Source organism: Culicoides brevitarsis, chromosome 3, assembly GCF_036172545.1.
Source record: "Culicoides brevitarsis isolate CSIRO-B50_1 chromosome 3, AGI_CSIRO_Cbre_v1, whole genome shotgun sequence".
Taxonomy (NCBI): Eukaryota; Metazoa; Arthropoda; class Insecta; order Diptera; family Ceratopogonidae; genus Culicoides; species Culicoides brevitarsis.
Genome location: NC_087087.1, coordinates 24,031,163 through 24,173,434, shown reverse-complemented (window position 1 = coordinate 24,173,434; position 142,272 = coordinate 24,031,163). Strand labels below are relative to the sequence as shown.

Sequence of the window (142,272 nt, the reverse complement as noted above, 5' to 3'; positions counted from 1 at the left end):
TTTTTTTTTTTTAAAATAAATATTTTTTTTTTAAATTAAAATATTTTTTTTATTAATATTTTTTTTTTTAAATTTAAACTAAAAAAATTAAATAAAATTAATTAAAATTTATTTTAAAAAATATTTTTTTAATAATAAAAAAATGAATAAAAATCGATTATCGCTGAAACAACTATCATTAACGACAATGTCACAAAAAAAAATTAAAATAAAAAAAAATATTTGGCAATTTATAAGCCAAATGAAACATCATAAATAAAAATCCAGACACACCAACCAACCACCGTTTTATCATCATGGCATGGCGGCATCGCTCGTCGTCGGTGTGATGACGGTTGATTTTTTTCCCAAAAAAACAAAAAAAAAATAGCAGAAAAATCGAATCTGTTTATTTTTTTTTTAATCCGGAAAATGCTGTATGCTTGTCAGTAGTGCTCAGTTCAGTCAATGAACGCCGTTGTATGAAAGGCAATTCTTTTTCGGATCAAACATTGTTTGGTGTGCCATACATGAGCAAGCAAGCAAGCGAGCGAACAGTGCACAAATAAACTCCACACAATTTTTTTTTTGTTTTCGCCAATGTGTTATTTTGCATTTTAAACCTTTAACTAGTTAATCGATACAATATTGTAGGGGATTTTTTTTTAATTTATACGCTCCAATGTTTATGAATGTTGTTTTGCGTTTGATCGGAACGAAGTCTCTTCCATAGGATGTCCAATCAATTTTTTTTTCTTCCATGAAATTTTCTAAAAAAAAATATTTTTGCAACGCTTTTCCTTGCGTGTGGCGGATATTTACTGCCAATGGAAAGATTAACGTAGGCACACAAAAAAATCATTCTGACAAGTAATATATGCAAATGGATATGGGGATTGATGATTGTGTGTTATTTTTATTTACCACACAAATGGACGTCGGTCTGCTCTGTTTTTTATTTTTTTTTGCATACATCCCCAGAATGTACAGTTTTAAATTAAAAATGCAACATAATTGACGATAGAGGTGCATTTTTGCATGACACAAGCGAAAAAAACTGTAAATCAAAGTAAAACGACGGAGCATCGGATAAATTACAAGGAGAGACAGAAGACAGACGACAAACAATTGAAAGAGTTAAAATAACACTTTTTTTCCTGGCGTATCGGATTTTAATCCTTTGATGTTATTCGATACAGGTCCCGTCTGGACGTTTAATTCAATCGAAACCTCAATTAAAATCTTATCAATCACGAAAAAAATCGCAGTACTTGAAAACCCCTAGAAATTAAAATTAATACTCGTTTTTTGAAGCACTTGTAATGAACTACCACATGTTTTATTTCCCTGAATTATTTCAAATATTTTTTAAATAACAATAAAAAAAAATCTGAAGGACTCTTTGTTAAAATGTCGATTATTTGTCCCTCGCACAAAAAAAAAACCGGAAAAGTACAGTACGTAAGAAAGTGTAAACACGTGTGTTTTAAGCCACCTGAAAGGCTTTCAAAGAGAATTTTTCATTTGGTATCCATTATCTGTTGTTTTAACACGCACGACATCACACAAAACACAAAAAAAATGTCGTCTTCCCTAAAAATTTCATGACCTTCCTCCCCCTTTTTTATGTCGTGTATACATTATCTAATCCAGTTGAAGCAAAATCTCAAGAGACATGAATCAATCATGCAAAGATAGTACATAATGACGTCGATTTTTTGATATAAAATATTTTTTTTTCACGTTTTCGTACTCCTCAAATTGATTTTTGTTACTTTTTGTTCTTTTGAGACTTCAAAGAATATTTTATTGATAAATTAATAATTTTTTATTTAAAAATTATTATTTAACATTTTTGTACTCCTCAAAACGAGCTTTTTTCTTTTTAGCTCTCGTATGACTTTGAAGGTCATTTTAAGGTCAATTCAATAAAAATTATTTAATTTTTCATAATTTCTATTAATTTTCTTTAAAAAACATGAAATTTTTAATTTAATTAAATTTTTGTACTCCTCACTTCACAATTTAATACTCCTCATACCAAAAAAATCCCAAAAATCCTTTAAATCCGTCAGAAAAAAATCTCTTTCCCGTACGATTTAATCCTTTAACAACCGTTAACCTCACACTTTTTCACAAACACCCAATTTCGCTCCCCGCGTAATTTTTTCGCTCACCAAATAACAACAATAATAACAGAAAAATATATACCACCCAAACACACAGCAAAAAAAAATTCCATTGGTTTTGCTATTTTGGCCAACAGTATGCGGTTTAAATGACAAAACGCTATATTTAATTTGTGTGTTGTTGCTGTTTTTATTATTATTCCAATTTTCCACATTTTTATGTACAATTTTTTTTTTATTTTCGAGGATGACGAAAAAACGCAAGCAAACCATTTTTACCAACAACAATCCTCTCGCGCTATAAGAGGATGATTATTATTACAATTGATGTGGCATCGGCATAAGCCTACGTGAAAAATTGTATCACATTATTTTTCATCGTATTATGTCCGATTCGCGACAAATTTACGCCTTTTTTTAATTTTTTTTCTGTGGATCGATATTTTTTTTAAGTGTCAAAATTTTTGTGTTGACATTTTTCGTGCCAAGACAAGAAATTTAAACGACGTGACCTATTATTAGATTTTTTTAAAAATTAATTTGAATGTCATTTGAAAAAAAAATCAGCAAAAAAAATCGATGAACGAAAAAAAACATCCCCTCGTGATTTTTATCAATTGTTCCTAACTTAACAATTGTTCGCCAAAAATTTCGAGAGAAAATAAATAAAGAGGGTGGATTAATTACATTCCATGTTCATTATTAATATTAGAAAATTCTTCGAGTTGATTATTAATTTTCCCATTTTTTTTTGTTTCTTTCTAGGATCTGCCGCCCTAACGCCTCCCGCTGGAAATGTCCTGCCCGGCTCAAACGAGTTCTTCGGAAACACGACAACTTCCTCCGCAAACTCACCGAATGGCCTTCCCGCAACTCCCCCAGCAGCCCCCGCCTCGCTTCTCCCGCCAACGGGCACCGGCGCCAATTACCTGCCTCAATTCCCCTTCGGTCAACCCGGATTCCTTCCGTACGATTTGCAATCACTCCGTGCCGCCAGCAGTCTACGCCCGAGCACCACAACTCCAACAACGCCATCTCATGCCTCTACCGAGCACATGTCTCGCTTATCGCCCGCCTCTTCGCGCAATTCCTCCTCTAGTCCCACGGGAACACCATCGTCGCATCATCTCGCAGCGACGCCCCATCACCATCATTTACTGGGCAAAATTAACCATTCACTTGAGCTGAATTCCACGAACGAACAATCTAGTGATCAGGATTCCGACGAGGAACACATAGATGTCGTTAAATCCGCTTTCGTGCCTATTTTGAGACCACAAACGCAGCAAATCACGACAACGGCCAAGCTGGAAATGGTAATTGACTCGCCGCTATCCTCGTCGAATGGCACAAGTCCGAGTCCGCCACGACAAAAATGCGAATTGAAAGCGCCATCTAGTCGGAAAACGACGCATGAGACAGCACCGCGCGCCAATGCCTCCCCAACGACGAAAATTAAGACAGAAAATACGCAGAAACAGGTCTGGAGACCGTATTAAGAAAAAAAAGAGAATCCTAACGTATTGAATATAAATTTTATTAAGTGCGAATATTTATTTTTTTAATTTAAATTTTATTTTTTTCGATGAAAAAATCTCGTGATCATTGCGATAATCTAAAAAAAATTGTAAATAATTTGTAAAAAAAAATAATTTTTAATATCTTGTAAAAAAAAATCAAATAGAATTATTTCAAGTATTACTAAAGAATATTAAAAAAAAATAAATTAAGAGAATTATAACTAATTATAGAATAAAATTAAAAAAAATTGTTACAACTTTATATTATTATATTAGTTTGATAGACATGAAAAGCACACAAAATAAAAAGAAATGAGAGAAAAAAATCTCTCTTTTAAAATACTAAAAAAAAAATTTTTTTTTTCATTCATCCTTAAGTCATCTCAAAGAAATTTGCCGTTGAAAAAATCCTTATACCTGGAAAATAAAAGAACAAGGGCAAAAATCTGTCATCAGGTAAGAATTGTGACTTTCTCGTTTAACTTTCAATTTTTGCGAAAATGGCAAAAAAAAACATGCCAGACTCATTAGTAAATTGCTTTAACGAGATTTTATTTTATTATCGTGTGTTCATCAACAACTTCACTCGTTTGTTTGTTTTTTGAACTAACAAACTTACTCGTTTACAGTATATTTTTCGTGACAACTAACCTCCGGACCAACAGCAATCATGTCGTCGTCGTAGGACATGTTAATTTATGGTGTTTTTGTCGCCCGCTATTTTCTCTCGTGAATTGCATGAAATAAGTCGTCAAACAAAATGTCGGAAAAAAATTACCAAAAATTATCTGCTGCGTCATTAATGAATGGGCAGAGTCCAGACAAGTTACGAAATTAGTTGCGTCCCCTTTTTTGTAACTTTTTATTTTTTGATACATAACTGACCCTTCCTTCCGATATTTCTTTTTTCCATTCATAAAAGATAAATTTTATTCATTTCTTTTCGATAAATTAAATTCAGCTAATAATCGTGCAAAATATTTGTGTGCCCTCCGTCGATGACGATTCAATATAAAAGGCAAAACAATACACTTATGGAGGTCATTCAGATAAACATTGCTTGCATCTGGTCTTTGATTTATTATTTATTTATGTATATAATTTTTTTTCCCTTTGTTACATCTTCGTATAGTTTTGTAGTCGATGATAAGGCATAAGAAGGGGCGAGAAAAATATGACTTTATTTATTGAGAATTATTTTCAATTTTTTGCCGTTCAAATATGACTCAATCAAAAAAATTTTTTTTTGCCAAGCAGTTTGTAATCCCCTTGTAAAAATTTTCCCTTAACATGCACACGAAATTCGTGAACGGGCGCGTTTTTATTGTTGAAATGCACTGATTTATTTGAATTTATAATAATATCCTGCTGATTTTCGAGTATTTTGCTCGAATATCAATATTTTTGTTTTTTCGTTCCGTTTCAATGCCTTTCGCTAAGTGATTCAATATGCGATGTTCGAGGAGGTTAATCGCGTTAAAATTATGATGAACTGGGAATGGATTGGAGGGCAACGAGTTTGGTAAATTGTTTGTTCTATGGAACGATTGGAAATTTAGTGATTTAGATTCAGTCTTCAAGTCTCCGAAAAGAGCTTAAAAAATATGTTCTAGTGGTTTGGAGGATTCTTTTAGTAGTTCTCTTGTATCTTCCTTTAATCTTCAAATGATAACAAAATTAATCCTTCTAGTTGAGAATGCTCTACAAATCTTTGATTTTTGTTAATTGTATCCATTTCTGGCTCTGTATGAGCAAAGACATCACTTCTGGATTTCACTGCTTTTATTCTTGATTGAGTGATTTTTAGAATTTTTCGTATTTTTAGTTTTCTCTTATATGGTGGGTCCTAAGGTTTCTTATGGTTTAAAGCATGAACAAACGTTAAATTATTTGTAATGTCTTTGAGACATTTTATTTGATGAAATTCCTGAGAAATAAAAATTCTAAAGTAATCATAACAGTTTTTTAACATTTTTCTTTAAAGATTTATAAATTTTCAGAACTTACCATGTGCGATAAAATGTTTTCATTAAAACTACTAGAAAATAAAGATTAATTTTTAATTTTTAATTAAATTTTACTTGAAATAATTTTTTTTTGAATAATTTTACATTTTAAAATAATTTTTATTTAATTTTTTAATTTATAATTATTTAATTTTTTAAAATAAACTTACCTTTGAAAATAAAAAAAAATTAAATTTTATTTACAATATTTAAATAATTAATTTTATTTTATTTAATATTTATTTTTGTTTGAAATTTTTTTCATAACAAAATCTGAAATAAAAACTTATTAATTAATTAATTAATTGAAAAAAAAATTAAAACTGATTTTAACAAGAAAAAAATTATGATATTCTCGAAAAAAACAAAAATTAACTTGTCACATAATGCAATTACTAAAATTTACCTTGTTAACTGGACAAAATATTGTTCCACTGCTAATTGCTAATTTCGTGTGCAAACAATATTGGCTTCCACTCTAAACAGGTGTTTCATGTTTGTTTGACGTGCAGATTGGACTGCAATATTTATTTTCAAATATTTGCCAATGGATACATGCAAAACATAACGAACCGTTAAAATAATGAAGTTACGAAACGCAAGTTTTCACTCAGTTTGAATTCTCATCACTTCCCTTTTAAAGTTTTTTTTTCTTGCTGCTAAATTTATTTAAAGTCCTGTATTAACGTCAATTATTCACTCTTCAAACGCCGCACTGACTTGCTTCTTCTTATGTTTTTTTTTTTAACAATTGTCCCTTTTTTAAAATAAATTTAATACGAACGAAAAGTTAATATAACAAATTTTCAATATGTTACCCCGCGTAAATAATGTTCATAATGTGATGTCTCGTTTTTTTTTGTGTGTTCCGTATAGCATTGTCAGTCATCATTAGTAACAAAGTGCTTAAAACGGAGATGCAGGGATCATCGTTTCGGGTGACAATTGTTGCAAACACACTGCGAGAAACGTCGAGTTGGAAAGGACTTTTCGTGTGTAAATCTCAGAGGGGTGAGAAGATGTCAATTGAATGCCGAGTAGCAGCAACAACGGGGAAGGTAAATAATAAATAAAAAAGGCAATGAGATGAATTATTGTGTGTAATATCTCTCCTGCTCGCTCGTTGGAACTCTCGGCAACAACTTGCAATAAAATACCGTAAAAGGGTACAGGATATTTAACCATTATATTATTGTGCTTGTTGAAAAATTGTGTGTGACAACATTGTGAACATTCCTTGTTAAAATAATTTTTTTTCGGTGCGCGCCACTCTTTTGAACTATTATCATCACGTTAACAATGTCACATACTGTGATCAGTGCAGTAAATATTTTTATTATTATTTTATTGTACACGAAAAGGAACAAAAATTATTATTTTATTAAAGCAAAACGAGTGAATTGCACTGCTTTGCACAATCACAAAAAAAAAGTCTCTGATAGAGGAAAAAAGGGGTGACTTCACGGCCAACCGAAGTATTGAATCGGAAAATGGACAAATTAATAAAAAGTGAACAGATTGTTCCTTTTTGTGTCGTCACACACACACAACGGTTTGGTTGAACACAAAAGTCATTAATAAAATTTATTAAGTGTCATTCGGGTTTTTTTTTTGTATAAAATTGTATTGTTTTATGTGTGGAAGAAATTTTAAAGTACTCAGAAATTTAATCTTTAAATTTATTTTTTAAAGTTTTTTTTTTATTAATTATTTTTTAATTTATTTTTTATTTACAAAAATTTAAAAAAAAAATATTTTTTATTGCTTTATTTTTTAATTTCTTAATTAATTTTTAATTAAATTATTTAATTTTATTTCCTTAATATTTAACTTAATTTTTTTTCAGAAAAAAAAATATCTGGAAAAATAGATTTTTAAAAAATTAATTTCATAAATTACAAATATATTTTTTAATTTCTTTTTAAATTAATTTCTCAATAAATTAAATTAAGTTCTATAATAATATTAATATTTTATTATTATTAAAATTATTCAATAAAATTATTAATTAATTAAAATTATTTTTAAAAAATATTTTTATTAATTTTTTTTATTAAAAATCAATTAAAAATATTTTTCAAATAAAATTATCTAAGAACTGCACATTTTTTGAGAATTTTTATTTGTAAATTAAATTTATTATAAAAATATTTTTCCCAACATAAAAACGTTGCTTTGTAATTTTTCTGACACCGCAATGTATTTTTTTTTTATTTGTCAATACATGTATCTCAAATTTCACGAAAACATCACAACAATATAATTAAAAATCGGTAATGTGAGAACTACTAAAAAATTAGTATGGTGTGGCTTTTCGCAGTGCATGTCATATAATTAAATTCCGAGTTGCAATTTTTTATAAATTTTTTCGTGGATCTACGCAAAAATTTACTCACTATAATTAATTTAATAATAATTTATTTAAAATGTATGGCATTAATAATGAATTAATTACGCATACAATCGAGATACTTTCGCACCACGTATGTTTATATTTATTATTAAAAATTGAATTATTTCATGAAGTGAAAAATATAAATAAGTTGAGGTGAGAAATTTTTCCCGATCGGGTAAAATATTTTTTTATTTTTCATTATAATAATAATAATTGAGTGTATTTATAATATGCGACAATGAAAAAAATAAATATGAAAAAATATTTTTTAAACAATTTTTTGTTTAATTTTAAAATTTGATTTTAGAAATTTTTATAATTTTTTTGTTTACTTTCATTAAAAATATTATTTTTTTATATTATTTAAAAGTGACAATGTGAAAATGACAAAAAAATCGAACTAAAAAGTAGAAAATATGAGATTCAATATAATTTTTATTTTTGATTTATTAAAAAAAAATTATAAAATCGAACTCAAAACTAAAAAAACAAGAAATATTCTTAAATATTTAATTAAAAGTTTAATTTTTTAGTTTTCGTCTAAATTTTTAAAAAGAAATAATTTAAAAAAGTGAACTGAAAAGTAAAAACCAAAAAATTTTCTTGATTTTTACTTTTTAGTGAGATTTTTTAAAAAGAAATTATTTAAAAAACGAACTAAAAAGTATAAAATAAGATTTTTTTAGACTTTAATTTTTATTAATTTTCAGAATTCCTGTTAAAAAAACCAATGAAAATTTTTCAACCATGAAATGCAATAAAAAACTTTATCAAAACAAACAAAAAATAGACACACGTTATTTTATTTCATTTTTTATTTAATACAACAACATTGCACGGTCTCCCGCTAAGAAAATTAATGATTGAACTGTCAATGTGCATGTGCACGATGAAATCTGTTACAACGTTCACACATTTTCGGAGGACAATAGATGTTTTTGATTTTTGCCAGAGGGCCACTGTGTGATATTTTTCCGCCCAGCAATCGAGGTATGCATAAGTTAATTGAAAAAGAATAATCAATTTTTTTAACGGCAATCGGTCTCGTCCGTTCTCAAGCAAAAATCATTCAAACATCTTCCAAATGCCGCGAAGGAAAAACGCATGCGTGAATTTCCGTGCAATCTTCAACTTCAAACCAAAAACAAAAAAAAAATACCACGAATGAAAAAATATTTGAGTGCTTATATGTGTAAATCTGTGTACCGTGTCGTAGACTCACATGCGTCCATGTTCAATTATGCACGTCAGGAAAAAATTGACCACGATAAAATGTGAGAAAAAAATTTGTTTCGGGTACGTATGCGATAAAAAATTGAAAAGTATCTGCCATTTATATAAAAATAATTTAAATAAATGAGAAAACTACGTTTTTTTTCGATGTTCAAAGGGAATTTTTTTTCAACATGAGCGCTTTTTAAGCATCTACTGTTCCGTATTTTTTTTTCATCACAAATTAAAAATAAATGAAATAAAATAAAAATCTTCAACAAAAAACCCACACAGAACAGTTTTCGTTCGTTATGCGTGTATAGATGTAGATATATCGCAAAACCAGAGATTTTGCAATTTTTCTGTGGTTTAGCCGTTTTCAACCTCAAAATTTTTATACAAAAGTCCACACAAACTCGTGTGTTTTATATTTAATTTTTTTTCCTCTGTGCGTGTCCAATAAAATAAAATAAAAAATGTGTGACAATCATCTCGACTTTTTGGCTGATGTCCATTTTAAATTATACGCTATTTTTATAAAATAAAAAAAAAATAAAATACGAAACAAGTCAATTCCGAGATTCGAAGGTAACACATTAAAATTTTTCAGAAGTCCAAGTCCATAAAACATTCGGTAGCGTAAATAAAATTAGAGAATTTACAAGAAAAATTATTGTTTCTCCATGAGGATTTACAATGTTTTCTCTCCACATGTCAGAAAGTAAGAAAAAAAAATCAAAAACAGCAAAATTGTACAAGAGATATGCAAACTAAGTAATTTTTATCGTTTTATGACACCTTTCTTTTGCGGCAATGCTTTAACATTGACATGCATGTCCTTTCTTCTTTTCTTTTCCTCTCTCTCTGTTATTTTTTTCATGTGTTCACAAAATTCACAAAAAAAAAGTATCGGTAGACAATACAAAGCAGCATTTTTGTTGTATGTCCGAAAATTAGTCTCATTACTCCATGATAAAGTAGCAGGAGTCACTTGTTGTGTCATAAATCAAAAGGTGTAGTAAATTGAATGTGTAAATGTGTAAGAATTTTGTTGAAAAATATTTCTTTTTTTTTCAAACAAAAAATATGTCATGCATGCTCCTCTTCAGATTTTTTGTCGTACATGTCTTTTTTTTTGTTGTCCGATGATTTTCATAAAAGGTAAAAAGGGATATTTTTAATTAAATTTGTGTAATTAGCTTTGATGATGATGAGGATGTTGACGGCACGGCTAATCAGATGAGGAGCTGAAGTATAAAATTACTTGATTAATAAGATTTTTTTGCACATCAGAGGAATTCCTCCGATCTGGCAACTGAATAGATGAGAATGATGTTGATAAATTGTGAAAAGTTGGTGTTTCGCAGTGTCGCTTGGATATGCGAATCGATGCGAAAAAACTGATTAAATACAATTAACAGTTATAGTAAATTTTGACAGGTGATCTTTTACCTTTCGGTTCAGTAAAAATTTCACGAATATTACAAAAGTACTTAATATAGACTGAACCATGTTTCTTCTTAAAAGAAAATAATTGTGAAATATCTTAACATCTTCTTGGTTCCTCCGCGAGAATTAAAAAAAAATTCTTGACATACACATTTGGAATCGAACTTCTAACGTTATTTTTTTCTGATTTTTTGAAAGACCTTTTCTTACTTTCTGCGAATTTCAGCTGTACACGAGAAATTCTGCTGTTTCGACGGCTTGTTTTTTGGCAACGTTGCCAGGAGCTTCTTCTGACAATGAGCGTTTAAAGGACGTCAATTTGCTATTAGTTGTATTCATCTTTTTGTTATTACCCAAATTAAATTTTCCTAATCCTTCCGTGATTGGTGTCGTGCCGGATGCTGACTGATTGGAGGACTAATTGGAGGATTTTGTATGGAAGAAACAATGTTAGCATCTCTAATCATCTAGCTATGATTTTAATTTTTGTCTAAGATCGATATAATACCTTTTCTGGTGAAACTCGTCAAATAATAATTCAGCTATGGTTCAATTGTATCTAATGACTTCCTTCGCTTCGGTTACCCACGTCTGGTGCTTCTTTTTCTTGGACTTCTTCTTAATGAAAAACGGATCTTTGTAAAGTAACGATGATAATTCGGTTCTATTCCCTAAAAAATAAAAAAAAAAGTTAAAATTAAAATTTTCAAATAACTTACCTTTTGCGTCTAATCCAGACTCACCAAGCTGCGAAACACGAATTCCTCACAATGTAAAAAATAATAAAGAGGTCCTCAATGCATGTCATTCCTCATTTATTTAAATATGATGGAAATCTATCATGTGTTGTTTTTCTAGCCATGATGCTGACGCGCTGCTGCTGCCACTCGAGGAACATCAGCAATAAAAATCGATCCAATAGAATTAAAATTGCATCAGCTATCTATCGGATGCAGACAATTTATTTTAAATATTTTTCATTTAAACAACACAAAAAAAACAATAGCACAAAAAAATATAGAAAAAAAAACTCGTCCGAATTCGATCAATTCCATTCACTAGAGAGAACGGTTCCGCGCCACTTGCAGATATTTTTCTAAATTTTATTATATTTTTATCTATTTATACAAGTTTCATAAAACATTTGTTATTTTCCGAGCGCCATCGACGTTGCTGCTCCAAAATACATGTGAAATAATTGAACAACGAACGATTTTTTTAAGTGGATTTTTTTTCTATTTTTTTTTTTTTTTGCAGAAAAAAATGTCCCTCAAAAAAAATCTCTCATCAAAATGAATTCAAGGTGATAAAAAAAACAGAACTTCCTTAAGAACAAAAAATCATAATTGAAGGACGAATCGCCAATTTGGGTCATCTACTTTCTACTGTCAGTCCATTAACATGCCCATTATCTTCCCGAGAATTCAGTTCAGGTCGAATTGTCAATTCCCTGAAATGCATTACATAAAATTTTGCAAGCTTACGTCTAATGTTGCAAAATGTTATATAATAAGATTTATGAGTGTTATTTGCAAATTTTTTATGACAAAACAATGCAAAATAATTTAGGACACGAAGAAGACGAAGGAGAGCAAAGAACAAGGAGAAAACGGACTGGAAATCTAGTTTTTACCGAGAACAATGTTACATTTTATTACATCACCATTGAAATTTTGTTACGTAAACCTAATTTTTATTGTTTCTATTTTGTTGTTGTGTTTTGCTGTCTCTCGGTATAGAAACACACACAAAAAAAATATGAATCATTTTTTTTTTTGCATATTTTTGCACAAAGAATGACATTGAATGAATGTTTTTCTGTCACTTTTACGTCTTTTTACACTGTGTGGTAGCTGTTTTTAGATAATATAAATAAAACAATGAATAATAAGAATTCATAAAAATATTGCCAAAAAGAAATTGACAAGTAGAATTCTAGGGCATTGCGTTTTTTGTTATAGTTACCTTAATAGATTTTGTAGTTTTGAGCAATTTTTTATTGATTTTATTTGTATTTTTCTATAAAGAAATTTGATGGCTTTTAGTGTTTACAAAACAATTTTTTGAGGTTATTAAAAGATATTTGTAAGGAAAAAAACAGTATGGAAATCAAAAAGAAAAATCGGTAAGAAATGCAGTTAAAAAGCAAAAATAAGGAATCGGTAAGAAAAATGCGGTAAGAAAAGTAAAAAATAAGAAATCGGTAAGAAAAATGTGGTTAGAAAAGCAAATTTAAAGGAATTGGAAAAAAATGCGATTAAAAATACAAAAAAACTTGGAATCGGTAAGAAAAATGTGGTAAGAAAAGCACAAAATAAGGAATCGGTAAGAAAAATGTGGTAAGAAAAGCAAAAATACGGAATCGGTAAGAAAAGCAAAAATAAGGAATCAATAAGAAAAATGCGGTTAGAAATACAAAAAATTAAGAATCGGTAAGAAAAATGTGGTTAGAAAGACAAAAAATTAGGAATCGGTAAGAAAAATGTGGTAGGAAGAGTAAAAAATACGGAATCGGTAAGAAAAATGTGGTAGGAAGAGTAAAAAATACGGAATCGGTATGAAAAATGTGGTAAGAAAAGCAAAAAAATAAAAAATCGGTAAGAAAAATGCGGTTATAAAATCAAAAATTAATAATTCGATAAGAAAAAAACGGTTAAAAATAAGTTAAACTTGATAAACCTTTTCCTATATGACAAAATTTGAAGTACTTTCAACTCTTCACTCGACATTTAAACACATTGTCCAATTCATTACTCACATGATTGCCTTCATCATCACTGACTCTATCTCTTTTCCATCACTCTTCGGACAGGATTTGTTCGTTACATGAATGATTCCATGAAATATTTAAAAGAATTTAACAGAAAGAAAAGAGAATAAAATATACGGAAGTTAAACTCAAAAGTGTAATTTCCCTGATGACGGCCCATTCAACTCTTCACAATTCGCTCGTACTTTGAATGGACGACACCTTGAACAAAAACTACTAAAGTTAAATGTTATAGATCATTTGTTTGTTCAATTGAATAAATTTTACATTTTCTTTCTTCTTTATCTCTGCGCCAGCATTCGGTTGGTTTTTTGTCCGAGACACCTTCGTCCTGCATTCATTTTATTTGATTACGAAGCAGAAATTTACATATTTTGCCATTTTCTTTAATTAAAACGAAGGAAATGTGAAATCGGAGGAAATGAAAAATGAACCAAGTGAGTGGTGTTTTTATTTTTCACATATGGCCAGGGAAGTTGTCTCACCTCCGCATTGAGAAGAGGTGGTCGATGTGAAGTGAACGAATAAATAATTGAATTATCCTGAATGGGCAAACATGTTGGTTTGCCATAAGAGTGAGTGAAGCCAATGAATTCTTCTTTAGGAGCGCGGGTATGAGGAAAATTTAGTTAAGATTTTTTTAAAGGGCATTTTGCGTCTCGTTTTTGAACAAAATTGCAAGTATTGGAAGAAAATTTCTATAAAATAATTTAAAATATTTAAAAAGAATTTATTATTCAAAAAAAAAATTATTAAAAAATTCGGTTTTATTTAAAAATATTTCTTCACGATTTAAAAAAAAATTGTCTTTTTTGAAAATAATTAATTTTATTATTAAATTATTAATTCTATTTAATAAATTTTGATGAGAACGAGGCTTTTTATTTGGAATCGGAAATTGTTATACCTGCAAAGGCAATTGGGCACCAAATGATGAGAACAAGGCTGCAAAGGCAATTGGGACTATTTTTTTATTTTACGTTGTTTCTATACTTGATGGTTGAAGCAATAATGAAATTAAATTTGATATTTTGAGAAAAAACTGTTGAACCCAGATTCCTATGATTAATTTTCTTTCGCCGTTAGTTAATCGTTAAACACGTAACAAATTATTTTTTTTTTATTTTTAAAAAATATTATAAATGTTAGAAAAAAAAATCGTAAAAAATTTTAAATTTTAAAATTGTCTTTAATTTTTTTCTTGTTCGAGTTCAATAATGAAAGTTCAATACATTTTTACACAAAACAAAAACAAAACAGAAAAGTTGTTAAACACTCCGGAAACGATCTACCAGCCGGAAAATTTAAACAACCCCCAAGCAACAGCAAATTATTATTGCAAGGCGTTGTTTGTCGGATTTTCCTGCGACACGACATGAAACGCAACAAAAACAATGTAAACCTTTAAAGCGAACGTTTTTCCTCTCAAAACTCTTATTATTCTTTGTAACTTAATATTTGAATCAAATTACGCATACATGATTGATGGTACTTGTTCGCGATGATGATTGAGAACCCTTTTTCTGTTGGTTTTCAAGAGAAATCTTAAAACATTCGCGGCAAAAAAAGCTCTCAGGACATTTCTGGTACACCGCAATGTTTATTTTTCCGAATTAGCGTGTCTTTTTAACAGAAAATCGTTAAAATTATCAAAAAATTAAAAATTCAAACGAACTTGCATGCGTTCGGTCCCACTTGAAACCACAGATTTTTGCATTTTATTTCATATTTGAATATTATTATTGTTATTATTTTATTCAATCAACGCACAATCAACAATATTTATTCAAAACAAATCCCTCAAACCCTCGCTTTTGTTGTGTTTACGTTATTTACACTTTTTAAAAAATTTATCCCGAGTTTTTATTTTTCGAGTGTGGCACGCGAAACAACGATCTCTGATTGACGATAATGATGCTCGAGGTTCAAGTGGAGACCGTCTGACGAGCTCGTGCCTCTGTCACTCGCTTTCGGTCCGTAAATTTTGTGTCAAAGAAGAAAAAAACGATGTTCGATAAAAATTAACATCTTTAACACTTGTTCCGGCAATATTGAGATACAAATGTTCCGAAAATGCATTCCGAAAGTCGAGCAAGCACTTAAACTTGTTAACCTTTATTTATATTTATTTTAGATGCATTTCATTTATTAAAAAAGAAATATTTGTCTGTCCGAGTTAGAATGTGGAAAAATCTAAATAAAAATTGATTTGAATAAAAAAGTAAAATTTTGACAATTTTTTTAATTTTTTTTTTATTAAAAACTTCTTTAATTGAAAAAAAAATTTCCAAAAATTAAAAATAGTAAAAAAATGCAAAATTAGCCAAAAATAATTTAAATTAAATATTTTTTAAAAAATTTAAAATGACTTAGAAGACATTAAAATTCAAATAAAAAATATGAATTGGGCAAAAATTTAGTAAAAAAATTAATGAAATTTTTCTCAAAACTAAAATTCTAAGGAATTTGACTTAGAAATATTTTTTTAAATATTTTATAATTTTTGAACTTTCAGAAATATTATAAAAAAAAATTACTAGATTTATTTTAACTAAAAAAACTTATAATAATAGTAAAAATTCACATTGATAAAATAAATAAATTTTTGCAATTTTTTTTAATTTAATTATTTTTTAAAATATTAAAATGCGCTTAAATTAATTATTCCTTCCTAAGTAAGAAAAAATATCATGTTATCTTATTTACTGACGCGGCACACACGCCCGACACACATTGGAGACGACAAATAAGAAGATCGTGTCACCCGTGTAACGAACACAAGAAGCAGATACGAAATTCGACACTTTGTCTCTGTTTGTTTTTTCAAAAAAAAATATTTAAACTAATTTATTGCATGTTAGTTGTAAATAAGTGTTTTACGTCATTTTTCATCTTCTCTCGAATCGTGCGACATTCGAAAAATTATTTAAAATTTATGACTCAACGTCGCACTTGAAAATTTGTGATCTAGTAAAATAATGTTGTTGTCAAACAAGACAAATCTAGCGTATAAGCGGATTGAAAAGTCAATTTTTTAATCTGTTGTTTTTGGAAAAATATTTAACAGCATTAAAAAGTTAATTTGCTTGACGGGATTTTCGGGCCCGATAGTGAAGTTCAAGGTAACAGGATTAAAAGACAATTTTTATTTTTTGCGAAAGGGTTATTCACAGGTATTTTGCGAAAAAAGTTTCCATTTAAAACAAAGGAACATAAATATGTACCTGACCCCTTTTTTGCGTCTTTTGTGAATGTCTTTCTTTTTTTTTGGCCATTCGTGTGGCTTAGAGACAACTGTACTATTCTATTAACCCTTCTCCCAAACGGAGTTTGCATTAAAATAATGAAATTAAAATGCATTTTTCTTCCTTTATGCCTTTTTAATCCTCTTGTTTTAGCATTTAATCCTGTTTTTGTCTCATTTTGTTGAATTTCTTCAGTCAGTCCTGTCTGCGTCATAAAATTTAACCCTATTTTGATAATTAGGTGAAAAGGGCCTAGCCTAGAGCAAAAGAGAAGAGTTTGTCTCTCTCCCGGTGTGAAACATTTGTTTTGCTTGTTTATTATTATAATCCATGTGGATTATCAGAATTAGGTCTATATATCAGTTGGAATCCCATGTTCGTTTTCGTCTTCATTTGAATAAATGAATAGAAATTTTTTGTTCTATTTTAAAAGAAAAAAAAAGAGTTTTTTTTTTGTATTTTTAATAAAAAGAACAAAACTAAAGAACAGAACGAACAGAAGCATCGTTCAACCCGTTCGTCTTGTTCGGTCCAGTTGACTAAAAACTACCTGTGTCCAGCAAATCAAAGGGTTTGCAAAAGTCGAACCCTTTCGGACAAAATTTTCGCAGGTCGACTTTTTGTTTTAATCTTATTAAAAAATTGACTTTTCTCGGTAAATGTTGTTGTTTTTACTCAAAATTAAAGGGATAAACTCTTCGTAATCCACTCAAAAAGTTAATTTTTGTTTAAATTATTAGAAATACTCCTAAAGGCATGGATAAGACAAGATTTATTATGTTTGTTTTCAAAACAATACCGACTTAAGCTGATTGGCGATCAGCTAGAAAAGTTAATTTTTCAAGATCGTACAAATTGAGCGACAATCATTTTAAATGGATTACAAAAATTAAAACAAATTTTCTTAAATATGGAATTAAGTGGATTAGTACGACGCACGGGCAACAGTTGTTCAAAGACATTTACACAAAAAATACGATTTTTGTGTCAGAAAACTATTTTTATTCAAATGAATTTCCACTATGCGAATGATATGGGCGAATTAAAGTTTTTGGGTGCACACAAAAACAACATTAGATGGGTAGCCGCACTCCCACAAAGTAACTAGCTTACGAATGTGCCTTGATGAATTTCGGTCGATTACATGTGTTCGGGAAGGGGTTGTGTGGCGAAAAATTTTAATTTTGTTGAGGGGTTGAACGCACTTGCTGTTTCCTTTGCACATTTTCAATTATTTTACGTTGAGAGAAGGGATGCGCTTCATTTGTAGAATTCGCTAGGAAGTTGTGAAAAATTTATGTTTCGCATGATTTTGAAGAAGCGATATTAAAAGATGAGAAATTTAAGAAAATTTTTATTAGACTAAAAAAAGGAAACTTAAACTCCTATAATTACGAAATTATTAAATTAATTAAAAAATAAAATGTCAGTGACCTGCAGTTAAAAAATTACGCAAGAGTACATTTAAGAATAAGAAATGAACACCGCAATCTAATAAGTTAAATTTTTTTTGTCTTATCGACTAGTCAATAAAAGACTTTTTAAGTCTAGCATGGAAGACATTTAAGAGCTTAGTTTCAGTTCTCGTACAAAAATACATTGATTGGTTTAGAAACTATCTCAAAACTTTTTTTACGGTTTTTGGCTGGTTTTTGTTTATAGAGAACTTTCCATTTAATAGAAGGACTGTGTGTGCTTATAATGAATAAAAAGTAATAAGAAACGTACACAGCTGATTCGAATTGCTTAAATCGGTCAGTCATCTTCAGTGATAAATGTTTTAAAGAAGACCAAATACGAAGGATTTGATGATGTTGAGGTCATTTATATCAAAAGATTTTCAGAAAGCTTCCCTTTTGAAGGTTTTGTGGGATTCGCGAGCTATCTTGATGTCATGTTGTTTAATTTATTCATCCATCCTAAGTACTTCTCTGCGTCCTTTTGACATATCTTTTGTTGAAGTATAAAAGGTTATGATAAGTCTTAATACTGATCTGAGTAGATCTGAAACTTGTTCGATTTCTTTAAATAACTCTAGCAATGTTATTTATTTTAGTTCATTAATTTTTTTTTTGTGACCAAGACTGAGCTGTTAACTAACTCGATAGTCTCTTCCTTCAAGCTCGCATTAGTAACAAAGTCCAATATACATAATTTCCTATTAAATCTGTTTCCAAAGGAAAAACTAAACCTGAAAAAAATTAAAACCAACAAAAAATTTATTCTTTGAAAATTAAAAAATAACTTACCTTCTCCCTAATCGCACAATTTCTCATCATGCGAAACTTCTAATTTCCACAACTCATCTCCGTTACAAATGACATCGAAAAAAATTGAAATTCCATGGGGTTAAATAGTTTTTCACAATTTAAATTTAAACAACAAGATGATGAACGCTTTTTTCTGTTATTAATGGATTTTCATATTGTATTTTTCATCAATTCCTAATGATGTTGAGTCATGTGAACAAATTCTCAGTCGTGTCCTTGATTTGTCGCCCTCTTTGATCTATCTCAACATAATCCTCTTTTATTTGCAAATTTTAACACGAAAAAACACTAAAGACAATTTTTTGTGACAAATTGAATCTTTCTCCGAAAGACTTCCAATTCACAGCAGTAAATAGGTAGTTAATGTGCGAATCTTCAATTTGAAATTCGTCATACTGTTGCGATACTTACGAAACAATCCGATTGAGAGAGTTGTGCGTGTGGCAGTTTCCTAAAAAAACAAACTCTCAAGAACGAAACAATGTTTGTGTGTCAAGGACATTGCTCTCTACGGCCAATTTGAGTCTATTCGGAAATTATCTGCAACTAATTTACGTCGAAAATCCCGCAGCGTTCACAAATTTTCGGGCCGAAAAATCATCATAATGGCATATTTTCATGGTTTAACAGCATTTGCAAGCAGTGTCAATTGAAATGTTTTGGCCTCCCATGATGGTGAGCCTCACGTCTATCATAAATATTATCGGCATGTCCCTCCCTCTTCTTTTCTTCGCCTTTTAAACAAAATATTTTTGCTTTGCTTGTTTTTACATGTAAATGTTTGTGACCTGATGATGCACACCTCGTCTTCTGGGAAGTATGCTTGTTGATTATGTTTATTATCATATTTTGTTTTACTGTTTTCTATTCAAATGCCTTTGTCTCGATTGTCCATACACCTTTTGACAAAGACATTACTTTGTGACGCTTTGAATGGCGTGAAAATGCTTGCAATTTAATTAAAAAACATGATTTTCTCTCAACTCGGCAGCGACTCGGCAGTTTTTAGACAAATTGACAACACGTGCAATGCGTTCGAGAAACTCTTTTTATTTATGAGCTACTCTAAAAAGTAAGAATCAGAGAAAATTTTGTGTTAATGGGGAAAAACTGCATGTCACCATAAATTATGGAATCAATTTACGAGAAATATTTTTAACGCAACCCGTTCATTGGTCGTGTGCTCGTAATCATTTAAGGAGATTAAAATGTATTAACAGTGAATTAGTGATGTTTATCTTTCGACAATGGCGATATGTAAAAAAGATTCGACGTTTAAATATGTCTTTAAACATTTATAATTAAATAAAGATCTGAGCGATAGATAAAGAGAGAATTTATTAAATGAGGGTCCATAATTTAGAGATTTTTTTTCCATTTACGGCGGATTGATGACTATGGTAACTGCTAAACATCAAATTTGATGACTCAATTAAAAAAATAGTTTTATGGCAAGGAATCGGAGGTGACTTGACATTTTTTTTAAACTGCCTTAAAATTTTTTGAAGGTTTGAATTTTTTTAAACCATAGTAAAAAACTTTAAACTTGTATTTAAATCCTTTGACTAAAGCTTACGTTACCAAAATGTAAGAATCTAAGGATTTTAACTTCTAATTAATTTATTTCCGTAAATTTAAGAATTCGTATAATTTTACTTTAGCACTTATGACAAAAATTTAAGCTTAGTAAAAAACTTATTTAAATTAAATTAAATCATTTCAGTAAAAGTTAATAAAAATATGTGACTTACAAGGCTTTGAATTTTTTAAATATTAAAAAAAATCTTTTAAAATTATTAAAAATTTGTGAGTTTACGATAAAGCGTTTAAAAAATATAAAATCAAAAGAAATTATTTTTTTTAATTTTAATTTTTTTAAACAAAATTGAAGATTTAAAATAAAATTTTTAGTTTTTTATTAAAAATAATGTTGGCCCTAAAACTTATTGATTTGTCTAATTTTTGTAAATAATAAAAAACTTTTTAACTTTTTGAGTAAAAATTTTTGAAAAATAAAAAACATTCTCTTAAAATTTTTAATAACTTGTGAGTTCACGAAAAAGCGTTTAAAAAATTAGAATATTAAAAAATAGAAATTATTTATTAGAATTTTTTTTTTAAATTAAAAAAAATTTTTAATCGGTAAAAAAAAATAATTTGATTTGGCTTTTCAATATTTAACTAGAATTTAGCTCAATTTTCTTAAGGTTTTTTCAACAAAAATTTAAGATTGATTTTTCTAATTTAAAGTTTAAATTTAATTTTTTTTTTCAGGAAAAAAAGAATTAACTTTCGATTGATCTTTTCTAATTAATTTTCCCAATATTTTTTGTCTTAAAACAATTTTTGGCACTATTTTAACAACAATTTAACGCAAATACGATAATCACATCCGAACAAAAGCAAATCAATAGCAACTCAATTACCGTAAAATATCATGCCATACTTACCGATTGTTTATTCCCATTAAATAAATACATATCGAATCAGTGACCCCTCGATTAACGAACAAATAAAAATAAACATGTCAATGTTGTTGTCGACTTTCTCCTTTTTTTCCTATTCACACAAAAGAAGAATCAGGGATCAATCTCGTCGTCATGTGCCTTGTTAATCAGACTTTTCAAAATAATAATTACACGCTTCACCCACGATCCCGACAACATTTACGTGCCTTTTGTGCTCTTTCAATCACTTTTTTTATGAATTTTATCAATAAAGTCATCTAAAGCCGGGAACAATTGATCAAAAGTGCACCCTTGGTACGCGCGTCAACTTGTCAGTCAGTCACTTTGTCAAAATCAAATCTTTGTTGAAAGAAAAGTTTTCTGAACTTCGCTTTGTGGTTGAAACTGGTTTTCTTCTGAAATGAAAAAAAAACAAACATTTAATCATTAAATCCTATGCAAACATCATTAAAAAAAAGCAAAATGACTAATTAATCTGAATAAATATAATTTATGGTTTGGACATTCTTTTGTTCACACATTAATTTATTGCTGGAACACGTTACCACATGCAACATTAGAGACACTGCCTTTGTCACACCTCATTAGAACACATAAAAAAAGTTGTTAACGAAACAAGTTTTAACCCTTTTTATTATTTTTTTTTATTAATAAAAAAATAAAAGTGATTTGACACAGTTTGTTAAGTGAACAACATCATTTACGATAAAACGCATCTGAGGATGTGTAGCAAAGGAGGTGTGAACGAGCTCATTTATTAATTTATTTTCTGCATCTGTTAACAGCAACGGACATTAGAACAAAAAAGTTATGATAAAAAAGTAATGTGAATGAAAAACTTGAGCACATTTTTAAATAAAAAAAAACACAGTTCAAAAATTGAAATTCGACTAAAAAAAATATTTAAAAATTTTAATTTTTTAAAAATGTACTTAACAAATATTTTTTTTTAAATAAAATTAAATTAATTTTTTGAATTAATTAATTTGTTTTTAATTATAATTTTTTATTTCTTATTTTATTTAATTTATTTTATTGTTTTTAATTAATATTTATTAATTTTTTAAAATTATTGAAAAAAAAAATTAATTTCTGTCTAAATTTGTATTAATTTTAATTTTTTTAGTTTTGAACTTTAATAAAAAACATAAGTCAGAAATTTACTGAAACTTATTTAAAATAAATAAATTTATTAAAATAAATAAATTAATTAAAATAAAAAAAATTAATTAAAATAAATCAATTAATTAAAATAAATTAAATTGATTAAATAATAAATTTTTAATTAAAAAAAAAAATCTGAAAAATATTTAAATTTTCCAAAAAAAAAAATCAACTTATGATATTTTTACTGTTCAAAACATAAATTTTGTAGTGTTTTTTGAATTTTAGTTTTTAAAAAACTTTTGATAGAAAAATTTCGCAAATTAATTAAAAAATTTAGTTTTGGCATATAATAATAATCAATACTTACCAAAGACAAATCGCATCCATCACAGCGCATTTTCCCTCAAATCTTCCGTAACGCCATAAAAAACTGCCAAGTCATAAAAAAAACCATCGTTCAATCCTTTCGTTCCCTCAAACATGCGCAAGTTTGTGGGATGCTCGCAAAAAGTAATAATTTAATAGAGTCATCCTTGGCATCCGAACCGAACTTTATTATACTGACTAAATAAATCAAGAATATTTTTCTCCGTGTGCGTCAGATGCACACAAAAAATTATTAATAAAATATTTCGTGGCAAAATAACCCGAAAAAATGTTCGTTCGTTATTTCCACGTTATTGCATTGTCTATCTATCTATCATGTGTGCGCTCATAAAAAACATTCACTTAATATTTTGCATCATCATAACAAATATGATGGTCACATTTTTTCCATCCAGTTGATTAATCATTGATGCTGCGAGTTGCAATTCCTACAAAACACGGAACGCCAACAAAAAAAATTTACTCACTTTTATTTACGTGATTGCAAAATTTACGCACTTAATAAAAAAAGAGAGTTTTTTTTTCGCCGTATTATTTTTGGATATTCACTCATTCGTCACAAGCAATGAGAGCTATATTGAGAGGAAGATGCATCAGACATCATCATCAACATTGCACTTCACTTATTGCATCACATCAAACGCCTGTGTTCATGTATTTTTTCCGTAAAACATGCTTATAAAATAAATTTTTTGTGTTTTTTCGATGCAATATTGCAGCGGCAGCAGAAATACACAGGAAAAACAAGGTTTTGCTGAAAGAATTTGTAGAGTTCGGACTTGAGTGCATTTTTTGTTTAATTTTTTGACGATATAAAATTGACAAATGTCAAAAATTTCTTAAAAATTTCATTAAAATCATTATATCTCGGTTTTAGGAATCTCAGGAATCTCGATTTTAAAATAATTTTTTTAAATTTTTAAAATTTCTCAAAAAATTTTTTTCAATTGAAGCAAAAAACGTTGATTTTTGACACTTGTCAATATTTCTAATTACAAGCTGTCACAAAATTTGATCAAATCTCATTTTTAAAGCTAGTTTGATACTCTTAAAGCAGAAAATCTAAAAAATTTCCTCGAAATTTAATTTTGATTTTTTTTGACAGCTTTCAATATTTTTGACAGGAAAATAGATGACATCTGTCAAAAGTTTTCAATTAAATTTCAGTTTCAGAATAACGCAAAATAAAGGCAAATATTTAAATATAAGTTTTAAGCAGAAAATTTAAAAACCTGTCTCTAGCATTAAATTTCATTCAAATTTTTGACAGATGTCAATTTTCTTCAAAGTGACAGCTGTCAAAATAAATTTGATTAAATTTTAATTTTTAAAGCAACTTTAGGAAACTTGATTCAAGATTTTGTTCCAAAGGTCATAAATTTTCTTTAAAAATTGAAGATTTCTTTGAAAATCTGAAAAATTTCTTTTTTTTTTTGACAGGACAAATGACAGCTGTCAAAAATTTCAATTAAATTTCCATTTAAATTAAAAATTTCTAGAGCTTTAAAACAGAAAAAAATTAAAATCTGTCTCAAAAATTTTAATAAATTCACATTTTTAACAGCTGTCAATATTTTTAAATGTCAACTGTCAAAATAAATTTTATTTTTTAACGCAAGGAACTCGATTCACAATTTTGTTCCAAATGTCTTATATTTACCTCAAAAATTGAAGTTTTCTTGGAAAATCTGACATTTTTAATTTTTTTTTTTACAGTAAAAATGACAGCTGTCAAAAAAATTTTCAAAAATCTACATTTTAGTGAATTTACTTGAATTTTCTCACTTTTTTACTCCTCAATTTTATTACCTCACATCACAACTCACGGATGGACAGACAAAAAAATGATTTTTTCTCAAAATTCTTGAAAATGCGTGTCAAAAAACGACGAAAACGACAACGTGGAGAGGAAAAACAAAAACAACCAACTGGACATGATGACGGTATTTTTTTCATCATCTGATGTTTGATTTGTAAAATATATATATTTCTGACGGACACTGGTGATTTTTTTTTTGTGTGTCAGACAAAAATGGTCGAATATATTTCGTGTGCACTTTATATTTTTGATGTGGTACGCGTGTATGCGTTCGCGGATGAACAGAACATATATTTGCTTATGAGACACACACACACTTTTATCTATTTCCACGATAAATGTTGAATGAGGTACATCATGATATGGTCCGAGAGCGAACAGCCACATTCACGGTTGTTGTTTTGTATCCTTTTTGTTGCATTACAGTGCACACATTCCCAGTCGCTGGTTATCATTTTTGCTTTGGCACTGCATTTTCCTCAAAAAAAAAAATTTTTTTTCCTGGCCTCTCTTTGCATTTCATCTCGCGTTTGGTCGCGCCTATAGAAAATTTATATTTTTGTGTATTTGGACATGGGGCAGTGTGTTCCGGTGCGCCACAGAACGCGTATCTATCGTGCGGTGGTCACTCTCTCTTGTATTTTATGTTATATTATAGATAAAATATCAAAATGGGCACAACAAACACAACTAGATGGATGGAAATGCATTCGAGAGCACTATATTATTGCATATGTGTGGCACGCAATATGTGCGGGAAACGTAAAAATATTATGATCCTGTCTTTTTGTGTGCACGTGCAAAAAACAAGTGCAATAGTTCTTTTTTTGTTGTTATTTGTATTTTTTGGGGAAATGTTTTTGTATGTTCTTTAGTTTTGTCAGTCATGTTCAAATTTTTCCGCGACTATTCCGAAACGGGACATGCGAAAAATGATGAAAGATGGAATTTTACGACTAAATTCACAATTTTAGATTTATTTCAAGCATTTTCAGATATTTTTTTCTAATATTAATTTTTTTCATGTGAAATAAGAGAAAAACCTACATTGTGAAAATATTGTAAAGGTCTTTTAATTTTTCTAAAATTTTCTTTAAAAAAATAAGATTGAATTTTCTGGAAAAAAATAATTTGCTCCTTAAAAAATTTCAGTTTTTGTCAATTAAAAAAATTATTTAAAAAATTAAATGTCAAAAATTATTAATGAAAAAGCACTTCTGATCACAATTTTATTTTAAATTTTCTAAAAAATTTAAAACTTTTTAAAAAAAATAGCCCTCTGGATCCGCCCTTGATGAAAACTAAATTAAGAAAAATAATAAAATTTTGACAATTTTTCTTGAAACCTTCTTTATGAAATTTAAACATATATAAAAATTTTTTGATTTTTTATGTAAAAAAAAATTTTACTTTTTCGATTTTCTTTAACTAAAATATTTAAATTGGAAATATTATGACTTAAAAACTCTATGGCGTAAGTTTTTTCAGCTTAACAAAAGCTAATTAGGTTTTTGATGATATTTTGTTGAAAAATAAATAATATTAAATAAATTTATGAACACTTAAAATATTTTTAAAAATATAAATATTTTTAAAAATTTAAAAAAAAAATGGTTAAAAATATTTTTAAAAAAAATTTTAATTTAAATTCTTTTTTTTTTATTAAAAAATTAAAATTATTTTCATTTTTTTTGGTCCTAAATTGAACAAATTTCAATTTTTTTTATTCGTGACATATTTCTGAGTAACGAAAACTGAAAAATGTTACACAAAAAAATCTAAAGCTTATAAACCGATTCTAAAATAATCTGAAAAGCTTTAAGCCTTTATTGACAAATTTTCGTTGACAAATCTCTCTCTCGAAAAGCCTTAACTTTTTTCCAGCTCAGATTTTTATAAAATCACGAACTTTTACTCACTAAAAATCATTCGTTCACCCAAAAAAAGGCATAAAATTTTATTCAACCACTTTTATTCCTCTTCACGGGTTATTATTATCTGATATGTCAATAAACATTAACGAAATTCCTCGCGGTTTGTCTACATTAATTTTAGAGTTGCATCGATCCTCAGTTTGCACTTTGGATTTAACAAAAAAAATAATTTTATCCTCTTTGCATATCTGCGATTTTATTTAAAATATTTTAAATACTGATATATTGAATGACGACCCTTTTTTATGAATTTTCATATTTTTCAAGTGTCCCTCTGTTGTTTGTTGCGCGTTGTCGTCGTCATCGTCGCCGCTGGCGGAAGATAAATTCGTTATTTGTTTAAGAAAATTACGTGGATTTGCATGTGTGAAAGGGTCCATCTGAATCGGAGTTCAAATGCACTTTTGTTGTAATTCGTATCGGAAAAAAATGTTACAAAAAGGGTGTTGATCCGGACAATATGCCGTTATTTAATTTATTTATCAGATGATACAAGGGTGTTAAAGGAGCATGATTAATCCTTTTAAACTGATTTTTTTGTTGTTTACTTATCGTCCTAGCTGGGATTGCTGGCTGGAATGTAAATTTCTCTTTTTTTCGGGATAATTTCGTTTCATGGACAAATTTCTTTCAAAAGCTTTCTATTCCTGTGAAAACGTCGTAAAAGAGTAATTTTGCTCTACTTTTGAACAACAACTAGGGCAATTAAAAAGAAATTCTAGAATTTCACACCTCCTTGTACAACTCTTGTAACAAAAAAAAAAGACAAAAACAATACAAAAGTAGAGCAATTCTTTCTAACTTTTAACCATATTTCCTAAAATAAGTTATGATTTCTTGCTTAAAATAAAGTAATTTTGTACAAAAGAAGTTGCTCTAGTTTTCAAGTTCATTTACACTTCGTTAACACATTCTCCGTGTTTTTTTCTGTGTTTTTTTGTTCTGTTTTTGTTGTGAGAAAGCATCATAAACACCAAACAAAAGACATGAATGAAAAAAATTGTAACACATTTTTTTTTGTTTCTCTATGACTTTCTGTACATTTACAGTCATACCTCAAGAAAGTATGAAAAATATTCAAATAATAATAAGAATGACTTGTGGAACGAAAAAGAAATTCTGGAAGTACAAACAATTGATTTATTGCACTTGATGCCCCTTTCCTTCGAACGGACAAACCGAATTGTAAAAGGGATGACAAAAAAATTATTTATGGGACAATGACCTTGGTTTAAATTTTTAAAACATTTCTTCAGCTCCTTCTTATTTTTTCAAACTTTAAATTTCAACATTTTTTTTTGCTACCGTAAATAACAAGGACAAAATTTAGACGTTTTAGAGCACAACTAGAGCATCAAAAAATTATATAATTGACACAAAAGAGAAGCAGACTGACTCCCAAAAAAAAAAAACGAAAAATTAATTAAAACACATGTGCATATTTTTCATCTTTTGACTGATTTCAATTAAAATGCTTGTATAGTGGGTTTGGTGTATGTGTTGCTTTTTACAACTATTTCATTACGTTTATTTACACCGCGCGCGCGAGCCACATACAAAAGGCGCACACAAAAAAAAAACGGTCATGCTTTGAAGTTTGAAATATTTCGTATTAGTATGTTTTTGTTGCAATTTCAAATTAAAACACGTAAAAACAATGAAAGCGTATCATTAAAATGTGCGAGTTTTATTGTTTAGAGAGATACGTACGCGAACAAAAACACAAATCGAATAAATAAATATACGCGAGTGAAGTAAATGCATTTCATTTTGAAATATACTGCAAACGTAAAAATTTAGTACAATGACGTATTCTGGGTTTTTCTCTTTGTTAAAAAATAGAAGTTTGTGTGAATGACTTGGTGGCTATTGATTGAGGCCAAATTGGATGATGAATAGACAGAATTATTTTGATTTGTTTGGAATTTTGATTGTTTTTACGTCATGTTGATAAGCTATATTAAATGTCTTGTAGTGGGAAATTTTCACAAATATGTTATTTTTAAATAAACTTCTGAAAAATTTTGAGCTTGACTTTCAAGAGGATGAAATTTTTGTTAAGAAACGTGAAACTGATATTAAAAGAATAGTATTAAAAACTCTCAAAGAATTCATTCAGTTTATTCTTGAGCTCTTTAAGATCATTGAACAAAAACAAACAAATAACATGATTAGGTAACCGCATTTCTTCATTATTCAGTTCAAATAGAACTCTATTTGTTCTACTTTTACGTGTCATAAAATAGGTTCTGCCACAATCGACGACAACTCAATTCCAACTAGAAAGTTCTGTCCAATCTGCTACTAAAACGCTACTTGTTTTTTTACTATGTTCCATTAGTATGAAGATATGTTTAAAAGCTTCCTAAAGCTGTTTATTACTATCCTTCTTGATCATATCTGAAGACCTTAATGCTGGTTCGTTGTTTCTCTTATGGACAAGAGATTTTAAATATTCCTCGCAAATTTTGTTTTGATGTTGATGATAATGTTTGACTTACTTGACTTAATTTCTTTTCACCCCTTTTCAGAGGCATAGGGTCGCGGTGATTTCATGGTGAGATTGCGATCAATTGTTCGAATTTCGGCCTCCATACTTCGTCTCCAAGTTTTACGAGGAGCTACGCGTCGCCTTGAGGATTCCAGAAAAGAGCTCTTCTGCTAATGTGATTGGCGTCGCAACGAAGTGCCCCATTTTCTTCTTTTCACTTCGATTTCGACAAATTCCTGCTCGCATCTTTCGTGCAACTCACGGTTAGATATCCTGTAGGGCCAGAATATTTTCAGGATCCTTCTCAGGCATCTATTGACGAATACCTGCAGTTTCTGCGTGACGTCACGCGCAACTAACCATTTCTCGCAGCCATACAAGAGGACTGATTTGACATTTGAGTTGAAGATGCATAGTTTTGTCTTCAGGCTGAGATGAGTGGAGCGCCATATTGGTCTCAGTTGTGATAATAGATGATAATGTTTACATCACCATAATTGATATTATGTTAGAAAATGTAAAAAAGGCACCAGAAATTGTAAATAAAAACTTTTCTTTCAAAGATCTGCAGTAATTTCTATATCCTGATTCTCTACAGTTGACTAATCTACGAAGCTTTCATATGTGAAAACTGGTCTGGTTATTGTCTTATAAACAATGCTATTTGTCTAATTTTTATTTGGCTCCTGTGAAGACGAATTTAACCACAACTTCGATTTCTAGGCCATCACGTACTTGGTTTTTATTTGATTAGTCATTTCGATTTTTGCAGTTTATTCTAAATGTGAATCACAAACTCCAATTTTAGTCAGCGATTCTCGGGTCTTCGAGGTTCCTAAAATATTTCGTAAGGTTTAATATTCTATATTGTAGCTACAAGATGAATCATTAAAATACTTTAACTTGGACATTTCATCAATTATTTAAATGGCCTAGTTATATCCGAAAATAGTTCAACATCCGTGTAAGGAAGTCAAAACCAGACGCAGAAGCTATTGGACCGTCGATTAAGTAAAATTAATAAAAACTTTAAAAAATCTGAAAACAAAAAAATCGTGATTCATTAATTTTCAGAAACAATTACTTACCTACCATACCATACATATGGACAAACCAACAACCAAATAAACACTTTCGTTTACTATCAAGTCTTATACACGACAAAATTTAACCTACGTTCGGTCATAATAAAGCCCTGTAATAACCTCAACATATTTTTAAGTATCAATAACGGAAGTCCACAAGTGGGTTAAGTTCATTAGTTCATTGATTTTCAATAATTTCCACTGTTTCTAAAATTGGCCAAATGTGTGTCACAAAATGAGTCACTTGTGTCAAATTTTATTTTTTTCTTTCTTTTTACGATACAATTCACGTATGGAGATTTGTTGGAGTTAGCATAAAAATTTGAGAAAACGATTTATATCAAGCGTAAAAAAATGAAGATATTCATAAATAAATGAATAAATGGACACAATCAATTTGACTACTCAATTTTTAAAACTCGCTCTATTGTTTTGTCTTTAACTTCTTCTAATTTTGGATCGTCACGTTCGTACAAATCATTAATCCATTATCATGCCTGTTGCGTATTTTACAATTTGCGATTCTAGGGTCTCAATCGATTGGTTTATTGTGAGTAAGTTCCTTAAAATGACGATTTCTTTTGGTGTGAAGTTTGAATATTCTTGTACGTTAGACACGGTGGTAGTACACGAGACAAAAGCGACGTCATTTGTTGTGGGTGCGATTTAAATACGAATCTGTATTAAATAACACATTAAAAGTTCAAATCTGGAAACGTACACTGAAATTAGAACGAAATAAAAAGATTAATTGAAATGTGTATTTATTGTTTGATTTGAGCAAGAGAGAAGACCGAACATAATGCGCTGCCAAAACAAAAAAGATTTCCGTTTTATTGTTCTGTTTGATAACATCCGAAGGGTCAAAAAATAAATGACAGAACTAGAAGTAATTAAAGACACAATTCCCCGTATGTGATCCATCGGATCAAAGTAAAGTGAATCATATTGTGCGTAAAAAAATGGCATTCAGATACATCCACTTGCTCAAAAAATTATTTAAATGGCCTAATTTCATCTGAAAACAAAAAAATCATGATTCATTAATTTTCAAGTAAAGTTCATATAAACAAAAAACTTAAAACTACCATGACTCATTAATTTTCATATGGACCCATACATATGGACAAACCATCAACCAAATAAACACTTTCGTTTACTAACGACTTCAAGTATGAAGTATACACGACAAAACATCATTAACCTACGTCATCGGTGATAATAAAGAGTAATAACCTCAACATATTTTTAAGTATCAATAACGGAAGTCCGCTTCGGCAAAAGTGGGTTAAGTTCATGTAGTTCATTGATTCTTCAATAATTTCCACTGTTTCAATCTCAAAATTGGTTGCCAATGCAAATGTGTGTCACTGTAACAAAATGAGTCACTTTTACTCGTGTCAAATTACGATTATTTTGTGTTTTTCTTTCTTTCACGCTTACATACAATTCACGTATGGAGATTTGTTGGAGTTAGCATAAAAAACAGAAAAGAAAAGAAGAAATGAGAAAACGAAAGTATATCAAGCGTAAAAAAATGAAGATATTCATAAATAAATGAATAAATAGGACACAATCAATTTGACTACTCACTCTTTTACTTCTCGCTCTATTGTTTTGTCTTTTCTTCTTCTAATTTTGGATCGTCACGTTCGTACATGCCATCATTAATCCATTATCATGCCTGTTGCGCTATTTTACGCGAATTTGCGCTACTACAATAGGTGGTGCATATATATAGTGAAAGGTGACCTCTCCTCTCAGTGCGATTCTCATATATATGTGAGTAAGTGTAATAAAATTAATGATGATGACGATGTTTCTTTTGGTGTGAAGTTGTGAAATGCATCCGGATTGTTACGTTAGACACGGTGGTAGTACACGAGACAAAAGCGACGTCATTTGTTGTGGGTGCGATCTCTGGCGATAAATACGTGACATCTGTATTAAATAACACATTAAAAGTTCAAATCTGGAAACGCACACTGAAATTAGAACGAAAAAAGATTAATTGAAATGTGTAGTTATTGTTTGATTTGAGCAAAAGAGAGAAGACCGAACATAATGCGCTGCCAAAACAAAAAAGATTTCCGTTTTATTGTTCTGTTTGGGTCAATAGACTCCGGGAATTAGGGTGATTAGTGCGTATAAATAAATGAAAACAGAACTAGTAATAATCGTAATTAAAGACACAATGGGAGCAAACAATCCCCGTATGTGTTTGTTTGCGTCCATCACATTTGACAAAGGATCAACTTAAAGTCAATTTGTCGAGCGCGCTCGTGACATGGCATGTTGTGCTGAAACAAAAGGCAAGACACAGCAGGATTTGTGTCAATTGTAACATTTTTTTTTTGCAACCGATATGTGTCCCCGATTTGTACGACGAACGTTTTAATGACATTAGTTCGAGTAGTGTGGAAATTTTGTGTTTTGCAATTTTTATACAAAATAAGCGAAAATTAGCGTAAACGACTTTCTTTTCATGCAGCTCTAGGTTTTAATATCTTTAAATGTTCCCGTTTTCAAGTTTTGCACCAAATATGGAATGAAGAACTTTCCTCTCGAAGGTCTGTAGAGGATCTTGTCAGTCTTTGTCATGAACCATGATTCGCTTTCATATGTGAGAACTTGTCTCATGAGCACTGGCGGATTTACAGGCAGGTTAATAAGGCTGAAGCCTTAGGTCCCGAGCATTCTGTAGAACAAAATTCTTTAAAATAGGCCCAAAAATTGTTAAAAATTTCCAATAGCTTTAGGCCCGATTGCCGATTGATCCACCACTGCTGATGAGAGTCTTTTAGATTGTGCATTTTGTGGCTTTGGTTAGCTGCTGTGATCTCAGTTGTCGTTTCAAACCATAGATAGATCTGTTTGCTAATGTAATAAGGCGTTTGATCTCTGAAGTGGTAACTCCATCAGCGTGTATCAATGTTTCTAGTTATACGAAGTCTTCAATAATTTCAAATCGGGAGAAGATCCAAAGGGCTCCAGTTTTAAGCTGGAAAAAAAATTAAGTTAAAAAAATTAAAATCTTTGAAAGCTATTAGAAAAGTATTTGCGAGACATCAATTTTTCACAATAAAAAAAATCACAACGATCAAAAAGGTAATAGAGCGCAAAAATAACAACAACAGTTAGCAAGTAACTGAATCAAAAATGCGTCAAATCTGACCTTACATCGTTTGATTGCTTAAAAATTGTTTTAAAAAAACCCAAAGTTACTCATCATTAATAACATTGAACGATTTTCTCACATTCTGTAACTCACAAAAGTGTAAAGTAAGTCTCGTGTATATTGAATTAATCATAAATTAGGCTGAAACAACCATGAAAAGTGTATCAAGAGATGTAATTATAGTTTAATTTTTTTTTATAATTGAACTTTTTAATTAAAAAATTAGTTTTATTAATTTTTGACTTTCACTTAAAATAAAATTTTATACTTAAAATTTTCTTAATCTAAGATTTGAGAAAAAAGAGCGAAAATAAGTTAATTAAGAGTAAAAGTTATTAAAATATAAAATTAAGCAAATCAACTTAAGCTCAAGAAGTCAGTTAGTTTTTGACTTAATTAGCAAATTTGGGGAAATTTACGAATTTTTTTAAAAAATAGTGAAAAAAAATATATACAAAAAAAATATCTTTCAAAAACCATTAAAAAATATTAAAAAATATTTTAAAAAAAATAATAAAAAAAAATATTAAAAAATATTTGAAAAATTTAAAAAAAATTTAAAAAAAAAAAAATAAATAATGAAAATTTTAAAATTTGCTTAAAACTTTTACTTTTAAGAATAACTTAATTAGCTTTTGTTTTTAAATTATTCTCAAGCAAAAATAATAAGTCAATTTTAAAACTTTATCAACTAAAAAAATTAAAATTTTAAGAAAATCGTTATTTTGTCCCCAAAAATGCTAATTAAGTCTAAAACTTATTGAAATCTTAAACTTAAGGTAATTTTTCTGTTTAGACTTATTTTTTTCAAGCTTTCAATTCTTATGTCTAATTTATTATAAAAAATTATCTAAAAATTAAGAATTAAGCAACTCAGATCTAGAAAATTTTTAAAAATTAAAAAAAAAAAGTATTTTTAAATTTAAATCTTAACTTTTAAATTAAAATCTTACCTTTTAACATGTAACATTTTCACACATCCCTCTAGCCTATAAATGGAGAAATTTCTGACACTCTCACAGATCGTTTGTCTCACCTCTATATTTATTAAAATGAGTTACTCTGACTCATAATATCCAAAAAATTTAGTCAGGTGTGTGACGTAGTAAGTAGTAATAGTCGTCAATCCATCATACAGTGTTTAATGACCCTCACTTGGAGCCGCTTTGCTTAAAAAACTGCTTTCTCTACTAAAACTTTTTACCCCAACCAAATTTTGGACATTGTACACAAAAAGTAGTGAAAACGAAATTTGTGTAACAAAACAACAACAATAGCACTAAAAAAAAACATTTTTTCGACAAAATTACTCATATCCGCATGCACGAGGAGAGTATACTGGAACTCTCTTTGGCTTTATTTATGTTTACTTTTCACTACAGCTACTCAAGTTTTGTGTCTATGGAGTCGTACGGGAGGTATGATCATGCGGTTTGGTCGATCGTACGCGCGCTCAAAGTGAATGGAAAAAGAATCGCGATCGCAACAAGTCTCCAGTAGTATGAGTTTGGAAAGAAAAACGACAACATCGCGAATAAAGTTGCGCGCGGATTATTAAGAGACAATTTTTTTTTACGTGTTTAGAAATTATTTTTTACAATTTATGTGTGTGCACGTTCCGTCAAATTATATTGTTTGTTTTATTAATAGAAACAATTGAAATTGTGACAACTTTGGATTACAAGATATCAGTGGTGTGACCGTGTAGCACCTTTTATGCTTTCTTCAAAGCCGAACACGACAAGGTGACTAGAAATAAAAATTCAAATAGAAATCTGCATACAATTGAAAATTATTTTTTTAATTATCAGCAGTGTTCAATAAACAACCGCACACTGCATTAACACCTTCAATTTGCCAAACAAAAAATTACGCATTAAATTGTCGCCTCGTCGCTCGTTATTTAACGCAAAAAAAAATAAATTAAATAAAAATCAGTGAAAAAAAATAAAGTTGTGAAAGTTTGCAAGTACCACTACTACAATTATTTATAAAAAAAAATATATTTTTATATGATTAGTTTGTTTGTATTTTTTGCTGCTCATCTTCAATCAATTCGAAATTATTTAACGAACCGTATTTATTTATTTGAAAATAAAAATACAAAATTATCACCAAATTATGAGAAACTGAGAAAAAAATCTAAATTTTTTGTGAAATTTTTTTCAAAAGACATAAAAAAAAGTATGCACTGCAGCGTATCAAGTCCACATACGGTGCTTTTTGTAAAGGTGTAGCAAAGCGATACGAAACATACAAAAGCGTGCAAGTGAAAGTTTTTATTCATGCCATATATTTCTACGTTGTTGGTGCCGCTCATCGTTCGTTATTGAGTCGCACAACAACTTGCATTATTATTATTTCTACGCTATGTTGTTAAATTTAATTATACTGAACGAGTAAACGAGTACACAATCTAGAAATGCAATTTCAATGGATTTAAGAGACAAAAGAGATCAAAGGTGGATTAAAACTGTATGAGGAAGCGTAAAGTTATGAAAAATATTTTTTTGAGAGTTTTTAAGTTTATTGTTAAATTTTGGTTAAAAAATATCAAAAATTATTTATTTTAAAAATATTATAAAAACTTAAAATTTTTTTTTGTCGTTAAAAATTTAAGAATTTGATCAGAATGTTTGATATAAAAAAATTTATTTGAATTTCAAAATTTGAAAATTATCAAATTATTCTGCAAATCTTAGGGATCTAATTATATAGGAAATTTCATAAATTTAATAAAATCATTAAAAAATGATTTTAGGATGAAAAAAGTTTAAAAAATTTAATTTTCATAATTTTTCATAGAATATTTCAAAAAAATTTAAATAGAATATTTGAAAACCATTTTAGCAATTTGCATTTTAGTAAGTGCCCTTAAAGGACTTAAAAAACTTATTTAAAATATTTTTTCAAAAAATTTATAAAAAAATGAGAAATTTTTCTCATCAAAAATTTTCAAAGCTCTAAGAAAAAAAAATCACATGAAACTTTAAAAATTTTAACATGAAAAATTTATGATTTTTTTCCTCAAAAGAAATAATTTTATTTTAATTGAATATTTTTAATAAAATTTATTTAAAATAAATAATTTTGTGAAAAATTAAATTCAAAAACAAAAAAAAATCAGAAAATAATTCGAAAAATTAAAAATTTTACTTATTTGGTGAATTCTTGAGGAAAAAAATTAACTTCAAATTTATTTATGAAAAAAAATTTTCAAATTTTATTGAAAAGCACTAAACCTAAGGCTATTTTCTAGCTCATTTAAGAAGTTAAAAATGATAAAATTTTTAAAAATTAATTAAATCACCAAATAAGTATTTTTTTTATTTTTTCGAATTATTTTCTGACTTTATTTTTGTTTTTTAATTTAATTTTTGACAAAAGTATTTATTTTAAATAAATTTTATTGTAAATTTTCAATTAAAATAAAATTTTTTCTTTTGGGGAAAAAATCATAAATTTTTAATCAAAAAAGAAAATATTTTTCCTTCAAAATTGCATGAATAAAAATTTTGCATTCAAACATTTTTTATAAACCTTTGATGAATCTTGGAATTTTTGATTTATAGAGCTTTCAAATGTTTATAAAATCCATTTTTGACCCACCTTTTTGACTTATAAATCCTCGTCTTAGCAAAAAACTTCATTTTACGCAAAAATCCTCCTAAAAAGTTGAACAAACAAGAAATTTACTAATCAATCAACAACTTTTAGCTACATATTTACCTATTTTTTTTTTGTTATTTGTTAAATAACGATGATGATGTTGATTTACTGCTAAATTGTTTTTTTTTTGACAAAAATTAGTCATAGACATTTTTGTATTCAATTCGCTGCTTGAAACAAACAATCGCACAATTATGGACATTCTGAAGGTTAAAAGTGTCGCGCGTCGTTCAAGCAATTCATAAGTGAATGAAATCATCATTTATTGTAGAAAATTTCGGTAAATTAACCAAAAATTCACTCATCCACAACAAAAACTAAACAGTTAAATTGATCGATAACTGTCGACGTCTCAGCAGTAATTAAAAATGCGTTTCGCCTCAAATGTCAAATGTAACAGTGCTTTAAAAAAAAATACAAATATGATGTAATATTACAGTAATTATTCACCTGACTGACTCCATATGACTTAAGACGACGACGCGTTATGAGTTTGAACCACTTTGCAGCAACTTGAAGTGTGTTACGTGACGTACCTTCAAAAAAAAAAAGTTTTTTTTTCGTAATTCAAATAATTTGAGTAATTTTCGGGGTATGGCAACTTTTACATGGAAGTAACTAATTATTGTTGCCATTGTTGTCTTTTTAAATCGAATTTAAATCACAGGAAACTTGTCACTTTTTTGAATGAAGATGCAATTAAAAGGTGAAAGGTGGATTTGTCGTTTTGCAAAAATTTAATTTAAAAAGCGGAAATATTCAGTTATTGATAAAAAAAATTATACTCGCGATTTCATTTATGCAAATCCACCACTTTTGATTTCAAATACAAATTAAACAGTTATAAGTTGAGCTGAAACCGGTTTCAAGCTGTTTTTATTTTTTGTTTATTTTTCTTAATAATTTTTTCTTGTAAGGTTGCTCCAATTAGTTTATTAATTTAATTATTTTTTTTTCATATTATTTTTTTTTATATTGATAAACTAGTAAAATTTAATTTTTAAAATTAATTTAATTTAATTTTGATTTAATTTTTTAATTTTTTTTATTTTTTAATTTTTTTAATATTATTTTTAATAATTAAAAAATTTTAATTAATTTAAATTATTTAATTTACTTTTAATTAATTAATTTAATTTTAATTAATTTAAAATTAAATTAATTATTATTTAATTATTAAATAATTTTTTTAAAAATTTTTAAAAATTATTTATAATTTATTTTTTTTATTGGGTTATTTATTACCAAAATTTTATTGATTTTTTTCTTTTATTAAGTTATTTGATTTTATTTTTCTATTTTTAAATTATTTATTAATTTATTTATTTTTTTCCTTTTTCAGCTTAATTTATTCCATGATAAATGTGAGAAAAATCAACAAAAAATGGCAAAAAGAAACAAAACTAACCAAGTAGCCACGAGAGCAGCCATAAAAAAATCAAAAGTATTTAGAATGTTGCAATCATCATCAACAGAGATTTTAAAAAGTACAGTTCTAGTCCTGATTTTAGTTGAATTAGCGTTTTTTGCTACCACAGCAGCGGCAGATTCGCGCAATTCCTTTAGTAGTAATGAAAATTTAGGTAAGTAAGAAACGAACCTTCTTCAAGTCTTTTGAATGAAAAGTCTCGAGAAAAGAAAGATTTTTTTGGATGAAAGTGAAAAAAAAAATATTTAAAGCAAAGAGATGAATAAATTTCAAAATAGAAATCAAAAAATATGTATGAGGCGGACATATTACCGGTACCGGATTCTCCAGCGAACGTAAATAAATACACGAGTCGCGGTTGTTGTGCGGCAAAAAGTGGGTCAGTAATAACCCAAAACCATGCTTTTATTTTAGTAGTTTTGAAAAATAAATGAAAAAAGAAGAAATTGTTTCTGCATACGATTGACAATGACGTCGTTCGTGCATTTAAATACATATTTATTTATACACATGTGACGGATTTAAATAAATATGTTGTTTTCGAAAGCATTTCTCTCGTTCTCTCTTTGGTTTCTATCGATCGAAGTTGAGTGGAGTTTCTTTTTTCTGCCGGATTTTGAAGATAAAATGCAGGATTTTTGATTAGAATAATCAAAATGTGCACAGGGAATTTTTAGAATGTGCATTGGGACAAGATTTTAAAATGTGCTCTGGGGCAAAAATTTAGAATATAATTTAAAGTTATAATTTTAAAATTCATTTTGGGATAACATTTCAAAATTTGCTTTCAATTGGAAATTCCGAATATGCTTTGGGATGAAGCAAAATATTTTGAATTGTTATCTGGGTCAAATATTTAAAACAAATAAAAAAGATTTAAGTTAAAAAAATTTACTTTTAAACAATTTTTTTTATTAAATTCTAAAAATGTTAACTGGGTTGAACTCAAAATAAAGCCTGATTATTTAAAAAATGTCGACTGGGTTTAAACTTAAAAATGTGTATTGGGACCAATATACAAAAGCAATATACAATATAAAAAATTTTATAATTAAATTTTTTGATTCAAAATATGCTTTTGGGTGAAAAATATGAGATTTTAGAAGAAAATTTGAAATATGCATTGGGCTTAAATATTAAAATTTGATTGAAAATAATTTCAAAATGCATTCGGAATAAAATTGAAAATTTTAAAAAGTCTTGAAGGACAATAACTCAAAATATACACTGGGTTAATATTAACAAATTAGCTTGAAGCTAAAATTTAAAATATTTCTTCAAAATTTTCATAATGTGTACTGGGTCGAAATTTTTAAAAATTACATTGGGAAAAAATTCAAAACGTTATTTGGGTAAAAAATTCAATAAATGCATTAGGTTAAAATCTAAAAATTTGCTTCAAGACCAAAATTGAAAATTTTTTCTTAAAAAAAAAATCCAAAATATGCATTGGGCTATTATGTCACGTGGTCTAAAATTCAAAATTTGGGGAAAACTTGCTTTTTTAAAGAAATTTTTCGACTTTTTTCGCTTTTGAATATGAAAAAATATTAAAAATTACCTTCATCTCTGTACTTTCAGATTCCTTAACAGCATGCCAGCACCTGAAACGAGCGGAAACGCGTCGCGCCAAAGCCCTCGGTGACAACGGCACCAGCGTTAGAATACCAAAATGCGCAAAAGACGGCGATTTTGAGCGAATCCAGTGCTCCAACGACATCGAATCGGCCGACGAATGTTGGTGCGTTGACGATTACGGGCTCGAAATAACCGGAACTCGTACAACCGACAAAGCCAACATCACGTGCGAGGTGCAAATCGATTGTCCGGCATCATCTTGTCGCATGTTCTGTCCCGCTGGATTCGCCAAAGATCTGCGAAGTGGCTGTCCGATTTGCAAATGTCGTGATCCGTGTGAAGGTTTGAAGTGTCCTCGAGGCACAGAATGCCAACCAATGAACGTGAAATGTCGTTCGGAGCCTTGTCCGCCGGTTCCTTCGTGCCGGAAAGCAAAAAGTTTGAGCGATTTGTGTCCGTATGGACAACCGTTGCCAATTAATGGAGAAATTCGACCATTTTTGTGTGGATTGGATCCGGGAAAACCCACGTGTCCTCCATTGTATAAATGTCTCGTTCAATCTGGCAACGATTATGGCGTTTGTTGTCCTGGATCAGTAAATTACGAGAAACCCGGGATGTGCCCTGCGGGAAATGGACCGATGCAAGTTTACGGACAATGCGGAAGCAGTTGCCGATCGGATATCGAATGTCCCCAAATGGAAAAATGTTGCTTTAATCCGTCGTGCGGGCAATCTTGTCAGCAACCGATGAACATTACGGTGTGTCATCAAGTCAAACTCTTGTCCGAAGTGCTTTCCATCAATGAACGCGAAGGTCGTGGTTACATTCCAGACTGCAGCGGACCAAATGGAAACTTTGCCGGGAAGCAGTGCAGTCGAAACGGGCTCGTTTGTTGGTGCGTCGAGCCCATTAATGGCAATAAGATCGAAGGAACGATGGGAGCTGCGGAAATGGTGAATTGCGATAATGTTCAAGTGCCCGTGAGAAGCAGTAGCAGAAGTTTGGATGGCGGATGTGACAAACACATTTGCGCTGCTGTGTGTGAATATGGATTTAAGGTGAGTTAATTTTACTTTTTTTTTAAAATTCGCGAAAATTCTGAAAATAAAAAAATTTTATAAATAAATCTAGAAAATTAAAAAAAAATACATAATAAAAAAAATTAATAAATATTCTTGAATTAAAAGAGAAAAAAATTGCAAAGATACAAAGATTTTTGAAAAAAAAAAAATTTTTTTAAAAAATATTTTGAATAAAATAGATACAAAGATTTTCGAAAAAAAAAAAAATTTTTATAAAAAATATTTTGAATAAAATAGAATATACCTACCTAAAAAGCTAAATTAAAACAAAACATTAAGGTCAAAAATATAACATATAAGAAAAATATTTAAAAACTAATTTTGAATTTTAAAAAAATTATGAAAAAAAATCGGAAAAATAACTTTAACATTTTTAAATTAAAAATTTAGAAAAAAATAAAAGTAAGAAAAATTGTGGAAAATAATCATAGATTTTTAAAAAATTAAAAATAACATTTAAAAAGGTATACAAATCGAAAAAATTCATAAAAAAATTTAGTGAAATTGAAATGAAATATAATTTTAAAAAAAAATTAAAAAAAATCATAAAAAAATCGTAAAATAAAAAAGTATAAAATAAATATTTAAAATAAATAAATATTTCTAAAATTAAAAAAATAACAAGCAAATCTTAAGAGTTTAACAAATTAAGGCCATTAAATTTAATTATTTCACTTTATGTCGCCCCCCTCCGATTTTGCCGAAAAAATTCAGGGGGAAAAATAAAAATAATAAAAAAAAAGAAAATTTTTGACATTTTTTTGGTACTTTTTGATTGAAAAACGATTATTATCGTCCAGTAAAATTTAAAATTATATAAGATAGGAACTTAACTTGCTTTAAAAACGCATTATCTATCGAAAATATGATGAAAAAATTTTTGAGTCACGTGACCAAATTTTTTATTTTTTTCTTCAATTTTAATTTTGTAAAATTTTATTAAAGTTTTGACTTGAAAACTTAAAATAATAAAAGTAAAAATTATTTCAATGTGTTCAATCAACGATTAACGTTCAAAAACGTCAAAAAAGTAGTAAAAAAAATTAAATTTTTTTTTTTTTTTGCAACATAAAGTGAAATAATTAAATTTAATGGCCTAAGAGTTTAAAAAAATTTAAAAAAAATACATATTCAAAAAAAATTAACAAATAAACAAATTAAAAATCTTAATATTTAAAGAAAAAAAACTTAAAACAGATGAAAATTTTATAAATTTGTTCAAAACTCGAAAAATTATATTTACCCCTAAACTCGAAAAAATTTGTAAGGTCATAATAATTTCAGAAAACTTATTTTTTTAATTTCCCTTTAATTTTTTTCTTTTATCCCCAGAACGATCACCGAGGATGTCCAACCTGCGAATGTTCCGAACCTTGCGAAAACTTCAAATGCCCCATGGGCACTCATTGCGAAATCGCCGTCGACCCGGAATGCTACGACAGCAGCCTTTGCTCTTCCGAACCTGTCTGCAAACCAAATTTGGTCTATTCTAACCCATGTGACATTGGCGTCCCATTAGCTGATAACGTCACGAGCGAACTTTTGTACTGTCATCAAGGTAATTTCCCCTAATAATGTTAAAAAAAAATATTTTTCACTAAAAAAATTCATTTCCAGCCCTTCGTGAGAGTCGCGAATACCAACAACGCTCGTTTTGGGATGAAGATTCCGTCGAATCAGGAGCCCGATCGCTCTCCAACACAATCGAATGCCCCTCGGACTACGAATGTACGAAACTTCACAAAGAATCTGGCAGCGTTTGTTGTCCCACACCTCAGGAATCTGCTGTCGAAGAAGATTACGATCGTCAACAATCAATGTGCGAATATTTGCGGGACTTTAGTGAACGCATGGAAGGCACCGAGGAAGGCATGACTTTGGCAATTACACCTCCAACCTGCAAAAATGACGGCTTATACGAATCAATGCAGTGCAAACGCAAAATCGTTCAAGTAAAACCCTCAGAGGAAAAACGAGTGCTCGAAAATAAAAGCATTCGTGAAATGCGAAAATTATTATCGAAAGAAAAAAGGTCACGTCGCGACGTAGAAACCTCAGAGAAAAATCGTTCAGCAAAAATCATCGAAAATTTCGACGTTTCTGATCAAACTTTAACCACAAAAACGCGAAAACGTCGTCCCGCTACGGAATCTGTGGTCGCCATCGAGATCGAGGAATGTTGGTGCGTCGACAATTTCGGTACAGAAATCCCCAAAACTCGCAGCGACAACACCACACTCGAATATTGCAACGATTTACGTGAGGAACTCGAATGCCTGGATGTCACATGTCGCATGGCATGCGATTACGGCTTCATTTTGGACCCCGTTACTCGTTGCCCCAGCTGCGAATGTCGTTCCCCCTGCGACGGCGTCGAATGCGGCGAAGGTCACGAATGTCGTATCGTCGAAGTCTCGTGCGAAAATGAATATTGCCCGCCGGTGCCTGCCTGCATGCCCCGCAAACCAGGCCAATGTCCGTATTTGGTGCCCCCCGGACTGGAAAATATCGATTCTGATTCTTGCGATTTCGAGTGTCGCTCGGATTATCACTGCGACGGCACAAAACGTTGCTGTTCGAATGGCTGCGGAACACAATGCGTCGAACCAGAGCTAAAAACGGCATGTCAACACTTGCAATCGCTGCAGATGCATCAGTCAATTGAGCTCGGAGTACCTGCGAAAGACAAATATATCGCGCAATGCAATGCCGAAGGTGGTTTTGAGACCGTGCAATGTGGTCCGAGCAACGTTTGTTGGTGCGTTGATGAATTTGGCAAGGAAAAAAGTGGCACCCGAACATCCCAAGGACGACCAAATTGCGAAATTATGGCGAGAAGTGATTGTGGAAATATTTCGTGTGCCCCCTGCGAACACGGATATGTCATCGACGAGAACGGATGTCGCACGTGTCAATGTAAGGAGCCTTGTAAGGACATTAGTTGCCCTCGCGGCGAGAAATGCGAACTGATAAAGGTCGAATGTACCGACCAGCAATACTGTTCGTTGCCAATTTGCACCCCAATTCGTGATTCGGTGTGCATGGAAGGCCTTCCCTTCAAGATTGAAGGTCGCGAATTGATGTGCGGACCGGATCGTGACCTTGATTCGTGTCCTTCGACGCATACATGTCAAATTGACCCAAATACAAAACGGGGAGTTTGTTGCCCGAAAACCCGAGATTCGTGTTTTGAGTCAATTTCATCGTCTTGTAGTCAAGCCAGCTCGTCAAAAACCGACGATATGGTCACAAAATGGCGTTTCAGTCCGAAACATAATAAATGTATCCCCTTTTCGATCCCCAAACACTCAAACTGCCAGATGAAAAATATGTTTGACAGCGATTTCAATTGCAATGCCGTCTGTCCCGTGTTATCGCAATGCGAAAGACTCAAATTAAAAAATTCTCTCGTCGCCAAACGCTCCGGACAAACAAACGCTTGGTTCCAACCGAGATGCGATGACGTCACTGGCTCATGGAACCCCGTCCAATGCTTGGGAGACACGAAAAATGACACTTCCAATATGCGAGTTTGTTGGTGCGCCGACAAAAAAGGCGCCCCCATCAAAGGTTCCTTGGTCAAAGGAGCCGAACCGATTTGCAATCATCGTCAAGCTCGTCGCCGTTTGGATCCAGGAGCGCAAATCACCGATCCCTTCATGGAAGAACTCATCCGGCAAGTCACTTTCTTGAGCGATGACAACCATTTAACGGAAGATTTCGAATACGAAGTTGACGAATACGCAACAACGATGAAAACGATCACGGAAAATCTCCAAAAAACCGTTACTGAGCTGCCGATTCACAAAACGCGGTGTCAATCCATTAAGGAACGTGCCTCGTTCGAAGTTTCTTGCGACCAAAATGGAGCTTTTGTGCCGGAACAATGCGATCGGAGTAAATGTTGGTGTGTGGATGCAGCAGGAAATCAAGTTTCAGGCACTTTTGTAAAGGGCAGCAAGACTTGCGATCATATCCCCATCGATTCGATTGAAATTGAACTTTTGTTGAAGAACGAGAAAAAGCTGCCGAACCTTTATGACGTCATTCGACAGGATTTGACGACGATTTTTGGCAGTAATCCTTTTAACTTGCGCGTTAAAGATAACGAAGATGGAACAATTTTAGTGAAATTTGATCTTTTGGACGAATTAAAGATCGATCAGGCTTTTGCTCTTGAAGAAGCTATCAAAAAATCGCAAGTCACCCTTTTCCAAGGTCAATTAGTCCCAGATATCACCGATTCCACGTTCAGATTAAAGACAGCAGAAAATGCCCCGAAAACCTCGTCACTCAATGGAATGCCCCAAAATGCCTTCCACACAGTCGTTTTTATTCTGGCAACAACGTCCGCCTTCATCGTCAGTTTGTTCGTGATTTATGTGATGCTGAAACGCGGAAAAACCGTCAAAAGTTACGACTCGAACAAGACGTTTGTGCCGATGAACGATAAAAATTTGGATTATACGTCGCCGATTTTTGTGCTGAGTCCGGAGGATAAAAGGACGATAAAACCGATGAATGAGTGATTTTTTGAACGGATTGTAAAAAAAATAAGAAGAGTTTAAGTTAAAATAATTTATAAGAGCTTATTCGATTTGTTTGGGGGTAAGAGGGACTTTTCTTCTAGATTTTCTTTTTTTTAATGAATTCTTTGATGGAATTCAGATTTACTGTCTACTATTTTTTAAAGTATGTTTTGTTATTTTAAACATCATGATATTTTTATAAAATGTAATAAATTAAGAACTTTTGTAAATATTTAAAAGAAATCAATAAAAGTTAAAAATAATTTAAAAATTCATTTATTTTTTTATTGCTGGCTTCCTATTTTTGCTAAATTTATTTCAATAATTTCCTCTTTTTAGTAGTTTTTAGTAAGCAAAATACAAATGTTTTTAATAATTATTTTTCAAAATTAACAAAAATTATTTTTTTAATTTTAATTCTAAGGCCATTAAATTTAATTATTTTACTTTATGTCTCCCCCCCCTCCGATTTTGCCGAAAAAATTCAGGGGGAAAAATAAAAATAATAAAAAAAAGGAAAATTTTTGACATTTTTTTGGTACTTTTTGATTGAAAAACGATAATAATGTCCAGTAAAATTTAAAATTATATAAGATATGAACTTAACTTGCTTTAAAAACGCATTATCTATCGAAAATTTGATGAAAAAATTTTTGAGTCACGTGACCAAATTTTTTATTTTTTCTTAAATTTTTATTTTGTGAAATTTTATTAAAGTTTTGACTTAAAAACTTAAAATAATAAAAGTAAAAATTATTTTAATGTGTTCAATCAACGATTAACGTTCAAAAACGTCAAAAAAGTAGTAAAAAAAATTAATTTTTTTTTTTATTTTTTTTCTCCCCCCCCCCCCTTCATAAAAATCCACATGCGACATAAAGTGAAATAATTAAATTTAATGGCCTAAATAAATTTTATTTTTTTATTAATTTATTTAATTTTTTCAAATTTTTTTTTTAATTTAATTTTTCTAATTAAAATTAATTTTTTAATTAATAAAATTAAAAATTAATTAAAAAAAGGATAAAATTAATTTAAATTAATTAATATGTTTAAAATAAAATTATTTTAATTTTTTTCCCATTTAAAAAAACCGTAGGATAAAAATTTTAGTTAATTGAAATTTATTCAAAATATGTTTTTATAGTTTTAATTCTAATTAAATTTAATTTTTTAATTAATAAAATTAATTTTAAATTACTAATTTATTTAAAATAAAATTGTTTTAAATTTTTTTTCATTTAAAAAAAAATAGTAGGATAAAAATTTATTCATTTTCAAAATTAACAAAAAAATATTTTTGTACTTTTAATTCTAATTTTATTTAATTTTTTCATTAATTTATTTAATTTTTTTTTAAATTTAACTTTTTTAATTAAAATTAATTTTAATTTTTAAATAAAAATTAAATTAAATTTATTAATTTATTAATTAATTTATTAAAAATTATTTTAAATTTTTAAATAAAATTATTTTAAATTTTTTTCCATTTAGAAAAAAAAGTAGGATAAAAATTTATTCATAAATTTAAAGCGGCTTTTTAAAAAAATTAAAAAATCTGAGAAATCATTAAAAAACAGGAGACAATTTTTTAACCCTTTATTTTTTTTTCTACTTTTTGTGTTAATTGCTACAAAAAAAAACAAACAAGGTTACTTAAGCTTAACTTTTTATCTCTAACTTTCGTTCCTATTATCACTATTCATTTTTTAAGAAAACAAAAAAAAATCGTAATAAAAAACTAAGTCATTTACCTTCAACTGCACATTTGTCTCCAAAAATTTTAACCGTAATAGCCATGGTTGGTCAAACTTTTTACGACACATTTTTCCGAGCATTGTCATAAAAAAGTGTAAAAAGTGTCCTCATAACCCTTTCCCTTTCAACATTCAATCACTTCTTGTTCTTTAAAAAAAAAGACAATAAAAAACTCACAAAAGGAGAAATATTTTTTGTTACTTTTTTTTTAAACAGAAACAAACACTTCATTATTTTTTTGCTCCGTTTTTTCACTATGAAGACAATAAAATTGAAACATTTTTTTAACCTATAAAAAATCTTTTGTACTTATTTATGGTATGTGTTAATTTGGTAAAGGGTTAAAAAATATCGAAAATCCGTAAAAAACGAGTAAAAAATGATTTCTTTCTCAGAATATGATGCAATAAGTTGGAAAAAAAATCAGTTTATGACAGAAAAAACTCACAACTTGGTTTAAAGTCGATTTTTTACGTCGCCTTAAAAAAATTGGATTTTTTGCCCTCGAGGCTTCCAAGTTGGTTTAAAGTCGAATTTTTTTTCCAATTTTTTTCGGGTAAAAAATAATTTTTTTTTCGGTTAAAAGTTGATTTTTTTCTAGAAATATTTTTTTTGGCTTCAAGCTACTGTTGCAAGAAAGATTCTCACGTTGACAAAAAAAGTGTTTAACAAAAAATTACAAGAGCGATTAATTTTCTTCGCTTCGATGGTTTTTATTCAATTTTTGGTTGCGACTTTATTAAAAATATTATGAATCAATGAATGAACTCTTGAAGTTATGAATGAAATCGATTTTTCTATAGAAATTTTTATTGCTTTTTAATAAATTTCTTTTAAAAAAAAAGAGTTTTCGTGAATGAAAGTCGTTCGCTGAGTCGCGCACAGGTAAAATAAGTAAGTGACCTCTCCCACTGTTCCTTTGTGCCGAATCCAACCAACATCGATTAAATTGCCACAGTCTTACATCAATAAAATTTTATATCATAATTTAACAGCACAGATCCTTTTTCATAATAATAATAATGTCACATATTTATCCAGAGTGTAAATATTTTTTTCAGAGTTTATTCAATAAAGTTCAATGATTAATGGATATTTGTTTTGTCTGGGAAATTTATAAAAAGAGTCCTGAAAAATATTTATTGCATTTTATTTTTTTCTGGTCTTTTTTTCGTGATAATAATAAAAAATAATAAAATGATATAAAAAAAAAAGTTTTTTTTTGTGGACAGTAAAAAAGGAACATCAGAGACAAATATTTATTTTATGTCAGGCGTGAATATTACCAGGTCGGTTGCTCGGTCGTTATCGACTATTTTATTGTGTTTTAAAAGAGGTTTTTTTTCTACGGGACGACAATTAATGTGTCGTCATCGGTGGATTTTTTCATTAAAACGGGACAGGTATTTATCGCAGGTAACGAGGGAATGGGAAAGGATTTTTGACCATAAAAAGTGATTTTGGTTGAACAGATGACCAGATTTTTTTTTTCGTAAAAATTATTATTTAATAAATAAGAAATTTAATGATGTAAAAAATAATTTTTCTTACATTTTTTAATTTTTTATTAAAAAAATTTTAACTCATTTATTTTTAAAATTAAATTAAAAAAAAAACAAGGAAAAAAATTTTTTATTAAAAATTTCTCGGAATTATTATAATATCCCATCTTTTTCTAAATTTACCGATTTTTTTTTTAATTTTTTAAAATAAAACAAATTTTATTTAAATAACTTTTAATTATTTCTCGGAGATTATTGATCTTTCTTTGAATAATAATTTTTCGTAGTAAAATTTAAAATATTTTTGGCTTTTTTACATTTTTTTTTGTTTTTGAATATTAATGAAAAAAACTAACTCACTTTAATTTAATTAAACAAATAAAAAAAAATAATCAAACTAAAAAAAAAGCTCAAATAAAAATTTAAGATGGTTAAAAATTGTCTCCTGTTTTTTAATGATTTCTCGGATTTTTTTCGAAAAGAATACTTTAAATAATTTTTTTTAAAACCAATTTTTAATAAATTAATTCAAAATATTAAATTTTTCTGTATTCAGAAGTTTAATGGAATTTTGATATTTTTTTGTTAAATCACGGACTTAAAAATTTAAACATTTTTTTAAAGCTTAAAAATTAATTTAATAAATAAATAACTAAATTTAAAATTAATTTTTAATTAAATTGAAGTTTCATTTTTTTATTTTACTAAAATGGTAATTTTTCAAATTCTACGCTAAAAAATTAAATTCTTGCAAAAAAAATCCTGAACATGAAATTTTCTGTTCAATAAATTTATGAATGAAAACATCAAAAACTTTCCCCTAACAAATTATCGCAAAAAATGTACAAGAAAACAAACTGACAACTTTTTTTTTGTTATTATTGCAAAAAAAAAAGTAAAAATTCGCACATAAATGTGTCAGATTTCATATTTTCTGCTCACACGTCAACAGAGATCACTCAAAAAAATAAAATAAAAACCATCATAACCATATGGGGTGATATAATACCTTTGTCTTTTTCGCTTGTTGTGTTTGGTGAGCACGACAAAAATTGGAAGCAACCTGGACAAAAGTACACATTTGGTGTCAATTGTAATAATAATATAAATCTTAAAAGTGACTTTTTTTCTGCTCAAATCGGATTAAAAATTTGATTTTTTAATTTCTGCTCGTTTTGGTTGTCCCGAAATTCATTCAAGCGATTTCCATTCACCGAAACGAGAAGGAGAAAAAAAAATTCAGATTAGAGACGAATTTCTTGCAAAATGTGACAACTTCATTGTTTGTCATTATCTTAAAGGCAAATAGCTTGAGAAAAAAATTCTTTACATCTTTTTCATAATAGAGACAGCATCCCTTATCTATTTATCTCACATGTTAACTTTTCTATGGGTGACGACGATTTTTTTTTGTATTGACTTCTCACCGCAACGTTTATAAATAAAGCAAAAGGAATGTCTCAATTTTTTGTTGCTTTTTTTTCAAATTTATTGTCAAAAAAGATCATTTCTTTGATAGTTTACGCCTTTGTACGTTTTTTAAAAGTTATTTGATTTTTGTGTCCAATATGGGATGAGATGTGCACAGAGACAATGACTTTTGAAAGACTTTTTTCTTTGTGTTGTCTGTCGTCGTCGTGAACGTGTAGAAATTTCATGTGAATGGCCCATGAATGGCAAAAAAATGACCTGACTTGATTCAAAAAAAAAAAAATAATCGATTTTATTACAATAAAAATTGCTTTATTTACGCAGAAAAATGATTTTTGATGAATCAATCATTGCAAATAATGATAAATATTTACAATAAAAAATACTAAACAAGCAATTTTTCATTTCCGGAATTCTTTCGAGGCATGAGAAGCAAGTTTTTGCAATAAAAAAAATCATCTAAACCAAAAATTAGAGGGTTCCCAGTATTGACAAATTTTGTGGGCGATTTATCAAGCGATTACATTGAATTTACAATGACAATTATTTGCATAAAATCAATTTTTCTCCAATTTATTTCGAGGATTTCAAAGGAAGATTTATTATTATGACTTTTTTAGTGCATTTCGAAGGAAAATCTGCACTTTTCTAATACAGATTTTGTCCGTAAAGGATTTTGAACAAATTTTGGGACTTTTGACTATGAGGAGTATTAAAATGTGAATTGAGGAGTACTAAAATGTAATTTTTTTGAAAAAAAAGTCAAAATTATCATATTTTTTATAATCTTTTTATAAAAAATTATAAAGACTTTTTTTTAAAGATTTTAAAGACTTTTTATAATCTTTGATATAATTGAGGAGTTTAAAATTGTGAACTAAGAGTTAAAACCAGTAATAAATATTTTTGAGGAGTACGAAAATGTAAAAATTAAATAAATTGACGGACAAACTACTGAAAGAGCTTCGGTTACCCTTTTTTGACGTCTTTTAAGTTTAATGAGGAGTTAAAATTTGAGAAATAAGAAGAATATAAATTTTAAAACTACATGAGGAGTACAAAATTGTGCAACATTTCATTACCTGATAGAATCACGAGACAAAAAAATTAGTTTTGGAAAGAAAAAAGTCTCAAAACCATGAAAAATATTAAGTTTTTCAAGAAATCAATCTTTGCCAATATATGAGGAGTACGAAATTGTGAAAATGAAATAAAAATGAGATGAAAAATCAACTAAATAAACCTTTTTACAAATATGATCCTTAGGATTTTGTTTGACTTTTAAGGTTTACAGTATTTTTTAAAAATGAGGAGTATTAAATTGAGAAACGAGCAATAGAAAAATATCAAAGAAAACTTCTCGAGGAGTATAAAAATGTGAAAAATTAAATTTATTAACAGAAAAAAATAGAAATTTATTTCAAAAAATAATTCTTAAAACGAAAAATTCGAATTCGTGAAAATTTTCAATTAATGAGGAGTACAAAAAAGAGATTTTTTTAAAACAAACCCAAAATGCGCTCAAGTTTAAGACAAAAATTCTTGTTTAACCAGGAAAAAAATTGTACGTTCGACACAAATCCACCCGAGACAAAAATTGTTAATCGCATTATCATAATATGTGATACGAGCGACAATTTGATTCGGTATGTAAATAAAACCCTTTCATGTATATACGAGCCCACACACATGTACACGTGTCTCATGAACGATCAAACTTCTGGATAAAAGTTAATCAAAGTTTCGACTTTTTTCTATGTCAACCCTTTTCTCTGGTCGTTTTTTTTTTCAATTTCATGGAAACCAATAAAATAAACGCTCGTGCCCCTTGATTTTTTTTTTCGTGTGTCCGAGATTAGGCAGGAGAGATAAAATAAATGTCTCTATTGAGAAACTATTAGCTCGATAAAATGTTGTGTAATAAAAATTGTTTTTAGATTAGTTGCAGTTGATAGCATGGACCAAGCAGCGTTTGGTGACACACGGAACGGGGTAAAGGGCGATTTAAAGGTTCGATAAGCTTAGGAAAAAAAGACGCAGCGAAGGCATTCAACGATTATTGGTCATAACATTTGACGACCTGTGCGCGACACGAGTTGAATTTTGATTTATGGCATTTTTGCTCGTTGTTCTTTCAACAATTTGAGCAGGAATAATGCTGAATATGAAAATTAAAAGAATTTTTTGAGGTAAGCGTATTCCCATTTTTAAAAGTTAAAATAATTTTTGTCAGAAATTTTAAATTTTTTGCACAAAAAAAATATTTTTTAATTTTTATCTTATAAAAAAAAACGTAAAAATTCACTTATTGATGATAATTTGTTATTTTTTTAAAGCAATTTAAATTTAAATTTAACTTTTTCAAGAAAATTAAATATTTAAAAAAAAATACTTGCAGTTATTTGTGTTGCATAATAACTTAAATTGCGTAAAATTAATAAAAAATTATATTTCTTTCCAAAAAAATATTTAAAAAATTAATTTTTTATAGAAATGGTTTTAGAAAAACGACTCAAAGTGAATTTTTTCATTTTAAATCAGTTTTTTTCTCATATTCGATTTTTAAATTAAATAAGTTTTTTTAAAACATATTCTGAACTAAGTCTGATTAATTAAATGTTTTTAAAATTTTTTAAAAAGCATTTGAGAATATTTTAAATTTTAAAAAGTCATTTAAATTCACATTTTAAAAAAATGCACTAAAAAATTTTTTAAAAATTAATTGTTGATATTTTTGCTTTGAATTTTATCAAAATTTCAATTTAAAAAAAAATTGTAGTCGTTTAAAATTTTTTTTAACAGAAATATTTATTAAATAAAATTTTTACAAATTTCATATTCAAATTTCAAATTTGCAACATAAAAATAAAAAAATAATCAAAAAAATTTAAAATCAAACGGCTCATAATAAAAAAGATTTTTTTACAATTTTAACTAATTCCTAATAAAAGTTTTATAAAAAAAAAAAATAAAAATTTTTTCATAGACAAAAAATGCCGTTCGAATCAATTTTCCTAACCAAATGCGCAAGAAAGAAAAATACCGCCATTCGTTTCTGAATCAGACTTGACCAGTCATAAAATTTTTTTAACTCAAAAAAAAACATTTCTAGAGATTTCACCGACGACAACACGATGCGACGTGCACCGAATAATGAATTATGTAGATTTCACACTTTTTTTGGTCAACTGTCTTTCTGACTAACAAAAAAATTTTACGAAAATGCTAGAATTGAGTTTACATGTGTAATTTATTGGACTTTTATTATGGTCATCAATGTTTGAATGTCCATTACTTTTTCTCCAGCAAAAAAAAAAATTGTAAAAAATTCGTCCTTGTTACTTTTTTAACCAGATATTTTGCTTGATTAAAAGAAAGGTTTTTTTTGCAATAAAGGATGATTTTTTGCATAAAAGAATTTTTTGTAAAAATAAAAGGAACGACAAAAGTGTTTGTTGTTAAAAAGTTGTAAACAAAATTTTTTTTACTCAAACTGAGAACGAGAGAGACTTCGTGCAGTGTCTGACCTAGAATTGCATCGTTTTGTTTATTGCATGGGACGACACATCAATTCCTGCTAATTTCTTACTTTCTGCATAAATGCCATATTGTTATCAATGATTATCATAATTTTGCTTAACTTTTTACAATGCTATGTCATGGCATTGTGTGTCTTTATTACTTTATTTTGCGCATCCTTGCAATTTTTTTTCTTAACCAATTTGTCATTTTTTTCTCTTTTTTGCCTTTTTCTGCATTTTATGGGTTAAAACAATGCCTCGGCCAATAAAGCATGTATGGAGAGAAGGATTTTTGCAGGTAATTTTGCAAAGAGTTTAAAACAATAGGGGTAAGTATTCACAAAATACACAAAAAAATCTTTTGCAAGGGTTTTTTTTCTTTAAACACTTTTTTTTCTCTTCCAGCAAAAAAAAACCTTGAAGGAATTTTATCGATTTATTACCCCATTTGTACTTTTGCAAGAAAGTAACTTTTGCAAAAAAGAGAAAAAAAAATTTTTTTCTCGGGACAAGAATGAAATTCCATCGAAAATTGCATTTGTTGGTGGAAACAAAGGATATTTGCGTATACTGAAGGAGTAAGTATGAAAGAGGTATCAAAAGTGATTTTTTTCGGACATGATGACTGACGCAAGCCTTTCCATTCTTCTCTTTCTGCACATATTCACATTTCGTTTGTTGTTGTGGGACGCACCCTTTACTACTTAACTGTTTTGCAAATTATTTTTATGATTTTATTTGCAAAAAAAAAGAAGGAAGGAGAATGAAAGGATGCATTGTTGAGGTAAAGGATTTGCAAATTGGAAATTATTGTTGTGGTAACCCATTCGGTAAAGGTTTAAAAAGAAAAACAATTTGCAAATATTTTTTTGCAAAAGTGATAATTACTGGAATCTACTGTTCAGTGGCAAAAAGGATGTTTTTGCAAATAATTATCGATATTCATATATTATGTAACCATGAGAATATTTTTGCAAATATTTTTTTAAAGGGAAGATGCACAAAGAGAAAAAATTATCTCTGTTTGTAAATCGCAAGTTCAATTGTGCACGAGAAATTCGTTTAGCAAGTGAAAAGTAAACTCAAGGATTAGATTAGAGAAATTCGATACGGTAAACTGATGTCGAATTACAAAAGAAGAGGAAATGAAAGAATTTGTAGGGATCTTTAATGGCGATAAGGAGTTTCGAATTTGATGCGGATTCAGAGTAAGGGCAGTAGCTTTGTTTTGATTGATATTAAATGCTCGAGATCTAAAGTGATTAACTGGATTTGAAAGAAAAAAATGCTACTGTACCAAACAAACTCCAACAAAAAAAATTTGTTAGTTTTTGAAAAATATATTGATGAAATTTCAAAAACCTTGCAAAAATACAGAAAATAATAATTTAAATTAAATTTTTTTCTAGGTCTAGTACTTGGATGAGCTTTGAACCTTGTAAGGTTGACAACTGTTCGGGTAACGTTTTCAATTTGTAACTTTTAAATGGGATTCTGTATGTAAAGGGTTTTCCTCCTGAACGATTTATTGAAAAATATTTGTTGAGTAAAGAGAAGAGAAGTTCAATAAAAATGAAATTTACTTACTTTAATTTAAATTATAACAAAAAAAAAATTGATTTTGACAATTAATTAAAATATACAATAATACAATAATGTTTTATTTCTTCGACTTAATTTACATGAGATGACTATACTTAAGTTACATACATAATTTTATAAACTTTCAAAGGGACTCTACAAGGCACAGATTTTAACAGTAAGGGATATCACAATAAATAGACTACTTAAAACTAATTAAAACTAATATAATTAATTAAAATACAAATTTAAATAGGTTGAGTCCAAGGAATTTTCTAAAAATAATTTGAAAATTTTAGAAATCTTTATTAAACATTTTAAATTATTATTTAATTCTGAAATATCTGAAATATTAATCAAAAGACAAAATCTCAAAAAAAGGCTCAGAGAACTCTAAAATTCAAACACTTATTTAACTCAGTTAATTCATTCATTCATTCAATATTTAACTTAAAAACTCTGAAATTTTGTTTTTGGTTTTCCTTTAGAAAAAAAAATTGAAAAATGAAAAATGAATTCCCTGTTCCTCATCGACAGTCAAGATATATCGATACATCAAGATATACAAGATACAAGATATATCGAAGTCATATGTCGACGATATGTCGATAGATATGTCGAAATTTCCCGAGTTCGGCATATCAATCGGAAGAGAATTACCGCTCTCTCTAATTGTTATACGGCTATTATACAGTTCTTTCTCGCTTATTAAAACTTAATTTTAATTGATTTAACTTATTTTTATTTAAAATTTATGACAAAATAGTGTCAAATTTCATAAATTACATGATTTCAAGTAAAAATATCCACACTGATCACTTGAATTGCCCGCTTTCTGTTCAGTCCGAACAAAATTTTGCTTAAAATTACGAGATTTCGCATTTAAACACCCGATTCTTGATCCAGAAAACATTCATCTGCCTTCGAAATGCTGTTCTCGAGTCACGATTGCTCAAAAGACAGCCTGAAACACGAAAAAAAATTGAAAAATTGGTAAAAAATTAGTTGAACAGCAAAACTTACCCGTAATTTTCACATATTTTGATAATTTTCTGTCATTTTGCGATGAAAGTTGGCTTAAAAAGCATTAATTTGTCCTAAATTTCCCGGATATCTGCAAAAAAATGACAAATTTAGTCCAAATCGCTCCAAAGTAAACAAAAAATAAAAATTACTTACCGCGTCTCACAAAGCCGCACTAATTTTGTCATAAAAACCAATTTATTCCGCGTTTTCTGCAAAACCTCCATTTGTTCCTGTAAGTTGGAGGCTTCATCTTGACTTTTTGAATATTTTTAACCCTCAAAATCGCGAAAATTCACTAAAAATATCGAAAATTGTGCAACACAAACAATACCGCGTGGATAAATATGATCGACTACACAAGTGCGTACACATACGTGTGACAATTGCTCGTCAAGTGTCATCACGTACAGAAACGCGAATGAGCGAGAGCATAACCGCATATTTCTGAGCAGAACCGATAAAACCGATCTGTACCGATTCTCAGATGTGTCGATGGGTCGGAACAGGGTTTATAAACTATAAAACTCATTTTCAACTTTGGTTTACAGAAAATCACATCACCCGATATCAGCATTTCCTCAAAAAAAAAAATGGCATGAGTTTTTGTATTAGGTAGGCCTAAACTGGTCCAAAAACCTAAATTCAAAATTTTGGAACGAACCAAATGGAGTTTAGACATTTTTAGTGCATTTGAGTATATTCAAGTACCTCTTTGACATACCCAATCTCACTAAAAATGCATAGAAATACTTTGGTTCGTTCTAGAATTTTAAGTTAAGGTTTTTAGACTGCTTTAGGCCTAGCTAATACAAAACTATCAAAAAATCTCATGCCATCTATTTTTCGATGAAATGCTGATATCGGGTGAAGTGAAATCTCTTAATATTTAGAAAAAATTTCAATAATCTCTAAGTTTGTGCCACTAATTCACCACACAACCTGGTTTTCCTCCATTTTGCCATCCAAGTATCGCTTTATAAAAACCTCTCATTACATCGATCCTTATCGAAATTTCAAAATTTTATTGGGTGACATTTTCTACCTTGAACATTTTTAACAAAAGGCGTCACCAAAACATGAATTGCATCTGCTTGATCAAAAAAAAAATGTTAAAATATATCAAAGTCGTCATCATGTACATTAAGATCCTTATCTCTCGGGAACCACTTATTTATTGCGCTCAATGAAAGAAAAAAAACGCATTAAAAAATGTCGGATGTAACTCGATATTTTATTAGAATTTGCCACTAAACTCGTTGTGATTTCTTTTCAACCGAAAAAAAATGAAGTAACGAGACCAAACCGGAATAATTCTTCGTCTTCTCAGTCAGAACTCGAGTAAGTCGTGCGACATGACTCCCCGTCGCGTTTGAGGTTTTTATCTGTGTTCCTAAAAGATTCCTGGAACAAAGTCTCTCTGTATATGGCAAATTACGTAAAAAAAAAGGAATCTGCAAATTTCAATTGAATTGCCGCCTTATTGTTGCAATTCGATGCGCATTGTCTCGAGTGCGAGCTGCTAAAATGTCCTGCCAGGACAACATTAACCCAATTCAATGGTAATTTCTGGTGTTTAAATAAAGATGTAACGGTCATTATTGTCTCCGACGAACAATGGACTCTGAAAACAATAAAGTTACGAACAAATGTTCTATTCACTCCTGAAGGCATGATAGAGTTGTTCTTCACATATGCGGCGAACAAAGGACGCTCCTTCCTCTTTTCACAAATTTTCTGTAATTATTACAGATTTTTTTCTTTAAAATAAATCAAGTTTTTTTTCAGTACAAAACGCACGAGACTCGGATTTAATCAAGAGAAAAAAAATGTAATAAAAATAACATTTACGGCACACTTTAATCCTTTATTTTTGATCAAACATCAAATATTTATTAAAAAATATCGTATAAAAAAGCGATAAAAATGGAAAGTCAGCAGCTGAAACTTTTTATTTGAAAAGATGTTTTTTTATTGCTTTTCTAACAAGTTGATCCAGTGAGAAACGAGAGAGAGAAATAAATTAACACACGCAATTAGATGTTCAAATGGCTGTACTTGATGTTCTCGATGATGACTGTCCGTCGTCGTGGCTCATGGCGCGAATGAGACGTTTCAGGCAGTTACATGTTTACGTTCAATTAAGTCAATGAAATGTCCTTTTTTCTCTTTTTTGCATTTTTTTTTTGTTTGTTTTTTTCATGAATTGCAACGCAGACAAGAAAGACGACAAAAAGTTTCATGTTATCAACATAAAACACACCCATGATAAACGCCCCGAGTGTCTCCAAAATGACAGCGGGAGACACAACCTGTTGGTTGGACACGATTTTCCTGGAAATTGAACACAGAAGAACGGGGACGGGCAAACAGTAGATCGACTCCAGATTGAGTTATCAAAACATTTATTTAGCACAATTTTATGTCTCTCTGCTGCTTTTTTTGTGAATGACCGTATAATAAAACGGTAATAAACAGATTAAAAATATTTATTTTTACAAAATAATACGAGAGATTAGGCGAAGGAAACAAAAGGAGAGAAAAAACACAGATTGGAAACCGAGATAAAGACAAAAGGACAAAAAATAACTGAAGCGACTAAACGACTTTATTACGGAAAGATGTCTTTTTCATTGATTGCCGAGGAGTGTTAGGTGCTTATGGGACAAAATACCCTTGAAAAAAATTGAACTGATAAAAAAGTGTAAATAATTTATTGTTTTTTGTGTGAATGGCGCGCAACTGTAGACAAGGAACGACAGCAATTGGAGATAATTTTTGTTTTATTGATACACGAGACATTCGTTTGGGAGACGAATGTCTTTACAGAAGTCAGGTCAATTTATTTCGACACAATTTACAAGTTGTTTTGGGACGTGGATGTTGACATTGGTAATTAGTTGTCATATGGTTGGATTTCATGGTTGTTTTTTGGCTTGGTTTTTGAGTGAACAGCCAAGAGAATTTTTTTTATTTAAAAAACAAATTTTGCCAAAAAATACAAACATGGAAAAAGTTTATTTTTTCCCGGGAACCAAACTCATTTCCCAAAATTTTTTTTTCCATTGAGATAAAATTGAGTCAATTTTATACATTTTTTAAGTAATTCTACAAATTTTAATGTTTCATTTATTTCTCAATTGTCTTAAAAATTCAATATTTCTTTATGATTTTTGAAAATTTTCCGGGAATGCGGTTTCCAGATTCCCGCACTTTTTCCAGGACCGAAAAATAAATATTTTAGATATTTTGTTTTATTTTATTTTTTTTTTTTCATAAAAATTTAATTGAAGTTTTGTAAACCTTTCGGGAAAAATTATAATTTTTTTTCATTTAAAATTATTTTTTTATGATTTTTATGAATTTTCTGCAATATTTTATTTGGCTTTTGAAGTAAATGAATTTTAAAAATTTTCAAAAAAATTTCAGTTTTTTTTTCGACAATTTTTCATAGAATTTTAAAAGTTTCGAACATAAAAACAGAGACAAACCTGAAAATTCCACAAATGCGGTCCACAAATCTGTCTTTCCCGCAGCAGACACGCAGCACACGTACAACAAAAACAGATAATAGAGACATTTCAGTCCGAAGCAATTTGTTAAAATTTCTGTCTAAGTAGCATCTGCTCCCAATTTTTAACACAATTTTATTTCATTTCGTTTTATATTAGTTGGGTAAAGTTTTTTGGGAAAAAAAACAATGGAACCAACTTACGGTAATAAAGGACACAACATGCTACCAGAACAATTAGGTTACCATAAACTCGTAATAAAATGCGTTTTCTATTGAAATCTCGTAAAACCAGATTTCTCGTCGTGATCCTTCCACAAACGAAACAATTCACAACATTCCAAAAAAAAAATCCACTTCCTCATCGAAAAACCTTTCTCGAGGCAAAAAAGCAGTCGTCACTCAAAGAACGGATTATCCCCGGAGATTTTATCAAACTTTTTTTTATATAAATCTCGGCTCCTTGTAGGAAATATGCGAAAAGGAGAGTGTGAGAGAGAACGAGGAAAAATATGACGTAAATCTTCCGGATATGACATGAATCAATAAAAAAAGTGCATTTTGCAGATTGCACACATTGATCATCAAGTTTTGCTATCAGCAGAAAAAAAAAAATATCCACATTGGTCGATATTATTTGCACACACACACACACATTTCTCGTTGGTCACAAGTGGGCGACAAACTGTGAGATGATAAAAAAAATGTTTTTCTATAAAACATTTCGTTCGGTGAATGATGACTGTCCGGACACTGTGTCGAGTTAATATCGCAGTATATATGCCAGGATAACGGACAATTGACGACGCAGCGCACTCGACATCATCCAACATAATCATCGTCAACATGGAGAAAAAAAAATAATTCATAAAAATGAATTCCGGTTTAATAAAAATTGGTTCGCCATTGCATTGCTTTATTACTGCAACGTCCCTGGCGCTCGTCAACAGCGAGATTTACCATCATCGTCATTGTTAGGCATTGTCCCTGTGTGCAGCAACGATTGATTGAATTGATGTCCTAACCCTGCAGCAACGCCGAGCTACATATGCGACTGGTGCTTAGATATTGTGTTTGTTAATTGAATGAATATTTGATGCATTGAATGAATTGAATAGCCACAAGGGATTTTTTGTGCATTAAGCCATTTTTACGCTCATGGCAGATTCTGATGCTGCGTTAAATGAAACCGACCAAAAGCATCTTAAAGAGTGTCATTTTCACCAAATTACTCGTAACGAAGACCTTTGTCATCAAAACAAATCAAAACAACAATATTACTCAATTTTCAGGTATTTAAGGCAGCAGAAAAAAATGTTGTTTGTGCAAAAAAAATTTTCAAAGGTATCACATATCAATGACCGAGATCCGAATTGTTTGATAAAAGTTAATCTCTTTTACAAATGAAAATTGTGCATTGTACTCAGATTGCATTACAACAATATTATTTGTTTATTAGTTAGGTAGAAGTGAAGAATGTCCATCATCATCATCATCGTCATCACCAGGTAATGTTGTAATTTTGATACCTTTTTTGCACTTCGATCCGTTTTTTATTTGCTTGCTCCTTTTATTTATTTATTTTTTTTTTATTGTATATCTTGTTGTTTGTTGTTATTAAATTGTAAATATATATAGGAAGAATGTTTGGCAAAAAATAAATTTTATAGAAGGAAATAGGAATCATAACAACAAGCAAAAAAAAACAAGGAAGGTGTATCTTTGAATGATTTTTTTCATTCATTCACCTTTAAAGCGTTAAAGGGACTGTAATAGTAAAAAATAGAGTTTAGAATTTGAAAATAGGAGATTTTAAACGGAATGATGTCCGTGAAGTTTTATGTCGTTGTTAATATGAATTCTTTCTAAAACTGGTTTAATTTTGTTCTTGTCTTGATTTGGGCTTTCGACAATCTTTTCCAATTGCTAATTTTATGTTTAAATTGTAATCGAATTGCACTCTTTCGATATACCTTGAATAGGATTGCAAGTATAGCATCCATACAGGTGATGCATATTCAACATGGGAGCGTACATGAGCAGAGAAGATCGATCGTAAAGCAGCAGAATCTTTGAAGTCAACACAGGTCCTTGTTACAAATCACAGCATTTACATTCCTTTGGATGATTTGGATGACACGTGTGGAAAGTGCCTTTTGTGTCGAAACATACTCCCAGATCATTAAATTCATCAACTCTTTGAAGAACATGATCATTCAGTCGATAGTCAAACAGCACCGGAGTTCGGCTTCTTGTGTGTGTCATGATCTTGCATTTATCCACATTCAACTCCATGCCAAAGCAACAACTCCAAGTAAAGACGGCGTCAATTGCATCTTGAAGAAGCGCACAATCTTCCTTAGTCTTCTCAGTAATGAAAAACTTAAAGTCGTCTGCATATCCCAATGATTTCACATTTGTTCGTTTGACAGTCCATTGTTTATAATATGTCTACTAGGAGTAAATGTTACATTCTCAAATTCGTCACTTTTCTTTTGAATTGTTTTTCGTATGGTAAAAACCTAAATTATGACAAAATCTGTATAAATAAGTAGCATTACTTATGCCCTGTTGCACTTCGCTTGTCTTCCTTTGAAAATCAGGATGTTAAAAAGAGGAAAGAAATTTGTACGTAATGTTTTAGATGAGTCAAAATCCATATCAAGCTTCATCTTATTGGTCCAATTAATCAAATATTTGTTCAAACCGTCATCAGAAAGTTTTTTTATGTTTTTTACTTATATCGTTGTCTTTATAATTTCATTTCATGTGTCAAATGCGCTCTAATGTTGACTTTTTTTACGAAAAATGTACAACACTAAAAAGCAATAAATAAAAAAATATATAAAAAAAAAAAATCTAAAAAAATATATTAAAAAATATATTTAAAAAAATAGATGACTTTGTAAAACTATTTATTTTCTATTCATAACGAATCTGTTTACTTATTATTACTAATAAATAATTTTTGATTAAAGTTGAATAGATTTTTGATAAATGGATAATTTCAAATTTTTTTTGCTTCTGGGCAGGACATTTAACGTAATTTTATCTCATTATTTGCTATTAGGTCGTATTGCATCCTTATTGATTTTCTTTAAAGATAAAACTTTTTTTCTGTAAATTCCTAGTTTTTTTGTTCCTTGATACATCGCATAAATCTCTCCCAACAATCTCTTATTTTATTAGTGTATGCGGCAACCGGACATCAACTTATGATGGTAACAGTTAAGTCTCTCGTTTTATTTTCATTTCGAGTGGTGTATTTCGCATACTTTTAACCCCTTTTGGCTTCTGTAAAACATATAACTAACTATTTTTCCATAGGTCTTTTTTTTCATCATCATTTATTCTGTATGCTCGTATCCTCGTCCAGGTTGGGCAGCATCGTTGCCTTAAGTAAATCGGATGTAAAATGAATGTGAAGTGGATGCAATGTAAATGCAAAAATATGTGTTTCAACTTTACCATATTTTTTTTTGCTCTCTTCACGTGTGCAGCTACCAACTCTCAAGGACCATTGTACAATCTTTTTGTGTGAGCGACTGTGATGGTGAGCTAAAAAAAATGAGAAAAAAGGATGAATGTAAAAAAATGACTACAAAAAAGCGTCTAAAGTGGAAACAAAGTAACATTTATTTATAGAGAAGACTATTTAACTATCCACTTTATTTCGCTGAGCTGGCTCGTATGGATTTGTACTTACCATAGAAGAGTGCGGTGATAGACGATTTTGTGAATATGTTCGTTGCGTCGTTCTTTCCACGATTTTTTTTATAAAACGCTTGTCATGTGTAACACTTTATTATTTGTTTAGGCTGCAAAATTGGTGATTCTCTATTCCTTTCAGTACTAATCTATAGCATAGAACTGCGACGAGTAGATCTCCTCCCTGTGGTGTCCAAATAAATCACATCCCAGCTAATTTTCAATTGACAGACAATTGAATCAAAAAGTTGACTTTTGTTCATGTCCTCCTCTTCTTCTTAAGAAGCAATTTCAAGGTGATTTTAAACGGATATTGTCTCATTTATTAGATTTTTGTCTCCTTAGTAAAGATGTCCCTTCAATGCCCTCATTGTTTTTCGACAAAAGAACGGGAAGCAATCAATTTTATGGTGTTAAGAGACAAACAAAAAGCCACAAAAAGTGTGATCTTGAAATAATAAATACGGTAATTTGTTGCGTAATCATTGCCTTTGTCCACAATTCTAAATAAAAGTTTAATAAAGAAAAAATTCGTATTAAATTTTTACAAAAAAAAAATATAAAAATCTTAAAGTGTTCAATTTTCCACCATCTTATCTCGTCTACGTCCTATTTACGGAAATATGTCTCCTTATTTATTAGATTATCCGTATTTTTATCAAAAAGAGACGTCGTCATAAAAAAAAAAGGAAAACCGAACATATGCCAAAAATGACTTACTTTTTCGGGGGTAAATATCTTTGACACAATTTAAAGGAGGAAGGAAGGCAGCAAAAAAGGTAACATCTTGTCTTCTTATCGCTCACCCGCTGTATTGTTTCATAAATTGGATCTAAGATATTTTCTTTTAGGTAAATTATGGCATCATCAAAGACTATGACAAAAGGAACCAATTTAATTAACACACTTTAACCATTCTTTGGCCACAAGACAATTTCGAAACCGTATAACGTTGACCTTACAAAAGTTCACCCCACACCCGTCGACAAAAAAAAACGACCAGACATGAAAGCAACAATAACGTTGTACTTTTTTGCGAGGGAATTAAAAGTGTAAATTGATACCAATAATAATATTAATAATGATTGTCAAGTTGAATGAAAAAAGGATTAAAAAGGGTTAAAGACTTGGTCGAGAAATTTACGAGGGACCCGGTGTTGAAATGTTTGTTTTGCCAAGTAAATAAGCATTTAATTAGAAAATGGGGATTAATAAGACAAATTAATACGAAACAAAATATACCTATCTAAAAAGAATCAGTAGAAAGGATTTTCTTTTCAATACGGTAAGTACAGTGCGTTTTTTACAGTAGTTTTGTATTTCTGACGAAATATTGTTGGTTTTAAAAGATTTGTCGAAATTTCCTAAAATTTCGGCTTTAGGTATAGTACCTAAGCCAATTTCGATTTAAATAAATAAAGTATTTTAGTCTTTCAAAAAAAATTAATTAATTAAAATATCATTTTTGGATTTCAAATTTGAAAATTTATCTAATCTGATAGATGTCAGATTTTTTTTCCAAATTATAATTTTTAAGTTGAAAAGGATGAGAATCAGTTGAGAACACAAGTTTTTAATCAAATTTAAAAAATAAAATCCTTACAGAGGAGAAAAAATTCAAAAGTGAGAAATAAAAATCAAAGGTCACTTGAAGGTTAAACGCCCTGTATCCGAAAACGTGAGTAGTCTTAAATTTCATTAGAACTTACCAAAATTGAAATTACTTTTTCCTTTCTATTCAATACGTTGTTGGTGTGCAATTACACTTTTAATCCAATTTTATCAATTTTCTTCTTTCAACTAATGTTCACTAACTGTCAAATTGTTTCAAACTTTTCCGTAAAGCTGCGCCATCTATAGTTCAACACTATCCTAGAAACATTCTGATAAGATTTTTTGCTATACCTTCCATAGAAACATCTCCTAAAACAAAAAAGTCAGAAATCACGTTCTTTCTTATAAGATTTTTTACCTTTTTGAATTTGTTGATGTTCAATTAAACATACCGTACTCGAGCATGTGTTATTTTTGCGAGAATAGTTAGTGACGGTAATAATCATTGCTCACCTATACCTATAGTTAAAAAATCAAGATTCAAAAGCCGTGCTTCATCCGTATTTCATCATGCAAAACGAGACAAAGTCCAGTTCTCATCAAATATTGGAGTAAACAAAGTTAAAAATCGAAACAATTATAAAGTACTTACCAAATCAAATCGCTCAATTGGAGTTATTGAAAACCATTTCTACCATATGTTTTGATCAAAAAGTTCTAAAAAGCTCAAAAATGACATCGACTGAATCAAAACTTGCAAAATCCTGCCAAAGACTTGCTATTGCCGCTCTTTTGGGAACATTGATTTCCGCCTACGGATCCTACGTAGAACTGACTCTCGAGGAAAATGAAAATTACGAAGCGATGTGTGACATCAGTGAAAAAATCAGTTGTTCAAAAGTCTTTTCGACGGAATATGGAAAAGGATTTGGAATTGTTGGAAAAGTATTGGGAGAAGATTCCATATTGAATGTTCCGAATGGACTTTTTGGGTTAGTTTTTTACCCGTTTTTCCTAGTGACAGCTTTTATCAAATGTGGTAAAGTTGCAAGAGCTCAAAAATGGATGGCCTTGACTTCGAACTTCCTTTCCGTGTATTTGGCTTACTTACTGTACTTTGTGATACAGAATCTTTGTGTTGTTTGTGTGGCTTTGTACATCGTAAATGCATTTTTACTGGTATTTTCATGGCAGAAAGTAGCTGCCATTGAACGAATTAAACAGAAGACTCAATAATTTATAATTTTTTACCGATTGTCAAACGTAACTTTATTAAATAAACATTTTATCATGTGAGAGACGACTTTGATGTTTACGCTATTGCCCAGTAATCGATATCGTTGTTTATTGGTCACGGTATCAGGGAAGGAAAACTTATCGGAGGGGAAGCTCATCAAGTTTGCTACTTCCCTTGGAGTGAAGAAACGTAGCTTTAAAGGCTTTAACAGAGGTAAGGGATCAATTTTAGTTCTTTTCTGCTCCGGATCTTCAGGCTTTTCGTCGTTCGGAAGTAAATTCTCAAAAGCTTTTTGAACTTCTGCCTTCGATTTTTCGGTAAAAACTGATCCTGTGCCCTCCAGATAATGAGTGTAAGCTTTCGTGAAGCACATGCTATTTGTGGAGTCCTTGTCAACGATGTCAAAAACCTTGAAACGGGTCGACAGGATTTTATCTGATAAGTAAAAGTCGTCGAAAGTTTTGTTTTGTTCCAAAAACTCCTCAATTTTCTGTCTTTCTTCGGATACTTTCTCAGTACTGATCATCTGATTCCTAAAAGCTTCACCAAAATGACGTCTCGCAATGCAATAATAGCGATTTCTCGAATTAGGAACTCCCAATTCTGATGGACTTATAATAAACTCTTCGTACGAAAAACCAGCGTCTTGTAAAACTCCAATATATTTCTTGTGGGCTACAGATTTCTCGAAGCCCATGACATTTTCCATCAAAATGAAATCAACACTCGTTAAGGCAGGGATCATCTCGCAAATGTGGTTAAACGGATCACTTCGAGCATCTTCTAAATCCTTAAAGTTACCGTTCCGAGAAAATGGCTGACACGGTGGCGACATGCAAATTGTGTTGATGCCCAATTTGTTGATGAAAGCCGGTGTGAGTCCCTTGATGTTTTTCGAAACAATTTTGCTGGATGGAAAATTATGAGCGTAAACTTTGTTCGCAATGTCGTTGATGTCGATGGCGAGTTTAATTTCAAAGGGGATTCCAGAGTCCAAGAGACCGTAATGCATTCCTCCAATTCCACTAAAAAGTTCAAGAACTCGAACTTTGTCTATCGTCTTAGGATCTTCCATTGTTTTTGTTTAATATCACATGGAAAGATAAAAATCTCTTTCACGTTGTTTTTATCAACAGCTGTTTGTTTTATTTACAACTTTTCCGGGAGGCGAAGCGCTTCTGAAGGACAATGTAAGTGATTCACAAAAAGCTATTTAGAAACGATGACTTTCATATTTCATCAAAAATTATCAAAAATAATTGTGAATATAAAGTTTTTAAAACCTTTTTGACCTAAAATGAACTTCGTAATTATATTTTTTCAGAAAAACTCGAGGAAATATGATCCAAAAATCACCATTACTGTTTCATGCAATGAAATTTTGACAAGAACTGAATCGCGAACTCACACAATCAACAAACCAGCTGTCATTTATCGAGCACACAGCTGTGTAAATACACAAACATATATCACGTTCATACATGAATGAAGGACGTTACTGGATATCCATGAGATATCTTTGAAGGTCAATGGTCTGTCTGTGGTAAGTACTCTTGAGAGTGCAATTGCACCGAGTTTTATTTTTTCAAGCATTTTTTTAATCTTTGTAGATAGAACCAACAACTATTTTGCTAAAGATCTAAAAAGTTTTAAAAATTTTTGTTCGACTTTAATTAATGAAGTTGGAGCCCATCTCAAAAGGAGTAGTCCAAGGATCTGTTTTAGGCCCTTATTTTCCCTTATTTATATAAATAGCATCAGTCAGATCGAGATGACTGGAAGAACGTAGCGGATGACACTGCGATATAATACAAGTCACACTGCATTGAGCTGAACGTGCAAATGGGAGAGCGGAACTTACAGCTAATTAACTTCCCACAGATCAGTACGATACGGTCAGGAAGCTTTCCTTCGATACCTCATCTAAAACTGATCAATCAGTGAAAAGCTACAAGACCCCTTACCCAAACCCCTCTTCTCTCAAAATTGAAAAGTTCAACAAAAGGAACCTGAGTACTTTTCCAATATTACATTATTTACAATCGAATTTTTGAATTTTTTCACGAAATAGCCTTCTTTCAACTCCGAACATTAGGCCAAACTCGAATACGTGGGTGTGTGTCTTTCATATCTCAATCAGCTAAGGCTATGAATAGCAAAACTAACTAATAAAAAGGTACAGAAACCAAAGGTTTTAATTCTCATTAAATCCTCGAATATTTGAACAGATTATAATATTACAAACTTAACGAAAACGTACAAAAATTTAAACCAAAGACAAAAAACACTTTCTACAGAATTTCGAAACGATACCAAAACCCACTTTAGTATATCACTCCAATCAAACAACGACAACTTTATCATCCCGTTCACTCTCTACTAGTATCGTTGTTATTATTCAACAAAGTGTCGCGAAATAAAGTGAAACTTTCCGTGATCTCGACGACATTTTCACGCAATTAAATCCTTAGAAAAATCTTTGCAACCACAGAAAAACTTGCAAAAATGCACTAACGTACTCGTAAAAGCCCGAAATTATCAGTTTATCGGCTTAAAAGACTTTGAAGTGAGAAAAAAGTAAAAATTGCGCAAGAAAATATTAAAAAACTCGTACTTGACGAATTGTATGAGGTTGTCTTTGTAGGGGATTTCTTTGTGTTTCGCATCTCTACGACGACCGCGACGACGACGACGACTACCGATGATTGTAACACAACAACAACAAAACATTTGAAATTGAGATAATTTCTACCTAATAATGACTTGTTTTCGGCCGTTTTACTGATTACTAATCTCGTGAAAGAAGCACAAGAAGAAAGGAAAAAAAATTCGCACAAAATTAAGTGCGAGTGTGTGAGAAGAAAAAAAAGTGCAGAAAAACTGTTATTTACAAATTTTTTGAGAAATCTATTGTTTTGCCACAGACAAATGAACTGAACCAGGAAAAGTTTTTTTTATTATTATTTTAATTAACATTTTCCATACCAACGAGCCTATATACTCTCTCGCACACACATTCACATTGTTGTTGTTGTTTTTTTGTGCATTTACGCAGCAAATCACTTAAATAGCGTCTAATGTATTGGTCTGTCTCGTGTCTGCTGCTACAACTTTAATAAGCCATATAAAATAAATACATGAAAAAATAAACAGTGCAACGTTCGTGTATGACGACTCGCAGCTGGTAAATACAGTTCCTGCGTAATTTAATTAATAATTGTCGTGTATGTGTTCGCGAGGAACACTAAAGTGATCAGAAATCTTCATTACATGTGAGAACTCGGTTTGTTACGTGTTTGCTAAAAAAAATCAGAACCGAACAAGCCTTCTTCTTATCTCTGTACTTCTACGCCTGCTTCGTCTTTTTTGCGGCAATATAATGGGAAATTGTCTGAAATCCACGTCTGAAGATGATAACATATCCTTTCTTAGAGAAAATATCGAAACCACTCCGAGGGAGTCTATCGATCAAGTGAGTTTTTATTTTTTACCCGATAAAGTTTCTATTTTTACGACAAATTTACTTTTTTTTTAGAATGTCATGCAACCGACTTACACATCACAATCCACGCAACAAACCAGCTTACAGCACGCCAGCGAGGAGGAACAAATTAAGATAGCGAAGAGGATAGGACTGATACAGCACTTGCCCACATCTCTCTTCGATGGCAGCAAAAAGAATCGCGAGTGCATCATTTGCTTTGTAGAATTTGAAATTGGTGATAATGTTAGATATTTACCGTGTATGCATTTCTTTCATCAACATTGTATAGACGATTGGCTCATGCGAAGTCTTACGTGCCCCGGTAAGGATTTTTTTTATTTTTTTTAATCTTGAACTTGAGTGTTTTATTGAATTTCAAAAGAAAATTAATTAAACTTGAATTTTAATGAAAAAATATTTTAAAAAAGTTAGTTAAAAATAAATCAAATCAAGTGCATTTAGTTAAGTCAAATTTTTTTTTAAATATGTAAATGTCAATTCAAAAAGTACCGGTTGAAATTTTAAAATTATTTTTTCATTAAAATTTTTAAAACATTGATAAAAATTCAAATTTTTGCTCAAAAAGTCATAAAACCGTTACTTAAAATTTTATAATCAAAATTAACTAAAAAAAATAAAAAAAATATTAAATAAAAATTACAATAAAAAATTAAAACAAATTCAAAATTGAAAACTTAAATCTTAAATTGAATTAATTTTTTTTTTTTTTGAAAAATTTTAAAGAAAAAAAAATTTTCTCAATTTAAAAATTAAATGTAAAAATAATAAAAAATTTAACGCTCTTTAATAATTTTTTTGCTTTGCTAAAAAAAATAACTTATATACAATTTTTATTTATTTTTACAGAATGCCTAGAACCTGTGGACTCAGCGTTGCTAACCAGTTACGAAAATTCCTAAACTATTGGAAATCCCCGCAAAAAACAGGTTAAAAACTATTTTTTTTTGCCTATTCTAAAATTTACTTTCATGGAATGAAGAAAAAATGTATCATAGACATTGAACTAAAAATTAATGTTAAAAAAAAATAACTTTATACAGAAAAAAAAATAAATATTAAAAAAAATTAATATAAAAATTATGTATGACCGATTTTTACATAAAATAATTTTTTTAAGACAAAAAATGCGAGAATAGAATTACACAAAGAATAGTCATTGATTTGAATTTCATTTTAAGTTTAAAATGTAAAAAAAAAACTTTTGGTTTAAGGATTAAATTTCTTTTCTTATACTTGATTTAAAAATAAATAATTATCGTGACACGCCGCGTGTTTGATGAGTCACAGTCACATGATTTATTTAAAATTTACTACACTCTAAATAGGTGAATACCACTAAATACGATTATAATCACGAGAAATATTTCAAACATGATGAATAATAATAAACATAAAAAATTAGTGTCTTTCAACTCTTTTGGATTAAATAACAACAAAAAATAGGGAAAAACGTGCAGAAAAAATTATTCATGAATAAAAATAAAATAACAAAAATGTAGGTGGATACAATGCAATAATACAATATCAAGAGTCATTCAATCAGTCACTAAATAATTATTTTAGATAGCAAACTAAATAAAATAATAATAAATTAAGCGTACATTTAAAGTTATTATTATTATCATATTCGTACATACATCATAAATAGCTTTACAGAAAAAAAATAAATAAAAAATAACAGCTAACGGAGAATAATTTTCTCGTCATTCCAACAAAGAACAAAAATAATACACTGCAAAAACTTAAGTTTAATTGAATTAACAGTTTCGTTTTACTTACAAAATATATTTTGATTAATTATTAAAAAAAATATGAAAAAAAATAATTCTATTTCAATGAAGCCGTTACAATTAATAAAATTGTTTTGAATTTCGAAAATTTTTTTAAATTAAAAAAAAAATTAAAAATAAAAAAAGTAATGCCGCAAATAAAAATTAAATAAAAAATAATTAAAAAATTTAAACAAATAAAATTTGATAAAAGAAATTAAAAATTACAACAAAATAATTTTCATTCAATTTTAAATAATTAAAAAAAAAATAAATTAAAAATTAGTTTTAAAAATTTAAAACAATTTTAATCTTTGTACTGGCCCATTTTATAGTTATTAAAATAAAAAAAAAAATAAATGAACTAAAAATATTAACATACTAAAAAAAATCTGTTCATCCTACTGAATAAGTTAAGAAACGTTGCAAGTGAAATTCGTCAATATTTTTTAAAAAAATTATTCTATTAAAACCAATTTTTCAAAAAAAAAAAAAAAAAAAAAAAATACTTAAAAACTTTTTTTTTTAAATTAGATTTTTTTTTAAATTTTTCTTAAATTTAAATTTCAAATTAATAAAAAATTAAATAATTTTTTAATTCAAAAATAATTTTTACATCAATTTTTGATTTATTTTAAACAATTAATTTAAATTAAAAATAAATTTCAAATTCAAAAATTAATTAATTTCAAATTTTGACTAAAATGAATGAATTTCACTTCTAACGTTGAAAAAAAAAACTAAAAATTGACAAAAACAAGTGATTGAGGAAAATTTCAATTAATAAAACAGAAAAAAATTACTAAAAAAAAATTGTAAATAAATAACGCGAGTAAAAGAAAGAAAAATTTATAGGAAAATGATCTGTGTTTTGTTAATTGGTAGTTTTCCCTGGTGATAATTTTACTTTTTTCAATTGATTTTAAGTACATATAAAAAATATATTATATATTGATGATTAAATAAAGGCGAATTTAATGAAACAATTTTTCGTTTTATTTCAAAATATTTTTTTTTTTTACTTTTACAAGAAAGTAGAACAATACCTTATAAAATATTTGTAAATATTTGTAACAACAATTATATTAAAGATTATATATTTTTTTTTGTCCCTCCATCCACATGCAGTCTCGTTCCGTTTAACATGCCCGTAAATGCTTGGTGATTGCGTGCGGAACATGCTCCGATGTCTTTGTCGAGTTCGAGTGACCGAGCAATTCGGGGCAAGGTTCTAGATTTTCTTGTACTGCAAGGCACTTCATCAGTAAGTCGTAGTTTATGGTGTCGGTGATGACGGAATCTTGTCTAAAAAAAAATATATTTTTTAAGAAAAAAAGAAAGAAAAATTTTTTTTGATGAAATTTTACTTGTAATCGGGATGTGTGGTGACTTTTTCTCTAATCCAGCTGGCAGTCGTCATGAGTTGTCCACTCGCTCGTTGCGAAATTAAATGCAAATACTGTGTAATTGTACAATGTGTGTTGACATCGACGTCCATCGATGCAAGGTATGAATGTAGTAAAGGCAGTAAACCAGGAAAAGTTCCCTAAAATAGAAAATTTAAAAAATATTTTTAAAGAAATTTCAAAAAAATTGAATTTTTCTATAAAAAATGAATTTTTTTAAATTTAATTTTTCGTTTAAAAATTATTTTTTTTGTTCAAAAAATTTAAATTTTGGTTGAAAAATAGATTTTTGAATTTTTTCTTACTTTTCCGTTAATAATTTGATCGATCGTCATTAATTCGTATTCATTGCACAGCTCCTCGCAATTTTCATTGCGGCACAACTTTAAATTTTTCCCGTCAACCGTGACGCCGGTGATGGATTTCTTGAACCAGAACTTTTGTTCGCGGCACGCATTCCGTTTTTGTGCATTTTGCATATTTTCGTCGACTTTGCTGATGGGAATCAACAAGTCCAGATTGTACGACAGAATGACGCGTGTCAGGAGCACGATGAAGCACGCAAATGCCGAATTTTCGAAATCCGTGAGTTGCAATTCGCACGGGCGGAATTCGACGCGCCATCCAATTGACGTGTTCGGTGGCGGCGGCTTGAAGCGCATCGTTTGCCAATTTGTTGATTGAATGTTCTCAAAGTGATCCGTGTCCTCCTCGTCATTCTGATTGACTTTTTCGCTGAACAGTGAGACGGTGTCACGGATGAAGAGATGAGCCACGTGCTGCGCAAGAAGCGGATCAATGTTGCCCTCAAGGAGCTTTTTGTAATTTTGCTGGTGGTAAACTAGGGGAATGTCATTGAATCTGAAAAAAAAGAAAAATTTTATTTGAGTTTTGAATTTTTGTCCCAGTGCACATTTGAAATTTTTTGACCCAATGCACATTTTTGAATTTCCACCCAATGCAGATTTTTCCAAATGTGATAAAAATGGATTTATAGCTCAGTTTTGTTCTATTAGCGTAAAATTAAGTTAATTGAATCTTTTATTATTCAAAAAGTTGAACCCAGTGCACATTTTACAAATTTCTACCCAATGCAAAGCCTTCAAAATGCGGTAAAAATAAATTTTTAACCATATTTGTGTCTAATTAGCAACAAATTCAAGTAAATTTCATCGTGTCTTATTTAAAGATTTTATCCTAGGTCACATTTTAAAATTCCTGCCCAATGCACATTTTACAAACTGCGATAAAAATTTATTTTCAGCTGATTTTTGACCAATTAGAGACAATATTGAGTTAATTGAATCTTTTATTATTCAAAAATTTGAACCCAGTGCACATTTTCAAATTTCTGCCCAGTGCAAAATATTAAAAATGCGATAAAAATCGATATTTCAGCAAATCTTTTTCAATTTGTGACAATTTAAAATAAAAAAATTCAATCCAGTGCACATTTTTAAAATTTGACCCAATGCACATTTAAAAATTTCAAATAAAAATCAATTAAAGAACTTACTTTTGTCCAGCAGGAGACAAATACGAGTCAATTGAATCATATCGCGACTTGTGAATTCTAAGTTGTCCTTCTTTCAGCGGTTTTTCACCTCTTTCCTCGGGCGTGCGGCAATCCACAGAGGCACTTATGACGTTCCAGCGACAATCCGTATCTAACAAAAAAAATTATCAATTTTTCGATAAGAGCGATAAGCAAACAAAACACTCACCACTTAACATGCCACGATGAATGGGCGACGCTGCACTCAACGCCAACATAATCGGACACAACGGCGTCAGCTGGTCGTATAACGTGCGCGCCTCATTGATGTTACAACACTGAAACGTGAACTGCAAACAACAACATCCCATCCCGAAACCCATGGCATCCATGTGAATATGGTCCGGTTTCTCCGGCGTACTGCCCGCAACGGGAATTTTCGTATTTTTATCCTTGAAAACGGGGATGTCGATGGAAACTTTCGAGCCACGTCGCATCCGGATGTTTCGTGAAAGAGTTTTGAAACGCGGATGTCCCGGAAAAATCGCTTCGTCCACGAAATAAAGAGATTTAGCGACACCATCTTCCGCATCTGGTCGCGGCGCGTAGGGAGGAAACGTGAAATTAGGCCTGAAAAGATTTTTTTAATAAAAATTTGATGGGGAGTCATGAAAAATTTCTCACATTCCAAGCATTGGGAAACTCGTGATGCACATAGCAACCTCATTTTCTTTGAGCAACTTGGCGACATCGTGTCTGCGGTTCGACATGTTTGCCTCGACGACGTTAAAGTGCGCTAAGAGACCTCCATAAGGCTTTCCTGGAGTGCCTTCTACCATGTAATTCGCGTATTCCGGTCGCCAAAGTGACTTTACTCCTGAAAATTGGAAAAAAAAAAAATTTTAAAAAAATAATATAAAATATTTTTTTTATTTAAAATTAAATTTTATAAAAAAAAATAATTTTAAAAAAAAATTTTTTAATTATTAAAAAAAAAATTAATTTTTTTAAATTTATTTAATTTTTTATTAAAATACTCAATTAATTATTAATATTAAATAATTAATTATTTTTTTTTTATTTATTAATTTAATTATTTTTTTTTATTTTTTAAAAATATTAAATCAATTTTTTTCTAGCGAAATTGTGACTCACCATCCGGGTTTTTGATCTCCTCTTCGTTAAGTTTTTGTAAAATCTCTTCGGCTCGCAGCGAAACTTGTGCCTTTTTGTTCTCATGATCGAACCGGACAATCATATACTCAATTTCGTCGCCCCATTTGAGGATGTCTCCCTGCCGATCCTTCAATTTCGCATACAAATTGATGAATTGCTGGATTCCGTGCTGCCGTACATGTTCTGCGTGCTTCTTCGTCTCCTCCCAACTCAGTGGATTTCCTTCCGACAAAAGGCCCATCTAAAATTAAATCGTATCTATGACAATTGTACACAAAAAAAATTATGAATTCCTAATGAAGTGGACAAATTATTCACTGCGGACTAAATCAATACACAAAATAATTATTATGTCACAATGAGACAGCAACTTTTAAGCTTTTTTTTTTGAGTAAACACAACAAAAAAAAGTTTCACGAGATAAAATATCGTGTTTGTGAGATAAGATAAGGCAGAATTTGTTTGTCAAATTGCATCGAATCACGTAATAAATTTCAAATGCCGTTCCAATAATTGAGCAAAATACCCGCAATGGGATTTTAATGAATGGACAGTTAGTTGATTGCACTCGAAAGTGATTTATGTTGACCTTGATGTTGACAAAAAAAGTGTTCTAAATTTCTATTCCGTGTTTTTGATGGATTTTTCGCGTCAAATCGAAGGTGAATGCACTCACTTTTTATCTGGTTCGATTTTTCCGGTCAACCAGCGACTGAAATTTTACACTTTTTACTTATTCTTATTGGATAACTTTGTGAAATTCGGCAATTTTCACTTTGAGCAATTCAATCAACTGCACGCACAGCACGAATATTTGATACTGATGTTTCTCTTGATACAACTTTACTGGGTTTGTTTTTGACGTCAACATTACTCATACTTTTACGGTACTAACGGTACGATGCACGGTTAACGTAAGGCAGATAATTTTGTGAGAAATCGAAATTTTTTCAAATTTTAAAATTTCTCCAAATCGTTTTTTGCTTATGTTTTTGTGTTGTTAATGCCTTAATCCATTAAATTTTTAAAATTTTGAAATAAAACAAAATTCAAATGAAATTTTGTGCATTTGTGCGATTTATCCTTTTTCTCAACAGAAAATTTCCCAAAACTGCCCCTTAGAGATTAGGTAAGAAATTTTTCTGCACAAAAATTGTTTTTAGTAGCCAATTATTTACCTTTGTTAGCTTGAAAGAAATAGTTTAGCTAACTAAAAATAATTAAATTATTCTTTTACTTAATTTTGAACTTAAACTTCAAATATTTTAAAATTTTAGATTTTTAAATATTTTGTTTTATGTTATATGTGTTCAGAGTGATTTGTAAATTTATTTTATTTATTTATTTATTCCATCTAAAAGTCTTATTTAGAAAAATTATCCCAAATAAACAATCAAACAATTAAATAAAAAGTTTAAAATGTTATGGTACTGTGTTATTTAGCTCCAACGTAGAGCGGCCGCCGCCACATGCTTACTTACTTTTATCCAGTTGGACTGGCTTTCTATTTCCCATATTATTTGACTTCAGTTCATTCAATTGGATTCTCCCAAACGCAGATCTACAGTAAAACCTACAGAGAACCAACAGAATGGAAGACATTGAGACGGCATAAAAACCCCTTTAACTAAACTTAATCTAAATTTGTACAAAAATCAAGTAGAAAATTCTTCAAATCAAGAAGCCCCTACGAGCACTAGGCTCAATCAAGAAGAAAAATAGGAGTTGAAGCTCCAAATCAAGAAAAACTAACTCAAAAAAAGCGAGAAAATAAATCATCAGATATTAAATACAGGTGATAAAAATGTTTCTATCCAATCGGTCGTGACCATAAGATCGTACGAAGATAATTTTAATTCAATTGCGAATTTTTGATCAATTTTTGTGCAATCATCGGGAAAGTTGACCTTTAATTTCTGCTCCACTTGTATTTTGTAAATCAATTTGTTTTTGTTCATAGTTTTTTTGGGCTCAACATTAATTAACGATGCTCCCTGTCTTCTTGATTTTAGCGTATAAATTTGCAACTTTTTAGTTGACGATCTGTTCTTCCGAATTATTAGCGTTGAAACTTTTACTGATAGATAGGTATGCCATTTTTTATTTTTCAGACTAAGAAAACTAAGCTAAGAAAAAAAAATGAAATTTTAAATTAAATAAAATAGTTTAAAAATTTAATTTTTCTAACATTAAAGATTTAAAAAAGTAATACAAAAAAAAATTAAAAGAAAATCTTAAAAAACTTTTAGAAAAATAAAATACATTTTTATAAAAATATGAAAGTCAAAAAGTTTAATTGAATTATTGAATTATTTAATTGAATTTTTTAAAAATTAAATTTTTTAAATTTTTAAATTTTAAAAAAGTTACTAACAATAAAATGTACTTACTTTTCGTCTTTACGGTACCTAAAAACTTCATCTATGAACAGGTCCCAAATCTGTCAAAATAAAATTTTTGTAAACATTGCAACATGTTTCTTCCGCTCTTTTTGAATTTCGAACAATAAATACGAAATTAACACAATTTTGGAAATAAAAATTCAAGTAAAAAACTTCCAAAAAGATGTCACTTCCGGAAAACAGTCAAAACTCCTCAATTTCCGTACTAAAATCTGATGTAAGTATCAAAAATTTTGCTTCCTAAAATTTTTTATCTTACTTTTCATTGTAATTTCCAGGACTTGATAGAAATTTTCGGATACCTCAACTTCAATGAACTCATCACCTGTCGCCGTGTTTGCTCATTTTGGTACAAAATCATTCGTGACACGTCGCACTTGAATGATCGCCTCTGTTTTCGCCTCGAATTTGGACGTGGCTTTGTCGTTGATCGTCATGAGCCGCCACTTTCGTTGATTCTTCACAGCAAAATTAAAATCGAAAAGTTGACTTTTTGGAATGATTTCTTCGAGGCAGGGAAAAGTATCGCCACGGTCACGGCTAATCGTGAAAAATTACAAAAATTGCTCCATATTTTGAGGGAAATGAATGTCACGGAGACACTTCATGACCTGATGATGCAAACGCGAGACGATGAACCGCGAACCAATAGTTTACTTTTTGAACACTTGATTTGTGGCATGAAAAATTTGAAATATCTCCGGTTTTCACTTCCATCGTTCGTGCACGCTTTTGAGACTTTACTCCCATCGATGAACAGCAATCCACCTTTCACGATCGCATCAATTGAAAAAGTTGAGATTTTTCACGAAACGTTCCGTCGATTGATTGCGGATGATTTTCGGCGAATGTTGAAAATTTTCCCGAATACGAAGGAAATTCACATTTATCCGTCGGTTTCAATGTTACTAGATAAAAGTATCATTCAAACATTTGCGCCTCTCATCAAGACAATCACCAATCTCGAGCATTATACCATCAAAGATATCATGAACATCGAAAATTTGGCTCTAGATCATCTGGAATTTCCGGATCCATGCGAGTCGTCGCGGGTTCTTCGTTTCATACAAGAACATCCGGAAATAAAAAGTGCAAGTTTGTTAGTAGATTATTCCAGTGTCGATTTTATGAGACCCTATGACATGATTACGACACTAATTATTCAAGTTGATGCCTTTGAAATTGACGAATTCGATGACGAGAGTAATCCCGAGTACATGTACAATATTTTGAGATTCACACCAAATTTAAAAAGACTTCAAATTGAGTTTCCGAAGGCTGAGGAGCATAATTTTGGACATACAGGTTAGAAAAGCCTTAAAATTTTTAAATCGAAAATTACGAGATTCAAAATGTGTGTTTAAGGTCAAACGTGTAATAATTTTTTAGGAACGTAAGGAGGCTTAAGTTAAAATTTCGTTAAACATAATCAGATATTGTACTGAGATTTGTTCAAAAATATTAAATTAAGAGAGGATATTCTCTCGATTGTTTCTATGGAACAAATTTGAGTACAATAAAGGGCGAATCAAAAAATTTTGTTCTATGAAAGGTTTTTTCACGCACTTTAAATACACAGAAGACGAAAAACTGTTTTTCGGACCTCAAAGTAAATTTTTATGAAGTCATAAAACTAGTTAAAACTTCAATATAAAGTATGAATAAATTTAATATGTCATTTTAGATAGTTAGTACAATATCTGATGATATTTTTAACGAAACTTAACGAACTTAAGCTTGACTTAAGCATCCTTACGTTCATACAAAAAAGTACACGTTTGTCCAATCAAAGTTTTGAAAAGAGCTGCAAAAAACTTTTTTAGTTAAACTTGAAAAACTTTTGAGATTGAAATGAAAATTTCAGTTAAAGAATCCAAAATATTTTGACTTAAGCCGACTTAAGCTCAAATTAAAGATTAAGTCAAAAGTCAGTTATTAAATTTTTGTTTTTTTTTTGCAAATTAAATTTTCTTAACTTTACTTTTGCTTAAGAATGTTTAAATTTAAGGTTTTTTCTGACATATTCTTCAATTTAAGCTTAAGTCAAGTTAAGTTAATTATTAAGTCAAAATATTTTAGAATTTTTTCCTCAAGTTTAAGTTAAGTCTTAAATTTAAGTTTAAGAGTTGAAGTCGAAAGTTTTTTCAGCCTTGAATTTTTAGATAACTTTTGGTGTGGCTTCAGAGTCACAAAAACTTAAAAGACTTAACCTTTAGTAAAGAAATCAAAAATATTTTGACTTAAGGTTAAGTTCAACAAAAAGTCAAAATAAGTTACCCTGTTTTGGGTTTTTAGGAAAAAAAACTTAATTTTTTTTTAATTTTGAAAGATAATTTTTAATTTGACTTAAAATATCATTAACTCACCATTTAAGTCTCTGAAAGTTTTTCTTTCGAAGTTTTAGCTTAAGTCAAAATTTTTCTGGCCCTAAAATTGTAACGACTTTTTAAAAAATTGAAAATTTTCTTTGTACCTTCAGAGCTGGAAATTTTTTTTTTGTGATTTTCGAGATTTAAAAATTAAAATAATATTCATTTGAATTTTCTCTTCTCTTTCTAGAAATTGATTTGCCGCATTTAGAAGAAGTTGAAGTCACACAAATCGAGCTAGATTGCCAAAATTGTTGCTTAAAACTCTTAAAATCTTGCGTGAACACAAAAACTCTTACCTTGAAGGATGTCTCACAGCATCTCGAAGTCGTACAAATGCAAGCAATTGCCCAAACTCTCGTAAATCTCGAAAATGTCTCGATTTTCTACGAATACGACGAAGAATTGGGAAATCTCTTCGAAGAATGGCCCGAAATGCCGAAATTACGACATCTCACCTTGAACAAAGTTGGTGTTGTGACAATTCCAGGAATTCGTACGCTTCAAGCGTCATGTCCTTTGCTCCAAACGCTCAAACTTTATTCCATCCGCAACACAAATATGAAGGAACTTTTGCAGGAAATTGCCAATAAATTCCCAGATATCGTCGATTTAACGCTCCGCGGGGGACGAACACAAAAAGTCTCAAATTTGAGTGAAATTTTCGCCGGAGGAAAAGGATGGCGCTTAAAAACTCTTGATATTTCGCCAGATCTCGAACATTCAGACATTCTACAGCTTTTTAAGCAACTCGATTTCTTGCAAGTTGTTACGTGTAAATTTGGAGCTCTAGTCGTTACGCGTCGCATTTACTATGAAGTTACAAAGATGAAGGCTTATAAGCTAGACGAGATAGTTCAACCGATGAAAAGTCGCAAACGGATCCATTTGGATGCGGATGACTCGTCAGATTCGGAAACGTCTTCGAGTGAGATGAGTGACGATGATGACGATGACTATGATTCTACAGATACGTACAATAGTGACGACATGGATGCAGAAAATGACATTATTGTGCTGTAATTGTGCCTTCTTATACTTTTTTTCTTGGTGAATAATTTATTAAATTATTTGTAAGTTTAAATAAAAATCTTTTGTAGAATATTGAAGAAATATTCCAAATCTAAAGTTCATCCTTTTAATATTTTTCTCGATGTTTTTATTTCAATTTTTGATTTTCAATTGTAAAAAAATTTAATATTTTTTTTATTCGAAAAAAAAAGGTAAAGCAACGCCTTATTTAAAGTTTTATCCTGAAATGTCCAAATTTCAACTAAAATGATCTCTTGAATTACTTTTTGAAAATGTTCTCCATTATCTTTTTTATCAGCCTTTAATTGATTTTACAATAGATATTTTGAACTTCGAAAAAAGCAACGCCTTATTAGAAATTTATTTGACCAATTTAGATTAAATGTTCTCTTGACTCATTATTCTTGTATTGCTATGTTTATCTCGTTTATATTCGAATTTTTGATCCATAATAGTTTATATTAATTGCTTTAATTTTGGTCTCTACTAAAAGGTAAAGCAACGCCTTTTAATAAATTTGGACAAATTTGATCAAGTATTCACTTAGCTTAGTTTTCTTTTATTTACACTTTCTTTTCTAAATTCAAATTTGAATAAAATGCCTTGAAAGTACTAAGAAAAAGAAATTCTTTTGATTCTTCAGTCTGACATGTTAAAAAAATTTTTAGAGAAAAATGTAAGGCAATGCTTTTTTTTTAAATATAAAGCAAATATCATTTTCCAAAATTTATCCGAAAAACTTATTAAGTCTCAAAAAAGAATTTTTCCATTTTTTTCTTTACTGTATTTTGCTTTATGAGGCTCTAAGTCATTCTAACATAAGAAGAAAGGTAAAGCAACGCCTTTTTTAGAAAAGAAAAAGGAATTTTGTAGTATTTTTTGAAGAAAATTGAACAATTTCAATTTGGAATGTTTTCATTTATCACTTTATAATTTGAGGTTTCCAATTATTTAAAAATACTTTTAAAAATTAGAAAAAAAAAGTAAAGGCAACGCCTTAAAAGCTGTTTCTTTATGCCAAACTGATCTGAAATTTAAATCTTATCACTTTTTATTTTTTTAAAAAAAATCTCTTAAATGTCTCTCTCATTCCTAAATGTCGGTCAAAGAAATTCCGGAATTTGTTTATAGAAGATCAGTCTACTTAGTTATAGTTGTTTATCCAGTGTTTATAATAAAACAAGATGTATTGTGGTGCGCCAATTCCAACGCAACAATGTACGGTAAAAATCATTCGCACGTCAAACTCAATAAAAAACGAATTGATTCTGTCTACTTTTGAAACATTTTTATTCCACTTTTCAACTTTCGTGATATCTCATGTCCAACCAGAGACATGCTGATAGCAACACCGCTTTGTGTTTCACTTCCAAATCCGGAGGAAATTCCACGCCAAAAATATTATCATCGCCAATGCTTTCTTTGATGTTCGGAGCCCATAATTTTCCAATTTTCCCGATTTCTGTGCCCATCGCATCTCGCACCTTAAATTCGTCGCATTGCATCAAAGATGTCGCTTTAATCGTGAACGCCGTGTTTCCCGCTTCATCTTTGACGACATACAATGGCCGATGAAAAAACCTCGTGCGATTCTCAATGCGCCCAATCGTCGTACTGATACTCGAACAATTGACATAAAGTTGCGTCACTGGCTCAAACCACGACAGAGGCAACGATAATTTGAGGATTTTTCGTTTGTTTTCGTTGAAAATGTGCAGGTCAAAGGGACGCGTGGAATCCGTGAAGCAACATCTGACACACTCGTCGGTGCTCTCGATCGCCCAAAGGACTTTCTTGCCCTCGAGTGTCTTCAAGATGTACTTGTTGCGCGTTTCGTAGCCCGTAAAGACGTGATCCGAGCTTTTTTGCTTGATAAACACGTGCGAAAGTGGCAAGAGAACTTCCAAGCCTGGAGGACAGAGACGATTTGAACGAAGTGAGCCGCGACTCGCGATGCTCCGTTCACTCAAACGAAACCGATCAGACAGAGACATCACGGGTCAAGAGTTGAAATGACACTGAACCGAATAATCAGCAGAGACAAGTAAATTGGGAATGACGTGTTTACTTTACACACATTGTTATTGTACAAACATCTGGTTATTCGCGTTTTTTTCTCATTTTTCCAACAAATGGTGAGTTATGGAATGAAGGTCGAAGAGATTTTTCTTTTTATCTTATTTTTGAAAATATTTATGACTCATTGATCTATTGACATAGAAGAATTTGAAGAAAATTTTAGACAATTTTGAAGTGAGGAGTACAAAAAAGTGAAATTTGTCTTTTGAATATAAGAAAAGTTTAATTGTTTGGTTATATTAAAAAAAAAAAACAAAATTAATATTGAGAAGCAAAAAAGTGTGAAAATAATGGGAAAAAATTTAAAAATTAAAAAACGAAACGATCGACCATATTCTTAGGGAATGTCAGCTGCTGATAGGAGACTTGGCATCCCAAAACACCCCCATACGTGACATCCGTGGATCCAGGAAGTTCGACGTCCTCCCGATAATCACCAGCTTTCTGAAGGAGAACCGAAAAATTATTGAAAATGATGCCTTAAAATTTTGTTTGTCTTCGTCCTTTCACTAGACCAAGATTGCCTTAAGTAACAGGTACAATTAATGTAAAACATCCTTGTTTTTTATTAAAATAGGGAAAAAATACTTCTTTTTGAAAAAATAAAAATTTTTGATTGCAAGGAAAAAGCTTATCGAACTGCTACTTTCAATGAAATTTTTAATATTTATCTCGTTCAAGTTTTCTTACGTTCTTTTACACAAATTTTTTTTACACAAAATTGATCAAATCAGCTCAAAAACATGTTTTATTACCTTTAAATATAACACTTGTCATCTGATAATGAAGCAATATTCAGTTTTTTATCCGAGCAATTATTGACTCGTGGACTGAATTATGAATCAATATAACAGATAAGTTCTTTATAATAAAAGTGCAAACTTCGATCCACGTCAGAATTATTTTACTTGTGAAACAATTTAAAACTAAAACTTTAAGAAAAAAACTTTTTCTTTCTAAAAAAGAGGAAAAACTGTGAAAACAATGAAAATTTGTTTCGTTCTATTTCTAGTTGCCATCGGGTGGTTTTCCATGGCTAAAAGTGCAGTTCCCATCACTCAAATGACTATTAATAGCATAACTTGCAACAATTCAATGCCAAAACGCAAAAATAGAACGACCCAAGTTCTAACTGGCAATTTGACATTTAAAATGCCTTTTTCGAATGACATATCAACACTTGTTATCTTTTCTTATCAAGACTATTCGGGAATTTGGAAGGTTCTGAACATGAGAAATTATCACCGTTTCTGTGACGTGGCTCTTAGAACCTTAAAAAATCAGTATGCCAGATATTTACCAGATTTGAAACAATCTTGTCCAATAGAACCGTCTTGAAAGGATTGGGAACCTGATCTTAAGTTACTTGTTCCGTTATACTGGATGGAAGCAGATAATTGGGCTCTGGATGTGAAATATTTTAACAAAGATACGCCAGATGACTTTATTGGAGCAGCTAGAGCGGAAATTCGTCTATTCAATGAAAGAATGAGTCAATAATGACATAAATATGATTGAAATCCACCGCGGAGCTCAAACAAAAAAACATATATTTTTATCGTAAAATATTCCTAAAATTTTAGTTTTTCAGTATATTTTTGAAATTGAAAATTTGTTTCGAAATTTCAAATTGCATCGGGTCTTTCAGTTTTCCCATAAAAATTTCAATTTTTTGTATCATGTTTGATTGTAGTTATAAATATGTCTTTTAATTAAAATTTTAGAAAAAATGAAATTTATATTTTTCAGAAAATTCCAATTTGAATTTACTTTGATTAAATTTTAAAAAATTTTAAAAAAAAATATTTTTGAAAAAACCTATTATTCATAATTTAATTTTTATGTGCATCAAATATTGCTAAAAAATCATTGATTGAAATGACGAAATTTTTTGAAATTTGTTTTTTAATGAATATAAAAAGATTATGAAAATTAAAAATTTTAATTGCATTTTGAGAAAACGAATGAAATGCTCGCATTTCAATTGTTCAAAAGTTGAGCTCGAAAAAATTGGAAAAAGCTTAAATTTTCCGATTTTAAACAAAAATTTTAAAAAAAAAAATTTTTTAATTTTAAAATTTTAATTTTTAAATAAACTAAACTTATAACATTTTAAAATTTTTAATGAAAAATTTCCGAAAAAACTTTTCCGTAAAAATAAAATTTTTTAAAAATCATTCAAGTTTCCAAAATTGAGAAATTCAAATATATTAAAATTTTGAAAAATTTCAAGATTTTTTTTTCAATGAATTTTATGTTTTCGAAAAAAATTTTATCATTTTTCACTTTCCAAAATTTTTCGCGAGACTTCAAGCAAATATTTTAAAGCTTATGAATTTTTAAATTATGAATTTTATGAATCAATTTTACAAAATTTTGAACGTTTTAACGTTCATGAATTTTTTTTTTTTGGTATTTTATTGATTTTCATCAATTTTCATTAATGACTCAAAAGGGGGGTTAAAAAAAATTGATGGCAAAATTTTGGATAAATTTTTTTTTCAATTTTTCCATTAATTTTAAGTGCTTCAAAATTTTTTGAATGTTTTCAAAAATTTCCGAAAAAATTTTCCACATGACGATTTTCCATAAATTTTTCATTTGAAAAAATTTTTTCAATGAAATTTTTCAGTCAATTTTTGGGGGGGGGGGTAATATGTTACTGAAAAGTCTACCGCGGAGCTTTAAAAAAAACATATATTTTTATCGTAAAATATTCCTAAAATTTTAGCTTTTCAGTATATTTTGTATGAAATTTGTTCAGAATTTCAAATTGCATTCTTTAGTTTTAAATTGTGTCTTGTAAGCAAGAATTTATTAAAAGAACGATTAAAATTAATTAAAATTTTAAATAAATGAAATTTATCCATTTTTATCAGAAAATTTTAATTCTTTGCTTAAATTTTAAAAATTTTATGTAAAGGTTCAAAAAAACCTATTTTTATACTACGCTATTAATGGATGACGCCATAAGGTGCTCATTGAGGAGTATTTAAATGTGAAATTTGTGTTTTTGCAAGATAAAAAGATTTCAAAAAAATTTCAACATTCAAAAATTTATTTTTCTTTATTAATCTGTCATCGGGGGACAATCATGCTCTTGCCAGTTACGCGGGAAAACCATGCCACCTTGTTGTCTTGCGCGTCGCATCAAATAGAGCAAAAATCTCTCCGAAGTCTCTAGAGAAACACTTGGACCTATTCCGGGCAACGGAGGCAGAATGGATTTGTGTAACTCATCAGCTGGTCCAACGTTAGACTCTTTTTCACCTTGAGTCGAAGTTTTCTGAAGCGATGTTTCCGATAGCTTTTCTCGTTCTTTCATCGGCGTCGTTTGACTTGTTTCGTCTTTCGTTTGAAGCTCATCTTGTGACGTCATTGCAACAGTTCCAATTGTAGTATCTTTGCTCTCGAGAGACTTTGGCGCTTCCGATTCCTGTCCCGGCGGAGTTGTTGCCGGTTTTTGAACAAGTCCAAGAATCATCGTTTCCGAAAATTTCTTCTCCAATAATTTATTGTCGACATCAAAGCCGCTTTCCTCGAAAATTTCAACAATTTTATCCGTGGTTTTTTCCTCTTTTTTCGCTATTTCAGGCGCTTCTGAGCCACGTGAAAAAGATCGACTCGAATTGCGAGATTTTGAGTCGTAAATGAACGTTTTTGACCGAGATTCATCGCCCGTGAAGTGTTTGGAGTCAACAACGGTGCAACATTCTTCAGCGGGAAACTCTTCAGGAGCTTTTACCGAATCATCGATAAAGTTAAAGGACCTTTCCGGACAATTGTGGTCGGAAAATGAGCTTATCCAAGTCCATGGAGCTCCAATTTTCGACAAATATTCTTCGTTTTTGTCATTTTCCGCTATTTTTGTTTCACGATCGCACTTTTGTCTCTTTTCCAGGATCTCTTCGACTTTTTTCGAGGAACATTCGTTCTGTATATTCTCAATTTCTTCTTGTAATAAGAGAATAACGGACTCAAAATCAGGCGTGCGTCTCAAAACTTCAGCTGGATCAGCGAAATTTCCAACGAATTTGAAGCTGGATGAGACTCGTGGCAGAATTGAAGCAGTTTCTGGATCAGTTTCACTTTTGGATTGGGAGTCAAGTGTCTCGGGAGCTGCAAAATCATCGTATTTCATGCGAGATTTCCATTCGTCGATTAAAAGTTGCTGAAAAATTGCTGCTTTATGAACTTGCGGTGGCTCAGTGACCTCTTCTTCTTCCTCAAGGACATCGCCAGGTCTGAAAAATATTTTTTTTTAAATTAATTAAAATTAAAATGAAAATTAAAATTAAATTAAAATAAATTTAAATTAAAATTAAAATTAAAATTAAAATTAAAATTAAAATTAAAATTAAAATTAAAATTAAAATTAAAATTAAAAAAAATTAAAATTAAAATTAAAATTAAAATTAAAATTAAAATTAAAATTAAAATTAAAATTAAAATTAAAATTAAAATTAAAATTAAAATTAAAATTAAAATTAAAATTAAAATTAAAATTAAAATTAAAATTAAAATTAAAATTAAAATTAAAATTAAAATTAAAATTAAAATTAAAATTAAAATTAAAATTAAAATTTAAAATTAAAATTAAAATTAAAATTAAAATTAAAATTAAAATTAAAATTAAAATTAAAATTAAAATTAAAATTAAAATTAAAATTAAAATTAAAATTAAAATTAAAATTAAAATTAAAATTAAAATTAAAATTAAAATTAAAATTAAAATTAAAATTAAAATTAAAATTAAAATTAAAATTAAAATTAAAATTAAAATTAAAATTAAAATTAAAATTAAAATTAAAATTAAAATTAAAAATTAAAATTAAAATTAAAATTAAAATTAAAATTAAAATTAAAATTAAAATTAAAATTAAAATTAAAATTAAAATTAAAATTAAAATTAAAATTAAAATTAAAATTAAAATTAAAATTAAAATTAAAATTAAAATTAAAATTAAAATTAAAATTAAAATTAAAATTAAAATTAAAATTAAAATTAAAATTAAAATTAAAATTAAAATTAAAATTAAAATTAAAATTAAAATTAAAATTAAAATTAAATTTCTTACAGCAACTTTTGTCCATCGATGAAACATTGCGTGTCTGAACAATCCAATTCCGCAACAAATTTGTAACAAACACGGAACATCCACAACGGAATCGGTGCTGGACTGCCTTCAGGTTCATCAGTGAGCACTTCACAAATCATTTTCATCGTTCCTGGCAAATCTTTATTCAAAGCTCCGATCATGACGGCAATTAATTTCAACCAATGCACTTGGGACCAATGCAACATGCGACATAAGGACAAAAAATCGTAAAGTTGCTCTTCGGGGAGACACAAACCTTGCCAAACATTCAACAGCAACTCACGCTTCACAAAATATCCTTTTCCGAGTTGCTCGAGCAACGTTCGAACATAACCACGAGTTAAGCTCCCGTAATTCTGATCCGGCTCGAAACGAAGCTTGGCAGGAGGAACATGCTCTAAAGCGAGACAACGAAAGTAAGCAGCTGACCAACGAAGGAGATCGTAAGGTTGAGTCCGAATAACGGCTAAAAATGACAAAATTTAAGAATTTTTAGGAAAAAATTCGAAAAAAATTTACCTTTCGCATATTTCTTGAGAATCAATGGCAATTGCTCTGGAATCGCGATTTGTTCGCGACAATACATTTCAACGACTACCATCGTGATTTTTTTGTGCTTTTAAATGCTTGTCAGAAAAAATATTTTTTTTTATCGTGCTATGATTGTTCGTTTTTTATTAAAAATTTAACTTTTTTTCACGTCAATTTTTTCAGTTTGAGTGACACCAACCTATTTTTTCCGATTTTTTGCAAGATTCTATCAAAAAATGTATTTTTTGTGTTTGGATTGACTCGTCGTCATGACGATCACAGCAATGACCTTTAGAATTGGCATGAAAATGTTGATAAAGGATTTCACAGAAAAAAACAAACATTAAGGAAAAATTCCGTGAAATTAATGACTTGATCGCATTTTTATTTTTAAATATTTTTTTTCAGATTTTCTAGTTTAATTTTATTATTTTTTTTATTAAAAATATTTGGTCACGTGGTTAAAAAATTTAAATCATGCACTTTTGTGAAAAATTTTTAAAATATGCACTGGGATGAATATTTAAAATGTTTATTGGGGTAAAAATCTAAAATTTTCGTTGGATCAAAAATTTAAAATTCATATTGCATTAAAAATTTAAGACCTATGGTCACGTGGTTGATTTAAAAAAATATATTATTTTTTAATTTTTCAATTTTGTCACGTGTTTTAAATGTTTAAAAAGTGTAAAAAATAAAATGTACACTGGGATAAAAATTTAAAATATGCATAGGGTTATGTCACGTGGTTTAATATTTTTAATTTTTTAGTTATACAAGAAGTTTTCAACCACGTGACCTAATATTTTAACAAAGTAAAAATTGCCAAGTAAAGAAAGTTACAAATTTTTTGATTTTAAAAAAAATTGGCAATTTAAAATTTTGTAAAAATTTTTTAAAAACATATATTTTTTTATTTTAAAAAAACCTTAAAAATGGAATTTCCAAAACTCGTTAAAAACCGTGACGAAAAAAATTTGTTTTTTAGAAATTTGACAAAAAATTGAAAAAAAAATTTTTTTTGAATCGAAAATAAAATCTTTGTTTTTATATTTTTTTTTTTATTTTGACGGATAGACCAAAAAGCGCTCAAAAACCTATTTTTTTTACAAAAATCCTTAAAAATTCGATAAATACTTTGTAACAAACGAACATGTTGCTATAGATTTGCGTGATTTCCGTGCTTTGCGTGTCACATGCGTGCAAATTCACGTCCAAATAAACTCGCAACCTGCTAATTCAATCAGTAGGAGGAGCTAACATCGATCAGCTGTTGCTTAAAAAACAAAAACAATCGAACGCAATAGACGTGATAACAAAAATTCATCAAATTTTCCATAAAATTCCCTTGAAAAAGATGAAAATTTAGTCAAAAACCCGAAAAAATAAATGGAAAAAATGCCGCAATTCGATACAAGTTCGATGAAATCCAAACGTTACAGCGACGAGAACAGTCGAATCAACCCGAAATTTTGCAAATTGGTTCTCCATCCGAAAAGTTTCAGCAGCGAAGATTTCTTGGTCAACTCGAAGGAAAACACGGAACTGAAAGTTGGTGATATTGTTGAGATTTACCAGCCCGATGACGAAGGATGTCACTTGCTGCTTCAAGTTACGAGCTTTAACGATGAAATAAAGGCCGTCATTAGTGTGGAAAATAGTATCGCAGCAGCGTTTAATTTGCGAACGTACACAAATGTCTACATGAAAGTGATTGAGGATCCGTCGACTGTTTGTGAGTATTTCTTTTTTAAAGAGCTTTAAGATTCAATTTTTATTTTATTTTAATTAAAATATTTAATTTTAAGCGAAAAAATTTTATGTTTTTGCTTTTTTCATCTGAAATAAGTTCAAAAAATTCAGAAATACAAACAAAAATTAAAGTTTGTCATTTTTTTTAATTAAAAATTTGAAAAAAATTAAATGAAATTGATTTCATAAGAAAAAGTTAAGTTTAAAAAATTAGTCACGTGACTAAAATAAATTAATTTTTTAAATTAATTTTTCTGTATTTTTTTCGAGTAATTTAAATTTAAATTTCAATAAATTAATAAACAATTAATTAATTAAATAATTAATTAAATTAATTAAATTTTTTAATTAAAAAAAATAATTAAAATTAAAAATAATGAATTAAAAATAAATTTATTAATTTAAATAAATAATTAATTATTAATTAATTATAAAAAAATAAATATTTTTGAAAATTTTGTTTGTAAAAAAAAAAAAAAAAAATAATTTTTTTTACGTCAAATGATTTTAACATTTATTTAATTTTAATTTTTTATTATTTTAAAACTTGAATTTGATTTTAAAAATTTTTTTGAAAAATCTTTTTTAAAATTTTTGAAAAATAAAATTTTGGTCACGTGACTTTTTAAAAAATGTTTTTCAAAAATTTTTAGAAAATGTTTTTAAATTAGCAAATTTCTTTAGTTTTTTGTATAATTTTAAAATAAACAGTAAAAAATTTTCATGATTTTTTAATATAAAAATTTTGTCAAATATGTAAAAATATTTTAAAATTTAATTTTTATTTTTCCCCCCCCAATTTTTTCGAAAAATTGGAGACAAAAAATGGATATATTAAATTTATTCGCCTTAATTAAATAATTAATTAAATTTTTTAATTAAAAAAAATAATTAAAATTAAAAATAATGAATTAAAAATAAATTTATGAATTTAAATAAATAATTAATTATTAAATTAATTAAATAAACTAATAAAAAAAATAAAATAAAATTTTAAAAAATAATCAATTTTAATAAATTTTTTGAAAAAAATAAAAATTAAATTATTATAAAAATTAAAAAAAAATATTTTATTTATTTTGGATTTTATTAAAATTAATTATTTTTTTTAAATTAATTTTTTAAATATTTTTTTTTTAAATATTTTTTTATATTTTTTACAAGTTTTTTATAAGTAAAAATTTTATTTTTTCCTTTTCAAAATAGGTCTCGACTCCGTTGAAATCACCTTCAAGGACCAATACATGGGCCGTTCGGAGATGTGGCGCGTCCGCAACTGGCTCACCAACACGTGCGTTTACATCAACAAAAAGCTCGAATATTGCGACAGTTCCATCCGCTGCCAAATCTACGAAATGTGGGCCAAAGGAACGCGCGTGGCATGCGGCGTCATTAGCGAAAACACCAAAATTGTCTTTCGCAGCTCGACCAGCAACTTGTACCTGATGATCCAAATGTCTTCGGAGATGTGGGACTTTGACATCCATGGCGACTTGTATTTCGAGAAAGCCATAAACGGATTTCTCGCGGATTTGTTCAACAAGTGGAAGAAGCTCGGAAGCAATCATGACGTCACAATTGTCCTTTTTTCACGTACTTTTTATGAAGCGACTAAAATTGAGGATTTTCCGGAGCCGATGCGACTTTGTCTGCGCGAGGATCACAAAGGAAGGATTTACGAGGATTTCTATCGCGTTGCCGTGCAAAATGATCGTTTTGACGACTGGCATTCGGTGCTGAGTCAATTGAGGGCAATGTTCACAAATTATCAAAAAATGGTCCTGCACAATTACGATCATCTCGGACCGAATGTCCCGAAGGCTTATAACTCGACAGCAGCTCAGGGAAATTATTTGGAGGTCTTGAACATGTCTCTGAATATTTTTGAGAAACATTTTTTGGATCGCACGTTTGACCGAACGGGACAACTTTCGGTCGTTATTTCGCCAGGTGTCGGAATTTTCGAGGTAGATCGCGAATTGACGAACATCACGATGCAACGAATCATCGACAGCGGCGTCGGCAGTGATTTGGTGTGTGTTGGCGAGCAACCACTTCATGCCGTGCCTTTGCTCAAGTTCAACAGCAAACATTCCTGTTACTTGTCTGTCGATGACTTTTCGATGCCGCACTGGATTAACCTCAGTTTCTACACGACCAACAAAAAAGTCGCTTATTCCACGTTTGTGCCACGAATTAAACTCCCCCCGCTGGAATTGAGTCAAAAATATCGCGACAACATGATCCCGATACAATTCACGCAGTTCAACTACCAAATGGACTACGTGCATAATTCGCTATTCGACTATGACGAGTACGACAGTCAAATTTTCTCGTCCGACAATCCGCCACAAAGTCAATATATCCCGACGTCGCCGATTCTGATGGATCGCGATATGAGTTTGGCATCGCCGCGCATCCACAAACTCAAAGAACGGAAATTGTCGAGTCCAGATGTTCATCATTCGACAGTTTTTGACGAAGATTCGGCGAATTCTTGTGGAAATCAGTGCATGGTGATGGACGATATGATACGAGAAGACCATCGAATTGTCCGGAGACATCGTTGGAGTCACACCCAAAGACCGTTTACGACAAAAACCTTGATAAATCCCTTTGATCCGGCGCATGTCACGGTAAAATTGACCTCAAGTCGTCGCAGATGGACTCATATTTTCCCGAAAGGACCCTCGGGATTGCTGGTGCAGCAACATCATCATAACATTGAGTTGCATTCCGTGGATGAGAAAGAAGGCGATGATGCAAGTGTCGATTGTAGAAGTAGTGATGGCGAGAGATCGTCCCTGAGTGGAAGTGTCGTGATGGGAATGGGAAATTTGGGATTGACGCCGAAGAAGAAGAACACGGCGTTGTTGTGGGGTGCCACGGGAGAGCAGGAATGGACGCCAGCGTTGACAACGGGTGAGAAATTTTGAAATTTTTAAAGGCTTTTTTTAAATTTGACATTTTTTGTCGTGTCTTTGTTGAAAATTTCTGCAGAGACTTAAAGAAATATTGAAATTTTTGTAGAGAATGAGGAAAAAAATGTCATTTTTAAGAAAGAAAAAAATTGAACAATTTGGTAAATTATGAAAATCCAGATTTTTTTAAATATTTTTTTTAATTTAAAAAAAAAATAAAGAAAAAATATTAAAAACCCGTTAATATTTGCAATTTTAAGTTTTTTTTACAAATATAAATTTTGAATAAATTACATTTATGTAGAAAATCGTAAAAAAATTAATTTTTTAAAAATATTTTTTAAAAACCTTGAAAATTTTTTAAAATCTTAAAATTTCTTTAGAACACATAAAATAAAAAAAAATAAATTAAAATTTTATTTTGATTTAAAAATATAGAAACTTTTAAAAAATTATTATTTTTTTAGTTTAATTTTCTTTAATTTTATTTTTTTATATTTAATATTTTTTTTTTTAATTTTAATTCCAATGCCCCATTTGAAAAATCAAAAATCCAATTGGGCAAAGTTAGTTTTTAAAAAAAAAATCGTAAAATTACTCAAAATTTTTTTTTTTGGTTTTTTAAGAATTTTTCAAAAAGCTTATAAAATTTTAAAAAATAAATTTGTAAAAAACTTAAAAATATTTTGAAAACATAAAAATTGCTTCATTAAGATTTATAATTTTTGTTTTGAAAATTTCAACTTGAAATTTTAAAAAAATTTTGAACATTTTTTTCGTAAAAAAAATTTTTTAAAAACATTTAATTTTAATTAAAAATTTTTTAAATTTTTTTAATTTAAAAAATGTAAAAAAAATTTAAAACAAAAAAAAATAATTGATTAAAAATTTAAAAAAAAAAAAAAATTTTTTTTTGATAAAATAAAGATTTAAATTTTTTAAAATAATTTTTTTTTTTAAAACTTTAATTTTTATTTAAAAATTTTGGACAAAACTATTGAGTTTCATTTGGAGCGGCCTTAATATTTTTTTTATTTTAATTTGTAAAATTTGAAAAATTAAAAAAAAACTTGTTGAAAGTTGGTTCTTGAAACTAGAAAAATCGTATAATTACTCGAAATATTTTTTTTTTAATTTTTTAAGATATTTTATCGCTAAACAGCTTATAAAATGCTTTAAAAAAATAATTAAAAAAAAGTAAAAAACCTGATAAATATTTTGAAAGCATAGCAAATTGCAAAGAAAAATAGAAGCTTTAATATATATTTCCATAATTTTTTTTAAAAATAATTTCTTAAAATTAAAAAATTAGAAATTTTTAAAAGAAAGTATTAAATAAAAATAAATAAAAAAAATAAAAATAATAGAAAATAAAAAAATCTTAAAAATATTGAATTTCGATTAAAATTTCCTTTAAATTTTATTTTTTAAAAGAATTAAATAAATTTTTTTTATTTAAATTCCAGGTGTTGATTGGAAATCGCTCACAATTCCTGCATGCCTTCCCATCACAACCGATTTTTTCCCGGAAGAGAGTGCCTTGCAGAACGACTACGTCTTCTCCGTCTACACTCTTTTGCCGGAAGACATCAACATGGATTTTTCCGTCATTCGTGGCTCGTACAAACAACCTTTAACCGCTCGCGATGTCTTCCAAGAGCTCGTTTCGCAACGTCTTTCGCAAGGATTTCAAGCGATCATCACCACGAAGAAACAAACGCCAACCAGTGCCATTGACGAAACACCCCGAAAACCTCCGCTCGTCGCCACGCCGCTCAAAAAGAAACCTCTTTCCAACGAACGACAAGCGGAACAACTTCTCTCCATCGGCAGAATTTTTCATCGCATCACGATGAACGAATCCTCGATCACGGTGACACGTTACCGTCCCCGCCATTTGTACACACCAAAGAGCGTCAACTACAAATATCGCTTCCGCACCCCCTTCACGAGCAGCTACGAAGACGAATATGTGAATTTCAGCACGGAACGTCTCGAAAACTTCAATTGGAACTATTTGGATCAATATGTTTGCGCGCGCGGCCACACCGATTATCCGTTGACGGAAAACATGAAATATTGGCGTTATCGGATGTTTTTGTTGCCGAAAGAGGATTCGGCGACACGGAAAATTATCGAGCAAAATTTGGTCATGTGCGACATTTATTCGCGCGATACGATGATTTTGTCAAAAAAGCAGTGCATCGATGACTTTTTGAGGTTTTTGGAGACGCATCTGAATCGTGTCAAGAGACAACAAAAGAAGCAAAAGACAACTTCTGTGAGTTCACCGATGCGAGATAGACTTGGCAGCACGAGATTGAACGACAAAATAAGACCGAGATCGGAATCCGTTAAAGTTGGGGAAAAGAGTAAAATGTTTTCGTCGCCGCTTTCCGAGTCGCATAGCGGAACATTGAACGTAAGTTTATTTTTTGAGATTAAAAAAATATCTGTAAGACGAAAAGTTTATGAATTTCTCATCATTTTTATTTTATTTTGTTTCAAATTTTTAGAAAATTTCGTGGAAAAGTGAAAAAAAAATTAATTTTTCGAAAAATTTAGAAATATTTTTGGAAAACCTTTAAATTTTTCAGGAAATTAATGAATATTTCTTAAAAATTTGTTAAAAACTGGAGAAAAATTTTGTAAGAATTTGAAGAAAAATCAAAAATTTTCCAAATAATTTGAGAAAAGATGAAGAAAATTTATAAATTCTTCAAAAATTTGAAGAAAATTCATTAATTGTTCGGAAAATTATTAAAAGATTTATAAAAGTTAGAAAAATTCTGGAAAATTCATAAAAATTTGAAGAAAAATCATATTTTACAAATTTTTTGGTCATTTACTCGATATTTCTCCTTTTGTTAAAATTTTTTATAAAATTCGCGAAAAAGTGAAGAAATTTCTTAATTTTTTATAAAAAAAATATGGAACTTTCTAAATTCTTAAAAAAGGAGAAAATTAATGATTTTTCCAAAGCATTTGTTAAAATTTTAAGAAAATTTTTCAATTTTTCAACTTATATTAAAGTATTCATAAAAAATTCAAGAAAATTCCAGAAAAAAACCCGAATCTTGTAAAAATTCAAGAAAAAATTTTTCCGAAGATTTGAGAAAATTGGAATGAAATCATTGAAAAGTATCGTAAACTGATATTTTTTCAAAAAAAAAAAAAAAAAAAAAATTAAAAACTAAAGATAAATTAAAATTTTTCTTAACGATTTGTGAAAATCTGAAAACAAATCATAAATCTTCCGGAAAATTAAAAAAAAAATCAGAAAAGTCTTATTTTTTTTTTTGAAAATTTTAAGGAGATTTCTTAGTTTTTTTTTTTTTGAAAAATTTGTAGAAAGCAGAATTAAAATCCAAAAATTTCCAGAAAACTAAGAAAATACTTTGAGAAAAACTTGAGTTTTCCGAAAACTTTAAGATAAAATAATGAAAAATTATTAATTTTCCGATAAATTTTCTAAAAAACTGAATAAAATCCGTAAATTTTTCTGAAAACTTGAGAAAATTAAAGATTTTTTCTGTATTTTCCCTAAAGATTAAGAAAAATTTAAGTGCTTTAAAAAAAAAAAAAAAAAACTCAAAAATTTTAAAATTTTCTTTTCAGGCTCAATTACTCGACTACCACAGCGAAGAAAGCGAAGACGCCTTTGCCAGCGAAAGTCTCAAACTAAAATCCAACGCCAGTCTCCCCGAAATCTTGGAACTTTTCACACATCCCTTGCATGGCGTCTCATTTCTCCAACCGGCACCTACCTTACCTTCATTCACTTTCACTTCCTTCGACGCCGTCAACTGGATTTCGAGTCACATGGAAATGTCGAACGCCACAAACGATCCCGTAAAAATCCTCACTTCCATGCGAGATGCCCGAATGATTTGTCACGCATCCGGTGACTTCCGCAAACCCATAATTGTCGGTTTTCACCTTTATTACATCGTGCAACAAGACACAAAAGCCCCGGATTTCGCTTTGCCTCTGGGAAATTTGAAATTATTCGAAAACGAATGGATGGAAGTGGAAATTGTCGATTCAATTGAGAAAGCGCAGAGTTTCAATGTGACGCAAAAACCTTTGCAGCCCTACCAACTGTACAAGGAATGCTATTTGGATGTCGATATCGGGAACAAAAGTGATCGCGCGGAATGGGGACATGCCAAATATCACAAAGTTATGACGCCGGGCGTGGCATACGAGATCGCAGTCGAATGGATTGCCGCTTCGGGGTCAATTATGAACGATTTGACGAATGGCTGGGCACGAAAAGCGTTGCATTGTAATTTTCAACTCATTCCGGTGCCCTTTGATCCAGTCGCTGAACAGTTAATTGAGAAGCTCAATCCATTCCGGTCGCCGATTTTCGTTCCCTTGAATTTCGATGGGATCGACGATGCCCCCGTGGAATTGGGAGACAAGGAATCAGCCTTTTTGGAGATAATTGCGGCTCGTTTTGGCTTTATTCCGACTGTAGCGGCGCCGCAGAACAAACTTTTCGTGCATTGCACGGGATTTATGTGCATTTTGTTGCCGCCTTTTAACAAAACTTACACAACGGTGGAGAATGAGAAGGAATTTCACTCGAAAGATTGCATGGGCTTCTTGTGGGCCTTCAACCACATGATCCAGAACAAGAAATGGAAACAGTGTCTCATTAACGACTCGGACGAGCTCTATCCGCATCGCATGCTGAAGGATTTTCGCAACTTTTGTAGCAACCACAACAATCGACTTGCGAAAATTTGGGCAGAAAATCGTTCCGTTTAATGTTATTTACATTTTTATCAATTTATTACTTGTTTTTTTTTACTCGCTCTGTGACAATAAAGCAGAAAATCCTATAAATCTTTACTTCCGTTGGTTGGTGGCTCGGGGATCATCGGGTCTGACAACAACTGGGAAGAACTTGTAACGACGATTCCATAATTCGTTCTTCTGGTAGTACACGAGACTGCAGCCAATTAAGACTAATCCTACGCCAGCGGCAGCGATAGATCCCATAACTTCGGGGATTTCATCGCAGCCTTGTTTGAACAACTGTCCAAGAGTCCTACGAGGAATACGGGCAGCCATCGAACACGGATTTTATGTTTTTTTTACGTCTGCCTGAATTATGTAAGGGGATTGTTTTGATATTTTTTCACAGAAAGTGAGTGTTCCAAAATGACTTGACTCGGCGCGACTCGCTTGATATTGAGGGATTTCAAGTAATTGAATTTTTTAATGCTCGAGTTTTGGAGGACAAATCTAAGTATTTAAGAAAGATCTTAAAAATCCATTTCAATAGCCGATTTTTTAAGATGTCAAACTTAATTACGTGTGAAATACTCCAAAGTTTACATTTTCGTAGATTTATCCACCTGTAGAGTTTGCCTTAAAATTAGTCTTAGCTATCTTCTCCACAAAATGATGTTGTATTTTTAGGTTACGACCTACGGGACGGAACGCACAAATTGAGGCGTTTTAACGCAAGAACGAACGTTGGGCAACGATCTTTGGAATTCCGGGGCCCAACATTGTTTAACCGACTGCCCCAAGAACTCAGAGCAATTGAGAGCATATCATGCTTCATTCGCGAGGCAAAATCGTACTTGCTGCGCCAGAAGTCAGTATTAAGATTTTTGGGAAATCTGTGAATGAATGAATGAAAAAAATTTTGAAACTATTTTAAAACTATCTTTTTCTATACTTCTATAACTATTATATCTTTATATGTTAAATGCACACTGCAACGCCTTTCTTTTCGTGCCAGTTGGTGGGCTACCGTGAAAGCCGGTGCTTGGCTCTTATCAACAGCTAATTTTATTTTCTGATCTTCGACAAAATCTATGAATGAATGAACTGAATGATATCTCAGGTTGTTTGGAGAATTGGAATCACGAGAGTAATGTCACCGAGAGTTTTTAAGCCAGAGGCGTTTTGGAAACAAATTGAGTTTGTTTCTAAGAGAGGCTTCCCAAACTGTGGATGACAAACAATCAAATGAGCTTCAATGCATAGGGTCGAGGCACCGTCTACCGGGTGGCACCCCCTACCGTGATTTTCAACTTTGGTTTAAATTTTCTCGACTTTTTAAAACAAAAATTTAAAATGTTTTCATCGCAAAATACACTTTGAACCTTTCTAAATACGTACAATTATTGTTTTTGCGTCAAATAAAACAGGGTTTTTTACTTAAGATTTTTGAAAGTTGAGAAAGTCTGATTTTCTTAATGAATTTCTCAAGAATTTTTCAAAAAAATCAATGATTAAAAAATTTTAAAACTTTCGAGCAAATCTTTGTATCTATAGCTTCCTATAAATTTTAATAATTGGTTTTCAGCAGTCAAATTATTTGTAAACATACTTTTTTGTTACTGCAATCACGGTAGAAGGATCCAAAATTTCTGTATGGTTTCCACCGTGATGAGTATTTTTGTTCGTGATTTTTTCATAAAATTGAAATTAAGAGGTTTTCTGATCAAAAATATTGCATAAAATGATGTTAATTAATCAAATAGCTAACAATTAGTTTAAAACTTTTGAGATATGAGCATCTTTTCTATAAAAATATCGAATTTTTAAAAAACTGATAATTTCCAAAATAAACGAGTTGGTACTTTGCACACATGTTTAATTATGCTAAATAAAGTATTTTGCAAAGTTTCAACCTTGTAAAATCTTTAAATCTGGGAAATTTGAGAAATCCAAAATATCAACTTTGTATTTCAAAACCAACGATTTTTCAACCTCATTTTATTCAATGAAAAACCTATTAAATCATGAAAGTTCTATATGGACATGTTAGCTTTCTTCTTATATTTTAATATTATTGGCACTAAAACGCGAAAAACAAAAATTTTAAACTATTAATGGGGTGATTTTAAAATCACGGTAGACGGAGACTCGATTCACGGTAGACGGACCTTTTCACGGTAGGAGGAGAAAATTCAAGTTTTTAGAAATTTTAGAATTTCTCTATGAATTTTAAACATAAATTCAATTTTTATGATTGAAAAACACGAATTAAGGAGTTCTTTTTTCATCACAGAAATCGGTTTGCAGATACCTTTACTTTAAGGCAAAAAAATTTATGTTCAAAAATAAAAAATCCTTAGCATCACGGTAGACGGAGCCTCGACCCTACGTGATATTTAACGCAAAAGCAATTTAGTTGTGCAAAAAATTCCCACATTATCCAACAAAAATTCTAAAATCTTAAAGGACCTTGCTCTAAAAATTGCAAGAGCTCGTGGATTTGATACAAACACAAGTAATATTGTTTTTTTTTCAAAAGAATTGTCGCGAGTTTAATGTAAAAGCGAATGTAAAACAAACTCTTGGCATTAAAGAAAATGTTAGAATCGTGTAACTTTGACAATCTTGATTCGTCTTTCAATGACAGACTTTTTTTAATTTCTGTAAATTTTGCAACCGTTAAATAATATCTCATTCAATTCCAAGGCTTTCAATGAAAGACTTGACTTCCAAAAGTAATTTCAATCGATAAATATTTTTTCGATTTTTTTTTTTTTGAAAAATGAACAAATATGAGATCAAAGTACGAAATTTTTTGCACCGACATAAAATCTTCTCATTAAATATGATCTTAATCAATATCAAGCCTTAAAATGAAGTAGAAAAACTTTTAAAATTCATTTCAGTTTTAAAAAATTATAATCAAAAATATTCGAGCTTTAAATCTTCGAAATCCGCAAGTCGGAAAACTCCTTTTCGAAACTCTAAAATCCCGTTATCATCCTCTGTCATTTAACCGGGTTTCAAGTTTCTTGTAAAAGTCCAATTTTTATGGTGCCAAAATCCGATCAAAGTGTCAAAACCTTCACACAAGTCCAGCTTAAACTGACGTTCATCAAGCATCTCCATATACCAACAAAAGAAAAATCTAATTTTTCCCGCAGTATTATCGCTAATTCCTCGCATTTGAATCCACATTCGCCACACCATGGACTTTGGAGAGCTGAAAAACGACACAGACTTCATTTCAAAAGTCACAAATCTCGAGGATTCGATAAATGCCATCGAACGGCATATGGCCCTCATGGGCGAACTCACGTACGAGGATTTGTCAAAGGAAAACAAGGTCAAATACGACTTGTTCCAATCGTTCGCGATAAATTCGCTGTTTTTCATGTATCTCAAACTGCAGGGCATTGATCCAACGAACGTAAGTATTGGGCTTTTGTCTTTTTCGCAATGCGCGAAAAGTCACTCAAGGTTAACACTTTCTCTTCTTTATTTCCTGCTTTGGCGCTGCAGAACGAAAACTTGAGTCTCAAATTGGAATTGTCGAAGATTAAGGACGCCATGAAGCGGGAAAATTTGTTCCAAGACAAAAAGACGATGCCCCGAATAAATCAGGCAGTGGCGAAGAGATTTGTTTTGCACGGGATCCAAAAGATAAAAGAACCCGAAAATGCGACAGAGGAAGAGGAAAAAACGACAGATGGACCTGTTTCTAAGAAACGACGACATGAATAAGAAAGAAAAAAGTATTTTTTTACTTAACGCATTTCCTTAAAAAAAATATTTAATGACATTTGAAGTTTTTACTACCGATACACAAACAAAAAAAAATGAATTAACCTTAAAATAAATAAATAAATGACAGACAAAAAAAAGAATTGCAAAAACATATCAACGAAGTTTTTTTAATAATTTTTTTAAAATTTTATTTTGTTTAATATTAGGTCCCTGAATTTATTATTAAAAAAAAAATTGTAATTAAAAAATTTAATTATTTTTTTTGAATTAAAGCAAGATTTCTGGATTTAAAAATCTGTAAATTTTCTGAAAAAAAATTCCATCAATTTAATTACCGAAAAACTTTTTATTTGATTTTTTAATCAAATTTTATTTAATTAATAATTAATTAATTTTTATATAGAAAAAAATTCAAGTTAAATTTTAATAAAATTTTAGCTTTTAATTAGTTTTCAAAAAATAATTTAAAATAAATTTTTGATTTAAAAAATAATAAAAGAGTAATTTTTTTAAGCAAAAAAAAAAAAAATTAAATACGAATAATTTTTTTTGCTCTCAAGAATAATTTTTGAATTTATTTTTAAAATTAAATTCTCCACGAAATTGTTTTTTTTTAATTTCTTCTTTAAAAATTTTTTTTAAATTAATTTTTGACTTTTTAAATGAGAACCGGGACAAAAAATAACCAGCCAACAAAAACAAATTTCAGAAAAAAACAGTCACTTTATTCATTTTTTAACTTCAAATCTCCAAAAATCCACAGCAATATCCTTCGAATCTTTTTTATGAAATTTATACGAAGACGGCAAATCATAACGTAATTCCGCGACAACTTGCGACTCCAATCCCCATTCCCCAGCCTTTTTCTTAATAAAATCCCGCGTCGACGACTTGTGCAACGAATAAACCGCTCCATTTGTCAGTGAAATCGCGACTAGCAGAAATTTCATGTCCATCCCAGCATTATTTTTCGTCCCGAATGGCGGATTTAGCAGAACTGTGTCGAAAATTTTGTTGCTTTCACACGTGAGCTTCGTAACATCGCATTGCACGACATCGACATTTTCAATTTCCATGTCGTCCAAATTGGTTCGCAGCACATCGATTGCTCCGTCGTCGATTTCGAAGCCAACTACGTGAGCAGCTCCGAGAATAAAAGCGCCGATGGCGAGCATTCCGCTGCCGCAACCGAGATCAGCGACGATTTTTCCCTCGATATCGTCGAAATTTGACTGGATTGTGTACAAAATGTTGCTGGCGATGTGCGGTGGCGTGATGTATTGCTCTAATTGAATTTTGGGAGATTCAAAGTCGTCAAGACCTTGGAGATATTCCTCGAGTTTTTTTAATTTGATGCGGGCCATTTTTTATTTTACGAACTAAAATAGAAAATTTTTCTAACTACGCGGTTTTTTGTTTACTTCGTCGTCGGTGGCGGTTGCGACGTCGGTGGCGTATGGTTGTCGAACGCAGGTAACACGGGCAAAATCAAATTGCCAAATGACGAATTTTGACTCACGAAATAGCCGAAGGAGACGGCTTGTGCTTGCTGCAGCGCCGTTCGCGACGAGTTATTGACAATTTCTTTCTCTGGCTGACTACCTACGGGTGCTTGGATGACCTGTGGATTGTACTGGGGCATACTATTGTTGCTGTTTGTCGACAATAGTAGCTTCTTTTTCAGTTGCAAGTCTTCTAGAATCTTTTTTGTTTGGAGTTCTGCAAAGGAAAAGTTGATTTTTTTTTATTTTTCGTGGAAATTTGGACTTTTACCTTGTTGTGCACTGATTAAATTAGCCATTAAATGTCAGTTCGAATGTTAAAAACAATTAAATTAATGATAAAATTAAGCGAAATCACAAACAACAACAAAAACTTTGAAGCCCAAGACAAATTTTATTGCGAAAAAATTTAAAAATGTGCTTTGGGATCATTTATCACTTTCATTCGTCTCAATTATAGGGCTGCCATCTTTCTCTTTTTAGAATTTGTAAAACAAATTTTTTTTTCAATTTTTGAAATTCAAGAGATGATTTCTCTGGTGAGATTTTTTTAAAGAAAATTTTTTTTACAAAATTGAACATTGTCCATTAAAATTTTAAAAAGTACGAATTTTGAACTTATTCAAAATTTTCGAGCTTTTGTTCAAAACTGCTAAAAATTGAAAAAAATGAATAATTTCTTAATTTTTAGGTATTCAATTCCTCTTGACCATTGCTCAAAATATTTTTTTTTAAATGAGCAATTTTTGTCAATTTTTAAGTTTTTTTTCAAATTTTTATTAAGGCCGCTCCAAATTTTTTTCTATGTTTTTGTCCCCTGCCCCATTTCAAAAGCCGAAAATCCAATGGGGCAAAATAAAAAAAAAAGTTAAAAATTTCATCAAAATTGACAATTTTTTGGTCCTTTTCCTTACTTTTTCAAGAATTTTTTAAAATTTTTTTAAAATATTTTCAATTTTCAAAATTTTTTGTGTTGAAAAACGAAGTTTTACATGAATTTTCTTCTCTAAAAATATTTCCTGAAAATTATTTTTCAAAAATTTTTGACGGTTATTTTTATGAAATTTTTTTGTTAAAATTTTTAACTTGAAATACTCTGAGATTAATTTTAAATTACCAAATCTCAACGTATATACCAAAAAAACAACTAATTTTTCTTTAATGAACAAAAATTGTTTAAATTTTGTTTAAAACTTTAAAACTTTTTTTTTTAGACAATTTTTTAGAAAAAATTGTTTTGGGACAAAAACATCGGAAAAAATTTTGAGCGGCCTAAATAATTTTAAAAATAAATTAATTCGTAAAAAACCGAAAAATTTTAAAATTTTAAGCTAAGGTTAAAAGTCGAAAATTTTATGAATTTACAAAAATTGTCAATTTCTTAGAGGAAATTTGGATCAATATTACAAGTTAAAAAATGTCTTAAAATTTTAAAATAATTGAAAAATCAAAATTTCTTGATCTTTTTTTATTATAAATTAAAATTAAATTGGTCAAAACTTAAAAATAAAAAAAATTTCAACTAAAATGAAAAATCTGGCAACCCTACGTTCATCATCAGCTGTTTCTCGTGTGTGATTGTTTTGAAAAATTAGAGAAAAAAATTTAGAAAGCAAAAAACTGAATTTGCTTTGCCACAAAAAAATGTCGATTTGTCTGAGAACAATGCCCAGGCACGGGCTTGCGACGTGGATGTCAGTCCGGAATCAAGGCACAGTCATTTTAACTGCAAAAATGCACAATTTGACACAACAAGAGCCGCAACCTAAATTAAGTGTGCCACCATCTTCAGTTTTACGACGACCGGAACAGGTAAGAAAATTACTTTTTTCGTGAGATTTTTTTGACAAAATTCCTCTTGTACTCGTAGTTGAACCCGATTTTGGTTAAAAATTTGTTGCAACAAAAACAAAAACTACAAGAACAGACGCTAAAATGCAAGGAAACAGACAAAGTAAATTTCAAACCAACGTCGCCGCTTGGCAATGACGCGAATTATGGACGCCCAGATCCGGGAGATTTAGATAAAGTTTTCAATACACTCAGTCAATCGCTGCCTGACATGTTTCTCAAACCGATGGATTACTCGATTTATAATCCTAACCTCATTTTTGAGGATAATATTGCGGGACGGAGCTCAGTGTAAGAAAAATTTTTTATATAAAAAAAAAAATTTAACTTTAAAATTTTTTAAAGCTAATTTTATAAAAAAAAATAATTTTGAATTTTAATTTAAAGATTTATTGAAGAAAAATTTATTTTTTACTTTAATTAATTTATTTAAAAATTTTTTATTTAATTTTCCATCAATTTAATTATTTAATTAATTTTAAAAAAAAAATTTTAATTAATTTTGAGTCATTTTTTACTTGAAATTTTTCAAATTTAATTTTAATTTTTTTTTTTTAATTTTATTTTTTTTTAATTAATTTTAAATTTCAATTATTTTTTTACAGCGGAATCTATCCCTACGTCAAAACGGTCTCTCTTCTTCGAGTTATGGGACATTTAAAATACGCTTATGTCAAAATGGAAATACTTAAAATCACGCAGCATCCCGAAGAAGGCATCATCAGGTGTCGTTGGCGAGTGGTTGGCGTCTCCGGACTAAAAGTCATGCTAAAATTCTGGAAATTCAAGCTCTGGAAGATGCGAAAGGGCGAAGGAAAGAAAGTTCTAGAGAGCCAAGAAACGTAAGAACTTCCAAAAATTTCACAAAAACTTTTTTTTAAACTCTAATTTTTAGTTGGTACGACGGATTTTCGACATTTTTCGTGGGCGCTGACGGAAAAATTTACAAACACATTGCGGACAAGGTGATGCCAGATGAGGACAAAGAGCCCGTAGTTGTGGGAAATACAAAGGTGACGGGACCAGCTGCTGCTGCTGCATTATGTGTGAAACTTTCGACGACGACAACGGCCATTGGACCAGTTTTGGGTCAAATAACGCAGTAAATGGAAATATTGGAAAAATTATAGTTTCAGGTAGTCGTCGCTTTGTTATTTTGCAGAAAAAATAAAGATGTCGTAAAAAAGTATAAAATAATTAATTAAATTTTCAAGTGCGAAAACTGGTCAATTCGGAATTCAGAAAAATTACAAAAAAAAAAAAGAATAAAATTATTTTCGATTTGATTAATATTTTTAAATTTACTTCAAAAAAACGTAAAAATAGAAAAAAAATTCTGAAAGTTTTAATTTTTTATATAAAAAAAATATTTTAAAAAATTAAATAATTAATTTTAATTTTTTTTATAAATATTTTTCGAAAGCTTGTACAAAAAATTAGCTTTGTAAATTTGTCAAAAAATTTACAAAAAAATTTTTTTTTCTCAGTTTTTCTTAATTCTTATTATTCTAACTGAGACTTCCATGTTTTCGAAAATTATATTGAAATAATTTTTTACAAGAATAAATAGAGTTTTCGAACTAAATAATTTAAATTTATTTTCAATTTAATTTTATTAATTAAATATATTTTTTTTTATTTAATTTTTATTATTATTATTTTTTTTTTGTTAAATATTTTTAACTATTTAAATACCAAGAATTAAATTTTATTTGACTTAAAAAAAAATTCTATTCGAAAAAATTAATCAAAAATATTTTATAAATTTTATTTAATTTTTTTATAATATTTCTCATCATTTCTTAACGAAATTTTATTTCAAAAAATTTTTATGCCCAAACCTCAAACAAAATTCATCCATTTTGTGCATTGGCATACAAAAATGTAAACATTCACCTGTAAAAAAATGGAAAACGATAAATTCAAAGAGTCTTTTAAGTATTTTAAATCAAGAAATCCACCGCCAGACCTTTCCTTAGCGATCGACATTGACGGAGAGAAACATCAAAACGTAAGTTTTTCGAGAGACATCATCAACTTTTTCATTAAATAATTTTTTTTTAGGTTCTATGCCGCTTAACCGTAAACACGTCCCTCTTAAGTCCTTCTTTATCGTCAATTTTGAAGTCCGAATGGGACGTCTTTCAGTTCCAGCCTTGTCCGGGTCTCATTCTCATCAGAAATCCTTTTACTCCGCTCGGTCAGAGATATTTTATGGCAAGATGTCTTCAGAATTACCCAATTAAAAATCCCACAAATTTACAGACGAAAAATATTTCTCTCGAAAAATCGTCTTGGTGGGAGGAATTACAAGAAATTAAGGATCCAGTTGCTCACAAGAAGCTCCGTGAAGATCTCCGTTGGACCACACTTGGATACCATCATGATTGGGAAACGAAAGTTTATGATGAGAAAATGCGAAATGAATTTCCGGCGGATTTGGAATTTTTAGTCAAGGAAATTGCAAAAGTGATGAAATTTAAAGAATATCAACCGGAAGCAGCAATTGTAAATTATTATCCGTTAAATGCAACGTTAGCTGGTCACGTGGATTACAGCGAAAAATGCAACGAACCTTTGTTTTCCATTAGTTTGGGACAATCTGCGTGTTTTTTGATTGGCGGAGAGACGAAAGACATTAAGCCTCATCCGTTGTTGCTCCAAAGCGGAGACATTTGTATTTTTACGGAACAATCGAGATTCGCGTGAGTTGATTTTTTATGGAAATTTGTGAATTTTAAAATAATTTTTATTTTTTTTAGTTACCACGCAGTGCCAAAAATAATCAAAATTGAAGAAAAAGTGTGGAATGAAGACAAAAATAATGAAACTCAAAGTAATTCGATGAATTTACCAGAATATTTTGATACAAAAACTGTTGAAATTGTTCAAAATTCGGAACAATGGAAGGCTTTTGACGATTATGTGTCGCTGTGTAGAATAAATATAAACGTTAGACAAGTTTTTAAAGACGTTGACGATCAAAATTTTGTTAATGAAAATAAAAAGATGAAAACTTGAGTCTTTTTTAATTTTTATATTTTTTTTTTGTCTCAGAGTGACAAAAAATTAATAATAAAATTCTAAAAAATTATTTAAAAATTTACTAAAAAAAAATAATGTTGAAGCTCAAAAATTTCAAAAAATAAAAAAATTAAGAATTCAATTTTTCAAAAAAAAAAAAAAAAAAAAAAAAAAAAAAAATGACAACGATACGCAGCGTTCCCAAGCGGTCACCCATCCAAGTACTAACTACGCCCGATGTTGCTTAACTTCGGTGATCGGACGAGAACCGGTGTTTTCAACATGGTATGATCGTTGCCAAAGTTCCCTGTGTTGAATGCCGATGTCTTTCTTCCCATTCTTGTACTTTTCTACACATTCCATACTCATTTTCATCGTACAACCGGGTATTTGTGTAGCGTTCGTGTATTTGAGTGAAAATTTTATTTTTTTGAGACAAAATTCAAGAAAAAAAGCAAAAATAATTTTTTTTATCAAATCTTTTTATTTTCAAAACAAATATTCAACAACTTCATCGCATGGCTCTTTTAAATTTAGGCATCAGGTTTGCATGGAGGGGTCCAACGCCAAACTCCAGACGTGACACAGGCATCTTGAACAACGTAGTACAAGGGAGTTCCAGTGGGACATTTGATTGAAACTGCATTGTTCAAGCTCTCACAATGCCAATAAATGGTGGGATCAAAGTTGTTGCGGTAGTTTTGGCCAACAAATGTGGTGACTCCGTTGCACAAAGGTTTTCCATTGCCATCATCGTGAACGCAAGCAGTGGCAGCAGCGGCAAGGCAGACCAAAAGAATGAGGGATTTCATTTTTATTTATTTATTTTTTTTTTTTTTTTTTAATACTGACTTGATTGTCTTCAGGAAAAATCTGATGGTTTGAAGTTGAGAACGACGAGTTTTTATACCAAATTTTAGTTCTTTTTGGGAAAGATTAGATTAAATTTTTGATTTTTTTCAAAGAAATTATATCTACTCAATTTTTTATACTACATTGTTTAAGTAAAAATAAATCGGCACGAGTTCAGTATCAATTTTGATGGATTTGTTGCAAAATGCTTTTCCGAGAAATTTGAGAACAATGCATGAAATTATCAGCAAGGTTCATTTTGAGGTGATTTTTTTTGATTTGTCACACAATAATATCAATTTCTGATAAAAAAAAATATAATTTCGTTATATCACGGAATTGGTAATTTTGTGAAATTCGAGGCAGCCAATTATGTTGAAATGAAAATGTTTGTGTTGGCGGAAAATGCGTCAATTACGAAGAATTAATCAAAATAAATTTAATGGAAAATACCAGAAAAATATCAAAATTGAATTAAGTTATTGTCTTGTAAAATTTAATTTTTAAACAGACAATTTTTAACAAATTTCATAAAAAATTAAGTGCAGTTTTTTAATGATTTTTTAAGTTCCTTAGAAAAATCGATTTTTCTTAACCTTTTTGGTTATCCATTTTGATCTTTTAAATGAACTGAAGTTATTGAAAAATTAGTTTTTCCGAATTTTGAAATGTGGACAAAACAAAAAACAAAAAGGGAACGAAATGATATTTTTCCAAGATTTTTTCCATTTAAAGTTTTTTTTTTTATTTTTAAATAAATGTTTAAAATTTTTACAGTATTTACTATTGTACTCAAAAGTTTTATTTGAAAATTTATTCATTTTATTTTTTTTTTTGGGGGGGTTGCTGGATTTCGACGGTTTACGATTATAGGGGGGGTGGGGGTCAAAAAATGTCCTATTTTTGCCGACGCCTTTAATGGATGACGCCATACCTGAATTTATTTTCAATTTTCATTAATTTTCCTGAAATTTTGTCTGTAAAAAGTTTTGCTATTTAAAAATTAATAAAAAGGAAAAATCTCAATTCAATATTTATATTTTTCCATCAAATTTGAATTGATTAATTCTTTGAAATTGACACGCTTACCGCCAACACAAAAATTTTTTTTGCAACATAATTGGCTGCCTCGAATTCAACAAAATTACCAAATTGAAATTGATATTATTGTATGACAAATCAAATTAAAAAATCACCTGCTGATAATTTTCATGCATTGTTCTCAAATTTCTCGGAAAAGCATTTTGCAACAAACATCCATCAATATTAATACTGATATTAAAATTCATGTCTATTTGCTTTAATTTAAACAATTCCCAAAAAAAATGACTAGATAAAAAATTTCTTTGAACAATTGACAAAATTAATCTAATCTTTCCCAAAAAGAACTAAAATTTGGTATAAAAACTCGTCGTTCTCAACTTCGAACCATCAGATTTTTCCTGAAGACAATCAAGTCAGTATTAAAAAAAAACAAAAAAAAAAATTAAAAATGAAATCCCTCATTCTTTTGGTCTGCCTTGCCGCTGCTGCCACTGCTTGCGTTCACGATGATGGCAATGGAAAACCTTTGTGCAACGGAGTCACCACATTTGTTGGCCAAAACTACCGCAACAACTTTGATCCCACCATTTATTGGCATTGTGAGAGCTTGAACAATGCAGTTTCAATCAAATGTCCCACTGGAACTCCCTTGTACTACGTTGTTCAAGATAAATGTGTCACGTCTGGAGTTTGGCGTTGGACCCCTCCATGCAAACCTGATGCCTAAATTTAAAAGAGCCATGCGATGAAGTTGTTGAATATTTGTTTTGAAAATAAAAAGATTTGATAAAAAAAAAAATTTTTACTGTTTTTGTTTTTAATTTTGTCTCAAAAATATAAAATTTTCACTCAAATACACGAACGCTACACAAATACCTGGTTGTACGATGAACTAAAGGTACGTTCAACATAAGTATGAAATGTGTGGAGAAGTACGAGAATGGGAAGAAAGACATCGGCATTCAACACAGGGAACTTTGGCAACGATCATACCATGTTGAAAACACCGGTTCTCGTCCGATCACCGAAGTTAAGCAACATCGGGCGTAGTTAGTACTTGGATGGGTGACCGCTTGGGAACGCTGCGTATCGTTGTCATTTTTTTATATTTTTTAATTTTTTTTTAAATAAATTTTTTTATTATTTTTTTTAATTTTTTAAATATTTTTTTTTAAATTATAATTTTTTTTAAGAAATGAAAACTAAAGCATATTTTCAAATATGTATATTTTTTTATAAATAATTTTTATTTTTTTTTAATTTTTATTTTATTACATAGATTTTTTCTGAACAATCCTAAATTTTTTTAAAATAATTTACAAATGTTTAGATTTTTTCTAATAGTTTTTTTTGTTTCAAATTTAATTCTTTAAAGTTTTTTTCTACAATTTTAACATAATTGGATTTTTTTCGTGAAATTTCAAAATTAAAAAATTAATTAAATTAAATTAAATTTTAAAATTAAATATCCCAATTTATTTATTTTATTTTTAAGTTATTTTTTATTTAATTATAACCTTGAAAAAAAAATTAAATTGCTTTTAATTAATTTTTATCATGATAATAAATTTCAATTTAAAAATAAAATAAATTTTTGACTAATAACCCACAATTAAGAAATCATTTATCCAACAACACTTTTTACGCGCTCTTCATTTTTCCAACTCATTTTTTTCTCTTATTGTTGTCTCAATCTAGATAACAATAGAATAAAATGACGATATGTGGTCGACACATTTATTCATTAATTTTATTAGAAAACATTAAAAACATTAGAAAACACTAAAAAAGAAGGGAATTTATAATCAACATTTTTTCTCAAAATTAATATTTTTACATGTTTATCGTAATTCAAAGCACTTAACTTGCACCTGTTTTGTTTAGTTTAGAGTTATTCTTCTTTCTCTCTAAATAAATTGAAATTCTTTCTCTTTGTCTCTGGTACAAGGAGAAAAAAAATCGTTATAAATTGACATTTTATTCAAAAAAAAAAGTGCCTTGCGGTGCGATGCGATGCATTTTTTATTATGAAAAATCATGAAATCCACTAATAATAGCAATTTAATAATATAATATAATTGACCACGTTCATTCACTCATAAATTGTGTCGAGCTGGACCGCAAATTCATTTAAGTGAACTCTTGTTGTTGTTGCTGCTGCATCCATCATTTGCGTTTTTATTTTGCGTAGGCATCAGCATTAATTTATTGTGTGGTTTGTCTTCGACGAAAATATTTCGCCAAAAAATTTTGATGTTGTTTCGATGATAAAACAATGCACTAATATACATAATTTAATTAATTTTCTACCTTGTGCTTGTATTTTGATTATAATAATGATTCGTTTTTTTCCCGTTGTTTAAAACGCAACTCGCTGCTGGTAAAATTAAGTCCAGCACAAAAAATGATGATGTGTCCTTAATCATTTATTTTTTTTTTATCGAATCTTACGATTTTTTGTCTGGATAATTTTTTTCATGCATTTATTGAATTAAATTATTCGGTAATTTATAAAATTAATTGATACAATAAAGCATCAGGGCAAGCGGTAAAGAAAAAAAAAGTTTGCAGAAAAAAGTTTTGTGTTCGCATATGGCTCGCATTTATGTATGTTTTTTTTTTCGTGCATTTCGAGGACCAGCATTACTCATTTATGATGCCACCGTATGTACGAAATGTGCAAAAAGATATTTATTTTTCTCCCTCTCTCTCTCGGTCGTTCATGTTTTGGATAAAATTAAAATATAAATATCAGCAGAAATTTTTTTTTCTGGATGTATTTAAAATTTATTTTTTGTAGCCTTTAGCAGTGCATAATTTTTATTTATTGAGAAATTATTTTTGGATTGGCAGTGAATCCATTTGTTGTTTGTACCGTTGCAGTTTTTGATGCTGCTGCTCGTCACAGATGATGATACGAGTTTCCGTCTCGCCAGGTTTTGTGCGATTAATGTGTACAAAAGATCATTGAAGCAGTTTTTTTAAATGTTTATTTTTTTTTGTGGACTATGATGAAAAGTCGTTGAACCATATTTTTTGTGTGTCAAAGCAGGATGAAAAATATTTAATGATGAGTTTAAGCGAATTTTCGCACTTTTGTTCAATGTTGAATTGAGTTTTTAACTTTTTTTTGTGTGAATCAAGTAGGTTCAGTTTGAATGATCTTTTGATACCTTTTAAAACTTATAAGTGCAAAAAAATTAACTTTTATTAGTACTTTTGTTGTTGAAAAAAAATTACTTGTGGAAAAAATGAAAAATATTTTAAGGTAAATATTTTTTGATAATTTTTTAAATTTATTTAGCTTATTAGGTATATTTTTTATCATTTATTGGAAAATTTTTTCTTAGTTTAAATTTTTTGTACTTTTTAGCTATAAATCGATTTAAAATGATAAATTGAACCTTTTTGACAAAAATTTATCTATTTGGGTAAGATTTGAGAAAAACGATTTGAACAAAAAAAACTAAATCAAGTACTGCTCCTGATTTAGTTTTCAAAACAAAACCATATCAGAAGTCCAGATTTTATAACCTTATCATGATGTCCATCCAAAAATAAGAAACTTTTGCTTTGGCGACATACATATATTTTCGCCTTATTTTTATATTTTTGTATTAATGACTTAAATTTTTTTAAAAAACACAAAAATACCACATTTTTAGCCTTTCTGACCAAACGGTTCATTTTCAACCATCAGTTTCATAGTAAAAATTGATGTTCTCGAGACGACAAACAATCCTGGTGAACAAGTAGTAATTTAAAATTTTGACCTTTTTTAAAAAAAATTTAAAATTAATAATTTTTAATTAAAATTTTTAAAAATAAGGAGAAAACAATTTCGTCAAAGCAAATTGATGGACATTAGTAAGCTTGGCAAAAATATGCATTTAAAAAAGCGTTTTATGCGCATAAAATATGCATTTAAAATTGGAAAATATGCAAAAAATATGCACTTATAGGCAAAATATGCAATTTTATGCAGTTAAAAAATGCTATTTTGGTTGAAAAAAAATTTTTTTTTTTTTAATAATTTGTTTCAAAAACCAAAATTTGAGCATCAAAAATAGAACTCATGTGGATTAATTCTACAAAACACTTAATCTTGGCAGAAACCCATGATACGAAAAGTTTTTTTTAGGTATATTAATTTTTTTAAATAGCAGATTTTGGAAATATTTTGAAATTAAAATATTTAAAATGTAAAAAGTTTTTTAAAGATTTTTTGACATATACCTATTTTAATTAAATAAGGAAAAAAATCGATACAAACAGTTATATAAATTTTCCAAAAACTTAATTAAACAGTATTTTTTGAACCCATATAAATTTGATTATTTAAGTTTTACTCATCTTTGTCGAAAATTATATCTAAAATTTTTTGGAATTTTTGTTTTTTGAAAAAAAAAAAAAATTTTTTTTTGGCTAAAAAATTTTCAAAAAATTAAAATTTTTGCAAGAAATATGCAATATTATGCTCAAATTACGCAAAATATGCAAAATATGCGCTAAAAGTCAAAATATGCAAAATATGCAAAATGAAGTTGGGCTCAAAAGACTCGAAATTGCATGAAACGGATTTCCCTATATTTGGTTTTTCATTAGGACGAAAGAAAAAAAATATGCATTTGCATATTTTTGCCAAGCTTAGACATTACGATAAACTATTTAGTTTTTTATGTCTACTACTGTTTTGTGGAAAAATCGGAAAAAAACAAAAACCGTGATTTTGGCATTTTTTAGAATGGAATGCACCATCAAAGGATTTTTTTCAAGCCTTAAATTCAATGAAAAAAAAAAATAAAACAAAAGTTACAAATTGCACCAAAAATTACCCTTTTTTGTCTATTTTCATATTTTTTAATGGAATTTTAAAAAAATATTTTTTTAAATTTTTGTATTAAAAATGATAATTTTAAAAGAATTTTCTTTTCAAAAATCATGTTTTACGTATGTTTTAAAATTTTTTTTATGAAAAATTATTTTTCAACTTTTGAGGTGAATTTCTCTGAAATCAATTTTAAATAAGAAATTTTTAATACATTTAAAACAACAAAAATATTGATTAATGACCAAAAATTTTTTATGAAAAAGTATCTGTTTTTTGCGACCCTCATTTTGAAAAAAAGTTTTTGGGACCAAAGTTCGAAACAAATTTGGATAATCTTTTACTTTAAATGATAAAAAAAAATTAATTAAAATTTAAAAGTAGTCAACGTCAGAGAGAGCCTTGTTCCTTTGTCAAACTTACCTCCAAAACCAACGAACAAACTTCATTAAAAAACAAGGATGTCGTAACAAAGGAAAAGGTGGTTCCTCGACATTTAAATTGAAACGAGAGAGAAAGACCCACAAAGTCTAACTAACAAATAAAAAACAAACAAAAAGACAGTAATTAGACGTCTATTGTGTGGATGTTATACATATTAATATTTAATTCACATCAACGGGTGTGGTTTTCGGTACTCTCCTTTGTATTTCTTACCTACAAACAAATACGTTTCTCTCGGTTTTATTTATTTGGCAAAAATTTAAATAAACGTAAAAAAAATAAAGAATGAACAAGAAAGACACAGAACCGTAAATTTGACATGTACTTGATGAGAAAATTGTGGTCTTTTTTATTTGTTTCTGAATTCATCTTAATTTTCTTGTTTTATTTCGAGATTCTTTGATATCATACTTTTGTCTTTCTCGATAGAAATTAGTTTGAATACAAAAAACGAATCAAAAAACTAAAGTTCGTAAATCAAACCATATGCTAACTGAACCATTTTAAAAGAATTCTTCAACCACGAAGGAGATGATGTTAAATATTTGACCACCCGTGCTGATTACATTGGCGTTGATATCATGATTTATAAGTATTTTACCAAAATAGACACTCGACTTTTTTTTTCTCTTTTTTTCTTGTGTATTTAAATAAAGTATTTCAAAGCAAATAGGCTACTGAAATAAAAGTTTAAATCCGAATAAAAGAAGATAAAAGAATTGAACGTCTGATCTTATCTGAAAGACATTAATTTTTTTCCTTCCTTTCAGCCGAATGAAATTTTTATTTTATTTTTTTGTATTTTGAAAAATGGAGTGAGACATTGTATCAAGTGTTTCTTTAAAATATGTCAGACAGTAGCGCGCTGAGACATCGATGATTGTATTCCAATGAAATTGGACTGACTAAAGGTTTGAGTATTTGATATTGAGAACTTTTTATCAAATTGAATTTTTGTCGCATTTCATAAAAAAAAATATTGTTTTTTTTTCTAACAGGAAGTCATTCTTATAACATTTTTTTTGAAAAGAAGTTAAACATTGAAAATATTTTTAAAAATCAGTAAAACATTAATAAATTATTGGTAACCACGTGGTTTATTAAATACTTTAAACCACATGGTTTATAAAATTTTTAAAATCATGTGACCTTTTAAATTTTTTTGAACCATGTGGAGTTTTCAAAACTTTAAATCACGTGGTTTATTTAAAATTTGACACCACGTGGTTTATTTAAAATTTTAAACCACGTGTTTTATTTAAAATTTAAAACCACGTGGTTTATTCAAAATTTTAAACCACGTGGTTTATAAAATTTTTTAATTCACGTGGTTTATTTATTTATTTTTTTAAATCATTAAATTAAATTTAAAATTTTTGGAACCACGTGGAGTTTTCAAAACTTTAAATCACGTGACCTTTTTAAATTTTTAAACCACGTGGTTTATTTAAAATTTTAAACCACGTGGTTTATTAAAATTATTAGATCACGTGATTTATTTAAATTATATAACCACTTGGTTTATTCAAATTTTTTAACCACGTGGTCTTTTTAATTTTTTAAACCACGTGGTTTATTTAAATTTTTTAACCACGTGACCCATGTTTATTATTCTAAATTTAATTAATCTTTTTAATCGAAATACGATCAAGTCTTTAACTTCACGACAACTTTCATATCTCATTTTTATTTGTCAAGCCACAAAATAGATAAGATAACTCTTATCTCTTAATGGTAAAAAGCTTTAAGTTAGGTCAATTGAGTCAGACATTTCTAAATTCAACAACATAATGTTTAAATTAGTGACTTTTTCAATACAATATCTTCCTCTTGAAGTATTTTAAAAAAATGTTTTAGTAATTAACAAAAATCGTAAAATATTTTTTAATTATCTTTCAGATCATAGAATTGATTTTCACATACGTTCCACGAAAAGAAAAACTTAAACTGCGACTTATTTGCAAAAAATGGAAAGAAATCTTCGAAAGCTCTTTCGATTCCCGCAAATTACTTCATCTAAGAATATCTGGATGGGAAGTCAGCAAATCGGAAACTTTAAATTTCCTCGCAGAATCAACTACGTGCTTTAATCAACTGTCTCTAATTCAAGCGGAGTTGCATGACATCCCAAAGAATGTTTGGGAAAACATTGGAAGAAATTTACGTGTACTAACCTTTCGATATTGCTTGAAAATGGGAATTGAGGATTTTCATAAAATACTGAATTTCTGTTCAAATGTCGAAGAATTGCAAATTTTTGATCATTTTCCTCCATTGGGACCGGGATATAAATTCAAGACGTATTTGAGCTTTTCATGGAATGTTTCTAACGTGAAACGATTCGAAATGTTTCGAGCTAGTGCTGTGGATAATCAAAAACTTCAGGATTTTGTCACAAGAATGACAAAACTGGAATATTTAAGGATAGAGTCAGCTTATCTCAAACGAATGGAAGAATCAATTTTGGATATTTGTGAAAAAAGAGATGATTTACGATCCTTGCTGTTAGTTGACATAAGTGAAGTGGGCGGATATGATTTCCTTTTCATACTTAATAGGTTCCAGATAGCGAAATTAAATAGATACGGATGTCGTTTAATTAAAACACAATTAACACCAGAACTAAAAAAATTTCTAGAACTGAATACAAGACTTCAATATTTTGAAGTATGGATCTCTAATGAAGAATTAGATCCTAAATTCCTCTATGACGTGTTTCAATATAGCTCAAGTCTAAAGAAGCTTATAATTCATTGTGATCAACTCATTAAGCCATTTACTAGAAACGAAGTTGAACTCTATCAAAAAAGAAAACTGAAGAAAATTGTCTTCTTTCCAGATTAATTTTGTAATAAAAATTCAATAAAAGTAATTTCAATTCAAACAAAAATATGGAAATAAAATTAAAAATCGTAAATATTTAAATGCGCAGCGAAAATCAAGCCAACAAGGTTGAGAACAGCAACAACAGTTAAATAAATGCTCACATGGGAAATATGAGCATTGATTACAAGCGGAAAGTAATTGTAGATATATTTATTTTAACATATAAATAAAATTAATATCTGTGCCAATGGAGAATTCTCTCCTGCTGCAAATTTCTGCTAGAATAGCAAAAGGAGCGTCGTTGTCGATATATGAAATGAAAAAACAAATAAAAACAAGCAACTAAAATGATATTACATTGCAATGAAACATCATCGGATACTTTTTTCGCTCTCTCTCTCTAGTATACAGTCCGGACATTACTGAATCACAGTGTGTTGCAAGTCGTAACTTTTCATCTCACGCGGTTGAGGGCGAACGATCAGAACACAATTAAATAGATCGCTTGCAATAGTTTTGATATACTGTGTGTATTTAAAATATTATTACACATATTAGTACTTTTGTTATTTGAGATGAAGTTGAAACAATAAAAAAAAATGTTTTTTTTTTGTCGATCGTGAAAAAATTAACTAAATGGCATTTCTTGGATTTCTAAAATATTTTAAATTTTTGTATGCTTGGTTTGAATTAAAAGGAAAATAAAAAGCAAAATAAAATAAAATAAAAAATAAAAAAAAAAGTTTTGAAATACAATTTTTATACAAAATCACAAAATTTTAACAATTTTTGAGCGTTGAATAATATTTTTGATGTTTTTTTTAATTTTTACTTTAAGATTTGCTAATTTAAAGTAGATTTAAGAATGTTTCATTTTAAAAATTATAGAAAAAAATTTCATAAAAAATAACTGTCAAAAAATTTTAAAAAATAAATTCAGTAATTTAATAAAAAAATTTTTGAGGGGAGAAATTTTATGTTAAAATTTGATTTTTAGAAAAAATCAGTAAAAATTGAAAAATTTTTTAAAAAATTTATGAAAATTTCTTGAAAAATTATGAAAAAAGTCCAAAAACAGGACGATTTTGATGACATTTTTAACTTTTTTTTTCTTTTGCCCCATTGGATTTTTGACTTTTGAAATGGGGCATCGGACTTTATTTTTGATTTTCATTTGGAGCGGCCTAAAAAAGAACAAAATAAAATAGTAAATGATAAAAAATATTTTGAAAAATGTTTTTTTAAGTAAAGAACTTAAATTGAATTTTGTATTAAATTAAAAACAAATTAATATCCAGTTAAACGAAGGAAAATTCACCATATGTGAAGTCCATGTAAATAAATCCATATCAATAAATATATAAATTAATTTAATTGATAATCAATTAAGAGAGATAGAGAGAGAGTGAGAGATAGCATTTCATGTTTAATATGCAATTTTTTATTGCCTTATTTACTCCGTACAATATTTGTAAAGTCAGCAATTAAGTTTGGTTTAAAATGGTGGTACGGTTATGCACGTACATATAATTGATTGACAAGTTGATTTTAAATTAATTAATTTGGCACAAATGTCGCACCGCGTCCTGTGGTCGTACTTGTTTAATTATAAATGAATCAAATTATTATTACTAAAGTGAGGGGTGCAAAGTAACTGATTTATCGTAATTGAATGAAAATTTTTCTTCTCTTGTTAGAACATATTGGAAAGATTTGAAGGGAACTGATTCACTTTGTGGATTGAAATCTGTTCCCAAAATTCAATTACTTGAATGTCAAAGATGTTTCATGCGTGTGACAACAATAACAAGGAACAACATTCTTGAAACATAAAATATCTATAATAAAATTTATGACATCAATTTTGTCATATAGTAAATAAAATGTCGAGAAACAAATGATACTTCATTATATTTCTTATCGATATGTGTGAAGAGAAACACAAGACAATTCGTAGATAAAAGTCGATGAATACGATATATTTTGCGATAAACAAGGCAGTGACTGTGATGATGAGACACTGTGATCAGTCGACATGAGGTGAGAAATTTTTTATGATATCAAGGTTTTTTTTTTGATCTGAGACAATGATGATGAACGATTTTTTTTGTAGGGGAATGTCATCATAGGAAATTGTATCGAACTTGTGACAAAAAGTCAGATGAGACAATTTATGCGTTTTCTTAGGACATTATGAAAGAAAATGTTGAGTCTTCGTGGGTCTGTCTGTTTAAACTTGACATAAAAATGTTTAAAAAATTGATCTGTAAGAATTTGAATGATAATAAGTGGACCCATAGACGTTGTTCTACCCATTGAATATTGTCCCTGTATTTTATGTCACTCATGAATTGCGATTTCAACGAATCAAATATCAAGGCAATACAAGGAATATGAGTTCACGATTTTTAGAAATCTTCGCAAGAAAATCAATGAAGAGTTCACTAGTTACTTCTTGATGAAGCTCGATTGAAGTGGATGATAGCTTGTCAAGGCGCAATCGTAGTAAAGAATTTTGGACCATATGTAATCATTGTTCGATAGTCTTTCCGATGTGGTTGAGGAACAAAATGTTATCCGCACAAGACTATTTTGAACAACATCCGTTGTGGCTTTCTACTTTTTGATTCTTTGTTGATTAGTAAATATAGATGAACTTTTCTCTTTTACATAAGCAGAACGGAGAGATACTCTACCGGCCAAGTACCAAGCGACATTCGATCTCATAACAAGTAAAGGGCGTCGAGTAATAAAAAACTGTAGTGCTGCTTTTTCGGCTATTAGTTTTTGTTTTCAGTGACCTGCATTGTGTCTCTTGAAGAATTTTTCGGACTTTTATCTTCAATAATACATAAAGTGTGATTAGAACAAGGCTTTTATTTGAAATAGGCAATTGGTATAACTGGAAAGGGAGCACTGAATTATACTATTTTTCATCTACATTGGTTCCACTTGATGGTTGAAGGAAGAATAAAATTACTTTTGATATTTTGAGAAAAAACTGTTAAACCCGGATTCCTATGATTAGTTTTCTTTCGCCGTTAACATTGATCGTTAACACGTAACAAAGTGCGATAAAGTTTCTGACTCTCAGCTATGAGGATGTTGTACAGAATCAGTGACTACTCTTCTAAAGACGAAAGTTACAAATGTAAATCAGTAAATTACATAAAAAATTGATACTTTTCATCAAATCTTAGATTTAGAATATACCAGATTACTTACCTTAATTTGTATAAATATTTTGAGTTCCATTTAAAAAGTCAGATTTTCTTTTTTTAATAAATGAACTATTTTTAGCCTTTTGACTCTAATATCACAAAATGCGCTCTCGTCATAAATGCAAAATAAATTTTCGTACGTCAAAGGTGACGAAAGACAATTCTGATTTGAATGTGGTAATTGGTTCAGCGACACACATCTGTCGTATCGTGATGAAATCCTGCGAAAAAAAAAACACTTTTTTATTTTTTGTCAAGCGAAACGACACAGAAACATAACATCGAAAAACGATGATTTGTGGTTTACCAAGCAACATCACATTCTGTCTTGTCATAATAATATTCGCAGTTATTTTTTTCAATCATCATTCCATTAAATATTCGCATTCTTCGCTCCAGTGTGTGTTATGTTTGTGGCGATAACCAATAATCAAAGTCATGTCACTCAATTGACAGATTTATTTGATCAAGTCTCCCAGAAACCACTTAATTTACGTAAATAACACACTTTTCGCCTTTCTCACTTTTTAAAAGGCAACACGAATAATTCCCAAGCGCAAGCAAAGAGATATTATCTATCAATTTTATGTGCTTTTCGTCTTCATTTTACACTTCATTCTGTTTGTTGTGTTTTTTTTTTCATAAATTTATATCGATAATTCCTTTTTTTATTACGGCAAAAAAAAAAGAGTGTTGATGACTTGTTGTTGCCCATGATGTTGTTGAAACTGATGCTGCAAATGATCGCTTGCTCTTCCAGGTGGTGTTAATGATGTTGATTGCCTGTCAAAGGTAGCCAAAAAAAATTCTTATCTGGAATTGCATTATTATTATTGCTACATTATTAGCAATTTTTGGCACATTATTTATTATTTTTTTTGCTGCTGCTGCTTTTGATATTTGATCCGAAAATTGTTTATCATATTTTTTGCTGTAAAATAATTTTAAGTGCTTGGTTTGGATTAACTGAAAAATATTTTTAAGGACCAAAGAATTTTTATGATGAACTGGAGCAAGTTCTGTTCCAATGCTATCAAATTAAAATCTTGATTAATTGTACTTTCCCTCGTTTTTTTGCCATGAACGCATAAAAATATCTATAATTTTATTTTAAAACAACAAAAAATGATTAATTAACCTTACCTACAACAGTCAGTTCATTATATTCTAAGCACATCAACTACTTCAAGCACCTTTTTCTTCATTTTTTGTCTTCTTGTACTACCTCTGCGTCGTCTCCTACTTACTAACTGGCTACACGAAGAAACAAACATCAATTTATTCATTTAATATTTATTAAAGGCACGTTATCTTACTTCTTTCAATTAATCATATTTGTAAAGTTTTTTTCTTGTTTATTCTAATTTTGCTTGTTTTGCTTCTTGGACAACGAATTCTTTCACAGAAATTCCTTTTTAAATGAAAATTTTCAAGCCAAGAAGTGAAATTGCTCTTAATTTTTTTTTTGCTTCAATTTTTTCTCGACTATACTTACTGCAAAAAAAATGTGAAAAAAGTGGCAATTCTGGATAAAAATTGTTTCAATTATCTTTGATGATAATAGCAACAGTCATCATCATCAACATTTATTACGTCTGGCGTACACTTAAAAATATTTATACTTACTATAAATAAAAATCGCCTCGGCACCCAAACAATATAATGCACGGGAAATGATGAGACTCTTAAAATAATAAAAAAAGCCGAATAAAACTATGGACATTATGGAGTGCCGTAATAATGGTGTGATACAAAAAAAAAAATAATAAAGAGAGAAAAAACAAACAAGGGATTTCTCGTTCAATAAAAGTGGATAAAGGTTTTTTTTGTGCACTCTTGAATGAGATATCCGAAAAAATTGATGATTTAATCCGTGATTCACACGTTATGAGGTTGGATCGACAAATTTTTATGAAGAAATTAAGTTTAAAGTGGCGGAAATGAGAGTTATTTTATTGTGTGAGTGCATTTTTTGAAGGTTTTGAAGTCAAGTTTCTCAAAAATTTAATATTAAAATATTTTTTCTCAATTTTTAATTTTTTTATTCAAAAATAAATTTAAAAAAATTATTTAGAAAAAAAAACGAAAAAAAAAATAATTTTTTTTAAATTTTTTATTAATTTATTTTTTAATTTATTTTAATAAGTTTATTTATTTATTTTTTTAAAATTAATTTATTTATTTTAATTAATTTCATTAATTAAATAAATTAATTATTTTTTTTAAATTTTTTTAAGTATATTTTTTTTATAAGAGTTGACTTTTTTATTTTTATTTAATTTGTAAAATTATAAATATTTAAAATAGTTAAAATATTTTTTTTTCATTTTTAATTTTTTTTTTATTCAAAAATGAATTTTAAAAAAATTATTTAAAAAAAAAAACGAAAAAAGAAATAATTTTTTTTAAATTTTTTAATTAATTTAGTTATTTATTTAATTTATTTTAATAAGTTTATTTGTTTATTTTTTTTAAATTAATTTATTAATTTTAATTAATTTTTATTAATTAAATAAATTAATTTTTTTTTTAAATTGTTAAAGTATATTTTTTTTTATTTTTTTTTTAATTTTGTAATTTTTAAAAGTTCTTTAATATTTTAAAAATATAAAAAAAACTTAAAAATTTTTAATTTCAGAAATTAATGTGCAACTTTAAAAAAACTCAAGACAGACCCAAAATTAATACATCTCACTGAAAAAAAAACCGAAACATCTCACTGCGAAAAAATTTATGGCCTGACAATCCATCAATTGTTTAACCAACTAATAAATTTTGTCTTCCTTTTACGACTCATTTAATAAAATAAAAATAACTGATTTTTTTACATCATTTTTCAATCGTTCGCAATGCCTATATTTAATAAAACATCAGACACACAATGAAATATCTGAAAAGAAAGATGCACAAGAATATCGATTACACTTTTTGACGTTTCTCTTTCAAAGAAACAAGCAAGCCAAGCAAGAGTCGAATCTGAAACACATTTGCATAAATATTATTTTGTCAAAAGTGAGGCAAATGCAAAATTCCACTTTATTTATATGCAATTCATTCTTTTTTATAGATCCTTTATATTTAGCAAATGCAAAATTCCACTTTATTTATATGCAATTCATTCTTTTTTTTTTATTATTTTGCAGTGTATGTTTTGGCTGACATGCGAATATACAAGTGGTATGAAATTCAATACTGGCGCGACTTTGTGCTATTGATAGCTGTAGCTTGGAAGAAGAAGACGACAACTGAAGGGTTACAAGACGTATCCTGGTTTTAAATATTTAACAAAAAAAAAAGTAAACAAAAAAAAATCAGATAGTGTTAAAAAATTGACGAAAAAAAAGATCAATTGGCTGAGTTTACCTGACAGGGAACAAGACAAATTGGATGAAATTTTAAATATTTTTTTTTCTTCAAAAACACGACATTTAGTTAGACGAAAAATGGTGAAGAAATATTTCGGATCTTTCAACAATGATGTTATTTTTCTCCTCATTCATGAATAATTTTTACCGCGTTTCTGGGATTAGTTGAAAAAAATCGTTTTTAAACTTTTAAAAGTCAATCAAAAAGTTAAAGCTAAAATTCTTACAAAATAATTCGAATTTTGAGGTTATATGCAAATGAGGATAGTGACGATCACATTTACAATTGAGGCTTCAACTATTTCCTCAATTTTTTTTAATTGGTTTTTAAAAATTTCTTCGAAAAAGTCGGATAATTTATACTTTAAATTTGTATTTTTTGACATAAAATCGTATCTATTGTCAAAAACTTGTAAATTTGCAATTCAAAGTCACGATCCTCTTTTTTAACAGATCGAAGACATCCATGTTACTAACCTAAAAAATTAGATCTCGTTAGATCTAAACCCTTTTTTCAAAATTAATCTCAAATGCGAGTTTAGATCTAATTTTTGAGGTTAGTGACATGGATGTCCTCGATCAGTTAAATTGAGGATCGTGACTGCATTTCAATTGAATTTTTTTTTGGCGCTCAAAAAGCGATTTTATGAATATCACGTCAACTTTTAGGTAAACAAAATACAAATTCAACACTTTTTCGTCTCATTTATTACTTTTATTTCGTTTTTCGTCTCTCCATTGTCTTCGCTCTCCTACATCATCAAGAAACATTTGAACTTAAAACAATAAAAAAAAACGAGACAAACTGTACGTTCAAAATATTAAATGAGTTTTCGTTCGCGTATAATATTATGACATGATTAATTATCGCAGTAAGTTGATGTCATAAATTCTCAATTCACATGTAATTAATCAATATGTTGGTAAAGGAGGCAGAGACGCGTTGCTGGAACAAGTTTGTTAATATTTGTTATATTTTCAGATGATCTGTCAAGTATTTATCTCTCTTTGCTCGTCGCATGAATTTATAAATAAGTAAGGAGTCATCATCGTAATTTGGCATCAAAGAGACGACAAAGAGATTTCTTCTAATGATTTCTACACAAGTCAAAAACAATGCGAAAGCTGTCAACAATTACATGTATCAGCAAAATTTCAACAATTTATCACAATTTAAGTCATCTGACACACTAATGAGATAAAAGGAAAAAAAAAATAAAACATCATATCTAGTTTCTTCATCGCATCACATCACATCGTCGATATAATTACCGTTTGTTCAAACAGTAACGCGCATGTATACGGAAGCATTTCTAGTAATTTGCACAAGACAGCACAACGAACGATTGACTAATGGAACTTGATTGTATGATTGGCAGTTACATGACTTTGGTTTGAAATAAATATAGTCGCAGGCTTCTTTTGTCGCAACTTTGTATGCTTTTTTTTATTCCAGAATTTTAACCACGATTGGGACGATTAATTGTTTGCTGGATCCATTGTCTGTCGAGCTTTGTGAATATCAGCGTGGGATACTGGCTTGTACAACCCGTGTGTTGCGAATAAATTCCTTTGAGAACGTACTTTTGCGGATCCGAACGATCTTGGCATGCCAAGGCGCTGCCAAAGTCCAACAAACAGGCATCCACGTTGGTAGTAGCGCAAATGGAGAAATCGCCATTGAAATGTGGGACGTATTGCTGACATGTGCGGGCGTCTTCAATATTAAGTTGCGTGAAATGTTCAATGGCGTTTTTCTTATGAACTGAAAAAAAAGTTTGAATTAGCAGAAAAGCGATTTTCAAATTTTTAACGGTCATTTTTTGAATTGACATTTACCTTCCAGAGCTTTCTTTCCCCAGCCAGTAGTCACACAAGAATCTCCTGGCTTAGCAAAAGGTCCTTCTTCCAAACAAAGAGGCTGGATGTGTAAATTAAACTTGTAATCGCGTTCCAAATGTAACAAAGCCAAATTATACGCCGGCTCTCCCACACTATAATACGGATGGAACGAAATTTTCGTCAAACGAACCAACTCAAAGTCGATACCCTCTTCATCGCTTCCTAACTTCCATTCACCTCCCTTTGTAAGTATATCAATAGACTTTTGTCCTTGCACACAATCTCCTGTCGTCAAAACGAAATTCTTGTGAATAATCACGCCACCGCAAAGTAACGACTTTGTGGATTCCTTCAAGATCATCGCTTGCCATGGAAATTCCGCGAAATTAGCATTAATTGGCGATGGACCTTTCGGAGACGTATTCAAGTTACGAACGGCACAATTCCCAGCGGAACGAGGATCCCACGCCCTGAGTTGGCAGCAAACTCCACTCTCAGCACAGCTCTAAAATTAAGTTAAGAAAGTTCGAGAAACTTGAATTTTTTGTAAGTAACTTACATATAAATAATTTCTTTCCAGAGTATTTCCATCGATAGTACCAGATTGACAATAATACGGATCGACGCACACTTCATTGTCATAACAGCTGGTATCCTGTCCACTAATGGCATGAGCCAGATATAAAACTAAAAGAAACTTCATTTCAAGAAATTTCGTAGTAGTGTTACCGGATAATGACGAAGACGTGTGATTTACACAAATATCAGCTAATAACTGGTCTCGTCGCACATAATCAAAACAAAACTCGAATATGGTGTTCTAAGTAAGTATAAGGATGTTTGTGAGACAAACCAGTTATTTACTTAGTGTCACTTTTTGTGTCTCTTTTTCTGCGAAGTGGCACGAGTCATTGATTAACAATTTTTTTTTATTCAAAAATCAATCTAGAATAGACGAAGACAGATTTTGCATTGTGGAAGTGTTAAATGGATAAATTATGACTAAAGTGATTAATTTAGCTATCTATTTATGTTCAGCAAACACACATCCAAAAAATACAAAAGTTTCAAAATCGTCTGCTAAAATGGGCGCTAATTTTCCGTGGAACTTTTCGACAAGCGCATTTCTGAACCGTGGAACCAACTGACGTTCGCTTTTGAACAAAGCTGCTATTTTGTTAACAATCCGAAAGTCAACAGCCTCTATGATCAATGACGTCACTTCTCTTCATGATTCCAAACTAACTTTGAGTGTCTGTTACAAATGACTCTTCTATATTTTTGAGCTTTCTTTGAAGTATTTTTAATGTAAAATATGGCGCCATCCAAAAGAATTGTTAGAATTAAGTATAAATAAGAAAAGATGATCAAATATACCGTAATGTAGAGAATGCTAAGAGAATTTCAAAATCTGTTCTTTTAACGAAAATGGAATTTAAAATTCGTTTTCTTAACATTTTTTTGTTTCAAATTCTAATTTTTGAAGATTTTTAACTAAAATATTTTAAATTTCAACTTTAAATCCTTTTTTGATCTGTTTTTGATTTTAAAATTAAACATTTTTACCATTTTTTCAAAAACATTCCAATAAAACTGAGCTTTGTTTTTAAAATATTTTTCTTAAAAATTTAGGGGAGGGGGTATTTTACTTCAAAAGTACGTTCTAAATTTATCTACAGTTTTTCGTTTCTTTGAAATTTTAACGGTTTCCAATCTCTACATTACGGTAATTTTTTCCCCAAATGATTGAAATGTCCCTTTTTATTTTAGTTTTAGTTTTTTTTCTATAAACCGTCTCAATTTCAATTAAATGGTTTTAAATCTCAAATAATTTTTATAATTTAACGTACGTAAATATTTATTTTCATTTTGCTACAAAAATTTCGTTTAATTAATTTCCATTTTTCTTCGGCTTCGTGACATGTTTGATCCATTCGAGATCTGGTTTTGAAAAGACAAGAGTTGGTTTTTTATGTCCATGTTTTGTCTTGTTAAAGCATCCAGTGTTATGCGTATAAATGCCCTTCAAAACGAACTCTTGCGAACCTTTCTTTGTTTGACAAGCAAGAGCACTACCAAAATCAAAATTGCATGCATTTTCATCAGCAACTCCACAAAGGGAAACATCCCCATTGAAATTACGAGCTCCAGCGGTTGAAGTGCAATTAGCTTCTTGTAACATGGTGACGTTGGTCCAATATTCAATGGCATTCTTTTTGTGAACTAAAATATTTTTTTTTATTTTTTTTCCGTTTTTTATACAAAAAAAAAACTCTTACCTTTTAATGCTTCTTGTCCCCATCCAGTAACGACGCAATAATCATTCGCTGTTGGTGGTTGTTCGGTCTCATCCAGGCACAATTGCTGAATATGTTCATCAAATTTGTAATCCCGTTCCAAATGTAAAATGGCTAAATTGTGCGCTTTTTGTGTGAAATTAAAGTCTGGATGCAACGATAACGACTTGAGACGCACAATTTGGTAGTCCTTGCCTTCCTCATCACTGCCTAATTTCCATTCGCCTCCCTTTGTGAGAATATCAATCGTTTTATGTCCAGCTACACAATCGCCCGCTGTCAATACGAAATTCTTTTTGATGATAATTCCGCCACAAAGTAAAGATTTCGTAGATTCGCGCAAAATCATCGCTTGCCAAGGAAATTCGGCAAAGTTGGCATTTTGTGGCGTTGGTCCCCGAGGAAAGGTATTAAGATTACGGATGGCACATTTATCAGCGTTTTTCGGATCGAAAGGTTTAACTTCGCAACATACATCGGTGGCGTTACAGAGAGTCGTCTACGTGAAGAAATTAACAAACAAACCGGTAAAACAACATAAAAAAACGCGATGGCCTTGACTTACATAGTTATAACTCCTGCTCAGTGTATTTCCATCGACAAATCCTTTGACGCATTGATTTGGCTCGACACAAAGCTTTTTCTTGCCCTCGCATTTAATCTTTGGAGCTTCAGTTGTTGTTGTTGTAGATGTAGCATCTTCCCCTTCGACATCTACAAGTACAAAAAAAAAATTAAAGTCTCATCGTTTAATTTTAATACCAATCAATTACTTTCTGCTGCGACGCAAGAAGCAAACAATACAGCGCCACATAAAAAGAGCACTAAACTTTTATGAACTTCCATAACTTTTTTTTCTTCTTTTGTTTTATTACAGCACCACGTTTCGCCTGATTTGATTGAGTACGTAAAAAATTTAATAACGCCAATAATTTAAAAACATGAATATTAGACAGAAAAAATTAAAAAAAAAAATCGAAAGTTACGAGCTATACGTGTGACAAAGATGATTTCTTCGACTAAACTGACTCGAAAAAACGTCAATAAATTAGCTAAAACCTCGTTTGTGAGTAAATACACACGATCCAGTTATGCAATGATTGATCGTGAAATATTTGTATATTTTTTGTGTGATGAGAAGCAAACACCGGGGATGTTTCGTGGGGTTTCAACGTAAGACAACAAGAGCACCTTGCAACAAAATGTGCACATAAAATAACTGGTTTGGTCGTTTCGAAGATATTTAGCGATGATATTAATTAAGCGGTAACCCAGATTCATTGACCAACGACAACAACAACAACAAACAAACGTGTTATTTGTTTATCTAGTAGTTTAGCATCCGAAATGTGATGCGCGTGAGATTTTGAGAGAAAAAAATTGTTTACTTATGAATTGTCCTTGTCGTGAGATTTTTGATCGCAAGAATTATGGTATATCGCTTTTATCAATATCATTATCTTGATCGATGAAAAGCTTCGATTGAACCTGCATGCAGACCTTGTTATGAAGGAAATAGCAAAGAAAGTCTATTCGCGTGAAAAAGATACTGGACAGAGACACAAAGATATACTGTAGCACGATAATGATGATAATGAAGGACGAAGACATGAAGGCGATAGAAAGAACATGCAATAAAGCCCTGCGAGAAATCCTGCTCAAAGATCGATATGCCAACGTGGAGAGCATTCTATATGAAACAGAACTAGTTGACGTGAATCAAAGAGTTTACTTTAACGCTCTGAAACTTATCAACAAAGCCAAGAATGATCTGCTTCTGGAATACTTGTCAGAAAAATTGATAATTGTGCTTGTGCCCAGTGGGAAATTTCGGCCGTTTTTTAGACCCTCAGGATCTAAAATAAAAGCTTTAAAGAGTCTTCTTAACGGTTTTTCAAGTTTTTGTCGGTATTTTTAGAAAAATGAAATTTTGAGTAAATTTAATTATTTGTGGCCAAAAAGTTCTACCGTTCTGATGCAAAAATGTATTTAATTGAAATAAACATATGAATAATAGAATTAGGTCTAAAAAGTAGAATTTTCACAATTGCGAGTTAAAATCGGATTATTGAACCGTTAAAAATTTAATTTAGTGTAATTTTCATTTTTCTAAAAAATTTTCTCAAAAAACCAACTGTTAACTGTTCTTTAGGAAAATTCTTTAGGTCTTTTATTTTAGACTCTAAATGTCTAAAAAAAGGCCAAAATTTTCCACTAGGTGGTAGATTCAAAACCTTACGGACTTCGAAAAAGGAGCGACTTTAGATTGCCAAATTACCTGACGAGTGGTGCACAAAATTAAGAGACATGAATATGTTTTTTTCTCATTTTTTCTCTATTTTTTTTCTCTTATTTTTAAAAGTCAAGAAAAAAATGTGATGAATATTTACTTTAATATTCTCAATAATAATTTTACAAATTTTAATTAAAAAGGAAAAATTTGTTGAACAGTTTTAAATTTTTTTGGATAAAAAACGTAGATTTTGCATATGAAACGAAGAGTTTTAAAATCTTATAAAATTTTTTAAACAATTTCTGGCCTTGAGATTTTAAAGATAAAATATGAGATTTTAAAATTTTCCTTAAAATAACAATTTATCCATTCTAATCAAAAAAATTTCTCATATTTCCATAGAAATTTCCATCAATATAAAAATTTCCACGTTACAACTTTCTATTAAATTTGACATAAAAAGTCATTACAAATCTGTCATCATCGCTTACATACCAAAAAAAAAACGAAAACAAATTCCCGAAAGAGTCATGCCTGTTTCTATAAATTTACAATGTAACAACAGTTTTAAGTGACAGACACCTAATTTTTTGCATGACTAGAAAAAATCTGGTATTTCAAGTAAAAGTTAATATCATGTTCAATTTTGATCAAAAAAAAAAAAAAAAATAAAAAAAATCAAATTGATTTATCCTTTATTTCATGTCGCTGTGTCGTCGTAGCACAATACGAAAAAAGTATAATAACAACAACACAATATGGTGTCATTGTGTCACATCTTAAAGTAATTTATTTTTGAGACTGCTACATTTTTTTTTTGGCTCGTCTTGTTTTCTGTTTTTGTATCAGAAGATGTTCAATGATATTTATTTACAAGATGTTGTTGTTTTTTGTCATTCATATTATTTATTAGGAGGTAACGACTAGGAAAAAGTTATTGATAGGGCTTTCGATTGAATCCACTTTGAATAGTCGAGTCGAAAAAGCAATTTAAATGACTTTGAGAAAATATACACGAAGAAAAGGAAGGGAAACGAAAGGTAAGGTAGTAAATACAATTTAAAAGTAAATAAATTGCCTTTGATGTACCATCTATTTATTTTCTGGTTTTTTGATTTTATTTCTCGAACCAATTCAATTCGAACACCAAACTACATTACAGTCAATTGCTTTGGCAGAGAAAAAAAAATATAAAATAAACGCAAAGGATTGGAATAACAAGTTCTTACAACACTATAAATAAACGGAATCCTATTTTGCCATCAGTTATAGCGAAAAGTGTCGCTAAATTGGTTCTTTTTTTTGCACTTAATAAGTTACTAAGTGAGTCATAAAGGAATTCAATTACGCGCCATTCATAATGTTAATAATTTTGGTTCATTGATTAATTATTATTGTCACTCCCCATCATCATCATCGTCCGCAGTGACTGTTTATTTTAGCATTCATAATTATTATTTGCAGAGGTGGAGAAAGAATTTCGGGGAATTTAATTTTCACAAAATTTGTAACGCGATAATTCTAATTTTTGATTTATAATTAAGTGTAAATTTTGGCTTAATTTGTTTAAATTAACTATCTGAAGGTTTATGAGCAAAAAATTTTAAGAAAATAATGTTAAAAGTTATGAAAATGAAGAAAAATTTTAATTGATGTTCATTGCATACCTCTAAGGGGCAATTAGTGATTTTTTTTAATTTTTAATCAAAATTTGATTTTTTATATTTTTTTTAATATAAAATTTGATTCAATTTTTTTTAACCAAAGTTTGACTTTTTTTTTTAATTTTTTTTTAACTAAAATTTTATTTAATTTTTAATTTTTTAACAAAGTTTGATTTTTTAAATTTTTTATTCAAATATTTAAATTTCTAACGGAATTATTAAGGTGAAAAAAAATATATTTTAACTTTTACGTCCCTGAAGATATTTTTATGCGAAAAAAGTAACGAAGAAGACACAAAAAAAACTTGATAGTCTTCATGAATTTAAATTCATTTTAATTGAAAAGGGGTGTGATATTTGCCAAAAATGATTCATGCAGCAATTTATTCTTGAAGTTTAATTTTTTACGTATGTCCAAGAGGAAAAGAAAGGTTCGAGACCACACAATGAGCCTTTCCTTCTGGAGGATCGCGTAACTTGTGGGACGGATCCCGAACGAATTTGTCCAAAAACCTTTCCTTTCACACACAAAAAAAAAGTCAGAAAAAATGCAGCTGTAAATTTAATTATTTTTTTTCCTCCAAACTCTTAACTGTAAAATGCCTACTTTGATGCATGCAAAACGCTACGGCGGCGTCAAAACAAACAAAACTCAAACAATCGGAGATGGAAACAGCAAAAAAAAAGGGAAGTTGTTAATTGCTTGAGCATGACTAGGCACAATGTTGAACCCTTTAATTAGTTTTTATCGACTTACCTCTCGTTGCGCGCAACTTAACTGGTCGAGCGTTTCATGATTGATTCACTAAATGCTTCAGTTGTTTGCTTTTGTCGCACAGGAGAGAGAAAAAGAGAGCGAGATGGAAGGACGGCAATTAATGTCAACTAATTTCCTTCAACGATCAACTTCCTAACCGGACCAACCAGAATTAGTTTTTTTTTTGTTTAAGTGAATTATTTACCGACAAGGCGAACGCAGCGGTGTTGAATAGAAAAAAAATATGCAAATATTGAAAGTTTACGTGGAACGAAGCACGAGAGCGGTTTAATCTGTTTTTCTTACTGAAATGAGCTTTTTATTGGAGTTCAAAAATAAAGCTCTTCAAATTTTTATAGAAAATTACCTAATTACCCAATAAAATGATATTAATAAAAAAATTAAAACAAAAGAAATTTTAAAAAATTTAAAAAAATAAAAATTTAAAAAAATCAATTAAAAATTTTTTAAAATTTTTAATTAATTAAATTTAATTTATTTAAAATATTAAATTAAATTGAAATTAAAATTTACAAATTTAAAATAAATAAAAATTAAAAAAATCTTAAGAATATTTTTGGAACGAAATTTTAGATCAATTTGTAAATTTTGAATTTTAAATTATTTAAATTTTTAATTAATTAAATAAAATTTATTAAAAATACTAAATTAAATTAAAATTAAAATTTAATTAATTTTAAATTTAAATTAATTTAATTGATAATAAAAAATTAAATCAAAATAAATTTTTAAAAAAAGTTAAAATAAATTAATTTATGCTGCTTCAATTAAAATTTTTTTTGACTTTTTGTAAAAATTAAAAAAAACTTAAATTTTTTTCAAAATGGGGAGGAGAAAAAAAAAAGAATTTTTAGGTCAATTTGTAAATTTTTTTTCATACAAAATACAAAATTTATAGTTTTTTCACATTACATTTTGAATTGAATAATTATAGGTTGAAAGTTTTAATAAGTATCTACAATTGAAAATTTTTATCTTTTAAATTAATTTAAATCAAAGAAATTAAACCTTAAAAAATGAAAAAATTGTTTTTTTTGAAGCTTTGAAAATTTCAAAAGATTCAAAGTTTCAATTTTCAAAAAAATGTTGAGAAGAAAATTCTTGTAAAAATATCATTTTCAATACAAAAATTAAAAAAAAAATAAAACTTATTTTAAAAATTCTTTGAAAAACTTTGAAAATAGACCAAAAGCGGTCATTTTCGGTGAAGTTTTTAAATTTTTTTTTTATTTTGCCCCATTGGATTTTCAGCTTTTGAAATAGGGCATGAGACAAAAAGTTCAAAAAAAAAAAAAAATTGGAACGATTTTATTAAATTTAAATTTTATTTCAGAAATTTAGAAATAAAAGACCAACCTACCATAAAAAAAAAATAAAAAAAAACTTTACCGTGCTTTTAAAATCGATTAAATTTTAATTCTTCAAAAAACTGAGTTTCACGATAGACGTCAAATCGCGTAAAATCCCTAATTTTTCTCAAAGTACCTCAAAATTCCACGGTATCAAGTCTCCTTTTTAAAAACACACATTTTGTTCATGCAAAAATACCCGACAATGATTCACAATGCCTGCATGACGACAGCGATGTCCACGTCAATTCAATTATTTTTACAGTTGAATTGGCTTTGAAGTTGATTCTTTATTTTTACATAAATTTTATGTAAAAAAAAAACAAACAGCGACTGGCACAAGACGAAGTTAACTTAATATAATAATATAAATACAACATAATATAAATTTGCGGCATTTTACCTTTGAAATTGTGATAGGCTGTTGATATTGTTTGCGTGTACTTCCACTGACATGCGTTCCTCTTTTCAGCATGTTAAATCTGAGGAGAGACTGAATAAAAATGTCATATAGCAGCAAGCAGATGTTTGATATCACATTTTTTGATGGATTTGCTCGCAAAAAAAAAATTAAAATAAAAACATCAACACTCCATGTTTTTTTTGTGTATTTTGAGCCAAATTGCATTAAAATTGCATAAGTGCATTCTAAGGTGGAGTTTTGCGTTGTACAACATATTTGTCCATTGTTTTAAAAAAATAAAACTAGCACCATCATGATTTTTTTGTGTGCATATTATTTGCTTTTCATACATTGTTGTGCATGCAAAAAGTGTAAACAAAAGGACTCACACATGCACAAGTGTTGGATTTTTCTGCTGGCTTAGCGTTGTAATATCAATTTCATGCATATTATGCATCTCACTCAAGTTACACAAAGCTCGTCCTTTCAAAAAACGCACGCTATACACTTACGACTTTTTTTTTCATAAAAATAATTTCGCAATGCATTTTCGCATTAATCTGTAGTTAATGAAAAAAAGGGGATCATTTACACCCATGACGCACGTACAGGATTTTAATTGTTCAACTTGAGCCATACTTTGTTTGAAAGTGCATTTTTAAAGTGCATCGTGCGTTCCGTAATAATTATTATTTATTTTTGTGCAACGAATGCGGAAGAAGGAGCCGAAAGAAGGAGGTAGGTAGACTTGTTAGGGTTGTGATGTTTTTGTTGTGATTCATTATTTGGCGCACTCACACATTGCAACTGCATTTCATTTCAGATTGAATGGCATTGCAGGGCCCTTCAAAATGTTGATGTATGTGTCGCTTTTGAAAAAATATTGCACACACAAGTTTGTAAATTTTATAATGATGGCTGCTCTGCTTTGACGACACGATGCACACTAGAAGAGATAACATTCATGCACACACCCACATCTTTTGAACAAACTATTCCGTCTCCAGCCACTATCGTTAGAGTGTCCAATTTTCAATGTTTATTTGGGGAAACATTCAAAAAAAATTCTTAACTTGCAGCAGGACACTCAACCACTCGAGACTAATGCATAAATTTGACATTCTTTTCAAAAATGTCTCAAATGCAGGAATTTCATCAGACTAAAAGCAATGCGTGCATTGTAAAAAGAAAAGAAAAAGGAGATCATTATGCACAGAGCGAAAAAAGAAACAAGCTTTCAAGATGAAATAAAAGTGCTTTGAGAAGGAACGATAATAATGGTGTCCCCAAAAAAGTAAGAGAACAAAAAGAAATTGTAAGATAAAAGAGGTCCTCGTGCATTTCGTGTTTAATCTCCTTTTTTCGCATTAATGTTATGCAAAAGCCGAGAGTCATCAAGATAAGGCATGCGCTTTTAAATTTTAATTTTTTCTTTTTTTTTTTGTTAATTACAATTTACTTGACACTTACAAAAAAGTAAAATGTGTGAGGGAATTAAAATGATTTTTTTTTTGAGTCTTGATATTTTTTCAGAATTCCTTAAATATGTATATTTGTTTGTCGATTTTCAAGCGATTTAGGAGTTATTGGTTGAAAATCAAAATTTTTTGTTTTCACTAGTATTGTTAAAGACGTAGATTTTTTTACTGTGTGAATTCCTACCGCAAAAGGCTCAACTTTAGGGCCTCATATCAGAGCCAGAAATCTAAATTTTAAAATTTTTTTAGCACTTAGCACGAATGGACCCAAACCGAGTCCCCGGAAGTCCCCGGAGTCATCTTAAATCAAAATGGATTAAGATTACGTCCGAACGAATCTAATCTGAACATCAACAACTGGCGGACAGTGGCTTAAAACAGATCCGAATGGAATGACGTTCTTCAACAGACCAAGGCGAAGACATGGCTGTAGGGTCATCGAAGTAAGAAGTAGTAAGTAAGTATGTCAAAAAAAAAATTGAACATTAAACATTTTGAAATTGAATATAACATAAAAATCGTAGCGCAAATCAAAATGCCCGAAAGGAGTTGCGAAAGAAGAGAAACAGCAGGAGCCAAAATGGAAGAAATAAAGGATTATATCAAGGAAATCCTGCAAAAAATTAGTAAAATTGAAAAAAAGCTGGACGTCCAAGAAGCCAAGATGAACCGGCTTTGCGAGTATTTTCAATGCAATGAAAATTTTGATTTTGTGAAAATCACGAAGGCAGATGAGGCACAAGTTCGGATCCAGAAACGTACAGCAAATTAATAGCAAAATATGGCAAGGCGATGAATGTAGGACACATTTTTGACGACAAATTTCTATTACAAGCTAATTGGACAGGACATCAAAACAAATTTTGTTTAAAAAACTCTGGTTTTATACGAAATTGTCTAAAAATCGCAACCAACCTTGATGATGCATACTTGCAGAAAGCAGTTTTAACCTACATCGAAAGACTGCATAAACGTAAGAGTCAGTCGCGATACATGCAGAAGAAAGTATATCAGCTACACATCTGTATGTAAGCTTGTGTTTAACACATAATCTACGAAGAATCTCCCAGAAATTTTGCTCGTCTTCAGGATCATCAAAATATTCCTCAACATTTATATTTTTATCATTTTGCGCGTTTTCTTCTTCTGCTTCGATCAGTACTTCATCTATAGAAGGTTCGCCCCCCCCCCCCCCCCCCGTAATAGCTTAAAATCCCATACAAATGTCAAAAATATGAGAAAAAAATTATGAAAATTTTGGATTTTGTATGAAATCGCCCCCCCCGTAAATTTGCTCCTGGATCCGTCACTGGGTCCAATCCACTTTAATGAAAGAATGTTACCGAAAATCTAGATCAAAAATTCCCTCTTATTAAGATTTTAAAGACTTCTTAAATTCTGGAAAAAAAATTAAAATTTTGCATTTTTTTCTACAAATTGGCTGAAAAATATTTCTTTCATAAATACTTAACTAATCTATTTTGAAATGTTAATCATCAATTCCGAATGTGACGAAATGCGAACAACAACACATCAGAACATTTGTTTTTTTCTTCATAACTACTCATAACAATCAATTATCATCTTATTACACTAACCACCTCTTTAAAGTTGTAATAATTTTATATCTTAATGGATCGCCACAACCTTCGCCGCGCACTTCTCATTCCATCCTCTTCACATTACATTTATTATTTTATTATATGTATTAACGAACATAAAGATATGAGCGATTGTTGTTTATTGAAAGGAGAGACGACGAAAAAAAACTCGTATTAAGCATAAAGAACACCGAAATTGATAAAAATCTTCAATAAACACACGCATTGCATATCCATTTGTGTCGCTTCACATTAGTGTTTGATTCAGTAATAAAAAAGTCAGTCAAGTCAAAAGCTCCCAAAATTTTTTTTTTGTGTGAAAAATGATGAAGATATCTCTGTGTACAAGATATTACACTTAACACAGTGTGCTTGAGTAAAATGTCAAAATCAATTGAAAGTGACGAAATACGAGCTGAACACCTTTTCACACAATAAAGAAAAAAAAAACGAGAGCAGATTATTAACTCGACAAAAATTTTCTCCTATTCAAATTTGAATCCAATAATGAATGAAAATCCGTACAAAGTTTGTCAATTTACGGTTTACCAAAAGGCATACAGATTAACTGGCAAGCAAATTGATCATAAAACTCCCTTTTTGAAATAAAATCAAAAATGTTTACGAAGAAAATTTGTTTGGTTTACGCTCAAATAAGTTTGTAAAGAAACAGTTTACTTACTTTCTTCGCAAAAGGAATGCTTCGCATATATACGAATGGAAAGTAGGCGTTGAAATTCCTTGTGAAGACAAAAAAAATGAAATTTGCGTTCCAGACGAGATTCATGCATTCATTGACCTTTTAAGCAGTTAGATGTTGGGGTGCAAACGTACTTAACGAACCACTTTTCTACTTTGGTCGTTCTTTGGACTTCATCTATTCAGTCGACACAAAAATTTAATAAAGTAGTGAAATGCTTCCGTCACAAAGAGACTAAAAAAAAAGAGAAAAGAAGAAGAAAAATTATTTGCAGGACTTACTCCACTCATTTCCTTCCGGCTTTTTTATTTTCGTTACAGTGTACGAAGGTATCTGTCGTTTATCGTTGTGTCTCCCTGCTTCGCTAATATTCTCCGTCTGAGCTTATAATCACTTTAATCAACCTGAAAAGAGTTTTTTTGCTGCTCGTTTGCATATCTATCTCGAGAGAACGACCACGAAATGAAGATGCAGCATTATTATTGTTATGAGTCTGAAAAAATCCTTTTGTATACATTGTATTATAATGAAAGGTCTTATGAAATGGTAGAAGGTATATGGAATGGGTGAAATGAAGACATCGAGTAACAATAGAACGCAGTGTTCATATTTCACCTCATTCTAGAACGTCAAGAGAACAAACAGTGACAACAATGACTCAACTCGTCTCAAGTATTTTAATCCTTTATTTGTACACAAAACAAAAAGATCAGGACATCAATTTCTAGCGAATGAAGAAATGATGAAAAAAAAAACTGTGAAAAGAAATTCACATCACGTGCCTATTTTTATTTTATTGTATTTCAGAAGCGCGCCGGTAACAACGCAATTCATCTTGGTATACTAACTGAATATTTTCATGATTCGTTGAACTTGTGAAATGTGAAAACTATCTCTCTCTCTCACTCTCTGGCTCGTATGTTCAAAGGCATTTTTCGACGACCCACAAAACCCCGCAAAGGAAAAAAGGTACCACTTTGATCTGCATACAGTACATTTTTGAGCCAAATCAATGTACTTTGCTCCTGTTTTACAAAGGAGCAAAGTACCATCATTACGAACCATCATCATCGTCAGGTAGATGGAGAGAGGATGGTCTAAATTGTTATTACAACATATTATCATAAGAGTGAAACGTGTAAAAAGGTATGTGCTCAAAAGAAAATGAATGAAAATTAGGTTATATCCTATCTGGCAAAAATCTCACATTATATTAGGCATTATAGTCGGGGAGAAAATAATTTTGTAACTTTTGATATAAAATCATGTACCGTGTGCGTAGGAAAATTGAATTTCCTAACAAACTTTTATACATGTATATTTTTTCTGATTAATCAAAAGATTATGTGGAAAATGGAGACCATTAACATTCCTGCCAACGGCTCGCAAGCAACTAGTTGTATACAACTCACTATCTCCATTGAGTCATCAAGCAGGATGCTTTTGTTCGCGTCAAATTGAAGGTACGACAAACAAAAGATTGTTAATGATAATGAGATATTCTTCATTCTCGACATTTGTGATGACCCAAATTATCGATTTATTTTAAAAGACGAGGTGTTAAAACCTTTTTTTGGAATTTCATTTTAGTACTCGTTGCAATAAAATAAAATAAAATAAAATACAAGCAGACAGCAAAAGTATCTGGTTGCAAACATGATAAATGAGTGTTTATCAACATTTTATGCACTTTAAATAAGTTTCATAATCATCATCATCAATTCAGGTAAGTTTATAATAATAATAATAATAATAATAACAATATATAACAAAACAACAACAACAACAAACACGATAAACGATAATAATTGTGGTTATTATAAATGAATTAATTTTAAAATCATTTAGTGAACGGATTTAACCTGTTTCTGAAATATTCATTATTGCCATTTTTAATGTAAAATATAATATTATAATGATGGAATGTGCAAGAAATTTGCATTTGTTGCGAGAGGAAGACAGAAGTGTAGCATGGAGAATGGCAAGGGGCAAGTTTTAACATAATATGATTTTAAATATTAAGATTTTTGATGAGATTTCTTTTAAGTTTTTATATTTCCCATATTGTCTAGTGGTTAGGATACCCAGTAATGGAAATTTTCATTTCCAAAAATTAGGTTCAAATTTTAAAGTTTTTTAAAAAGAACTTACCAGAGTTTCCTAAGAACTTCGAATTTTCAAAGTTTCTAATAGGCTGAATAAAATTATTAAAAAAAAATTAATCAAAATTTAAGTATAAGTATAAGTATAAGTATAAGTATAAGTATAAGTATAAGTATAAGTATAAGTATAAGTATAAGTATAAGTATAAGTATAAGTATAAGTATAAGTATAAGTATAAGTATAAGTATAAGTATAAGTATAAGTATAAGTATAAGTAT

The 142,272-nt window shown here is 29.6% G+C and overlaps 18 protein-coding genes and 2 non-coding genes across 20 annotated transcripts in view; 11 read left to right on the top strand and 9 right to left on the bottom strand.

Annotated features, from left to right (window-relative positions):
- LOC134835387 (segmentation protein Runt) overlaps positions 1-3,607 on the top strand; it is a 6,621-nt gene extending 3,014 nt beyond the window's left edge. The window contains exon 3 of the mRNA XM_063850264.1: positions 2,874-3,607. Within this exon, the coding sequence (XP_063706334.1) occupies positions 2,874-3,607 (734 nt within the window). The remainder of the gene's footprint in view (positions 1-2,873) is intronic.
- Positions 3,608-38,566: 34,959 nt separating this feature from the next.
- LOC134835386 (uncharacterized) lies at positions 38,567-45,880 on the top strand. The gene is made up of 4 exons (XM_063850263.1): positions 38,567-38,696; positions 40,124-41,181; positions 42,538-42,763; positions 42,823-45,880. The coding sequence occupies exons 1-4, from the start codon at positions 38,567-38,569 to the stop codon at positions 45,732-45,734; spliced, it is 4,326 nt and encodes a 1,441-aa protein (XP_063706333.1). The 3' UTR covers positions 45,735-45,880.
- Positions 45,881-66,055: 20,175 nt separating this feature from the next.
- On the top strand, positions 66,056-66,559 carry LOC134835385 (vitamin K epoxide reductase complex subunit 1-like protein 1). Its single transcript, XM_063850262.1, has one exon. The coding sequence runs from the start codon at positions 66,056-66,058 to the stop codon at positions 66,557-66,559; it is 504 nt and encodes a 167-aa protein (XP_063706332.1).
- LOC134835072 (tRNA (cytosine(38)-C(5))-methyltransferase) lies at positions 66,238-67,732 on the bottom strand. Its single transcript, XM_063849928.1, has one exon. It carries the CDS (start codon positions 67,633-67,635, stop codon positions 66,571-66,573), a length of 1,065 nt encoding a protein of 354 aa, XP_063705998.1. The 5' UTR covers positions 67,636-67,732; the 3' UTR covers positions 66,238-66,570.
- A 1,224-nt stretch (positions 67,733-68,956) lies between these two features.
- LOC134833657 (RING finger protein 11) lies at positions 68,957-71,776 on the top strand. The gene is made up of 3 exons (XM_063848056.1): positions 68,957-70,032; positions 70,096-70,366; positions 70,912-71,776. The coding sequence occupies exons 1-3, from the start codon at positions 69,940-69,942 to the stop codon at positions 70,962-70,964; spliced, it is 417 nt and encodes a 138-aa protein (XP_063704126.1). The 5' UTR covers positions 68,957-69,939; the 3' UTR covers positions 70,965-71,776.
- Positions 71,777-72,829: 1,053 nt separating this feature from the next.
- Positions 72,830-76,708, bottom strand: LOC134833894 (glutamate--cysteine ligase catalytic subunit). The gene is made up of 8 exons (XM_063848382.1): positions 76,588-76,708; positions 75,891-76,152; positions 75,420-75,612; positions 74,965-75,365; positions 74,757-74,907; positions 73,546-74,101; positions 73,202-73,380; positions 72,830-73,139 (listed from the first exon to the last, which is right to left on the bottom strand). The coding sequence occupies exons 2-8, from the start codon at positions 76,150-76,152 to the stop codon at positions 72,974-72,976; spliced, it is 1,908 nt and encodes a 635-aa protein (XP_063704452.1). The 5' UTR covers positions 76,588-76,708; the 3' UTR covers positions 72,830-72,973.
- Positions 76,709-78,380: 1,672 nt separating this feature from the next.
- On the top strand, positions 78,381-81,805 carry LOC134833476 (uncharacterized). The gene is made up of 3 exons (XM_063847794.1): positions 78,381-78,530; positions 78,592-79,618; positions 80,873-81,805. Exons 1-3 carry the CDS (start codon positions 78,477-78,479, stop codon positions 81,703-81,705), a joined length of 1,914 nt encoding a protein of 637 aa, XP_063703864.1. The 5' UTR covers positions 78,381-78,476; the 3' UTR covers positions 81,706-81,805.
- Positions 81,806-83,015: 1,210 nt separating this feature from the next.
- LOC134835384 (phospholipid scramblase 2-like) lies at positions 83,016-83,708 on the bottom strand. The gene has a single exon (XM_063850260.1). The coding sequence runs from the start codon at positions 83,706-83,708 to the stop codon at positions 83,016-83,018; it is 693 nt and encodes a 230-aa protein (XP_063706330.1).
- Positions 83,709-86,863: 3,155 nt separating this feature from the next.
- Positions 86,864-89,493, bottom strand: LOC134835383 (uncharacterized). The gene is made up of 3 exons (XM_063850259.1): positions 89,412-89,493; positions 88,872-89,358; positions 86,864-88,037 (listed from the first exon to the last, which is right to left on the bottom strand). Exons 1-3 carry the CDS (start codon positions 89,491-89,493, stop codon positions 86,864-86,866), a joined length of 1,743 nt encoding a protein of 580 aa, XP_063706329.1.
- Positions 89,494-90,720: 1,227 nt separating this feature from the next.
- LOC134833513 (GATOR complex protein Iml1) lies at positions 90,721-99,255 on the top strand. Its single transcript, XM_063847846.1, has 4 exons — positions 90,721-91,158; positions 92,382-94,097; positions 95,563-96,518; positions 97,715-99,255. The coding sequence occupies exons 1-4, from the start codon at positions 90,813-90,815 to the stop codon at positions 98,870-98,872; spliced, it is 4,176 nt and encodes a 1,391-aa protein (XP_063703916.1). The 5' UTR covers positions 90,721-90,812; the 3' UTR covers positions 98,873-99,255.
- Positions 99,256-101,926: 2,671 nt separating this feature from the next.
- Positions 101,927-102,757, top strand: LOC134834420 (nuclear nucleic acid-binding protein C1D). The gene is made up of 2 exons (XM_063849068.1): positions 101,927-102,272; positions 102,365-102,757. The coding sequence occupies exons 1-2, from the start codon at positions 102,051-102,053 to the stop codon at positions 102,584-102,586; spliced, it is 444 nt and encodes a 147-aa protein (XP_063705138.1). The 5' UTR covers positions 101,927-102,050; the 3' UTR covers positions 102,587-102,757.
- Positions 102,758-103,292: 535 nt separating this feature from the next.
- Positions 103,293-103,953, bottom strand: LOC134833759 (rRNA N6-adenosine-methyltransferase Mettl5). Its single transcript, XM_063848198.1, has one exon. The coding sequence runs from the start codon at positions 103,951-103,953 to the stop codon at positions 103,318-103,320; it is 636 nt and encodes a 211-aa protein (XP_063704268.1). The 3' UTR covers positions 103,293-103,317.
- Positions 103,954-104,006: 53 nt separating this feature from the next.
- LOC134833760 (SOSS complex subunit C homolog B) lies at positions 104,007-104,485 on the bottom strand. Its single transcript, XM_063848200.1, has 2 exons — positions 104,363-104,485; positions 104,007-104,308 (listed from the first exon to the last, which is right to left on the bottom strand). The coding sequence occupies exons 1-2, from the start codon at positions 104,388-104,390 to the stop codon at positions 104,007-104,009; spliced, it is 330 nt and encodes a 109-aa protein (XP_063704270.1). The 5' UTR covers positions 104,391-104,485.
- Positions 104,486-105,650: 1,165 nt separating this feature from the next.
- Positions 105,651-107,140, top strand: LOC134834366 (uncharacterized protein C6orf136 homolog). The gene is made up of 4 exons (XM_063849004.1): positions 105,651-105,903; positions 105,962-106,233; positions 106,548-106,784; positions 106,838-107,140. Exons 1-4 carry the CDS (start codon positions 105,736-105,738, stop codon positions 107,046-107,048), a joined length of 888 nt encoding a protein of 295 aa, XP_063705074.1. The 5' UTR covers positions 105,651-105,735; the 3' UTR covers positions 107,049-107,140.
- Positions 107,141-107,819: 679 nt separating this feature from the next.
- LOC134835382 (nucleic acid dioxygenase ALKBH1) lies at positions 107,820-108,963 on the top strand. Its single transcript, XM_063850258.1, has 3 exons — positions 107,820-107,953; positions 108,007-108,647; positions 108,705-108,963. The coding sequence occupies exons 1-3, from the start codon at positions 107,849-107,851 to the stop codon at positions 108,961-108,963; spliced, it is 1,005 nt and encodes a 334-aa protein (XP_063706328.1). The 5' UTR covers positions 107,820-107,848.
- A 183-nt stretch (positions 108,964-109,146) lies between these two features.
- On the bottom strand, positions 109,147-109,265 carry LOC134836207 (5S ribosomal RNA). The gene has a single exon (XR_010162271.1). It is a non-coding gene; the product is annotated as a 5S ribosomal RNA (ribosomal RNA).
- Positions 109,266-111,841: 2,576 nt separating this feature from the next.
- On the top strand, positions 111,842-111,960 carry LOC134836198 (5S ribosomal RNA). The gene has a single exon (XR_010162263.1). It is a non-coding gene; the product is annotated as a 5S ribosomal RNA (ribosomal RNA).
- A 5,933-nt stretch (positions 111,961-117,893) lies between these two features.
- Positions 117,894-119,596, top strand: LOC134834953 (uncharacterized). The gene is made up of 2 exons (XM_063849786.1): positions 117,894-117,969; positions 118,034-119,596. The coding sequence occupies exons 1-2, from the start codon at positions 117,925-117,927 to the stop codon at positions 118,976-118,978; spliced, it is 990 nt and encodes a 329-aa protein (XP_063705856.1). The 5' UTR covers positions 117,894-117,924; the 3' UTR covers positions 118,979-119,596.
- A 7,410-nt stretch (positions 119,597-127,006) lies between these two features.
- Positions 127,007-128,091, bottom strand: LOC134835380 (inactive serine protease scarface-like). Its single transcript, XM_063850257.1, has 3 exons — positions 127,948-128,091; positions 127,386-127,893; positions 127,007-127,311 (listed from the first exon to the last, which is right to left on the bottom strand). The coding sequence occupies exons 1-3, from the start codon at positions 128,089-128,091 to the stop codon at positions 127,007-127,009; spliced, it is 957 nt and encodes a 318-aa protein (XP_063706327.1).
- Positions 128,092-129,279: 1,188 nt separating this feature from the next.
- LOC134835379 (inactive serine protease scarface-like) lies at positions 129,280-130,079 on the bottom strand. The gene is made up of 2 exons (XM_063850256.1): positions 129,668-130,079; positions 129,280-129,611 (listed from the first exon to the last, which is right to left on the bottom strand). Exons 1-2 carry the CDS (start codon positions 130,032-130,034, stop codon positions 129,280-129,282), a joined length of 699 nt encoding a protein of 232 aa, XP_063706326.1. The 5' UTR covers positions 130,035-130,079.
- Positions 130,080-142,272: the final 12,193 nt, after the last annotated feature.

Coding starts and splice junctions, on each gene's coding strand:
- LOC134833657 (XM_063848056.1), top strand. CDS start 69,940: ATGGGAAATTGTCTGAAATCCACGTCTGAAGATGATAACATATCCTTT. Junction 70,033..70,095: donor CGAGGGAGTCTATCGATCAA/GTGAGTTTTTAT, acceptor CTTTTTTTTTAG/AATGTCATGCAACCGACTTA. Junction 70,367..70,911: donor GCGAAGTCTTACGTGCCCCG/GTAAGGATTTTT, acceptor TTATTTTTACAG/AATGCCTAGAACCTGTGGAC.
- LOC134835380 (XM_063850257.1), bottom strand. CDS start 128,091: ATGAAGTTTCTTTTAGTTTTATATCTGGCTCATGCCATTAGTGGACAG. Junction 127,894..127,947: donor TGGAAAGAAATTATTTATAT/GTAAGTTACTTA, acceptor ACTTAATTTTAG/AGCTGTGCTGAGAGTGGAGT. Junction 127,312..127,385: donor GGGAAAGAAAGCTCTGGAAG/GTAAATGTCAAT, acceptor CTTTTTTTTCAG/TTCATAAGAAAAACGCCATT.
- LOC134835385 (XM_063850262.1), top strand. CDS start 66,056: ATGACATCGACTGAATCAAAACTTGCAAAATCCTGCCAAAGACTTGCT.
- LOC134835383 (XM_063850259.1), bottom strand. CDS start 89,493: ATGGTAGTCGTTGAAATGTATTGTCGCGAACAAATCGCGATTCCAGAG. Junction 89,359..89,411: donor TCTCAAGAAATATGCGAAAG/GTAAATTTTTTT, acceptor TGTCATTTTTAG/CCGTTATTCGGACTCAACCT. Junction 88,038..88,871: donor ATCGATGGACAAAAGTTGCT/GTAAGAAATTTA, acceptor AATATTTTTCAG/ACCTGGCGATGTCCTTGAGG.
- LOC134834953 (XM_063849786.1), top strand. CDS start 117,925: ATGTTTAAATTAGTGACTTTTTCAATACAATATCTTCCTCTTGAA. Junction 117,970..118,033: donor TACAATATCTTCCTCTTGAA/GTATTTTAAAAA, acceptor ATTATCTTTCAG/ATCATAGAATTGATTTTCAC.
- LOC134835384 (XM_063850260.1), bottom strand. CDS start 83,708: ATGTCTCTGTCTGATCGGTTTCGTTTGAGTGAACGGAGCATCGCGAGT.
- LOC134835072 (XM_063849928.1), bottom strand. CDS start 67,635: ATGGAAGATCCTAAGACGATAGACAAAGTTCGAGTTCTTGAACTTTTT.
- LOC134833894 (XM_063848382.1), bottom strand. CDS start 76,152: ATGGGCCTTTTGTCGGAAGGAAATCCACTGAGTTGGGAGGAGACGAAG. Junction 73,381..73,545: donor ATCAAATTATTAACGGAAAA/GTAAGAAAAAAT, acceptor TTTCTATTTTAG/GGAACTTTTCCTGGTTTACT. Junction 73,140..73,201: donor ACCACACATCCCGATTACAA/GTAAAATTTCAT, acceptor ATTTTTTTTTAG/ACAAGATTCCGTCATCACCG.
- LOC134833760 (XM_063848200.1), bottom strand. CDS start 104,390: ATGGCTAATTTAATCAGTGCACAACAAG. Junction 104,309..104,362: donor TTTAATCAGTGCACAACAAG/GTAAAAGTCCAA, acceptor TTTCCTTTGCAG/AACTCCAAACAAAAAAGATT.
- LOC134833513 (XM_063847846.1), top strand. CDS start 90,813: ATGGAAAAAATGCCGCAATTCGATACAAGTTCGATGAAATCCAAACGT. Junction 94,098..95,562: donor GACGCCAGCGTTGACAACGG/GTGAGAAATTTT, acceptor TTTAAATTCCAG/GTGTTGATTGGAAATCGCTC. Junction 96,519..97,714: donor CGCATAGCGGAACATTGAAC/GTAAGTTTATTT, acceptor TTTTCTTTTCAG/GCTCAATTACTCGACTACCA.
- LOC134835379 (XM_063850256.1), bottom strand. CDS start 130,034: ATGATTTTGCGCGAATCTACGAAATCTTTACTTTGTGGCGGAATTATC. Junction 129,612..129,667: donor GGGACAAGAAGCATTAAAAG/GTAAGAGTTTTT, acceptor AAAATATTTTAG/TTCACAAAAAGAATGCCATT.
- LOC134835386 (XM_063850263.1), top strand. CDS start 38,567: ATGTTGCAATCATCATCAACAGAGATTTTAAAAAGTACAGTTCTAGTC. Junction 38,697..40,123: donor TAGTAGTAATGAAAATTTAG/GTAAGTAAGAAA, acceptor CTGTACTTTCAG/ATTCCTTAACAGCATGCCAG. Junction 42,764..42,822: donor ACTTTTGTACTGTCATCAAG/GTAATTTCCCCT, acceptor ATTCATTTCCAG/CCCTTCGTGAGAGTCGCGAA.
- LOC134833759 (XM_063848198.1), bottom strand. CDS start 103,953: ATGGCCCGCATCAAATTAAAAAAACTCGAGGAATATCTCCAAGGTCTT.
- LOC134834366 (XM_063849004.1), top strand. CDS start 105,736: ATGTCGATTTGTCTGAGAACAATGCCCAGGCACGGGCTTGCGACGTGG. Junction 105,904..105,961: donor TTTTACGACGACCGGAACAG/GTAAGAAAATTA, acceptor TTGTACTCGTAG/TTGAACCCGATTTTGGTTAA. Junction 106,785..106,837: donor GTTCTAGAGAGCCAAGAAAC/GTAAGAACTTCC, acceptor TCTAATTTTTAG/TTGGTACGACGGATTTTCGA.
- LOC134835382 (XM_063850258.1), top strand. CDS start 107,849: ATGGAAAACGATAAATTCAAAGAGTCTTTTAAGTATTTTAAATCAAGA. Junction 107,954..108,006: donor ACGGAGAGAAACATCAAAAC/GTAAGTTTTTCG, acceptor ATTTTTTTTTAG/GTTCTATGCCGCTTAACCGT. Junction 108,648..108,704: donor ACGGAACAATCGAGATTCGC/GTGAGTTGATTT, acceptor TATTTTTTTTAG/TTACCACGCAGTGCCAAAAA.
- LOC134833476 (XM_063847794.1), top strand. CDS start 78,477: ATGTCACTTCCGGAAAACAGTCAAAACTCCTCAATTTCCGTACTAAAA. Junction 78,531..78,591: donor TTTCCGTACTAAAATCTGAT/GTAAGTATCAAA, acceptor TGTAATTTCCAG/GACTTGATAGAAATTTTCGG. Junction 79,619..80,872: donor GCATAATTTTGGACATACAG/GTTAGAAAAGCC, acceptor TTCTCTTTCTAG/AAATTGATTTGCCGCATTTA.
- LOC134834420 (XM_063849068.1), top strand. CDS start 102,051: ATGGACTTTGGAGAGCTGAAAAACGACACAGACTTCATTTCAAAAGTC. Junction 102,273..102,364: donor AGGGCATTGATCCAACGAAC/GTAAGTATTGGG, acceptor TTGGCGCTGCAG/AACGAAAACTTGAGTCTCAA.